Source organism: Rutilus rutilus, assembly GCF_951802725.1.
Source record: "Rutilus rutilus genome assembly, chromosome: 12".
Lineage (NCBI taxonomy): Eukaryota > Metazoa > Chordata > Actinopteri > Cypriniformes > Leuciscidae > Rutilus > Rutilus rutilus.
The window spans coordinates 34,501,711-34,645,889 of record NC_140217.1 but is presented as its reverse complement, the minus strand read 5'-3'; the positions used below and the strand labels follow the sequence as shown (position 1 = coordinate 34,645,889).

At 37.1% G+C, this 144,179-nt stretch overlaps 7 protein-coding genes across 13 annotated transcripts; 5 read left to right on the top strand and 2 right to left on the bottom strand.

Moving 5' to 3' along the window:
- The first annotated feature begins 8,226 nt into the window (after positions 1-8,226).
- Positions 8,227-36,348, top strand: igfn1.1 (immunoglobulin like and fibronectin type III domain containing 1, tandem duplicate 1). Of its 6 annotated transcripts, XM_084425050.1 has the most exons (27): positions 8,227-8,362; positions 14,939-15,026; positions 16,975-17,004; positions 18,834-18,953; positions 20,220-20,359; positions 20,783-20,882; positions 21,440-21,481; positions 21,635-21,680; positions 21,873-22,053; positions 22,173-22,286; positions 22,745-22,913; positions 23,394-23,666; positions 24,223-25,014; positions 25,785-25,904; positions 27,065-27,439; positions 29,516-29,637; positions 30,196-30,340; positions 30,433-30,726; positions 30,854-31,150; positions 31,254-31,433; positions 31,515-31,643; positions 31,892-32,200; positions 32,309-32,394; positions 32,724-32,916; positions 33,865-34,161; positions 34,882-35,208; positions 35,466-36,348. In XM_084425050.1, the coding sequence occupies exons 2-27, from the start codon at positions 14,978-14,980 to the stop codon at positions 35,468-35,470; spliced, it is 4,935 nt and encodes a 1,644-aa protein (XP_084281176.1). In that variant the 5' UTR covers positions 8,227-8,362; positions 14,939-14,977; the 3' UTR covers positions 35,471-36,348. The 6 variants fall into 6 exon arrangements, with proteins under 6 accessions (XP_084281176.1, XP_084281177.1, XP_084281178.1 ...); XM_084425051.1 differs by lacking the exon at positions 16,975-17,004; XM_084425052.1 differs by lacking the exon at positions 27,065-27,439 and having other exon boundaries at positions 8,228-8,362.
- An 873-nt stretch (positions 36,349-37,221) lies between these two features.
- Positions 37,222-56,429, top strand: igfn1.3 (immunoglobulin like and fibronectin type III domain containing 1, tandem duplicate 3). The gene is made up of 24 exons (XM_084425056.1): positions 37,222-37,394; positions 43,046-43,124; positions 43,231-43,353; positions 43,448-43,587; positions 43,921-44,020; positions 44,133-44,174; positions 44,287-44,335; positions 44,496-44,676; positions 44,863-44,976; positions 45,055-45,217; positions 45,853-46,125; positions 47,107-47,490; positions 48,770-48,894; positions 49,040-49,181; positions 49,295-49,588; positions 50,180-50,476; positions 50,754-50,933; positions 51,036-51,164; positions 51,300-51,608; positions 52,014-52,099; positions 52,190-52,382; positions 52,707-53,003; positions 53,113-53,439; positions 55,049-56,429. The coding sequence occupies exons 2-24, from the start codon at positions 43,076-43,078 to the stop codon at positions 55,051-55,053; spliced, it is 4,002 nt and encodes a 1,333-aa protein (XP_084281182.1). The 5' UTR covers positions 37,222-37,394; positions 43,046-43,075; the 3' UTR covers positions 55,054-56,429.
- Positions 56,430-87,740: 31,311 nt separating this feature from the next.
- On the top strand, positions 87,741-111,954 carry LOC311301663 (immunoglobulin-like and fibronectin type III domain-containing protein 1; the record flags this gene model as incomplete). The annotated part of the gene is made up of 37 exons (XM_084426939.1): positions 87,741-87,777; positions 88,251-88,373; positions 88,641-88,780; positions 88,910-89,009; positions 89,147-89,188; positions 89,282-89,333; positions 89,433-89,622; positions 90,950-91,063; positions 91,151-91,319; positions 91,396-91,730; positions 91,778-92,200; positions 92,534-92,675; positions 92,789-93,082; positions 93,165-93,464; positions 93,560-93,739; positions 93,933-94,061; positions 94,143-94,222; positions 94,277-94,508; positions 94,960-95,253; positions 95,379-95,660; positions 102,260-102,443; positions 102,829-102,852; positions 103,549-103,735; positions 103,828-103,945; positions 105,101-105,781; positions 105,872-105,996; positions 106,694-106,835; positions 107,160-107,453; positions 107,764-108,060; positions 108,173-108,352; positions 108,442-108,570; positions 108,685-108,993; positions 109,083-109,168; positions 109,549-109,741; positions 109,862-110,158; positions 111,425-111,751; positions 111,877-111,954. The coding sequence occupies 37 exons, from the start codon at positions 87,741-87,743 to the stop codon at positions 111,879-111,881; spliced, it is 7,236 nt and encodes a 2,411-aa protein (XP_084283065.1). The 3' UTR covers positions 111,882-111,954.
- Positions 111,955-112,932: 978 nt separating this feature from the next.
- On the top strand, positions 112,933-117,043 carry LOC311300943 (uncharacterized protein). The gene is made up of 4 exons (XM_084425634.1): positions 112,933-113,361; positions 114,777-115,255; positions 115,386-115,533; positions 115,610-117,043. Exons 1-4 carry the CDS (start codon positions 113,098-113,100, stop codon positions 116,699-116,701), a joined length of 1,983 nt encoding a protein of 660 aa, XP_084281760.1. The 5' UTR covers positions 112,933-113,097; the 3' UTR covers positions 116,702-117,043.
- A 1,271-nt stretch (positions 117,044-118,314) lies between these two features.
- tarbp2 (TAR (HIV) RNA binding protein 2) lies at positions 118,315-122,283 on the top strand. The gene is made up of 7 exons (XM_084425521.1): positions 118,315-118,582; positions 119,722-120,033; positions 120,164-120,233; positions 120,484-120,601; positions 120,712-120,839; positions 120,940-121,141; positions 121,288-122,283. The coding sequence occupies exons 1-7, from the start codon at positions 118,530-118,532 to the stop codon at positions 121,443-121,445; spliced, it is 1,041 nt and encodes a 346-aa protein (XP_084281647.1). The 5' UTR covers positions 118,315-118,529; the 3' UTR covers positions 121,446-122,283.
- A 423-nt stretch (positions 122,284-122,706) lies between these two features.
- Positions 122,707-131,936, bottom strand: tespa1 (thymocyte expressed, positive selection associated 1). 2 transcript variants are annotated; one of them, XM_084425423.1, is made up of 11 exons: positions 131,747-131,934; positions 129,765-129,927; positions 129,097-129,139; positions 128,118-128,158; positions 127,577-127,630; positions 126,670-126,709; positions 126,447-126,542; positions 125,636-125,844; positions 124,602-125,551; positions 124,147-124,231; positions 122,707-123,626 (listed from the first exon to the last, which is right to left on the bottom strand). In XM_084425423.1, exons 2-11 carry the CDS (start codon positions 129,913-129,915, stop codon positions 123,532-123,534), a joined length of 1,764 nt encoding a protein of 587 aa, XP_084281549.1. In that variant the 5' UTR covers positions 129,916-129,927; positions 131,747-131,934; the 3' UTR covers positions 122,707-123,531. The 2 variants fall into 2 exon arrangements, with proteins under 2 accessions (XP_084281549.1, XP_084281550.1); XM_084425424.1 differs by lacking the exons at positions 122,707-123,626; positions 124,147-124,231 and having other exon boundaries at positions 124,753-124,892; positions 124,982-125,551; positions 131,747-131,936.
- Positions 131,937-135,840: 3,904 nt separating this feature from the next.
- oxtrb (oxytocin receptor b) lies at positions 135,841-141,264 on the bottom strand. Its single transcript, XM_084426845.1, has 3 exons — positions 141,079-141,264; positions 139,401-140,457; positions 135,841-136,242 (listed from the first exon to the last, which is right to left on the bottom strand). Exons 2-3 carry the CDS (start codon positions 140,320-140,322, stop codon positions 136,016-136,018), a joined length of 1,149 nt encoding a protein of 382 aa, XP_084282971.1. The 5' UTR covers positions 140,323-140,457; positions 141,079-141,264; the 3' UTR covers positions 135,841-136,015.
- Between the last annotated feature and the right edge of the window lie 2,915 nt (positions 141,265-144,179).

Sequence of the window (144,179 nt, the reverse complement as noted above, 5' to 3'; positions counted from 1 at the left end):
ATGACAGAAAAGGTCATAACTGCCAAACATTATAAACGTTCAAAATATATTTATTTATCCCTACACTAAAAAAAATTAACTTAGTCAATAACTTATGACACCATATGTCTTACATACTTCGTCAGTTTAATGTAATTTAAGTTGAAATAACTTAAAAATCCAAGTTGATTGTACTCAACAATAGCAGACTTAAAATTAACTCGACGTGCAAAAAAAGAAGCTGTTTCCTTGTTAGTGTTGGTGCTTCTGCAACAATATATAAAGTGCATCAAGTCACAAACTAAACCAACCAGATACAAACTGAATTACAACATTATAAACTTTGATTTGAAGCAAAAACATATTGAAAATTAGACAAAAAGACAAAGACTGTGTCCTCAAGCTTCAATGAGGGAAAGGTACAATGGATAAACAAAACAACTGATTTAAAGGTGTTGAAATCTAAATAAAGAATAAATGATTAATGAAGAAATAAAGATATAGACAATATATCTTATTTATTGCAAAATATGCACAAATGTTTAATTATAGCGACAAAATTGAAATAACAATAACAATGAAATAATATGTCTTGCGTTTATTGCAAATATAAGCATATATGTATATATTTACATATTTAAGTAACAACAAAATGAAATAAATATTATGGATACATATAAAACTTGATTTCAAGATGTTTATTACATAGAAACAATATACAATTTATGTTTGTATAGCTTAGTGTTAATTTCACTGCTCTGGTTTTTAAATATTTATTGCAGTTTTATGCAAGTTTTCTGTTTTAAGAATACTGCGAGTGCACCTGGCAATGTCAAATGTGAATGTGGAAGAATATAAAACAGTGGTAGCCATGTGATTGATTTTTGGAAGCAATTCATTTTCCCACACACAGTGACTTAAAATGAATCAGGCCTTGACCTGCTGGAAGCCGTCTAATACCCTGCACTGGTTATCATTTAGCCATGGGAGAGCTGGTTAATAGACTCTTGAACTAGATTTCCAACATAAACACACCACTGAGAAGTTAGCACAGGCATGAGTACAAAATATAAAAAACAAGTTTCTCTGCGATACAGCAAAAAAGGGCCGCCTGTGGCAATTTCCATGCAGCGGTTTAAACAAACAAGAATTTAATCCAGTCTGAAAAACCAAAATAAGATTTCAGGTTCTGATTTTAATTGGTGCCTAAAATACTGTATATATTCCCTCTAAGATATAGTATAGTGTTTGTTATCAAAATCATCAGTTGGTTATGCTGTAAGATCATCAGTTAAACTGTTACGGACAGATTGGTATTTACAGATTATCATGATGAATCATCTTATTTGGAAATTAATATTTGCATGCGCGACATGACATATTTATAACTGCAAGATGCAGCAATTCCAACTGATTAACTAAAAATGTATCCCCGTGAGCTGAAATTCACAGATAACCTGTTGGCATTTCATTACGCACATATGCTATTTTCTCCCCAAACACTGTGATCATCAGTCTAAAAAAAACCTACTTTAGCATGTCCTCTGCACAACAACATACATTTAGAATGCTGTTATTTCTTCCCAAAAAGGCTTAGAACAAACGTCATCTCACATCTCATTAATGTTGTTTATAGGAAGGGTTTCTTGCTCACTCCAAAAAGTTGTCCGGTCATATCTGAGATGGTGATGGAAACTCGTATACTGTGTTTAAATGTGTAATTTTGGAGGTGAGGGAACATTAAAATCATCAACAAAAAGGCACATTTAGCTAAAGTGTTTTGTAAATACCCATCTGCATGCAGCAATTAATAGACCAAAACGTTGTACACTCGATAAATGGGAACAGAAATTGTATACTGGGTCATACAAAAACTGGCCTGGAGCATACATGGATGGATTAGATTACACAAACAAACAACCAAAAATATAATTTCTCATCGAAGGCGCCAGAATGCTGTTCCGGATCGTTTCGGCTCGATTTGACCCCTGCTGGCCCTTGTTGAACTGCCAACTTCAACCTGGAACTAGAGCAACATCAAAATGATTTTGAGGTACAAAATCAGCATAAACATGATTTATTATAATCGCACTGTTATTGCAACGTTTAAAGTGTTTTTATGCATCAATTTCCATAAACGGGCTACAATTATATGACGAGAACCTCATGGGGTGTCAATAGATCTGGATTACCTTGACGCAATGTGTAAGTGACAAACTTTTCCCACCTTCCAGTAACCTCTCCACAGCCAGTCTTCTCTAAAAATAACTGCTGATTTACATGTTGTCTGGAGTTGTGTTCTGTGCAAGCTGTGCTGGAATGGCTGCCTTGAAGGTGCTGTAAATCAGGGGTGCCGTGTTAGGGCTTCAGTTGGTGACTTTTGCCACTTGAAGGGTTTGAGAGTGATGTCACACTAACAGTTGCTTACAACTCATCGAGACTCTCTACAACGACTAACTAGAAAACCAACTGCTTCCTGGGAGGCATGAACCGTGCAAACATTAGCTGTAAAATAAAGGTTTATGTATAGTTGTTCGCCGCAAAATTTTGATTTTCTGGGCCATTGGAGCAAAAATAAAACATCAGAAAGCATCATGAGTGCTGCATCATTTTGTTTAAATTTGCTCGTGACTTCAGTTATGAAGACTCAATTATATTTCAAAATCAGTTCCATATAGCTAGTGAGAAAACAAAACAAAAAAACATGCCATATCGCTGTTACAGTCCAGATGATGGTGCAAATAAATCTATTTTTATAGAACAAGAGGGGGTGTGGATGATCAAACACAAACAAATAAGGGAAATGACTGAAGTGCTGACAGGTTGTCAAATTGGGAAAAGTGTTGATGAGTGAGAGCATGTGATGGAGGAGGCTAAATAAAATCCACATGTTGGGTTCGCAGTTGAGTAAAACGTGGTTCTCAGATCACCACCATCAAATCAAATCTGGTCTCAGTATATGCCTGACCTTTCTCTCTTGCTAAAGCATAGACTTTAAATCATTTAAATAAGATCATTTACTTTACTTTGTGTGTTAATAATATTATTGGTAATACTTTACAATAACGTTCATTAGTTAACATTAGTTAATGTATTAACTAACATTAACTAGCAATGAGAAATACATTTGTTACTGTATTTATTAACATTATTTAATAAAAATACAGCTGTTCATTGTTTGTTCATGTTAGTTCACAGTGCATTAATAATGTTAACAAGATTTTAATAAAGTAAATGTTGAAATTAAAGGGATAGTTCACCCAAAAATGAAAATTCTATCATTGTTTACTCACCCTCAAGTTGTTCCAAACCTGTATGAGTTTCTTTGTTCTGCTGAACACAAAGGAAGATATTTGGAAGAATGTTTGTAACCAAACAGATCTCGGTCCCCATTGACTACCATAGTATATTTTTTTCCTACTATGGAAGTCAATGGGGACCGAGATCTGTTGATTACAAACATTCTTCCAAATATCTTCCTTTGTGTTCAGCAGAACAAAGAAACTCATACAGGTTTGGAACAACTTGAGGGTGAGTAAATGATGACAGAATTTTCATTTTTGGGTGAACTATCCCTTTAACATGAACAAAGATGAATAAATTTGCTGTATATTACGTGCAGTTCATTATTAGTTCATGCTAACTAATGTAGTTAACTAATGAACCTTATTGTGAAGTGTTTTGTATTATTATTATTTTTATTATATGTATTAGGTCTAGAAAGGAGACCTTCAGAACATGGCACAAGATTTAGACATGCAGCGGTGGTTGAATTATACAGTGTATGTTGGACTGATCAAAAGTGATAAAGCTTGTCTCATATAACCACTATATTCCTAGTTCACAAATATTTGTCTGCTTTGAAATACATTTCTTGTAATGACTTGTCTTTGTTATTTAATCCAGATAAAAATGTGCATGGCTAATCACTTTATTTGCAGATTGCTTAACACCTTGAAATCCGACTTTTTCCACTTCCATCCTCATTTGCACATGCACCACAAATTAACACCCTGGAAAAAATAATTGACTTTTTCATTTCCTAACGATGTTTTAATTAATTAACAAGTGAGGCGGTTCAAGATAGAGAATAATTCCGGATCAAGACAATTACAAGTTGCATATTATGTTGTCCACTCTTTTTTATTAATTCATGCAAAAAATCACATCTGTTTTATTTCCTTAATATATTAAAACAATACAGTTTGACATAATAAGTAACAAAAATGTCTTTAAATATGTATTCTCATTAGTCATTTAATGCAAAAATCGACATATTCTGTTAGATAGTCTATAACGGATGTATATATTAATTAAAAATCATAGTTAACTTCTTGCAGCATTCCGTGTATTACTTCCTTTTGAACTTCAGAACAGAATACAACAGAGACAACAATGCAGAATATTATAGTCGTGCAACATGGCATTCAGTGTGTAGGGCAATGCTGTAATTCACTGAGCATTGCTCATTTACTACCAGGACCGCCAGCTGTGTTCACTCGTTAGAGATCGTCATATACTGTATAAATGGAAACTTGTAAACCAAATGCAAAGCATCACTGAAGGTGCAAATATTATGTTCATTACATGTTTAACATACAGTAATATGGTGCAAATTGTTGCATAGAGTATTAGTGCTTCCATGAACAAAATAATCTTTGCCAAGTGCAAAGCATTGGTTTTCTAGCATTAATATTAGGCTATATACAGTAGCAAAATTTTAGTTACAGACAATCTGTTTCACAGTCACATTTTAATTGGCACATTTGACACATGAACTTTGTCAAATGTGAGAAAAACTAAGACTGCAGTTCTAGGTTCAAGTTATGATTCATTTTTATTCATGTTTTGAGGGCTAGATAATTGGTAATAGTAGTTTATTATTTCACTGTATTGTAATTGTCCGTCACAGGTTCAGGCTGTTACCATAAAATTATGCATCTGTCAAATGGGTCACAATGAGTGTGTGTTTTATGCCTGCTACAGTGTGTGCGATTTCGGCAATCCTATAAGATCATTACAAATTACAATGTACGACATTGATCTAATAAACTTGAGTACGACATGTATGTAGACTGGCACCATTCAGTCGTAGTGTTAGTACAGAAGGATAAAACATCATCAGCATGCGCTAGTGGTAAACAAATAGAGCAAGATGAATCACACTTTGCCAATTGTGTTTTTTATGTGCGCTAAAAAAAAACAGGGAGAAAGCGAAAGAGGAGAGTATGGACGCAGTCAATGGCTAGGGAAACACCCACGGACCGTTGGCTGAACGTCTGATGCATATGGCACACAAAATGGGAAACACTGCTGGAGTTTCAATCAGTCGTCATCTGATTGGTTGAATTCTCCAGGATTTCCGGGGAGAAGTGTGTGTCGAGTTCTTTAACGTTCCACCTGGAAACAAAGCCGTTTTAACTCCAAACCTCTCATTGAAGAAGAATACCATCGTGTTTACAACTGTAACAATGAACGCTTAGGATCAACTAAATGCTGGATTTTCAAAAGTATGTGAAGTTCACATTGTTGCAGTAAACTTCCAAACTTGTTATTTTAGGGACATCACACCTAAACATGACGCTAAACAAAATGAACTGTGATAGGTTGCTTTGCTCGTCCTCATGGGCAGTCCTTGGCCAATGAAATCTGATATGGTTTCCAGACCTTCTGCAGTCAGTCTGAAGGTCTGGCTATGTCCGACAAATATGTGAAAGGGTCATATGTTTTTCTAGCTGAGGATTACATCATCACCCCCCTTTCATGGGGGTTGATGTGTATTAAAGAGAAAAAAGGAAAATACATGGTTTTAGTGTCAAACTTTAAGGTTTTTTATGTCATCAAATAATAATACTCCTCAAGACAAGTGCAGTTACTGTTCAGCTATTGTTCATTCGATGCAGTCTTCTGAACTAATTTGTTCTATGTGAAAACAATGGACCTCTTTCACAGACGGTGATACTGCGTTTTAACAGTCATCAGCAAAGTTGAGTCGTAAATCCTGCTAAGTTAGTCATATTTTATCTGGGAAATGCTAACTTTAGCCTTCTAGCATTGAAAGCATACGATCCCACCCTCCCTGCAAATCGCCAACCAAAGCCACGCCTCCTCCAAAACACATGAACACAGGTAATACATTTATAAAAATAAATTTAGACTGCTTAACACAGTGATTGCTATCAGGATATGAGGAGACTTTCAACCAGCATAACAAAAAGAAAACAAAAAAATCTGTAGAGAAACACCTATTGCACCTTTAATTTTTTTTTTTTTTTTTTATGTAACACTATACTTTCTATTTATATTACCTTTGCATCTCTATTTTTTCCCTCTTTTTGAAAGTTGTGAAAACACTATTGGGAACACAACAAATGCTATATGATATATGATATGATATATGCTATATAATTTGACTATATGTAGTCTCTCATACACCGCTATGGAAGTTTATGCAACTATGCCGACTTCCGCTCAAACCCGGAAATCTGAAAAAGGTCAATATGTACGATTTGTAACTGAGCGCCGAATAACAATCAATCACTCACTCATCAACAAAGAACACGCTTCTTCACTGTAGACATTCCTACATAACTTTGCTCAGTGCACAATGTTATCCAATACCCATTCGTCCTGCTTCCATTTGTAGACTTAGCAGCAAGGCCATGGTGCAGTTTAATGAGAAGGTAATAAAAACTCGTGACCCAGTGGCCTTTGTCGTTCATGACTCCAAGAGGATTAGCCATCTTTTCCCACATTTTACCATGTGTGCTCCAGGTCAGCCTTCACATGGTTCTGCTATTCAGAACATCCAAGCCCTTACACTCGCAATTCAGTGGTTTATTAGTTGGGTTTAATTCCAAGTGCACAGGAGCTGAACGCAGAGAATGTCAAGGAGATTACAGTGAAACATGAGTATCGACAAACTAACATGGACACACTAATGCACACTATACTTTTTACATCTAAAAATGTGGCCATAAACACATGCTGATAATTATGGAGGAGATTATATTTATGTTCTAACACAAATGCCTATTTTATCTGGCTGAAATGAGAGGAGTGTATCTTTCCTAACACCTATCTGTGCTCCACTCCATGGTTGTAACCAAATGATAAACTCACAAACATAATTGCCTAGGGGATTGTTTACTAAATGAATATAATTATGTAAAATAATAATGTCATGTATTTTATGATTGGCTATTTTTTCAAGGCTGCTTCATAATGTTATGTCACATATATAAGATACGTGCATAAAGTCCAAAAGTCTTAGACCAAACAAATCTGGGATATTTTTTGCATAAAAAAATAACTATTAGGATTTTGCAAAAAAAAAAAAAAAAAAAAAAAAATTAGGAGCATCACTCAAAATTAAAGGTTATTTATTGGCATTTACGGTTCCACAAAGAACCTTTAACATCCATGGAGCCTTTCCATTGCACTAAAGGTTCTTTATACTCTTAAAAAATAAAGATTTTCACAAAAGAAAGCAGGTTTTTACAGCAATGCTATAGAAGAACCATTTTGGATGAACAACCTTTCAGTGAACAGTTCTTAAAATAACCATTATTTTCTCAGTGTAAAGAACTATAAAAATACTACAGTATTATAAAAAAAACCCTTTATTTTTAAAAAATATGAGCAACAGTAAATGTCTTCTCCTCTTCCTTATAATGGGCTTTGCAGCTTGATTCACTGAATGATCACTGATGATATATTAGAAAGCAGCTTGTAAAAAATAGGACTTTGAAAAAGATGATGTTTTAAAATCTGTGATTGTTTTGAAAAACCACCAGTGGTGCTTGTATTGTTGTATTATCACAACATGTTCTCTGTGCAGCTAACGGTACATAAAATGAATCATTTTTATCAGTGTCATCAAATATTGTTTTTGCCAAGTTGTATTGCAAATGATTTCTTTAAAAAAATGACAAGGAATTAAAGAGCAGAAACATCAACCACACTGTTGAGATATCAGTTTTTTTTTTTTTTACTATTGAGTTAATCAGTGCTGATTGAGGCATACAGCCTCAAATAAACCCAATTCGACAATTCATTCCGGTATTTGACTGTCAGTCTGAAGTAAAACTATGACTGGGTACACTTCCCAGGTAAGATCAAGATGAAATCATTTCAAAAGTCATTTCATAACAGTAAGGTGTCAACAGGAATGAGGATTCTTCCCAGAGACCCTCCCTTCCAATAGGAGAACTTGCTTTTGGCGGAAGCCAAGGTTGAATACATGGAACAACACACACACACACACACACACACACACACACTGGATTTATTACCTTGGACAACTTGGAAGCAGCACTCAAATATCAGAAGAGGCCAGAGCACTTTGAAAGAAGCAAGAGAGGACACAGAGAACTGTGAACAGGTATGGATTTTTTTATAGCCTTTTTGTTGTTGTTGTGACAGAACTGAGAGACATGCACAAAGAACAAGAAAACAATAAGAGCTTCATACCTTTGTATTGTGCCACAGTCTCTCGCCACCCGGTGTACCTTGAACAGACACTTGTATGTTTTCTACGGAACACAAACTAAGTTTTCCTCTCTGTTGGGTGTACTGAACTATGAATGTACTTTGACTTAATATAACGCCTGAGGAGTTTTTTACAATGCAGAGCTGACAACCTCATGTTACTTTGAATTCTGACACCTCTAAACTCTAAAATTATCTTCTTCTGGTTTAAAGACTTACTCCCTGTTTATAGACTTGCTTTATACAGTCTCATAACATTATTGGACATAACATACTGTAGATGTTTTAAATGCAGTTTCTTACAACTAATTTGGTGGACACACATCAGAATCGTTCGAGTTGGTCTTCCCGACTTGGGTTTCTGGAATCTGTGATAGCTACTAGTCAGGTGGCATGAAGTCACATCAGAACAGTTGCAGAGATGTTCTAACTATAGATACAAGTATCACATCAAACGAAGCCAATGTACATGAGGGATTTTGAATCATCATGACAGATGTGCCATGTAACATATTTCAAATAATAAAAATGATCTTCTGATGAATGATTAGTGAACTGATCATTTTCAGTGCTTTTGAGTTTTTAACAAATCATGCGAAAGATACTATTGTAATGAAAAATGCGATGGTGGGGGAAAAAACAGAGGAAGCATGCAAGTAATGGTGTAACGTTCAATAATGTGGGATACTAATAAAGAACATCTGGATTATAAAAGCGACTATAGCGCCTATTTCGTACCTGGCTTCAACGTTCTGGTTTGAATGTGAATCATTCAAATTTTACTTAATAACTCTCAAAAACACAACCTCAATATATCATATTAAACATATAAGATACAGAATTTACAAAAATATTGATGTGACAGAAATGAAGTAGAAGCTGTGTACGAAAAAAGCAGCAAGACCTTATGGAACAATAAAATCTTAATGTGTGTCTATGGGAGTTGCTTTAAAATATTCAGTGTGACTATAAAGTGAATCCACAAAAACTCCTAATGCTGGCATCTGCATTGATGCTTTGTGGTGGAGTGCTGAAAACACATCTGAACATTTTAAAGCTCTTCCTGAAATATAGAAACTGGAAATAAACAACAAATTGGCTCAGCAATTATTATTTACCAGTTAAGCTTGTCACTGGCAGACATTCATTTATCTTTAAATGTTGTCTTCTGGGAGCCACAGAATTTTAAGAGGTGCATGGGGACATTTGAGAAGCCTGGAGAGTCTATCCACAGGAGCCATTTTAACTGGGAAAGGCTGAAAGGACAGAGCAAGAGATTTTATCGCCAATCAGAGAAATATAGGAGGGTGATAGACAGCAAAATTGGCTTTGCCTATTACTGAAAGTCATTTTGCTCACTTAAACACCCTGTGGAATCGCATCTTCTGTACTCTAAATAAAGTACTGACAACCAGGCTGATTTATAACGTGTTCATTTCCTCACCTAAAACATGTGTTGCTTCAATCTAAGACCTGAGGGGCTCATTGCCAGCCTTCCCTAAAAGGAAAAATAGACTCAATGCTCTCATCAATAGTAGATTAAATGCATGCCTGGCTACTGTGCTGTTTGAGAAACTTACTTATGCACTGCTGAGATACTGGGATTACTAAAATAATCCCTTTTGTGAAAATTAGACTTATTTTTATTATCAATTTCCTCGTGACGGTTAAATACCTCTAAAAATGTGTCAATTTTGGAGAGAGAATGTCATTTTAGACATTTCAGACAGGATCCTTGGCAAAGCCGAAAGTACAACTTACCCATTGGTGTTCGCATAAATGTCACCTAATACATTGTACAATTATGATATGCATGCTATTAAGTGGTTCTCTTACTGAACTTCGCCGGTTTCTCGAAATGTAAATAACTAGCGCCAACCGAGGGCTGCGCTAGGCTGGCATAGTAGCCTATAATTTGACAAATGACTGTGTCCTACTAAACATGTCAGCAGGGCAATTCACAGAAAGGAAAAAAAGGGTTAGTGGTATAGTTTAAAACTTGAGCATGTCATTAGACTTGCTTTTCATATAGTCGTGTGAAGTGGTAGTTTACTCATGCACTGTTATTACTGCTATACAGCACGGCCTGCCGCTGGCATGTAATTATGTTTTGAAGCATGGCTTCTCATGCTTCATAACTTCTCATCGGTTTCTCAGCACGATGAAAATGTCTCCTTTTATGCAGCAGTTCTTCTGATCTGAGATACAGGTGGAAACCCCTGGAAGCTATACTAACACAGGCGAACTTTGCACAATAAACCACTAATTTGTTAAGTAAGATGGGAATATACCTACATTTAGGAGTAGAATGCCCAAGATGGCAGTGAAATGAAGTGCTTTCTTGTCCCCATATAAGCATGTGATTGCACTGAGTGGTGTGAAGCTCAGGTTGCGTGTAAACTGAAGACCCTCAGCTTGGCAAGCTTCAGTGTCGGGGTATTTTGCTCAGGAGGGTTAGATAGCTCGTTTTCCAAAATGAGCTGAAGCCAATGGCTGCTTAGGACTTACTGAAAACTGGCATGTTCAAATAATTTGTCTTTTTGATAATTTGTCCCTAACCCAATCCAAGAGACCTTGTGCTGTAATCAGAGAATGTGCAATAATTTTGTTCTAGCAGCCAGATTTTACACCGGACAACTGAAAGCATTTCTCATACAAAACTATGGGAAATTGACCATTTTGTTTTGTACAAGCCTCTTGAATTTTGATGGTTTTGTGCTCTATGCCCAAAACAAATTGTGGTTGGCACAATCCATGTTTACTCTCGCTTAAACTGATCTGTATTGTAATATAGTCTAGATCCAGTTTGTTCTACCTTATGTCATTTCGTCCATGTTTTTGAGAATGGGTGATGTCTCAACCTGTGCTTGAATTTGGCTGCTTCTACTAAGTGAAAGATGAATTTGCACCAATATAACGTATTTGGCTGGACGCACAGCTGTTGAACAACAAAAGATACGAGAAATGTAATCTCCTCCCTATTAAAAGCTTATATGGTCATTATTATTATAATAATTTTTTTGCTACACCATAGTATAAATGTTACTTTTCTTTTATCATTGCCATGTTTTTTCATGGCAGTCTGTGACCCTATCAGACCCACCAGGTGAGACCAGTGGGATAATAGATATCGCAGTTTTGGTAAAACTTTAACTCATTTTATGAATTGAACCTTATTGTAATGCATTTAGGTATCATCAAATAACAATAAACAACATATTTTTACAGCATTCATAAATCTAGGTTTATGTTGATATTTTAATAGATAAATATACTATTGTTTGTTGTTAATAAGATAATTCATGAATAATGCTAATTTATGGTAGCCTGGGTTTCCCCATGCTGCCTTGCGCGCAGCGGGATTTTATTCACGCTGCTAGGCTTTTGTTTATATCTATGGATCCAATATGGCAGCAGACGCGAAGTTACCTTTCGATGCAGCCTTAGATAGTGTTCTAAGTAGTTTAGTCGCTGAACGCCATCGTGTACACATAAATCTCTGACCCATCGTCTTCTTCCTCGTCGAATTTCTGTCGCTCTACATACGTCATCTGGTATAATTGAAACGATTGGCTATGAGCTACGTACAGGCGCATTTGATAGACATTAGTAGCGCCCAATAAACGGCTCTGGGCATTCGTAAACCACGCCTCAAATACGAGAAAATGAACATGTGGTTCCCAGACCACGTCTCAATGAGACGAGGTCTGACGTTAGCCAGGCTAAATTTATGCTACTTTAAATGGTATAAATAGATTTAAATCTAGATGAATGATCTAGATTAATAAATGCTGTTCATTTCAGTTCACGATGCTTAATGCAAGTTCATTTTATGAACTTTATTGTAAAGTGTTACTTCAGTACATTGAGGCTGATAATTATTAGCAAAATTTGTATCCGAAGCAACTGTCATAGTGTTATTCATGATGCAACCAATTGAAATAATAGCTGGCAGGTTTAACGCCAACAGAAATGACAAGCCAAACCGTGCATAATGATGAGTGCAATGAATCACATGAAGGATGACACTCAAACGTCAGATTTCAGCAGCTTGTGATCCACAAAACGCTTGCATTTATATCCCATTATGCTCTGTGCAGTGTGTATAAGAGGCCAATCAGCATGCTATTGTGTATGGAATATGCCACTCGGTCAGATGACTGATGTAGCACAGAATGCAATTTCATAGTTATTTATGAAAAAAGATAGCCACTGCATAAAACAACCTGCGTTGTTCTGTTTCGGAGATGAGATTGAGACTACCATTAGCAGGAGTCAATGACTAGAGTAGGACAAGAGTCATTGAAGGCCCTAGATTACAAGATCATTCCAAATAAACAAGCTCTGTCCAAAATCTAGTCGACTGCCTGCCTAGACACCGTTTCACCTTGTTTGGCCAAACTTAGCTTTCATTGAGAAAATAACTTTCAATGAGGGAATCCTGTAATGAACTGCGATGAGCTGCGTGAAGAATTTTAAAAAATATATTATTCAGTACTGAAAACTTTTCATGAAAATTGTTTCAAGTAGGGAATTTTAAGAATATGTAAAGAATTTTCATGGATTAATCACTTTTTTGGTGCAATGTGTAAAAAGCTTGTAATAAAACTTAAAAACGTTTGAACATCCTAGGTAACTTTTTGAAGGATGTTTCTGCCAGGAAAATTGAAAGGATGTGACGTTTACACGTGCTCCTGAGAGTCTCTCTTCTGTTCAAGGTGTCCTTGCATTGAAATGAATGCTTACAATGTTCAGGATAATGCCGTAATGCCATAAAAAGCTATTATATACTGTAATGTCAATATGTCCTCCAAAGAAAAGGGATTAATTCAAACACATAACCAGATCTATATAGTCTATAGTCTCAATCAAATATACTTTATAATCAAACTATCCAGCCCGATCTCACGGGAAAACGTACAAATTCTACGAGGTGGCTTATTCGTACGAATTCATACGACCTGACTCGTACGAATTAGTACGATTTTTGCAAAATCGTACATATTTTACGAATTGGCCAATTCGTATGAATTCATACGAATGACCTACCCCTGACCCCGCCCCTAAACCTACCCATCACGTGGGTTTAGACAAATCGTACAAATTCGTACGAGTGAGGTCGTACGAATTAGTACGAATTAGCCAACTTTTTATCATTCGTACGAATTCGTACGAATTGGTCGTGAGATAGCGTTGAACTATCATAACAGTGTAATTTTATTGACCTCATCTTTTGACATGATGACGGTGAATTGCAGAGCTGGTGCAAACATATCCACATCACTGAGAACAGATGCTTTCTTAACTCTTTCCCCGCCATTGACGGAATTTCCTGTCTTTCCGTGTTTTCACTGTTATGTGGTAGGGGGCGCTTCTGAAAGAGCACTGAATTTCCGGGTCAAAACACAGGCAAAAAAGGAGCATGAATGCAAGCGCAAGCAATAGGTTGCTGGCTGCAGTTCTCTTAACCACAACCGGTGTCACTAATTTCAAGGGTTTGTGAATTCTACACATAGCCCCTTTAATTAAAAATGACCTATTTTACGGAAATATTAAGGTGTGTGATATATATTGCATAGACTTTTATCTTAGCAACATGCTAACGGCTAATTCTGTTGAAATCAATTGTGAGTGATTAACGCAACAAGCACTATTTGTGTGGCATGCAGGGTAGCAATTCAGTCACTTATAAGGTTTTATTTCAATTAGGACGCTGCCTTAGGCCCCTTTTACATTCAAGGACTTTATTCACAAGGAGCTAGCTACCTTGTCATAGTGTCTAGAAACTCAGTGCACATGAGTCAAAGATTCACAAAGAAAACACATTTAAAACAGCACAAATGGATGCATACTGTACATCATGTGTGACACCCCCTATGTAGGTAGTATACAATACACTAGTTTTTGGAACAATGCTAAAAATCTCGAACACATGCTCAGTAAAATATTTTCAGCTCTCCTCCTCAAAGCCAATTTGTCTCCCTGCAGTAGACAGTTAAATCCGAACATGTCAAAATCCCATATTAGTGCTATGCTAGTGCTGGTATACTAGTGAGGACACACTGACTGGATCTGAACTGTATATGTGAGTGGATTTGAAAAGATGAATGACTAGAGCCGTGGAGGTTTTGCTGACTAGGCCCAAAGCCTCTCTAATGGAACATAATGCACCGCACTGTCACACTGCATCACATCCCAACAGATGGGATAACCGCCGTCCTACTTTGCTCCGTCTTTGTGCCTATTTCACCTGAATTGCTCTTTTCCTTAAACTGTGTGGACTTAATAGGTTATTTAAATGTGCAAATAATAGTTGCTGGGGATAAATTCTTCAGAAGACTGATTGATTTATAAAATTAGCTTTTTCATACATTTTCTAATTGCATCCCGTGCAAACATTTTAATCTCTCCAAATGTTTAATAAGACTGAAATTGAATTGACCTTTCATATTGCTTTTCTCTTACCCAGAGATACTTCTGAATTCTTGAGCCATTGGACTGCATCAAGATGATGAAAAAAGCCAAGGTTTTAGATCCAACTGCTGCCGGGCAAGGCGGTAAGAACAATATAATTGTTCTCTCTCCCATATGGCAGGCTGACACCGGCACCGAACCTTATCCAAATGCTCTATTACTGAATTACTGAAACAACAAATCCAGCCATGTTCTCCGTGAAGACTTGCTAGTGGAGAAACACGGATGATGGTGAAAAAAAAATCTCCTTTTTTGTTGTGTAATTCTTTCTATTGGTAACTATTCACAGAGGATGTAATTTAGTTAATCAGTTTTCATTGTACTCATAATGATGAAAGTATGGCAATGGAATTTGACACACTTGATAGGACATGAGTCTCATTTCGAGAGTTCTTCCACGGTAAGCAGCTGTGTTAAAAGGCAATGCCGGATTTTCCCGATAAAAATCTAATGACCTCCTCTCCATGGCAAAGTGAATAATATATAAGTCCCTGAGGGGTTAGAAGAGCAAGATAGCGAGATAAAAGCAAGTGTTGAATCTAACCTAGCCACACACATTTATTTAAACACATGAACGATCAAACAGCTGGTTAAAGTCGTAGGTTGTGGGTTTGGAAACTGGCCACTGTGCACAAGATGCAAATGAAGAAGAGGCTGTGAATGTGGCTTATGAAATCAGAGCCTTTATCAGTGCCTAGTGTGCCCTTCATCTGGAAGCTCACTAAACAGCCCTGTGAGCATTTGCTGTCATTCAGCTTGGGTTTCTTTGAATCGCGTAACCATGGATGCGAGGGACGACCATCAACCAACCTGAATGTGAAGTGTCTGTGTTGTGAAGGACAGTAAATAGAGCGAGAAAAGAAGAGCGGGGGAAATGAACCAGGCAGGATTCAAACCTGTATGCACAACTCACAGCTCTTACGTTTCAACAAACCAGTTTACATCATTACATTTTTTTTTTACTTCCACCAAATCCACCCACTTAACATTCATTTTCTTTGATTATTTCTTTGATTAATTCTTGCTTTATTTATTTCATTTGCTTTGAGGAGGGGATTTATTTTACCTTATTTAATTTAATTTTGTATTCCTTTTTTTTTATTTTATGTTATTCATGAACCCCTTCTTTTTTATTATGATGGGTGATAATATATCAGTTGCAGGACATTCAAAACAGGCCTGTTTCACTCCGCAAATGCAAGCAAAGAAGTGCATATATATTATATTAAAACTTTCGTAAAAATAAATAAATAATAATAGTCCATTAAAATGTACAGTACAATCAGTGATAACAACCAGACAAACACTGCAGTAATATTAATATGTCAAGACCTTTGGGTCGATGTTCACTACAATTGATAACTGATGTGACCCGAGACATGAAAGTAGAAACAGTTTCAGTTACTGGATGAGGATACAGCGTTGCCATGGATGACAGATCACCGCTGAAACCCGTGATTGACCAATCAAAATAAAGTATTCCACAGCGCCCTCAAATCATGCCAGATTTACTAAATGTAACTGGTAAGTGATTATATGTTCACTCATGTAATTTGCTATATATTGCAGTAAATCAAAAAATCCATATTTGAGAAAGAACAGATAATATGGTTTATAGTATCCTATATTTTCAGCCGAAATATGATTTGCATAGAAACTCACAGCTATAGGCTAAAGAGTGAATACTGTAGCCAGAATAAAAAACTGCTGCTAATGTATGCTGTGTGAAACAGGTCTTACACTTTTATTCCCTTCCCAGTTTGTCTGCTCTTTCTTTAGTCTTGTCTATTGTACTCTCACATTCAACCCCTTAGTGGATTGAATAATTATGTTTTATTGCTTTAATCTCCCCGTCTTCTCCCTTGTCCTGTGTTTTTTAGTTGTATTTTTGAGTAGCCTACATTTGTGTTTGTCCGTAATCCTGTCAAAAAAAAAAAAAAGAAGCCAGGATTCACAATTTTGTGTTCTCCTTCTTTGTTTCCCCTTCCTTTGTTGCTGTTGTACTGTAATGTTGTGGCTATACTGTACCAGGACTGGAAATTCTACCTCCTAAGAGACAAGGTAAGGTAATTGAATGACAGCAACCTGAATTTGCATGCATGTCATGATATCCAGTATATCATATCATATCATATCATGATATCCAGTCAAACGATGCATATGAATGTTCAGATTGCTGTCATTCTGAATCTGATTGGCTGACTTCTGGAGGTTATCTGGGAGCCTATAGTGTGTGGCGATCTTTAACGGTCTGCCAGGGACAAAAAACATGTTTAAAAGTTCCGATTCTGCAGCAATTGTCGCCTTAGAGGAGAACTAAATGCTATGTTTTAAAAAAGTTAGTGATGTTCACAGCTATCGTTAAGCAAAGGCAGCCGAAGCTCTTCTGTAGGGGCAGTGAAGGGCACCACCAAAAATATTCATCCAAAACAAAGACCTCTATTAAACTGAATCAATAATAAATTGTAAATTGTACTGCATTCAGTAACAAATACAGTTAGCAGGATATATTACATTGCGTGGCAGATGGTGCCTGAGTCCTCCCCATTCCCAGCTCTACAGCGCCCCACAATTTTCCAATGTAAATCTGTGGTGAAAAATGGAACTGCAGCATGCTCTATTAAGAGCCATGGACCTTATTAAGAGCAGCGCTATGAAAGCGAGGCTGTGTGGGATAGACTTACCGTGTTTTCAATGGCACCCTCTGTAAAAAGCTGCATGAAACTTCTAGAACACTTATAATTTTCCACATCTTAAATATTGTATGGAGTTTTTTGTCTACTGACGTTGACAAAAGATAGGCTATTTTTGCAGTTTTTCGTCAGCAGAACAATCCAAAACACATTAAATAACAGTACAACCCATTCAAGAGATGCATGTCTATGTCTATCCCTCACAGCCTCTTTCATTCCCGATAGAAATCAGGGTGCTTCTGTGAATAAGGTCTAATGGGGCGGATTTCAGACTGCCCGGGTTATTTTTACCTTACCTGACGTAGCCTGAACCCCGCTCCCGACAAAGACGATATCAATCCGCTTCAGTTATGTGTATATGATATGTGGAGTAACGTATCAAATAAATGAAAGTATAAATCCTTTAATTGAAACTCATGTTGCTCATGTGAATAGCCTTCATTATGCTGTGTTTGTTTTATGTTTGTCTCTTTTCCTCACTGGAAGTCCTCCATAAGTTGTAATAGACTATTCTAGAACAAAATCTGTAGGCAATACTACATTAAGGCAATTCTAAGCTAGCGTTCTACACGTATGCATGCCTCTTGTGTATTTAAAGCCTGTCAATCAACATTAGAGCGCCACCCTCAGGTTGAATAAAGCAAACTCTGCCAAAAGTTTGTCTGCATGTGTTCAGCTATTAGAATCTGCATACCTAAATATATGGGCAGGAGACGCTAGGCAAAGATCTGACTACGCGAGACTAGGCTATAGTGTGTCAACATATCTCATTACAGGAAAGGTCACAAAGTTCAACGCGTGTTCAGTGAACTACATCTTTTGGGTAATAATGGTATAAATTTAAGGCAAATGACTACACTTTCAAAAATAAGCCTACTCTGAGAAATATTCCCTGAAGTGACAACTTCCCCATTTCTTTCCTCTATTTTAAAAAAATTGCAAAACAAGAATATCTTTTTAGTTAATAACAAGAATGGTTCAAATATCATTGGATGTCTTAGATATTATCTCCTCGAAACATTTCAACGCCAACTTGAAATGTATGGTATTTTGTACACAGTTTTGTAAAAAATTGTTTTACATAGGCTAGACATTCATGCATATGATTCAGTCAGCATGTTACGTCACTGTGCACCTGCTGTTTTGTTGTTTCCCCCCAAAGTTCTGACATTGTACCCTGAATGTGGATTCTCTCAGGCATCAAAAGGAGATCTAAGGTTCCTGGTGTTATGATAACACAGTATGTTGAGGAACTTCCTGAGGGGATGACAACTCCCGACTTCACACGTAAACCCATCGCTTTAACCATTCAAGAAGGTAAGCACATTAAAAGAGAAGAAACTGCAAAAGTGAATGCAAATATGATTAGAGGTGACAGTTGAGAGCTAAACGATCCTGGATGTGAAATTAACAAGCTATGAGCACGTACAGAGGATTACCACACATATTTACTGCCCTAAATGTCTAAGCTGTGCAGCTACACAGACTTAACACGGACTTACAGTATGAGTGATTTATCAGGTTTGCTGCTTGTCCTACCGCTTTAACATGTGACTACAGCTATATATGCACAGAGGGAAGGAAATCAAATAGCATATATCCCATTTCATGCTAGTTTGAAATGCACAGAGCAAGACCACAAATGTGTAATGCATGCTTTCATTTACGCTTATAATGACGTCTGACCTTTCAAGCTATGGATTTTTTTGCAATTTATTGTCCCTGGTTTTAAACTATTTGACTTTGCTATTGTGGTACTGCAATAATTAAGATCCACTCAGAAAAAAAAACTCACTAGTGTCAAAACTGTAACCTTTTCTAACGCACTCATTTTGATCATTGCTATTTTCCCCATTTCATAAGAATAATAAAGTCATTAAGGCCTGTTTTCACAGACAGGGTTTAGATTAAGCCAGGCTTAGGCCTTAGTTCAATTAGGACATTTAAGTAGCTTTTATAAACATGCCTTAAAAAAAAAAAAAAAAAAAAAACCTTTACTGGTGTGCATCTTGAGACAAAACAATTGCACCGACATATTTTGAGATATGACATGCATTTTAGTCTGGGACTAGGCTTAAGCCTTGTCTGTGAAACTAGGGGTAAAACTATGAAATATTGCTAGTTCTCTGGATATCTACCCAACCAACTGGGATGTATTTTAAATAGTCTACAGTATGCCGGGTACTTGTTTGACTTGTTATTCAAATGTTTGTTTTATACAGAAATTCACACATAGGCTCAATTTATGTTTGCCTACAAAACTAATTTCAAGCATTCAAGCCATCAACCATTTTTAATAATGGAGATGCATAAATTTAGTTAAGTGTGTACAAACTTTTTACAAGTACCTGGACAAATAAATGTACACATAATTGTAAAAAAACGAAAGTAAGATTACTGTAAAATCTGTAATTAACTGCCCAGCACACATTTGACATAACAAGGACAGTGATGTCAAGGCACAAGAGTTATGTTGACTTCTGAAAAAAGAATACTACACCCCAATAATTTTCACAATTTGTTTTTGAAAGCCTTTCAATATTTGCCTAATAAAGAATTCAAATTTAAATCTTTGTAAAACAGGAAAGCTGGCCATTTTTAAAGCCAAAGTGTCTGGAAATCCAACACCCACTGTATCCTGGCGTAGAGCTAAAGGAGAAATGAATGATCCACAAAAGTTTCAGAACAAATTTGACCCCACAACTGGTGAACACACTTTGGAGGTATGCACAGGCTTTTAGCCTTACTTTAAACTACTGCTCAATATTTAAGGTGAAGTGTGCAATGTTTTAATTATAAAATATATGTCTTATATCTCAGATTAATATGAAGAGACTCATTCGTAGGTTCATTCCCTCGGATAGTGCAAATTCAGTTTCTCTGTGCCATCAAGGCATTGTTTTCTGTTGTTTGAGCAGCCTAACACAGCAACATTGTTACAACCAATGGCACAACTTTGGGGCGGGACATCTTGTTTGCTGCCCAGGGGTAGAGGTTTCCTGTTTGGAAACAGTCATTACTATTTTTACAATTCTCAGACATTACACACTTTACCTTTAAATGTTAATTTCATTATCATTGTTATTCAATTATTATGCAAGATTAATCAAAGCTACGAACCCATTTCTCTGATTATTTACTTGCAGATACCTAAAGTCAGTGGTGATGAAGCCGACACTTATAAATGCTACGCCTTAAATGAATATGGGAAGGCTGTTTGCACTGTTGTCCTAAATATCATTGAAGGTAGGATACATTTCTTAAAGGGGTCGTCGGATGCAAAATTCACTTTTATATGGTGTTTGCATTTAAATGTGTCAACATACGATGAAAAAAATCCATTCACCCCTTTTTTTTTAATCCTCAAAAAGCCTAAACACTCTCAATAATCAAGCCGTTTGGATTGAGCAATATGATGTCATATTTCTCATGCTCCGCCCACGACCACTGATCGACTGTCCCGTATTAGCAGATTTCCCTCAGTATACTGTCTGACAAGGCAATATTGTGTCGACACCCCCCACGGAAGAAAGGGGTGGGGTGAGCAGTTGCTCATTGTCATTTAAAGAGACATGCACCGAAACGGGCCGCTGTGAACAGAGCTGTCTTTGAGGAGGTAAAAAGGGTGTTGTTTTACACAACCATTGAGGAACCAAAGTAGGTTACAAACTTTACATGAAGACCCTAAAGAATCACACCAACTTGTGGAAAATGGGCATCCGATGACCCCTCTATTCACAAAAAAGTAGAGCAAGTAACAGAGAAAAAAAGGTCCAAACACAAAATTTTCTTTTTCTTTTTAGTTGGATTCAAAAAAGACAAAGCAATGAAACAGGCTGAAGAAGGTAAGATAATTGTGGCACCATATTGCTAGTGGACTTTCTTCAGGTTAGGATGGCAGTTCTTTATACCAAAAGCGATTTAATGGGATTTGTGTGACATCTAGTATGGCGCACATAAGCATTCATTTCTTTCTGTTTGTTGATTGCATTTTGAAGCTGTAGCAGGTGACCCAGCAACGTTTAGAAAGAGGCTCAGGAAAGGGTGAGACATTTGTTTCCATTACATTACACAGTAATGCCATGTTATCAGCTGTGCAGTTTCTCATTAGGGTCTATTCATACGCATGATTCTTGCCATAGTTAATTAGCCCATCTCATATTATAACATCAGTCACGTTAACCCAGTTAAGTGCTAGCATTTGGCCTCATATTTGTCATCACAATCTTTTTAAAGTGCTGGCAAAAGTGAGGAGAAAAAGGAAGGTGACATTGACGACTCAGTTTGGGAATTGCTGATGAGTGCTGAGAAGAAAGACTATGAAAGGATTTGCTCTGAGTATAAAATCACTGATTTCCGTGGCATGCTAAAGAAACTGGTCCAGATGAAGAAGGAAAGGGAAGAGGAGCAGGCACAGGTAAAGAGCTGCCAGGATGACAGAAGGTTTCACAAAGAATTGCTTTCACATTTTCATGACTGGATGCTCAACTGCATGGGGAGACAAATTGTTCTGTTCTCTTTGTTTCACTGATTTAGTTCATCCAACATCTCAGTAATCTCAAACCCATTGAGGTGAAGCCTGAGGGTGCTGCATCCTTTGAACTGGAAATGGAGCTCAAAGACCCCAACAGTCGCATTTTTCTGTACAAGGTGAGAACTGTGTTAAGGTGTGATATAGTAAATCAATGCTAGTTACAAACAATCAATGCATGATATTGAGCATATGAAGAGACACATTGAAATTGTCTCTGACAATCGACAGACAGCCACTAACTATTGCTTCATATACAAGTAAAAACAAAAAAACATTTGTCATTTAAGAAATTTTAACAGAAGAATTGTGGTGGACATATTTGCCCTCCAGCGCTCCATCCAGTGCTTCACACTTCAGTCCAGTAGGTGGCGTACTGCCATTGTACTGAATTCACCCAACCCGAAATTAATTGAATTATGTTGACTACAATTTTGTTAGCTGGTTACATTACATTTATTTATCATTTTGGCATGGCTATGCAGGTTTCTGATATTGCACATATTTTGCAAATGAAAATACTTTGCAAAAATATATAGAGAAAACATGCAAAAAAGTTTTTTTCCCTTTTGTTCAGGATGGTGTCATGATTCCATTCACCAGCGAAGCTGAAGCTGAAATGAAACACGGTCTAAAACAAGTGGGCAAGAAGTATGTCTTCACTGTTAGAAATCTCAATCCAGAAGATGCAGGAATCTATCAGGTGGATGTTGAGGGTGTCAATGTCTTTTCAACGGATTTCAAGAGTACGTTTTCACACCACATTTGTTTATTTGTCATTAAACCCTCTGCTGAAAAGACCAGCATGAATTCCCATGCCGGTCTATGCTGCTTTGATGCTGGTCTAGCTGGTTAACCACGTCCACACACACTGGATGTGAGCTAAGTGCCGTGATGCATCAAAACTAAATCGATTCCATTATAATCAATGGAGCTGTCTACACTGGATGCATCTGTTTGGTCGCACTTGCGAAAGTTATATTAAATTCAGAATGTGATGTTTCTGGTCTCTGGTCTGCTAATTTAAATCATGTTTTGCTTCTACTCTAACATCATAATAATATTAATACCCTAAGCAATTTTTTTTACTAGTGTATTTCCATTGAAAATTAAGCCTAGTGGAGACACCAGTACACCAGCATCCAAAACACTCAGCAGCGCTCTCACAGAATGCATAATGCCACCATGGATTGACTAATGTGTGCTTATCCATATTTAACACACAGTTCCCCCTGTGGACTTTGCCCTGAAGATTAAGGAGGTGACGGCCCAAGAGAGAGAGGATGCCATCTTTGAGTGTGTCTTATCTCAGCCCATTAATGAGATAGTTTGGACCCTAAAAAATACACCTCTTTCTAACAATGAAAAATATGAGATTACTTCTTCAGAGGATAAACTGATCCACCGTCTGAAAATCATTGATTGTATGCCTTTGGATGCTGGAATCTATGCTGCTCTAGCCGGCATTAAGTCTTGCAGTGCTTGGCTGATTGTAGAAGGTAAGTACAACCTTTTCAATTATTAGAAAAAAGTTGTGTCAATTGATAAAAATGTAATACAATTAAATACATCATCATGCGGATTAATTAAAGTGCCCTTATTATGGTTTTTCAAATATTCCCTTTTCAAATATTCCCTGTCCAATCGTAACAGACTGGGACGTCTGAAAGGAGGGATTTATAGAGATTGATTTATTGATTTATAGAGATTGATTTATCCGTCGAGTCGTTTTAGATGAATTAAAAAATGTGGTGAGGAAAAATTATTTTAATAATTGTATGATATGCAGATTAATAATCAATCACAAATGATCCCAGCCCTTTTATTAGAACATATGTTTGTCAATTATTTTAAAAATCGATTCAAATTTTGATTTGTTGATCACAAATAATAGCATGTCAATATTTTCAAGATTTGTCCACAAATAAAGACTATCTATTGTTTGTTTTATTTTATTTTTGTAATAATCGTTTGTGTCAAATTAACATGATGTAAATCCTTAATAAATGTAATAAGCACTAACTGAATCTATTGGTAATATTGTTTCCACACCAGCTGACAAAGATCCTGCAACAAAGGGAAAGAAGAAAGCCCGTAAAACCACTCAGGCAGGCGGTGGTGGAGACGACTTGGAGAAGATTGCTGCTGAGCAGGCTGAAAAGCACAAGAAAGAGATGGCAGAATCTTTGGAGGCAGCTAAGAAACTCCAGGCTGAACGAGAGGCAGCTCAAGCTGAAGCCAAAGCCAAAGCCAAAGCTGAAGCCGAAGCAGCAAAAGCGGCCGCTCAGGCGGCTGCAGCTACCGCGGCCGCATCTGCTGCTAAAGCTTCAGAAGATGCTCTTGCTGCAGCTAAAGCCAAAGGTCTATCTGAGGCTGATGCTAAAGCTGCGGCAGATGCAGCGGCACGGGCTGCTGCAGCCAAAGCCAAAGCCGAAGCTCAGGAGGAGGCCAGGAAGCAGGCTGAACTCAAGGCCTTAAGTGAAGGCCTGAGTGCTGAGCAATCTGCTGCGGCGGGGGCTGCGGCAGCTGCTGCAATGGCTGCACAGGCAGCAATGCTTGAGAAGGCTGGAGCTGGAGGAGCCGGTGCAGCTGGAGGGGTGGGTGGTGCCGGTGGAGCCGGTGGAGCCGGAGGGGCGGGTGGAGCTGATGGAGCTGGAGGTCCTGGAGGAGCCGGAGGGGCTGGAGGAGCTGATGGAGCTGGAGGTCCTGGAGGAGCCGGTGGTGCTGGTGGAGCTGGAGCTGCTGGTGGGGCTGGAGGAGCTGATGGCTCTGGTGGTGACGGAGGAGGTGACAAAGAAGACAGAAAGCGTCAGCGAGCAGGACCTCTTGTACCCGAGACTGTTATAGGTAAGAAATTATACAAGGAGACACAAAACATATTTACGCTAGATTTCTTCTCGCTTTAATCTCTTATTTTAAAAATATGTACTGTAACATGGCAAAAGTGGTTGGTTCTTACAGAAGAGCAGAACAGGCCAAACTTTAAACCAGAGGTCTGCAATCATCTTGACATTTATTATTTAATTTTGACCAAAAACACAGTAAAAACAGCAATATTGTAAAAGACTGATACAATTTAAAATATTTTCAATTTAAATATATTTTAAAATGTAATTTATTTCTGTGATGGCAAAGCTGAATTTTCAGCATCATTACTCCAGTCTTCAGTGTCACACAATCCCGATGAATTAGAATCATGAATAGAAAGTAAATAAAAACAGCATTTATTTGAAGTAGATTTTTTTTGATAATGTAAAAGTCTACTATCATACTGTCATGTATATTATTTAATGTTATGTAATTTGAAACAAAGCTATATACATACACACTCTATTCAACTCTAAAATCAACAGCAATTTTGATACCCTTTTAAATACTTTTTTGCCATCATTTAACAGGCTTTTGCAATATAACTTTGTTTTGTGCAACATCTTTGCTTATAAGCGGATTTTACTCTGCACAAACATAAGCAGTTATCATCATAACATACCTACATCCTGCAGGTGTTTTTTAGCTCAAGTGGGACACACACACACACACACACACACACACACACAATCAAATCGTTACACATCCTATGTTGATTAATTTACAGTTTACATCAAAAATCATGATAGGAAACTCAAACACACCCAGCCCAGTTCCAGATGTGAACAAGGAGCATTGTAAGCAGGAAGGGGAAGCTGTGGGCCGTACCCGTGTAAGACAAGGCCCACTGATACCAGACACGGTGATTGGTAAGAGTGTGGGATGACACTAAATCCAATTAAAATGATTACAGAAACTAAATAGTGTTTTTTAACAAAAAAGTGTCTTTTCCATTAAGTATCAACAGTAACACAAACCCCAAAAAAATTTCTTGAATGACATAAACTCTTAACAGAACATTTGATGTGAATTAACTTTTTTTTATATATAATAATTAAGCATGATTATTAATATTCAGTGATTACGAATAATTAATGTGTATATTTAAGTAATACTACTTTTAACATAGGGGAAAACAGAGGAGAGGAGAGAATAATGCAATTTCCAATAATATGAACCAGTAAAATGACTAAAAATTCTACATCAAAAAATAAATCTTTTTCATTTTCTCTACCATCGAATGTTCGATAAAATTAACATTTTTCAAAATGTATATTCTACCACACAAATTCGCAAACCAGCTTAATGTGCGGCTCGGTTTGTCTGTCTTCATTGTTTGTTTGTTTCTTTATTTGTTGTTCGTGTACCTGTATTGTGTGTTTTTGTGTGGTGTGTCAGTGTTTTTCAGAGTCAGTGTGTAACGTTTCGAAAACAATATTCTGGTTGTTTGGTTTCTATATCTGTGGTGCCACACTGGGTAGCCCCGCCCACTGTGAAATCTCATTGGCCACATATCAAGCTCTGCATAACATCATGTTCTGATTGGTTGTGCATCATTTTTGTTATGGAAACAAAACATGTTATGTTTTCTGGATTTCTTTTTTTTTTTTTATGTTTTCTGGAATTTTCTGGAAACGTTCTTGTAAAAAAAAAAAAAGTCATTAATAGTACTATGACATATAAATCTTGATCTTGATAAATTGATTTATAATATATAATATGCATAATACACAGATATGTGTAGCAGGATTTTGGACCAATGAGATTTCATTGTGGTTGGAATAACCCTTCATGACACAACAGAAACAAAACTAGTGTACATACACTCACTCTAAAGCATGTTTAGAGACTGGACCTCTGAAAATGTTCATTGTTTGCATTTTTGTGGTGGTTTTTGCCACTGTTCTCTTAAATGTTCTTCTTTGTTGTGTGTTCTTCTTTTTATCCTAAATGTTCTTTTCAACCCTCTTTATTTTATTAATGTCAATCTTCAAAATGCTTCACGACTGACCAAATGGCATGATTGAAGGTGGAGGTAACCCATCAGATAAAGAAACCCCATCAGGGTCTGGCAACCCATCAGGTTCCGGTAACCCATCAGGTTCAGGAAACCCATCAGGTTCAGGAAACCCATCAGGTTCAGGAAACCCATCAGGTTCTGACAACCCTTCAGGTTCCGAGAACCCATCCGGGTCCGGTAGCGCACCAGGTTCTGGCAGCCCATCAGGTTCTGGGGACCCACCAGGACCCGGGAAGCCACCAGGTCCCGGAGGCCCAACAGGAGGCAGCACTGAAGCTACAGGGGAAGAAAAAGGTGCTGAAGATGAAAAGGATGAGTCAGCAAAAGCTGGCAAGCGTTCAGGCCGTAAAAAACATGGCCAACAGGTTCCGGATACAGTTGTTGGTAAGAGATGTTTGAAGTTGCAGTGACAGTTGCATAGAAGCAATGTCATTATTCACAGTCATTCAGAACAATCAGGAATAATTGTGGAGCTCTGAGTCCAATTCAATCACATAATCTGAAACAAAGTTATCCAAACACTTTCTATTCCAAGTCTTTCACATCATTTGACATTTTTGCACATTGTTTATCTGAAAACTTCTTTAATTGAGTGGGTGGTTATCAAACAATTAATTGTCGTACTACCACAGGATCCTCAAAGGATTTACTGTGTGTCTCTTTTTATATATATATATATATATATATATATATATATATATATATATATATATATATATATATATGTATATATTAGCTTTAATTCAACTATTAGACATGCTTTGTGTGTTGGATCTTATTTCTGCAGGACCAAACATCTCACCACAGATTTGACGGCTTTCCATTGAGAAATTTTGTCAGATCCACTGTCCCAAGCGCTCTTCATTTAAAGATTATGCCCTTGGGTTCCACAGCTATAGAACTGGCTTTGTAAGCATATGCATATTCATATCAGCAGTTTCTTCAGCATAATGTGCTTGTTGAAACTTTGTGAAGGCATATCTGATGAACAAGCTCAGTTGATTTGAGTAGGCAGGAGAATTGTTTCTAAAAAAAAAAAAATTCACATTGGGTGTTGGATAACTTTGTTTAATAAAGGAATAATTCAGCCAAAAATGAAAATTCGGTCATTATTTACTCACCCTCATGTTATTCCAAACCTGTTTGCTGGGTTTTTTTTTTTTTTTTTTTTTTTTGGTAGACAAAATAATTCTGAAAGAATGCTCACACACAGTACTGGATATCATTTTTTATTTTATTGAATTTTTTATATTTTAAATTAAGTGATAAATTCATTGGATTGCCTGTTTTGGATTGATTTGGACTACACAGGTTTGGAGTGACATCTCTGAGTAAACTATTCCTTAAAATAAATTAAATGAAAAAAAAAAAAAAAAAAATTATATAATCGGAGGGGGGACCAATACCTTTGTGGAAAAAAATTATGTTTTCTTGTAAGATTCAATAATAACTTGGTTTAAAAAAATAGTATCCACCCAGTCTGCAATATGCCAGATATTTCTTATGCACTGTTTGTGTGTCTGCTGTTTGTGTATATCAGTATGCGCTTTATTGTCCTCATCACGCTTGCTCATCTTGCTAAAGGCAAATCACCCTGCTCACTAATCAGTGGAACTGTGACTTGATAATAATAAACGCAACCAAATATGACCTCAGAAACTTTATGAGAAGACAAAGATTTGATGTGCCTTAGAAGACCCGAAGATTCAAACAGAAGTCATACCAACAAGGTTATTAATAGCCAAAACACTTCACACGAAAGTGACTCAATCATTTACCAGGAGATTTTAGAGCAAATTCACCACAAGAACACATTCTATTTGAATGGCGTCCAGAGAATAAACAATACGAAATGGAAAAAGAACTGGAAAGTATTCTAATTGTCATAAGAAAAGCAACAATATTTGATAATACAACCAAAAGCAGAAGGTTTCAATTATTTGCCCAGTAGTGGTGAAGCTGAAGAATAGTTAGAGTGACTGCTAATTCAGAGAATTATTTCAACTAAACAACTTAACCCAAAAGTGATAATTATGCACTATGGGAATGAAAAGAATGGCTGTACAATGCAGTTCGAAACAAGTCAGTTGAAATGTGTAGCAGCCCTTCAGAAATGCTTCATAATTATCATTATCATCATGACATGGGCTCTAAGAAGATACAGATTGTAAGAAGTCAGCACAGAAGATAATGCCAAGACAATGGTCATCTGATTCACCCCCCACCATCCCCCACACACCTCTCATTAACATTTGAATGACATTTGTTTAAGGTATTTTAACACATGCTGTAAAATATGTAGTGTATATATACGTGTAAAATGTAACCTTTGTAAAATTGCTACAGTAGTGGACTATAATTCACATAGCAATGCAGCAAAATTATAACCATGCTAGAACAATAATCCATAATAATTCCCATGCATCTAATTTTTTTTTTTTATACACAAATCACCTGCAGATCCTGGTGTTTACTTTTCTGCTGGGCTGGAAGACTGCAAAGCTATTGTGGGAGAGGCGGCTGAACTGGTCTGCAAACTCAGTGCTGACTGTGAGGGTGTCTGGTCCAAAGATGGCGACGAGGTATAAAGATGCCATATTATATATGTATATACAGTATAACATGGCATATGGGGCCAGATTTACTAAACAGGGGAAAATAGCATGAGAGCACAATTCCAAAAAAAGCGCTGATGGGGGTGGAAAGTTCTGCGCATGATCTACTGACGATGCGCAAATTAAAGAACACAGACGCAGCCGGATCCTTTCCATAATGACCAACGCGATCTACCAAGAGCAGCTCAAATTAGCGTCTGTTTTAAGACATAGTTAAAGACCGTTAAATAATGGTGCAAATACCAGTAAATTGACTAGCGCAAACCTTGCATGATTCATTTAAATACTCTCCTCCCATAAATTTTGCGTCTGAAAGGGAAAGTCCTATATTCAATAAGGTCAGCCACAAAAATAACCCTGTCCACGGCTTTTCAGCGTTTCAATTTTCACTGTGTGTTTTTAGTAAATCGTGACTGTAATTTTTTAATGCCAAAAGAGGTTTTGCTCTGGCCCAAGCTGGTAATAAATCTGTCCCTTGGTGTGTGTATACTAACATCTACACTGTTTTTTTACTTTTCTCTGTAGATTGGTGACGCCACTGAGGGTATAACCATCAGTAAAGACGGGGTCCTTCACAAACTGAAAATTGCAAAAGTAACGGAAGAATTTTCTGGAAAATATCGATTTGAGGCTGATGGGCGTAAAACCGAATGTGTGATTGCAGTTGAAGGTTTGTTTTCTAACATCTGCTAATTTGTGCTAATGCATATGCAAATGTTCTGAATTTCACGTTTATACTTATAATTCTGTTTGTGTGTTAAGATCCACCAAGATTCGATGCCAAGGAAATTGAAGCATTTGCAAAACCGATTGTGATCAAACACAATCAGAAAGCCACCTTTAAAGTTCCATATATTGGCCGTGAGCCATGCAAAATTCAGTGGTACAAAGATGGTGAAGAGCTCATGCCAGATGCTCACTGCAAGATTGAGATTTCAGAGGGTGAAAGCCGTCTGCTTCTCACCAAATTACAGCGTAAAGACACTGGGGAAATCAAAATCAAAATCAAAAATGAGTTTGGCACAGTGGAAATCCTTTCTAGCCTAGTTGTACTTGGTAAGTAAAAAAAGCGAACTAATTAAACAGGCTGTATTTTTTAATAAGAATGCAGCACAGATTGCTAACAAATTTATACACCATTTTGTTCAACATTTACCAAAGTTCAAGTTTTTACCTCATTTAGATAAACCTACCACCCCACTTGGACCTCTGGAGATCATTGAAGCATCTTCCAACTGCATCGAGATCAAGTGGAGACCACCAAAAGATGACGGTGGTTGCCCTATTAAACATTACATACTTGAACGCAACCAAATTGGTCGCAACACATGGAAAAAAATAGGCCAGGTCCCAGATGTAGCCCACTATAAAGACACTGATGTTGACCATGGAAGGAGATACTGCTACCGAATCAGAGCCCAGAGTGATGAAGGCACCAGTGAACTGATGGAAACAGAGGATGTGCAGGCTGGCACTAAAGGTGACTTACTAAAAAAAAAAATCTCTGAGTTACTTCTGTGCTTATCAGTCAACATCCTGACTATTTCAGAAGGTCAAACCCTGTCAAATGTCTTTCTTTCTAGCATATCCTGGTCAGCCATCTACTCCTAAAGTAGTCAGTGCCTTTAAAGACTGCATCAACCTGACATGGACTCCCCCGACCAAAACCGGAGGAACCAATATTTTGGGTTATAACTTAGAGAAACGCAAGAAGGGCAGCAACTTGTGGGGTCAAGTCAATCCAGCAGAGGAGCCAATCCAAGGTTGGTTTCTCACATTTCTACACAAGTTACTGTGAACTACTGTCTGATAGTAATGTTTAACCTGTCAATTACCCTCCACAGCAAAGAAATATGCTGTAAAAGATGTAGTTGAAGGAATGGAGTATGAGTTCCGCGTGTCCGCCATCAACATATCTGGAGCTGGTGAACCAAGTCACCCCTCAGAATTTGTGTTCGCAAGAGATCCAAAAAGTAAGTCATTTGTCAGGTAGCTCATTATCTTCAAAAAGAGAAGAGGAATTAAGCAAAAGTATTATCAAGGCTGTGCATTTTGAAAAATGAACCATGGCCTCCCTCAAAGATATGCAAAAATAGTGGATTTAGGTCAGAATTTTTGGAATAACAAGCTAATTTGAACTTAATTTGCACTTCTCCCTATTTTCTCTTATAAACTTTCAAAATTTGCTCATGCAAATTATTTTTTCTCAATATCCTATCAGAACCTCCTGGTAAAGTCATTGACCTTAAAGTCACGGACTCCACCTACAATACTTTGTCCTTGTCTTGGACTAAACCAAAAATAGACCCCGGGGTTCAGGATGAGGCCAAGGGGTACTTTGTCGATATCAGGCCTGCTGAGAACCCAGAGTGGGATCGATGTAACTCAAATGCCATCATCATGAGCACCTACACTGTAAAGGGAATGAAATCAATGGCCATGTATTGGGTTAGAGTGTCCGCCGTCAATGAAGGTGGAGAGGGAAAGCCACAAGAGCTGGACAACTACATCTTGGCTATGCCTCCTCCAGGTGAGTAGCATCAACTTGTCTATATGGTCAGCAATGCAAATTGATCTACCCCTCATTTTCCATCACTGTACGGATATGTCACACCATTAATGCAATATTTTTTCTTAGTGAGACCAAGATTCACCGATACTAAGTTCAAGAGTTTCATGGTGGTCAGAGCTGGAAATTCTGCACGAGTCAGCATCAACTTTGAGGTAATGAGCAATACTAAAATCATGCTTTTAGAGACCAAACCAGGGGTGTAGCAAGCAACCTTTATCACTATATGCTATATAAGTTTGTCTTATAAGTCACTTTTTGAAAAATGTAACCGCTGCTGTGTAGAATTCATTTGATGACTTGCATCATCAAATCATTTGGGACTTCTTGCTGACCATTATGTAGCATAATTAATATTCATGAGCCAGGCTATAATGTGCTCCCTCCCCATTCACTTTTCAGATCCTTCCAACTCACCTCATGAAAACTATGTTTTGCTTAGGCCACATGTCCGATACATGTCCTATATTACTTTTTTTTACAGGCTTCCCCTAGGCCTAACGTCATCTGGCTTAAAGATGGTGTCCCTGTGTCCAAACGTGTCACTATTAGCAATGCTGAGGGAGGCTCTCAGATCCTGATCCCATCTGCAGATCGTAACGATACAGGAATCTATACCATCCTAGTAAAGAACATTGTGGGACAAGAGACCTGCAGTATTGAGATTAGAGTTACAGGTAAAATGAGGGTACCAGTGTGTATTTTATCATCTTTAAGATACCATCTTAAATCATTTACACATAGTTTGTGATTTCTGTGGCACAACTGTAGCATCACCAAACGGAAAATATGTGTTCCTAAATGGTTCCAGTCTGTCACTGGTTTAAAAACAGCCACGTCCCCAATTCACACCATTGGTCAAACCATGTTGCTATGTTGGGCTGGTCAGAATTCTTAAACAGATCAATGTTTTGTAAGTATTGTAGCCATATAATGCTTATACTTTTCAGGAAAATCATCGTATGAATGACTTACTTATAGTCTCTACATATTAAGCTAGGGACAGTTAAAGCTATTTTAACATAACAAAGAGAAATGTACACTACCATTCAAACGTTTATTATGCTCACCAAGGCTGCATTGATTTGATCAAAAATACAGTAAAAACTGTATTTTTTTTTACAATGAAAATAACTGTTTTCAGTTTTAATGTAATAAAAATTTTGATTTATTTCTGGATATGGCTAAGCAGAATTTTCAGCATCATTACTCCAGTCTTCAGTGCATGATCCTTCAGAAATCATTCTAATATGCTGATTCGTTGCTCAAGTAACATCTCTTATTATTATGTGGAAAAGAGTGGTTATGCTTAAAATTTGTATGGAAACTATGATACTTTTTTCATTCTTTGATAAATAGAAATTAATTAGAAATATACATTTATCAAAACAATGTAAAAATGATTGCTGTCACTTTTGATCAGTTTAATGCATCCTTGCTGAATCAAAGTTTTAATTTCTTTAAAAGAATAAATTACTCACCCCAAAAGTTTAAATGGCAGTATAGATATGTAGATAGTAAAAAATAAAATAAAAAATGCTCCACCACGCTTGCTCTGTAGAGGAATGTACATCTAATAGCCTTGATCTGCCAGTCCGGATGACCTACTGATTGTTTTGATGTAGACGAGCCAAAGCCCCCAGGTCCCGTAGAGTTGGATGAGAACGTGCCGGGCACGGTGACAGTTTCCTGGGAACCATCCCCAGACGAGAAACGTGATGATCGCCTACATTACATTGTGAACAAGAGAGACTCCACCAAGAGGACCTGGCACACCGTAGCAGACCGTATCTTCAACAACCGTTTCACAGCCTGTAACATCATGCCAGGGAGAGAATACCAGTTCCGTGTCTACTCCAAAAATGACATTGGCCTGTCTGCCCCTTCGGAGTCACCAAAATGGCTAATCACAAGAAAGAAAGGTTTGTGACATAGGGAGTGATTATTCAAACTACAAGCATTATGTATGGTCAGTCATTTTATAAAAAGTATGTATACTGATATTTATACTGAGTGCAAATCATGGTAGATACTGTTAAATACTTTTATTTACCCATAAAGTGTAAATAAAAGTAATATGCTATGTGTACTAAAGGTAAAAAATCGGAGGTGGTGATGTATCTGACGTTGGCCGCAAAAAACAGTTTGATTTAATATCTTTCAACAACAAATGAAATGGGAAGCGTTTTCTCCATCGCCAATGTGTTAAACGATTTATTTTGCTTCCCTAATTCTACATGGTAACACTCTATGGTTAGTCTCATTCTATTGTTTGCTTTTAGCATCTTTTTTCCCCCTAAAATCATTTAGTCTTATGCACATTCTGCTACACATAACAAATAACTTAAAAAATAAGTGTTTGTGTTGCCTTCAAATTTTAAGTTTAGTCAACTCAAATATCCAAGTTGTCACAAGTACAACTTCTAATTTCAAGTTGACTAAACTTACAAATTTTAAGTTGAAACAATATTTTACTTAAGTTGAAATAATATTATATTATATATATATATATATATATATATATATAATATTTTATAATGTTTACTGTGAACACTCTGCCTGCACATGCACTACAATGTGACCCTTCACCCACCCACTGCCATGTGAAGGTCACATTAATCAAACTCCTTCATCTCTTGCAGAAAAATTCACACTGACCATCCCAGAGTCCAAGACCTGCAACTTAGAGAAGCCTCCGAGGTTTATGGTCCCCCTGAAAATCCACACACCCCCACAAGGCTATGAGTGCTACATGAGCTGTGCCGTGAGAAGCGACCCCGCACCCCACATCACCTGGTACCGCGACAACGTCAGCCTCAACACTAACATCAACTACTTAATAACTAACACCTGTGGAGTGTGCTCCCTGCTCATTCTCAGGGTTGGACCCAAAGACACGGGAGAGTATAAAATCATCGCCGAGAACTCGCTGGGAAGAGCAGAGTGCTCCACCAATCTCACAGTGAGAGGTAAGGCTCTAGATAAAGAACTCGCCTCATTTGATGAAAATTACACCATTAAGCACCAGAGGACAGCTGGGTTTCCCAAAGCTTCAAGTACAATTTTAAAAGTTTTAAATAGAAGTTAACACTTCTATTTCAAATATTTAAGTGTTAACTCATAAAAGTTACAAAGTAAATTCAGTATGTTTAGAACATTTCATACATAACACCTTAGATAAATTGAATCTAACACCTTAACCATATTTTCTTTATTTGTTTTTCAGAATAAAACCATGGCGTATGGAGGATGTCAAAACAAACATCTTTCCAATCATCATGTTGTTTTTTGGATTTTAGGCCCTACATATTTTTGAAGAAAGATGTGGCTTGTACAAACACTATACACTGTGTGGCCTTATTAGACAAAAATGGTCAAATCAAATGCATGTGGTAAAACTACATATAGTCTTACTGTGTTTAATAGCACAAAAACAGAAAAACAGAAAGGAAACTCTACGTGTTGTGCTTCTTGGGTGGCTGATTCTTAATACGCCATGCTTACCTAATCCTGCTTGACAATGATTTTACTTCAGCGGTAACACTTTACAATAAGGTTTATTAGTTAGTGCATTAACTAACATAAACTAACTATGAGCAATATATTTGTTACAGTATTTATTCATCTTTGTTAATGTTAGTTAATACACATCCAGCTGTTTATTATTTGTTCATGTTAGTTCACAGTGCATTAACTAATGTTAACAAATACAACCTTTGATTTTAATAATGTATTAGTAAATGTTGCAATTAATATTAACTAAGATTAATGCTATAGAAGTATTGTTCACACTTAGTTCATGTTAACTAAGGTAGTTAACTAAAGTGTTACCACTTTAGCTTAGGTTTTGGGGGGGGGGGGGGTATTGTTCTTTTATGCTATTTAATTTATGAAATAATTTATTCTTTTCTTTTGTGTATGTACCCTGCTCTTTCACACTTTGACAAAACCAATTATACTGTACTACAGTAAAAAAGTTTCGATTGCTCTCATTCAATTTTTTTTCCCTTTTTTGCTCGTATGGAAATGCTAAAGCGTAAAAGAAGCTTTTGCTTCTTCAGATATGGTTTGGTGTAAATAAATAAAATATTCAGGTTCTTTGAACAGTGCACTTGTGTACGGACTGTTATTGTACCTGCAAAGTGACTTATCATTATAAATCCATTACTCTTGCGTATGAATTCACAAAGCACAAGATCTTAAAATTCTCAAGAGCTGAACACATCTATTCAGAAAGAGACAAAAAGAGAGAAATATTATACAGAAGTGCCATATGAATGCATACCGATGTCACCATAAAGTCATCACTTAAAAGTACTTAAAAGCCTGTCCGCGTTATATTTGGAGCATTTTACTGCCACAACATTTTTTAAATGGTCTGACAGTGTTCGGCAAATGTAACATCAGTACGGTGCTCCTGTGGCGTAGTTATGTATGTGCTCATGTGCATATGTCAGACTTAAGAGTCACTATTTCATAATGAGTTATGACCTCTCTGTCTCTTCTTATCCATATATGGGCCATAACACCCTGGCCTGACCATACCATTGTAACTTTAAACTCGTATCCAACAAGCAAAGGATTTTCAGACTTGGCCAGTTAAAAGTGAATGCAACCCATAAATCATTAAGAATCATTTATCTCCCAAAACAATGGCTTTTCATTTAAAACTTCAAGAGAGAACCAATTTATTTTGTCAATATAAACTAGATTTTGTTCTTATGCCGTCTCCTATGACCCATGCAGCGTTTTTTTTAAATGGTACACAATTATAACACCAAATAATACACAGTTTTTAGAATTAAATCATCAATATCAGTAGGCTCCTACGCATCATTCTGAGAAGCAGAAGCTTACCTTTCTCACATCATGAGGACGCTGCTTCCTCCGCTGTCACTGCTGCACTGCGCGTTTGCTCTTTTTCAGTGGATAGTTAATATAAGACCCTCTAAGCTTCATCTTCCAGCCTGGTCCCATATCTAAGGGAGGAGTCACAGATCCTCATCACACTCATGTATTTGATCAAGGGTAAGCCTATCCCTCAGCCAACACCCCGAAGGAGCAACGGGACACCTTGAGGACCATCTCAAATTGGGTAGCAAAGGAGAAGTCAACACTCAAAGCTGAACAAAGAGCACGGGGCACAAGTCACAAAGTAAGTAGCCAATGCAATGTTTAGTATTTATAATATTATACCAGGATTATGCACCTGGCCAATCAGCACAGGTTGGGGTTGCCTGAAGTGTTAATGATGGCCCTGGACTACTCCATATCGATGGATAAAAGCCTGCTCTGACCATAACTATGTATTGATTTTTGTGTGTGTGTGTGCTTTTTTGGGTGCTTTTTTGTAAAGCATCTTCATTGAATTTAGATGCACAATTTTGTGGCACCTATATGAGCATTTTTTCAAGAAAGCAAAAGCAGCATGTGTATTGATTCGTATAGTCAATAGCTAAAATATTGTGGTAACACTTTACTTAAAGACTTTACATAAAATGCATTATAAAGTATTTGAATGTATTAATTATGCCTTGTAATGTGCCTAACAATGCATTGTATGGTCTTATGAATAATTGTAACTACAGTTATAATACTTGCATTCACCGAACAAACGTTTAGAGAGTATAATGCATTTAAACATGTTGCATTTAAAGATGTAACAAGGAATCTGCAAATATAATGCATTTGAACCTTTTGCAATTATTTATGAAAAGATATAATGTATTATAAAATATTTAACACATTATTAATACCTTTATAAACCATTACACATAAAGGCTTTACATAAAGTGGTATCAATGCTTTTTATGTCATTTCACAATATGATTGTTATTTCTTAACAGCAGAGATGCAAAATGTTAGATTCTCACTATAGCGAAGAGTTCTCATTAAGATGAATATAGTTATCTGTTGGGCCAATAAACTATGTCATGATGGTCCCTATTCCCTTAAAAGTGGTTTCCTATTATCATTTATGATGACAGTTGCTACACCGTCTGTTCTCAACGTGCAACGTGACAAGCAGCCCTTACATTAATCTGTAAATGTAAACAATCTTTATTTTACACCATTATTTTATTTTTATTGGTCTCAAATCACGCTGCAACCACTAACTCTGCTGGTCGATTATACAGGAAGGCAATTAATTTTAATGGGTTAGGGAAAATATAATGCTGAAAATAGGTCAGAATTTATGGATTATAGAGAAAAATAACAACCCACAATATCTTCACAATATAGACTATTTTGTATATGTATCATGTAATTATTTGTATGCATATGTCATAGATGTTAACAAATGAACATGTATAATTATGTAAATGAATAATGATGATGAGACCAATAACTGATAACCTGTCTCAATATGTTGTTTAAGCACATGTAAAATTACCACAGGCAATCCTAAGAGCAGGGTAAACAGAGATAGGGAAAAGATAATTCAATAAGTCGTAAAATCTGACAAAAAATGTCAGAGCAGTAAGAGGAGCCTTGCCTCCATTAGTTGGGGGTTGACGTCTTAAGACTCAAGACCCTTTCTAGGCCTCCCTTGGGCATATTTATAAATCAATCATATGTCTCAGTTGCTAGGCATGGCTATTTTTCATCTCCTACAAATATGGTTATCCCTGATAAGAAGCTGTCTGCAGATAAACTTATCTTGATGTATTGCTTACACTACAAATCAACACCAAATTTATAGTAGTTTGATTATAATCTGTATTCTGCCTGCCTTAATCCCTGTACATATGTATATACGTATATATATATATATATATATATATATATATATATATATATATATATATATATGTATGTGTGTGTGTGTGTGTGTGTGTAAATATATATATATTCTTTTTTAATTTTTACTTTTTTTTTAGGGATGCAACGATACCGATACTGCGCTCATGTACTCGTACTCAAAAACACACGTGTGCGAGGGTCCGCTAAACGGTAACTCTCGCCAAATTGCAACCTAGGCTATTTTTATTAATCTACCCGAGTCAAACATTCGTGTAAAAGCATAATTAGAATGGAAACGCCAATTTTAAGATTGACCGTGTTTTCGTTTTCGGTCAAAATGCCTTTTGAATGGGAGTGACACAACAATGATAGCATCAAAATCGCTATTTTTAAAACACTAAGGAAGCTCGACACAACATGAAACTGTGCTTGAAGTATCACCAGGGGCTCTACACATGAACTCGAGCATTGAAAGCATTGTTTGTGTACACAAAGTTTACTAAAAAGAAAGGTTTTGTAGACTCACTTTATCAGTTAGTGTTTCCGGTGCCTGGAATTTTGTCAGTCAAAAGTAGTTGATCTCCGAATGCAACGTAACATGAGGAGAGTAAAGATGGAAAGCTCAGTTCATTACGTTGCATTCGGAGATCCCCAAACTCTTGAACAGTATAGTGAATGTAACAAAAGCTTTCTATTTCAGATAAATGCTGTTCTTTTGAACTTTCTATTCATCAAAAATCATCTATTCACTAAATTGTGCACAACTGTTTTCAACATTGATAATAATGAGAAATGTTTCTTGAGCAGCAAATCAGCATATTAGAATCATTTCTGAGGCATCATGTGACAGAAGACTGGAGTAATGATGCTGAAAATTCTGCTTTGCCATCACAAAAATAGATTACATTTTAAAATATATTCAAACAGAAAACAATTATTTTAAATTGTAATAATATTTCACAATATTACTGTATTTCTGATCAAATAAATGCAGCCATGGTGAGCAGAGGAGACTTCTTTCAAAAACATGAAAAAATCTTACCGATCCAGTACATATACACAACTGCTACACAGAAATATTAAAGGTACAATATGCAAGAATTTTGCATTAAAATATCCCATAATCTCAAGGCCAGTGTTATATATTTTGTTAAGTTGATTACTTACAATATCCCAAATGTTTCCAACTATTTTTAAATCGTGAGAAAATTGCGATTTTAACCAAGGAAACGGGGCGTTAGAGCAGGGGGGAGCTGGGAGTCGCCAGTCAAATGCGTCATATCCGCGTTACCCTCGGTTTCCGCTTGTACTGCGTGGAGTCCTGGACAAATGCAGAAGTTGTAGTTGTAGCGTCTATCAAGCAACAAACGTTAGCTTGTTTTGTGCAGTCGTTATGGAACACAATTAGTCTTTACCGATTGCAGCTGGTTCTGTCGACAAAGCATGCTTAATTTTATATTTTCCAAATGTAGCATTCGGTAATAGTTATGTTTATGTAAGGGAAGTATTATTGCTTTAGATTTGTGTTTAGTTCATTGACATTGTTTATCACGTCTGTGTTTATGGCCATGTAAATAAATATAGCATGTGTTATACATAAAGATTAATCAGTATTTTGGCAAATGATGTGGGTATGTTCGAATGTACTTTTACAACAATTGTTTAGAACATGTAAAACTGCGCAGCATTATTACAACAATGAATTCGACATAGGCTACAGTAACATCTATGATAACCAATATAGTATTAAACCTTACTTTTCTTGCGGTTAATTAATTTTAATGAAATAAAAGTGTGATGAGGTTTAAGAGTCAGGAAGGAAGAAGACAGGGGTCGGCGTGACTGGGACTCGTACTTTATTAAAATAAAGCAAAACAAACAAAAGTCGTGCACAACGCGCATTCACCATGGCAACCGCGACGCACAAAACAGTTCAAAAATGAGAGCTCGGATCCACCGGTTTTCTTTCTCTGCGTCCAATTTTCTCTCCAGTCTCTCTCTCGTTCCAGCGCGCGGCTTATAAGCGGTCTCTCCACGCCGATCACAGCAATAAGACAGGTGTTCGTCATTTGCACTTGACCTACTTGCGGGACGCTCGTCTCTTCTCTCTCCCATTACAGGCCGCGCTGAACCACGCCCCCCTCGCCACAAAAAGCATGTCATTATAAAAATAGACCTTAGCCTCATCCATGAACATGATTTTTCGATTCCCGTCTGACTGATTTACATCCACGGTGGAGTTTAAAACGACAGTTCCCATCATTCCACGCTCCTTCACATCGTCATCAAGCTACGCCGTTGTTGTTGTTTGGAATGTAGCGCCCTCTCGTGGCAAAAAAATCTTGCATATTGTAGCTTTAAAGGAAAACCAATGATTTTGGTTTATGAAATCTTTCCTTTCAATCTAGCAGTTACTAAACTCATCTGGGAATAGTATTACTATCACAGAAGATTGAGGAGAAATAGAGCTCTTGAAAAATGTTAGCACTCTGCATTTAAGATGAGAGTGTGCGTCAGAGATGTTTTGATTGATAGTTTTATGAGGTATGTGACCTATAACAGACAAAAACATGCAGGGTTACTTGACTCACAGCAGTGGGTGCATATAGTGTTAATTGAGAAGTGAAGTCCTCAATTTACTGTCACTTTAAATGACTACTCTACAGAAAGCAGCAATTTTGATGCATCTTTATTATGCTGTTCTCAATAACACTGTTCAATGTGAATCAGTTCCAAGCAGCTACAGCACTGCGTTTGATGAATTTAAATACATACACTTTTGAAATCTCTGAATACAGTTTCAAGTATGTCAATTTAGTATTTCATACAATATACATGGCCACAAGTTCTATAGGGTCACAACCACTCTTCAGTTCACCAGAAACCAAACTAACAAGGCTTTCTGGCAAAAAGCTCTAGAAACCCTGTGTCGATAAAAATCCAAGTTGTAATCCAAGGAAAATATAATTGCCGCATTTCTCTTACTAATTTACAGCCACCACCTCCAGACACAATTATTGTCTCTACTTTCATTCCAACAAACCCATCTAATAGAGACTTCAGGAGATGAGGTTTACTCAAAATGTGTCAGCATTACATTCCTGTAGTAGACATATTGCTTAAATCCTAAGGTTGCGGATCGGTGTAAGTGACACTGTTGCCAGCTTTTTCCCCCCGGTGACTAGACCATGAATTACATTCTAGACAGCTGGAGTGTTCGTGTTGCTGTAGAGAAAAGCTGACAGAAGCTCTTAGCTTAACCCTGCCACTAAGCTTCATGCTCCCTGCCTTAGGGAACACACATGATCAGAGTCAAATATTCATTACGATCGCTCATCAAAACAACATCTAGCATTTCAAATGTAACAAATTCTTGAACTTTGCCCTTATTTCACAACAAATCACAAAACTTGAAAGATTAACTGCGTCGCCCTTATCAAACACACCAAAAGTACAGTAGTTATAAAGCGAATTCACTTCAACTGGGTTTAGGTAAAATTCACATTTTAAATGGCAAAAATTTAAATACATTAGTTGACGCTTCAAACCCGTCATTTTATTTCTGTAGAACACAGAAATTCACATTTAACAAAAAATATCCATACAATTCATAGTCACCATCTGAAGAGACCAAAACTGAATTTATTACTCACTCACAGTTTTCAACTCCAATGAGCTAAACTTGAGAACCATTGATTCAGTGAGGTTCAATGGTTCTATTACTCCACAAATCAGTCCATCTGTGAACAAACCATTTAGACCGATTTGTGAACCGAATCAAATGGTTCATTGAAAAGAACCAGCTCAAAAGAACAATTTGCTCTCTGATCCAATTCTTGAGTTCAAACCACTGACTTAATGGTCCGGTCACAACAGTTCTTGAGTTAACAGAGTATGAAATTGAGTAAAATATTCCTTTTCTAAAAACACTTCCAGATATCTGTATGTATTTTTTCCCTTACAGAATAAAGAAAGTCATACAGGTTAGAAGAATATAAGGATGAACTATTCCTTTAAAACAGTTCAAAGTTTTTTTTATCACTAATGTTACTCATCCTACAGGACTGAGTTCTCTGAATCCCACATGCCAAGATGAAATTCACAAAAAGTAAAGAAGTGGAACCCACTGCTCCTGGGCAAGGTAGATATTCCTCTATTTTCATTTTTTTTCTACTTTTTCAAAATCCATTGATTTAATGTATGAAGTATCACAGCTTTTAACTTTATGCTCACTTTTGATTCCTCAGTGGCCATTAAGAAGCGATCTAAAGTCCCAGGAGTAATGATCACACAGTTTGTGGAGGAAATCCCGGCAGGAAAAAGTCATCCCGATTTCTCCCGCAAACCCATCGCCTTGACTATTCAGGAAGGTATAGTACAGCAGCTCAAAGCATCTTTAATGCTAAAAAAAATAAAGACTGTGTTTCAGAAGTACTCAACTGACTTTGTTAAACTCTCACACAGGGAAATTTGCATTTTTCAAAGCCATCATCACTGGAGATCCAACACCAGACGTAACATGGTCTCGAAACAACGGAGATACATCTGATCCGGGAAGATACATTTCTTCGTATGATCCAGCCTTAGGAGAATATCAATTACAGGTGCCGTTTTGTCCGCAACTTGTACAATAGCATTAAAATGCATTTAAAAAAACTTCATAAAAATACACTAGATGGCCAAAAAAAAGTTTTAACAAACACTTTTAATTTAAAAATGTATTCTGCTTCACCCCAATAGTGTTCAATGGGGTTCATGCATTGCCATGCTGAAAAAGAAAAGGGCCACAATAGCCAAACCTAAAGGTGTTTCCGCACTTTTCGCCATGTAGTGTATCTAGTTCTAACTTAGGAACAGCTTTTACTTGCATTTGCTTTTGTGAATTCAAACCAATAAAAATACTGTATTATTAATAAAAAACAAATTGTGTCTAACAGATGCCCAATGTTGGAGTTGATCAAGCAGACACGTACAAGTGTTATGCAAATAATGAGTATGGACGTGCTGTAGTCACGGTCACACTCAATGTGATTGAAGGTCAGTAGAAAAACCTCTTCCAACTGTACCTGTGCAAGCACAAATAAAAAAGTGAATTAGTTATCTGCCTCAGCTGCTGTGCTGAGAAAAACAAAAATTCTCTTTTTTTCAGTTGGGTTCAAGAAGAGCAAAGCAATGCAGGAGGCACGATTAGGTCTGTTTGCATTCAAGTCTTGAGTGAATCACTGAAGCAAAACAAAAAAGTATTTCAAATACAACCTCTCCTTGAGAATAAAGATGAATAGTGCAACTCTATTTATTTTCAGAACAACGAGAAAAAGCAGTGGTCGATTTAAAAAAGACTCTGAGGACTCGGTAAGTTCTTGCTGATCATACCAATGATGATTCTAGCACAAATTTTGCATTTTGAATGGTTTATATGTTTGTTGAAATGCAAAAGCAGATGCATGTGTTCAGCCTGACCCTGGACGTCCCGGGAAGACGTGTTCATGGTGTATTGTGTTTGTGTTTGTAGAAACGTGCAAAAGGAAGCGAAGAAAGATGGAGAAGTTGACGAGAAATTTTGGGAACTGATATTGAGCGCCGATAAGAAAGACTACGAGCGCATCTGCATTGAATATGGGGTGACTGACTTCCGTGGGATGTTGAAGAAGCTGAATGAAAAGAAAAGGGAAATAGAGGAGCAGCAGTCTCAGGTCATAATTTTCAACATATGAAAATTACACAGGCTCTGAAAATGAATGACGTGTGAAATACCTCACTGGTCTCTATTACTATTTTTGCCCAGGAAGTGTATGTGCTAAATGCCTCTGTAAATCTAACCTCAGAGGCATCTTTTGAAAGTTTCAATGTATATTTTTAACTTGCTTTTCCTCTAACAGTACATTGAACACCTGAGCAACCTGAGACATATTGAAATCAAGACGCCTGGATGTGCCGAATTTGAATTTGAGATGGATCTCAAAGATCCCAATTCCAAAATCTTTCTCTTCAAGGTTAAACAACACACGCATTTTTAATTACTTCATTTTACAGTAAAATAAAATAATAATAATAATATATTTTTGTCACAGGATGGTGTTATGGTTCCATTTACCAATGAGACAGATGAGAAGCATTCTCTGCGTCAAGTCGGCAGAAAATTCATCTTTAGTGTACATGGTTTGAATCCAGAAGATGCTGGATTGTATCAAGTTGATGTTGAGGGGGTCAATATCTTCTCCACTGACTTTAAAAGTGAGCTTTAAGCATTTAGAAAGATCATTTATGGGGTTTAACATTAAAAAGTTGTTTTTAAAAAAGTTTTAACATTCTGTCAGCATTATATCACCCTCATATCTTTCCACAATGTTTAGAAAGAATGAGAATGAGAATGCCCGAAGTTCCCCGAACTGTTCTTTTTCATATATAAAATCAAATTGGATAGTGCTATAACATGACACAAGACATGATTTATATGTTGAACTACCTGAATTTTTTCAGTATTTCATTAAACACAGTAGTTTTCAAATCTATTTTGCACTTTCAAAATCAGTTACATTCAAATTCAATTGCATTCAAATGAATGCAATGGCAATTTACATTTCAGTAATTTTCGGGTGCTTTTTTGGAGTTTGACAGTGTACAGTAAATCATTCAATTTCTCTGATTGAAAAGCAGCTTGGAGATTCAGTTTAAACATTTCCTTCTGTGTTTCACAGAAGGGAGAAAAAAAACTTGATGGAACAACATGGGGATGAATAAGCAATGCCAGAATTTTAATCTTTGATCCAACTATTCTGATTGATCAAACCAGTTAATTTAGTTGTTACCACATAAAAAGTACAGTTTTAGGTTAATACATGCTTGTTTTGATATCTTTACCTTTGCAGTTCCAGTGGCAGACTTCTTGGTAAAGATTCAGGAAGTGAAGTGTGTGGAAAGAGAGGATGCCGTGTTCGAATGCGTCTTATCTGCTCCGCTCCCTAAGATTTCTTGGATAGGCAAGAACGTTCCTCTGGAACAAAGTGAAAAGTATGACATCACGGTCTCCGAGGACATGCTAATCCATAGACTGTTGGTGAAGGACTGTATGCAAGTGGACAAGGGCATCTATGCAGCTGTGGCTGGGATGAAGTCATGTAACGCCTGGCTGGTAGTGGAGCGTAAGATCAAATTCAGATATCAACCATATTACGTTTATTGGATTAACTAATACACATGTAAAAGTGTGTGGATCCTTGCATGTACAGTAAGAGCTATTTAACTCCCATGCTGTGTTCTATACCCTAATTCACCATTCCCTACATTACATTACTGAATTCAGAGCTTTTGCTTAGTTTGTGCTTGCTGTTTAATAATCATTTGAAATGTAGCAAACTGGCAGCTCTAGTAGTTTTGAAAATTTTATCTTGAACTCTGCCATGGAAACCTTAAATTAAAAATGTAATAATTAATAAAAAAGTAATTTATACCTGTATGACATATGCTGTAGCCACATTGGACCAGCGGATTGGAAAATGGATGGATGGATGATTCAGGTGCAGGTACCATCTTCTGGTCAGACGTGGGAATTCACTTCACGTGTGACTCTCACAATGCATTATGGGTATTCTCTAGCCGTTGCGCACACAACGGTTGTACACGGTGCATTGTGGGACTGAATGAGTGCACTCAATGTCCACTATGGTTTCTGACACCACTACAAATGGCTGTCCCTTCCAATAGAGATCTATTTAAGGGTGTAGTAGGGGGTGATTTCGGGCACAGAACCAGTTAAAATAAACTTTATTGATTTGATTCATAAATTCAAATTAAGACTCTTTAGTTCACATTCTAGCCAAAACATTCTAATGAATGAACAATTAAGTTGCACAATAGTTAATTCATTGATTTGACCAACCTGACAAGCACTCATAAATAATTCATTTCAAAATTGATCATTTCAATAAAATGTTTCAAATATAAATGAATAATGAGCACAGAAGAAAACTGATTGCTTACATTGTTTAAACGACCATTTATATCCATTATATCATTGAGAGCTGGATGTACGTGTGCAGTGTCATGTAGACATCCAGCAAGTTTTCCACTCAATGACCCGAATTTTAACACCTTATTCCTATGTTGGTCTGCCCTTGAAACAGCTGACCCAGATCCAAACCAGAGGGGCAAGAAGGCAGCACGCAAAACCACTCAAGCAGGAGGTGGAGGCACAGACTTGATCAAGATTGCAGCGGAGCAACAGGAGAAGCTGCAGAAGGAGCGTGAAGAGAGGATGGAGCAACTGAAACAGATTCAGGCTGAGGCGGCTGCTGCAAAAGAGGAACAGAAACTGGAGGAAACTGCTGCGCCAGAAGCACCAAAACCAAAGTCTAAACCTGAACCCAAACCAGACTCTGGAGCTGTAGCAGAAGAGCCAGAACCTGAGCCAGAGGAAGCTGCTCCACCTCCACCAGAGGAAGAGACTCCCAGCGAGGAGCCAAGGAAGAGAGTGAGGACTGGGCCCTTAATCCCAGACACTATTATCGGTGAGATACTAATTTACCATTTCCTGATTCTTTGGAATTTGGGGAAGAAATTATGACAAAAACCAGAAATGTTAGATAATAAATGTAAAACAAAAATCTGATTTCATAATTCCTTTTTTAATTAAAAAATACCACTAACAAATCTCATAATATGTATCTTTGACTACACATTTTCATATGAACAGCCAGTCAATAATTGTGATCAAAGTATGTTTTTCACTAAAAAGAACCTGCAGTACCCGGGAGTTCGGGCCAAATTCCAAGCTCGGTGCCCTCTCCCGGACAGCACGCTAAATACGTAAACCTTTACTCGATCTAATTATATGTAAGTGTGAACTCGTGAAACAAAAATGGCTCATAAGAGTAATTCACTCGGGAATCGAATATTCCTTGTCGCGCTGTATGTTTTTGATTCACAAAAAAAGAACAAGCTCAAATGAAGCTCAGGATTCAGGCTTAACTAGTCAAAGGCTGAAACCAAGATCACATACTTTCCATTTTACTTATTCAAAATAAGTACCTACTCAAAAGATGCACTTTCAGACATAGCTGTCATGAACTGCCCTGACACAGAGGTTGAGGATCCAAATGTAGCTTTATTCAATCCAGAATCATAATCCAAAACCAGAAAAATTGTCAAAACACATGGGGCAGATAATACACACAAAAAAAAAAAAACCAGGCAAACAGGGAAATCCAAGAAACCAGGTAGAAGATCAAAAACCATGACAAATGAAACCAGCGAGAAAGCACTCAGAAATGCAGTATGACACTTACAAGACCACAAAGAGTGAGTGAAAACACAGGGCTAATATAGGCAGAGCTTAACAGGATAATGATACACGCTGGAAGTAATCAAACATAATGAGTCCAGGCAAGGTGTTATGGGTAATGTAGTTCAAGATATGATTAAGGAGACATGAGGCACTCCAGCTGACAGGTGTGACAATAGCCATGGTGTCTGCTTTTAATTCACTAAATAGAAAGGACTTTAAGAGTTATGCACTCGAGAATCGAACATACTGGTTGCACTGTATGTTTACGACTCACTAAAAAGAACCAGCTCAAATGTCTCATCATTACTCGGGAGAATTTTAGCACAGTGTTCTGTGCGCATCGGTGGAAAAATACATGTGCGACAACCCATGGTGAAACCAAACTGTCTATTGCTGTCTATTTACAGTCTATGTTCTGTAGATCTGCTCAGTGCACCGTTTTACTTACGATATTAAGTAGAACTATTTATCATCAAACTGTTGTCAATGCACCTGTTGTTCAGACCCGGGAGTTCACTTCATCAGTGGGCTGTCAGATGTTCATGCCATCATCAGTCAGTCAGCTGAATTGGAGTGCAAACTCAGCCGTGATACATGTGATGGCATTTGGTATAAAGATGGAAAAGAGGTAAGCACAGGTTTATAATGCTCAAAAGTTCCAGTGTAATAGTTATCTTCATTACCAATACACAAATCAATATTATTCATTTAGACATGATCTAGAGCTGTGATTTTATACAGTAAGCAAATATTCTGTTGAAATATCTGTATAGATAACAGCCACAGATAATCTGAAGATAGTTAAAGATGGAGCAGTTCATAAACTGATTGTAACAAACTGCACAGAGGAGGACAATGGAAAGTACCGATTTGAGGCAGATGGACGTAAAACTGAGGCCATTTTGGTCGTGGAAGGTAATTAATATTTGTTATTAATCTTTGACTGATCATGTAAAATATGGAGGCACATTGTTTGATAAACAAGTCAGAAACTTTACATTGAATATCCATTGTATATTGCATTTCAGATCCACCAAGGATGAATCAAGATGACTTGGCTAAATTTTCAGAGCCTGTAATAATCAAGGTTGGCCAAAATGCAACTTTCAAACTGGAGTTTGTGGGTCGCGAGCCAATGAAGGTGCAGTGGTACAGAGAGGGTGAGGAGATGCTTGAGGATAATCACATTAGGATTGAGAAATCAGCCAGTCACAGTCGCCTTCTACTTGTGAAGTGTCAACGCAAAGACAGTGGAGAAGTAAAGCTGAAGCTCAAAAATGAGTATGGAACCATTGAAGCCCTTTCAAGACTCATCGTTCTAGGTTGGTAATTGAAAGGCAATGTCATATCATGTAACGTAATTAAGAAGAATGCTGTGTTTCCAGCTAACAGGGAACATTCTCATGAAGCTAACGTTCTGGCAAGGTTATCTCAAGGTTATGAAAAAAAATTCTTACAGTAATGTTAATAGAAAGTTCTTTCAAAGTTATCTGGTCTTTAATAGTGTCATAAAGCACACACAGTTCATGGAGCATTTTTTTCCTAATATGTTTTAGTTGGACGTTTTTTAAAATGTTACTACTTGTTTTAGAATGTTCAGAGAAAGTAACGTTCAAAAGTAACATTCCCATGCTTGAAGTATGATAAAATGGAATGTTTCCTTATGTTTCACATAACCAAAAAAATTTATAAAAATGTTTTAAAACATTTAAAAAAGGGACATTTCTAATTAAAGTTTTCATAACTTAATGGGGATGTTAACAAAATGTTTTTAGAATATATTTTTGTTAGCTGGGTATACAGTAAAGGAAAATTTCAAATAACCTGTCCCAAAAGAATTTACAAATAAAATCCAATTCTTTAATCCAAAAAGAAGAAGAAGAAGAACCTGGTATTTCATTCTTGTACTTCAGATAAACCCACCAACCCAATGGGACCTGTTGAAGTATTAGAAGCCTCAGCATCCTGTGTGGAGTTCAAGTGGAGGCCTCCAAAAGACGATGGCGGTTCTCCTATAGTGAACTACTATTTGGAGCGAAACCAAATTGGACGCAACACCTGGACAAAGATTGGAAACATCTCCGGAGAGCCCCATTACAAGGACACTGATGTGGACCACGGAAGAAAGTACTGCTATCGCATCAGGGCCTTGACTGCAGAGGGAACCAGTGATGTTTTTGAGACAACTGACATCCAGGCTGGCACCAAAGGTGAGATTCCATGTGTTTGGATCTTAAGTACAGCATTAAGATCTTACTGAAAATGTAAATAAACACCCATTATCACAGAAATGTAGTGCTGCACAACTAATTAAAATACAACTGAAATCGTGATAATGATTATTAAATCGCAAAGGCAGGGATTTAGTTAAATAAATATATGCTGCGTGTTTCAGAGTGAAGCGCAGCACTGTGTTCAATTACAATTACATTTTTTTTCGCCAAATCATGCAGGAATTGTTATATTAAAAGGACTCATTTGTTACAGCATATCCTGGACCACCATCTACACCCAAAGTGGTCAGTGCCTTCAAGAACTGCATCACTTTGGCATGGTCACCTCCTACCAACACTGGTGGAACCAACATTGTTGGCTACAATATAGAGAAACGCAAACGGGGCAGCAACTTATGGGGTCAAGTGAACCCCCCTGATGAGCCAATCAAAGGTTTGTTTGTTTTTTGGCTCTCAAAGTTCTAATCTATTTTTGTCTTGCCGTATAGTTCTATAAAACATGCTAGGCTTATTTCACTCGTTGTCCTCCCCCAAGGCAAACAGTGTGATGTGAAAGAGGTTGTCGAAGGAATGGAATATGAATTCCGCGTGTCCGCCATCAACTTTTCTGGTGCCGGAGAACCAAGCACACCCTCTGAATTTGTGATAGCCCGAGATCCTAAAAGTAAGTTGATACTCAAATAATTATCATATTAACACGTTCAAAATCTGCTGAAATAAAACCACAATAAAACAAGAAAAATAATAATCCTACAACTGAACTACCTTGACCTTTTTGTACTTCAATTTGGGATTTCAGAACCCCCTGGTAAAGTCATTGACCTGAAAGTGACAGATTCCACCTATACCTCTTTGTCTTTGAGTTGGACAAAACCAAAGGAAGAGGAAGGTGTCCAGGATGAAGCCAAAGGTTATTTTGTGGAATTAAGGCCAGCTGAGAACACAGAATGGGGTCGCTGCAACTCCAACCCACTCATTTCATCTTCCTATACAATTATTGGCCTCAAGTCTATGGCTATGTACTGGGTCAGAGTAGTTGCAACCAATGAAGGAGGTGACGGGGAACCCCGAGATCTGGACAACTACATCATTGCCATGCCTCCACCTGGTATAATATGAATATATTTTATATAATGTGTACAGTCAAAAGGTTGGACGTGCATCACTGTATTTACATTTCTTGTTATACTTTAGTTTGCTGTAAGGTAGTCCTGCAGAGTTCCTCTGAATCCCTCCACCTCCCCCAGCTCCGCCTGCCTAGATCAGCTACAGGATGTACATGTCTATTTATGCAGCAGCAGCAGCTTATTTTACATGCTAACAGCGTGTGTCTGTGTATCTATTAGCAGTAGCAAATTCATACTTGCTCTGCAGCAGCAGCGTAGCAGATCTAGTCCCCAAGACCAAATACATTAACATTGCCATATTCAATAACACGCTAAAACTATTCCGAGAGTTGTCATTGAAATGATACATTTCAGCACATTTGCTACTCTCCAAATCTCTTTTTCAGTGAGGCCAAATTTTACCAATCGCAAAATGAAGAGCTTTATGGTTGTAAGAGCTGAAAATTCTGCTCGGGTCACCATAGACTTTGAGGTAACAAAATGGTGGTATTTACTAAACTGACATTTTCCTATCCTCAGATGTCTTACTGAAATATGACAAAACATGAAATCTCATTTGCAGGCATCCCCAATGCCAACTATAATCTGGCTGAAAGATGGAACGCCTGTGTCCAAACGCGTAACCGTGAGCAATGCAGATGGGACGTCCCAGCTCCTGATTCCATCTGCTGAGCGTTCTGACTCTGGGATCTACACCATCATCGTCAAGAACATAGTGGGTCAGGAGACGTTCAGTGTTGAGATCAGAGTGACGGGTGAGAGATAATATTAAAAGCAAAATGCATCAGGACTGAAATCTAATTTGCTTACTGTGATTTCACACGTAGAATGTGTCTCTGGATAAATGTACTGTACTTGTTCATCCAGGAAAAGCATCAGCCAATCAGATATTAGGGTTAGATTTAGGGCCGGGGCTTCAACATCTTACGGATAATTTCCCTCTGATTTCAGGGGTTGTAATTAGTCATTCCAGGACCAAAAAAAAACATGTTTATCAAGGAACACATTCTTCTTGGCAAAATCTCTAAAATAATATTGAGGAATATTATGGATTGTGTGGATACCTGGCATGTTTGCAGATGATCCCAAGCCACCTGGCCCAGTGGAGCTGGAAGAAAATGTCCCTGGCACATTGACAGTTTCTTGGGATGCTTCTCCTGATGAGAAACGAGATAATCACTTGTACTATATGGTGATGAAACGGGACTCCATTAAACGCACCTGGCAGACAGTCGCTGACCGCTTGTTCAACAACAACTTCACAGCAATTAACATCATGCCAGGAAGAGAATATAAGTTCCGTGTGTACTCCAAAAATGACATAGGCCTCTCAGAACCATCTGAGTCCCAAACATGGGGCATTATAAGAAAGAAAGGTGAGTTGGCTGGTGCTTCTACCTCTTTTGGTCCGCTCACGATAAAGAATATTAAATCTACTTCTTAATACTCTTTGTTGTATTTAGCATGCTTTCCTGTCTCCTGCAGAAAAGTTCAGCCTCAACTTAGCCCCATCTAAACCTTGCAACTTTGACTCCGCTCCCATTTTCACGGTTCCACTGAAGACGCACGCTACCCCGGAGAAATATGAGTGCTACATGAGCTGTGCCGTGAGAGGCAACCCCATACCTCACGTCACCTGGTACCGCAACAACGTCAGCCTCAACACTAACACCAACTACTACATTTCAAACACCTGTGGCGTCTGCTCCATGCTCATCTTGAGAGTCGGTGCCAAAGACAACGGAGAATACAAAGCAGTGGCAGAAAACTCTTTTGGCCGTGCTGAATGCAGCGCACAGCTGACAATCTTAGGTATGTTGTCAGAATATGTGTGAAAATACCAGCTGTAGTTTGACTCTGTCTTATATAAGTGTTTATAAGAGCTACATTTACATTTGTGCAGATGCTCAATATACTCTATGTAGGGTACAACGGGGCTAAAGGTACACTTTATAGATTTACAGTAATAACAATAAATTATATTTTATCATATGATATGATTAATATCATATTTTTATATATGATGGGATATCTCTTAGGTGGACACCCAATGTGATATGATATTTACCATCTGAATCTAACCATGTCATGTGGAAAAGTCAGCCAGCTGTTTATTATCATGTTAATTATTGTGCCTTTCACCCCAACAGCAGGGGCGCCTTTTACCCAAATACCATACTTTTACATATTCTTTCGTTATTGAAAAACTGTTGCTTTGTTTACCGTGAACAAAACTACGGAATCAACTTTGCGCTGTTGCCCGCGATCGCATGCGTTAAAGGTGAACTAAGTAACTTTTTTACCTTAACTGAACAGCTTCGGAGTCATTGGAATAGTTACATTACTTATTTCGGGTTGAATGGTGGTTGTTTCGCACCCCCCTGGTGCCCGTGAGCGGAAAATACGCACTTGCAACTTTGAGCCGGCGGGCCGCCGGCCGCCGCGTCAGGAAGTCTCGCGTGATATCAGGTCTCGCGATGTAAACAATTGCTTTACGGCCAAAAGAAATCTGCTAAAATGCTGTCATTATTGCGCTCCCTCACGCTGTTTGAACCCGAATGAAGAAGAAGTTTTAAAGAATATCCCATCTGCTTTGATGTCGTTGATCTACTAGCCTCTGGTGTCCGAGAATCGCCTACGAGTTTTTACAACAGTGTTGTCAAATATCTTTTCCGAAGCTGTGGGGGGAGCTCTAGAGAGAAACCTGCGAGCAAAAAGCGAGAATACAGCGAAGAAATCCCGAAGTTACTGAGCCCCGCTTTAAGGATCAGCTAAATTTCCACAAGCGGATGTTTTGAAAAGTGCTGCTGCACTTTTTATGCCATCTAGTGGTGTAGAGGAAAATAAAATCGAATGCACTTTTGTGCGGTGTGCCTTTAGCCCAGTTGTACCCTACACTACCGTTCAAAAGTTTGGAGTTGGTAAAATAATGTTTTTGAACCTTATTGAATCTTATCTGATCAAAAATTCAGTAACAACAGTAATATTGTGAAATATTATTACAATTTTAAAATGCAATTTATCCCTGTGATGGCAAATATTTTCAGCATCATTCCTCCAGTCTTCTGTGTCGCATGACCCTTCAGAAATCATTCTAATATGCTGATCTGGTGCTCAAGAAACATTTCTTATCATTAAAGTTGTGCAGTTGTGCTGCTTAATGTTTTTATGGAAACTGTGAGGAATAGAACGTTCAAAAGAACCTTTGTAACATTATAAATGTCTTTACTGCCACTTTTGATCAATGTTATACATCCTTGCTGAAAAAAAGTTTTAACTTCTTTAAAATACATATCTTACTGACCACACGTTTGAGTGTGTCACACGTAGTGTGAATGTATTCGTATTGGACATTACTATAAACATTGGGAAAAGCATTGTATCCTTATAAGTAATCATTTCTGCTTTTTTTATTTTTCAGAGTGAACTGTGACGTGAAAGACTGTGACTCATCATCGATTTTCATTGAAAACCTCAGCCAAATATTTTAACAGTATTAATGTCAAATGCTAATGTTTGATTTCATAATGCCAATTCAGTACAATATTTTGCTTAATATCTCATTGAGTTTATGCAACTTTTTGCCATTTTGATCATTGTATTAATTTGCCCTAAATTGGCTGACTGCCCTCAATAATTAAAAGGAGTGAATTACAGATACGTAGTGCCTTTTGACAAAACTGTATAAAGCCATATTTGTCTCAAATATTGGTGTCCAAAGTTATGTTATACTATTATGTTTTACGTTACCCCACTAGGGCAACGTTTATAAACACTTAAAAGTGAAAACAAGAAACATTTGCTTTTAATAGCTAGTAAACCTGCTTGCAAATGTCAGTGTTGTGCAATATCTCTCCTTGTAAATATTTGAAGTTGGCCATAAAACATGATCATAAAAATCCCCCCTACCAGTAGTGGAATGTTGAAATCTCCCCATAGAAGCATTTTCAAAATCAGTACAACATATGTTACTCTGAGGCATTTACAAATACATGTCACCCAATGTATGAAATAAAAAAAAATAAGTAAAAAGCATAAAGGTGTTTTATTTTTCAGACCTGGCCTTGGGTCTTGCTTTATAGCTTTCCATTATTAACTTTCCCCTACAGAGACAAGAGTGCATGCTAGTAGTAAATATGGGAATGCACATAAACCTGGTGGCAGATGGGTTAGTGTGTGGCAGGGTCAGTGAGGGACTGGGTCATGCGGACAGCTGGCAGTGCCTCTGCAGACAAGGAGTTCAGGCCTCTAGTATTTGCAGAACACTAAGTGATCATATCTGAAAATCTGTCGGCAGACATGCAGCAAGTAGACACAATCTTGTGCTATTTTGTCAAATTAAAGTATTACTTTTAACATTATTTCCTGCTCAATCTGGAGCTTGACATGGCAATAAATGCTTTCAAAGGCACCAAGCACTAAAACGTATACTACCCTTCCTAAAATATCTGTCCCTCCAAGTGCATATGCATAGTATGTAGTATGTATATATAAAATGTTTATTGAAAACAAATGGAAATAAATTTTCAAACATAACGCGGGACAAATGCACTTGGCATGTGGGTTCTGGCTATAATTTGTACATGGATAAGACACACACAAAAGAGGACTGTAGCCAATGGGCCAGAAAACTGACCAAAGCAAAACTAGACAGATAGACAAAGATTAGCTCAAGTGTGCTTTATTGACCCTTCCAGTTGTTTCCCTGGTTAAGTAGGCTACTTCATACAGTATATGTTAACACAAGTTGAGCCGTTTGTAATGGCCTTGATTTACAAAGTAAAAGAAAGTAAAAAAAAAAATAATTCTCCATTGAAGAATTTAAAGAGCATGAACATTTCCTAAAATTATTTGTATTATTAAAGATGTGAGGGAAAATGTGCATGGGTTTGTGTGGGTTTATTTGTTGCATAATTACCGGCTGACTGTACATTAAAAGGCTACTTACTAAATACATAAATAAATGGGCATTTAATATTGACTTGAGTTTAAATTATTAATGCGAGATGGAAATTGTTAATCTGAGAAGGAAGAGACTACACACAGTGACATTGAAGACGTGAAAGTAGCAAAGTCATGTAGGGACAATTATACCGGTATCAAAAATATTGATATCATTTTAAAATAAAATATTTTGTACTTTTGTATATATATATGATAAAAATTATATCAATATTTTTGATAACCGGTATAATTGTCCCTGCATGACTTTGCTACTTTCACGTCTTCAATGTCACTGTGTGTAGTCTCTTCCTTCTCAGATTAACAATTTCCATCTCACATTAATAATTTTAAAAAGTCAATATTGAATGTCCATTTTACATAGTTTTGCTGTGATGAGATAATATTATATTAAATGATATTAAAAAGGGTTAACTGCCGTGGTCAAGGGTTCAAAAATGATAGGAACCTCAGTTTATGGATCTCAACTGGTTCCAGGTTTAGCACAAAGGACTATATTTTTAAGTGTGATAAAACCGTTTAACTGCAGCTCCATTTTGTTGGTTTGTTATTGAATTTATCCATTGAGTTATATTGGACGAAACACACATGAATAATTTCTCAAAACATTTTACTTACTAATAAACAACATCAGAGCCTCAGACTGTTTGCCTCTTAATTTAAGAAATTACTAGTTTAGACCACTCATCATAGAAAGGTCAGCTGTAATTTACTGTCACACTGTCCTTGTTCACAGCTGCCATAATATAATTTATTAATAAACCAGTCGGAGTTTATGAAATGGTTTCAAGGAGATAGTTCAACTTTTTAAGCCCTAAAATAAAACATATGATGAGACGATGATATTAATATTTAGAGAAACAACATTTATCCTCATATCCATATGTACACATCCCACAATCTTGTTACACTGTCCCACAGAAATCTATTACTTTTCCAGGAGGATTTATGGAATTTTATATTATGCAAACATGTTTGACATTTTAATCAACACATAATGGCACGAGACTTTGTAATCTACTTATTTCTGCATTTATTCAGGTTTGCAGACCATTTCCTTCCTGTTTTAAGTGTAAAGCACAAAAAATGTCAAAAAAGGTTTTTACAAAAGCCTTCCTTGGATATTCTTCATGCGTAACACTTCCATTTTCCAGGTTGTTTCTGTATTCTCGTCCCTTGTGCTGTGTGTCGCACCACATAAAGAAGTGCAAAAATGTCTTATGATCCTACAGAGGACCCCCAAGGTGTCTTTTATCAAAAGCGATGTTCATCCCTGCCTGACAGCGGTCAGAATGTATTGGTGTTCTTGCTGAGACCTTAAAAACACTTGTCATTACTTCTCATTGCCTCTAGCCTGTGGTAAGAATCAAATAAATTCAGTTTCACTGCGAGGAGTTTCCAGCCAATCCCGCGTGTCCTCGTGCGAACCCGGTGCTTGGCATCTTACGGGCAGCTTAATGAAATTAATATATTGGATTTTCTTCAGTGATTGATATGCTACATCCAAATGTAAACCATAATCTACTCTGCTGAAACTTGGACATCAGCAAATCTGATTTATTGCAGGTACTTAAAGAAGAACTTATTGCACCTCTTTTTTCCCATGAAATTATAAAATGAACCTTTTGGATGTTAGCCATTATAATTGCCGGCACTGAGAGACTCCAAAGTGGCAGTTAAAAACAAACTTGAAACAAGACTCTGTTGGCAATGACCTTGAAGGGCACAAAACATTGGCTAACCCTGCTGTTATGAAACCACCGACTGGTTAAATCGAGCCTTCTGTGATTTAAGCTTGTTTGAAGAAAAACATCTATGCCGCCTGCCATGTCTGGAAACAGTTTACACTTTATTTTAAATCACTGTTGACTCATCGCTGAGTCATTGTTTAATGTAGCAAATGAGAAAAAACATTTACATTTAGGTGATAAATATTCCACGTTATTCAGCAGACAAGTGATATAACTTCATTCAAACACCTGTTATAAATTACGTAACATTCCGTGACGGTACAAACAACAGTAACACAACCCTTTAAAAACATGTCCGTAAAAATACAGCACAATGTACAGTGTTAATAAGAAAAATTTCTGCATTGTGAAACCATATACCATATCTATGTAGATGACAGACAGATAGATATTATGGAAGCTTGTTTCCGCCACAGAATAAAAAAAAAATGCAAAAGATAATTGCGACTTTTTATCTCAATTGCGAGTTTACGTTATATTTTGCGTGACATAAACGTGATATCAATTGTGTGTTATAAAGTCAGAATTGTGAGATATAAACCTATAGAGATACACCTCTTTGTGTGAAGCGGATTTGCACAGTAGTAGATTAATTTTATTTTGCAGACGCTGGATTTATTTATCTCAATCAACTGTTTATGTGTCAAATATTTGTTTGGTACTAATGTAGGATTTGCTAGCTCAGAGATGACTCAGGCTATACTGTTCAGACAAAACATAGACGATGTCCTCCTAACACACCTGTATGTGTATTTAACCTTTTACTAAGCTCTAAAACATTTTCCTCCACACACTCTGGTACATTGATTTTGGATTGTAACATACAAACTCCTCAAATAGCCTTTCTTTAATGTCTGAAGTCTATGTGAAACACCAAGGACAATACATTTAAATAATACATAAATAAATCATATTAGAGCTGTCAATTTAATGTGTTAATTTAATTTAAAGACTTGCGCTTCAGATCGTTAAAATAGGGCCCAATAAAGTAAATAACTAGCTTTCGGCCAAACGAACATACAGATTGCACTTACGCCTACATTGCAACTTAAAAAACTTGTGAAGTTCGGAAGTAGTGGTGCGTCCAACCCGATCTCACGACAATTCTTACGAATTTTACGAGGTGGCTAACTCGTACAAATTCATACGACCTCACTCCTCACTTTGCTAAATCGTACATATTTTACAAGTTGCCCAATTCGTATGAATTTGTACGAATGACCTACCTCTGACCCTGCCCCTAAACCTAACCGTCACTGGGGTTTAGACAAATTGTTAGGTTAGGGTTAGGTTGAACAAATTCGTACGAATCAGTCACATTTTACTCACTCGTACGAATTCGTATGAATTGGTCGTGAGATAGCGTTGGGTGCGTCATGGCGTAGTGTAAATATCAGCAGTACTTCGCATTACTCGCATAAGTTGTGCTTTAGATTTAAGTGGAATCCGTATATTCGTTTGGCTGGAAGCTAGTTATTTTATCCCTTAATCCTCCTTCCCAATAGCTAAACTTAACTACTTTACTATTAATAAGCAGTTATGAGTTTATTGAGGCAAAAGTCATAGTTAATAGTTAGTTAATTTAGTATAAGTGTGACCACTACAAATACTTTGTGAAAACGATGACATCACCAACGTTCGTAGTAGCCTACGTATTCAGTCAGTTCAAATTAATTCAGTTGACAGCCCTAATTATTATGATAACAATTTTAAAGGTACATTATTGGCGCTTTTCCACTGCATGGTACGGTACGGCTCGGTTCGGTACGGCTCACTTATGGCGCATTTCCACTGCACGGTACGGTACGTTACGGTACGGCTCGCTTCGGCTCGCTTTAAATGGTACCACCTCTGTTGAGGTTCCAAGCGTACCGTACCGATACTAAAATGTGACGTGGAAACACTGCAGATCACTGATTGGTCAGACAGAATCATCTCTGCCAGCGTCATTGTATTTACGACACGAGACACTTAAACCCGCTAGATTTAAATAGCCAGTAGACAACAGCCAACCCTGTAGCACCTGTTTTAAAAGTATTTGCTTCAAAAAAAGAGTATAAACTTTAAAAAAAAAAAAGAAATGGCTGAATCGTGGTCAGTGGACGAGGTGCAGACGTTCCTCTCGTTGGTTGCCGAGGAGTGGATGGGGAAACACGGAATGAAAAATTCGCATTTAATATGATGATGTCATGGTAGAGACGGCAACTATAACGATCAGTCCCACCCACTTTGAAGCGGTACTAACTGCAGTGGAAAAGCAACCGAGCTAAAGCGAGCCGAACCGTGCCGTACTGAGTCGAGTCGTACCACGCACACGCAGTGGAAAAGCGAAGCGAGCCGAACCATTCCGCGCCGAGTCGAACCGTACTGAGCCGTACCATGCAGTGGAAAAGCGCCATAAGTAACTTTTGGCCCTCTAGCGGTTAAAAATAAATTAAACTGTATGCATTTTGCGGAGGAACATTGGTTTTGTTGTGCTTCTGTGTGACTGTGTTCTTCCTCATGACTAAATAGAGAGAGAGAGAGAGAGAGAGAGAGAGAGAGAGAGAGAGAGAGAGAGAGAGAGAGAGAGAGAGAGAGAGAGAAAAACTCTATAATAGGCTTACCATGGTGAATCAGGGTAAGGTGAAAACACGTTTTGGAAGAAGGATTGGTAATGTATAACTCATTTTATAAATTATCACAAAAGTCCATTTTTTTTCTGCCAAAGGCTATTAGAAGGATTGTACTTGCTACAGTTTGTACATTTATTTGGTGTCCTTGCTAAATGACTTTGGTTTAATAAAAAATAAAAAAAACCTTTCTGTATTATCCAGAAAAAGGACAGGGGGATTCAGTTGCTAAGAGGATCCAAACTGCCTCATTTTTGGAGTTCAAAGTCGTCAGACATTTGTCCCCTCCTCCAAGGCATTTTAAAGTCCTATTTGATCCACACACAAGCTGTGTCTCATTTCGAAGGCTGCGTCCTCCGGATGTCGCATTTACTTCATAAAGGATGTTTTATTTCAGAACAGTAACCATTATAAAATTGACCGTTAGTCCTATGGCATAAATTGTTGTCATTTCTTAATGACTTTGGAATGTAGTGGTCAGTTTACTGAAATGAAGCAGCCTCAATGACATATGCAGCTGACAAATGCGACCTCCGGAGGACGCAGCCTTCCAAATGAGACACAGCTATAGTCAGCTGAGACATGCTGGCTGTTCTCATACCCAATGTGCCATCTTCCGGTCTCTTTAGGCAGCATCTTAACTGAAATGGAACCTCAAAAGTGACCGTTTTAGAAGGCTCAACATTGTATTGTACAAATAGCACTTTTAAGTTTTTACAATTTTAATGGGAGACTCTCTCACAATTGTACACCATAACACTGTTGAATACCATAAAACAAACACTACATGAAAAAAAAAAAAAAAAATCCATATTTAATTATCAAACTATTTTTATACTCTTTGTTATTAAATTAACTTGCTTTGTCAGCCATTTTTTTTTCTTTCACTGAGCTCACTGCAATGCACCATGGGATTGCCCATGCGATGCTGCCTTGGAATTTAACTAATTAAACTAATTAAAAATGTTTTAACTCTTAGAGCAGCATAATGATTCTTGTAAAACATCCTACATAAGCAGCACGTTTTAGAACAGAGCCGTGTTCTAGTAGTGTTATACATAAGCTTTGCTTTAAATGATTTAATGATCCTGCCAAAGCCAAGAACATGTGTGGGAGGTGTCCGGGTTTAACATTAGCATGCTTGGCGGTCCACGTGGCCCATAAAAACTAACCCCGATTTGCATCAGGCATCTGATCTCAATGGTGTTCTGTCAGTGAACCGCAGGCTCATTTTCAGCCACACTTCCTGAGCCAAGAAAAGAGCAGCTCCCAGTGGATTAAGGGGCCAAATGTCTGAACATGCATGTTTGACAAAGCAAAGATTAGCACCATCTACTTTCTGCAAGACAAATTGTTTTATTTACAACTTCGAAGACGACATTTTTTACAGGGTGCGATAGAGCCTTTCAAAGTCGTTTTCTTCTTCTTTTTTTTAAGACGGGCTCTAAATAATTTTTTGGACAGTCGAGGAAATGTAAAAGGTGGTTAGTCATTCATCTGAACATCATGACATTTACGATGGTATGATCTTGTTTACATGTGACATGTGACCTATCAAGTGACTGTGTAACCTGCTACAAGCCTAAAAAGGCCAGCCTGGGGAACCCTATAATGTCACACACATGCCATTTTAGATTACTTGAGATGCATAAATCAAAATCCTAATATATCTTTATTAGATATTCCTGATAGGTCAAAGGCACACAGTGTTTTAAAGTGCCTGTTCAATATATACAATTATTGAAGCTGAAATACAGCAGACCAATGTTTTATGTAACTGATATCTTACAATACACTAAAAAATGTGGTTTAGGATTTACTTTGACAATATGTGTGTACTTTCCCGTAATCAATTCAACACATTAAAGTAAGCATGAAATATTGAAGTAGAAAGACTGAAATACTTTTATTTACAACTTCAAAAAATATATTTTTTTACACTGTAGAAAACTATGAGTCATCTTATAAGAGTCAATGTTACCAATTCCTTTCTATGTCAAAACACATTTCCATCACCCGTAACCCACAAAAAAAAAGGTCGCTTTTTCCATCAAAATTTCCATCTGCATTCTACTGAGAAGAATAGTTTTTTCTTTAAAAAATGACAGTTCTCAGCACTGAAATGAAATTTCCAACTTCCAAATTTGTTTCACTGGCAACGTCTTCTAACCTATGTTTCAGAGGAAGAACTCAGCGAGTCCGGACATCACTCAAAACATGTCAGCAATGCATGCCGCAGTGATATGTGTTGATCTCCATTTAATGCTAGAGGCCAAAATATGAGTGACACCTGCTGACTTCTCCCATCATACACAACAAGGCAAATGATTGGAGACAGAAAAGGCTCCTCTTTAACTCAATGACACTTTGTGTCACCTGGCTCAAACCCTGGTTAAAAAAAGGCCTGACACCAACAGATAGTTTGCATTCCCTTTGAGAAGACATACCATACACCGTCTGACCCAACTCATGACCGCACTTGAGTCTCGTGAAGATCGGCCCCATCGGACAGCATTTGGAACCTGTTCAAGTGACGAATGATAGTTCAATGAATCATCTGCACAGCAGGGGTTTTAAGTACATTGAAGGTGCCAGGAAAACATTGTCATCAGCTGTAATTCTTCTAAGTAATGCTGGGGTCTCAGTGATCAAGTGATCTTAAGAGGCTCTAGAATAAGGTGAATGATTTACAGACTGAGAACGTTTGATTAGCATTAGTCACAGAGGGCAGTGGGCATGTTTTGAGGTTATGATATTAAGATTAGTGCTTACCTGCTTAACGAACATGGACAACTTTGAAAGACATAAAATCACTTAAAAATGCTAACAGAGAGCACTTTGAATGAATAGATTTCACAAGCACTTCTGGTCAGAAAAATTAAGGATTGAACTACTCAAACTGTATTTATATCATTAAAAATGATTTTAAATATTATATATACAGTATAAATGTGTGTGTAAACACTTGTAGGTAAACCAAAAGATTTTAAGATTTAAAATTGTTGGTTATAGTCATTTCTCACAAACGTAAAAAGGTCCAGCCTGAAAAAACAGCTAGGGTTAAATGAACTGAAGTTTATCAAATTAGTCAAATCATATTGCCGTTTCAAAAAGGAGATAAAAGCAGAGGACTGAATGCAACGTGACAAGTTTTATAATAATATTTCCTGTGAACTGATTGGCTTCCGAAAAAAAAAGGGAAAAAAACCTTCTATCAACCTTTATGTTGACTCCGCCACAACAATTTCTTCTGCGAAGCCTCGCTATTATCCCGCAAAGCAATTTCTGGTGTGACAGTGGCACCGTTTCAAAAATTATAGGTCATATTTTCAGTGTAGAGACCCATTTTTTTTCCTTGTCACCAGGCAGATCCATATCCATCAATGGTCAGAATGAATAGTGGTTATTTGGAAATGCAAATTTAAAAACAATTTATCATCTGTCAACGGAAATGATTTATTTTCTTGGTAAATAAACAAAAGTACAAATCTTTCACTGCTCTAGTTTGATAAATTACCCTAAAATTTGCATTACCAGCCCTGGTGATCACCCCTACAGGTTATTTACAATCGTGTTGTTGCTGTAAAACCAGAATGTACATAAAAAGACTAATTTCTCATTTTCCTCATTAAGTTACCATCATCAATTAGATTATTCAGACGATCAAACAAACATCCAGCGTCCTGTAAAGAGCACATTCAGGGATTTTCAGAGACACCAAATGTTTGGAGGTTTCACCATGAAAACAACTTCTCCTTGGTCTTTAAAAATGTCTGACATTCATTTATTGATCAAATGTATCACTCGTATGGAAATATGATAATATATTAATTATAATATAATGTAATTATAATTTAAATCGGACTACTTTTCAAATTGTATTTCATAAACCAACATCTCGGGAAAACGTCATGGGGTTTCAAATCAAGAAATTACTTTCTGTTACAGGGCATTGATTTCATAGAGGACATCAGAACATTTTTATCAGGCATTTTGGGAGACACAACAAGTGAATATGGAAATAAATTATACATCAATATTCCTATGAAATATTAGATATTATTATTAAAATGTTGCTAATTATTACTCCAATTATTACACTTCTTTTTTCATTAAATGTTGCTCCAAGAACACATTAATGTGCAAATTAGATAGTGTATAGATACATTGCATTAAATGGGAATATTAATTTATGGCCATTTTACCCATATATTGCATAAAGTAAAATGGCGTATCAATTCATTCCGTCAAATCTTTCATAACATAGCTGAGAATCATCTTTATACAAATTTTGGTTAATAAAATGCTGAAACCCAAAAATGTATTGGTGATTTAAAAAAAAAAAAAAACATTGTTTTTGCCTATACATATAATTTCGTGTCATTTTATTTTTTAAACAACTGAGTCCTGGTGTCCACTACAGAGGACATAGCATAACATAAGAACAAAAATATAATTTTTCAAAAATGTTTTTTTTACCATTTGTTTATTATGCTCTAAACAATGTGATGACATGGGGAAAAAAACTACATAAAAAAAAAAATTCTCAGGAGGTTGTAAAATATAATATGATATCAATATCAATCCGGAATTTGATAGAAATAAAGCAAATGTAGCTGTTGGAGTGATGGGGTAATATGTTGAATAGATGGAGTCCGGGTTATGATACGAGCTGCAGAATTCTGAATCAGCAGGAGTTTATGAAGAGATTTGTGTGGTAAACCAGATAAAAGAGAATTACAGTAATCAGTGCAGATTTACAGTTGAGAACAGTGCTTTAGTATTACCATCTCCAGACTCAAATGTGAATAAAAAACATTTTTGGCAGCATAAAGAGCATCTTTATAAAGATGAACATGTTCACTACAGCTCTCTATGTATCATAAGTCCAGTTCGTTTATACAGGCGTTCCAATCGCCGGCCTCTGGTTTTGAGCTGGCGAAGTTTAGGAGTAAACCAGGGCGCAGAGTGAGTGAATGATACAATCTGAGTTTTAAGAGGTCCAAGGGTGTCAAGGAGCTGCTGTAGTTCAAAGTTATAAAAGGAGCCCAAATAGTCAGGAGAAGTGAAATGGTCACGGAGTGGAAGATCAGTAAATCGCAGCAGTCAAAACTGAGGGGTCAATATTTTTTATATTCCGAAATGTCCTCCACTGTATATACATATACAGAATTCACTATTTATTACTATCCGCACATTCTGTGTCATTAGTGGGCATCAGAAAGAAATCTAAAGGCCCGGGAGTCATGATCACACAGTTCATAGAAGAACTCCCTGAGGGAAAGAGCCATCCAGATTTGATCTGCAAACCTATTGCTCTCACCATTCAAGAAACTGTTTTTAAACACAAACACACTAACATTTTTTATTATTATTAATAGAAAACAATATCAACTAATTCATTAAATTATTTGCATATACTGTACCAATATCTGCCATATACATTTCCGGTAACTAAATTTAGATATTTTTGTAAACTTGCAGGTAAATTGGCTATTTTCAAAGCCATTGTAGTAGGTGATCCCACCCCTACTGTAACATGGGCAAGAAACAATGGTGATATTTAGATCCAAGAAAATATCAAACCAAATTTGACCCAAATTCTCACCTATTGAGGTGAGCTGAGTTTTCAGCTCACAAGGTAAAAGCATTCCTTAGACTCTACTCCATGTTCTTTTTCTAGATGCCAGATGTTTCTCCACACCAAGCAGACACATAAATGTTTTGCTACTAAGGAATTTGGAAAGGCTATGTTCACTGTTATCCTGAACGTCATTGAAGGTATGAAAATTGGGAACTTTCCATTCCCAACACAGCAATTCATCACCCCAAACATTTGTAATGTGTGTGTGCCATTTACTGTTTAGTTGGGTTTCAAGAAAGACCAAGCAAACCAGGAGTCCAGTGAGTATTAATAATATGTGTGATACCTTATGTAATGTAAGAAACTTTATAACATAAATCAGTGATTTGATTTTTTGGCTCATGCATTTTTCAGCTGAAACTGATCCAAAAGAGCTCAAGGCTGTCTGAAAAGGAAAAGGCGTTGTAAATATTATCGTGTTATTATAGAGAAAGTTATTTTAGGCGATTTATGTGACTAGTGCATTACCAATACTGCATCTTTCTAACATATGAACTGCCTTGGAGAGCTAGGTAGACATGGTCCCACAAAGCTTTAATAAAGTTCAGTGGTTGAAAAAATATATAGTAAGAAATTAGGTTTAAAAGTTTGATATCCTTTCTCAACCCTTTCCTAAAATATATCCCTTTCCTTTAATCTACTGTGAAATACCCTGCAGTAAGGTTCGCCCGAAAACCGAAGTAAGGAAAGATGGTGAAATTGACCCAAAGTTCTGATAAGAAAGCTTATGAGTGCATCTGTGCAGACTGACTTCCACTGGATGTTGAAGAAACTGAATGAGATGAAAAGGGAAAGAGAACAAGAGCAAGCAGAGGTGCACTTTCAATTTTTTGGGGGGGATATACATTTTTATGCAAAATTATGTTGTAATGATATTTCTACTCACAGTTCATCAAAAGCATTTCAAATCTCAAAGACACTGATTTGAATCCTGATGGAACTGCTTCTTTTGAACTTGATCTTAACCTTCTGGACCCCAGCAGTAGGATTTATCTACAAGGTAAACTGAATGGTTGTTATAACACATGTGAGCTCATATCTCCACAAGATTTCAGTACAAGGCAAGCGATGCTGAACATCTCAGCATGTGAGATGATTCCATTTTCTCATGATCTCGATATAGAAATGAAACACAGCCTGAAGTAGGCAAGAAATACTCCTCCACAATTAGGATAATTAAGAGATTAAGTAACCAAGAGTACTTTCTCATAGTTCCAATGGTGGACTTTCTGGTCAAGTTAAAGGATGTGAAAGCCATGGAGAAGGATGATGCCATTTTTGAGTGTATCCTCTCCAAACCTTTATCTAAAATCATGTGGGTTGGAAAGAACAACATTAGAACAGGGAGAGAAATATCACATCACTGTGTCCGAAGACAAACTGATCCATAGGCTGGTGGTGAAGGACTGTGTGCAGGTGGATAAAGGCATCTATGCGGCTGTGGTTGGAATCAAGTCTTGCAATGCCTGGCTGATAGAGGAAGGTACGATCTCAACATATTCAAAACATCTTTGGTGTTACTGCAATAAGTGACTCAAATCAGTGTTGGGGAGTAACTGGTCATATACATCAACATTGCCAACTGAACTACATTTTTAGTAGCGTTACAGCAGTTCAAATGTTCTCAAGATGGTATAGCTCAGTGGTTTTCAACTGGTTTGACCATGGGATCCACAGGCCATGGTCATTCAGCTGTGACCCAAATGTTTAACAAAAAAATGGTTAATACACACACACACAAATACCACCCCACATTACTTAACTTTTGTAAGAATACAAATACTAATGCTGATGAATAAACAGTATAAGGTAAGACTATTAAATAGTTTGTTTTTCTGAGGTGAGAGACTTTTTATTTGGTAAAAATAATAAATAATGTTAGATTAATGACACTGACATATAGCCTGACATCTCATCTGACTGCAGATACTGACGCTTTAGTCAGGCACACTTTACATAAACTGCTTTTCATTGAAGAGTCAACAGCCTTCACACACGTCTTTCAAAATAAGTCTCCCATTAGAAAACCATTGAGAATCAAGTTATTCGTTGTTGTTTCTTTGACTACACACTCCGTGACCCACCGGTTGTGAATCATTGGTATAGCATATTCAGTAAACTGTGTTCCAAACATTAAGGTTTTATGTCATATTGTACTTACAACCATGAAGACACAGACCACACAAACTATCAACGAATTCATTTTAGTCAATCAGTTGATTCATATGTGTCACATATGAGTCATCACACAATAGTGTTCCTATGTCATTTAATTTAGTTTTTTTAAAACATAAATGTTTGGTTATATATACTGCTACTTTTTCACACTGTTTTTTAATCAGTGTTTCAAATTTGGGTGTTTTAGTTCTGTTAGTTGAACTTGAGGTTAATATAAGACTCATCATTTTTATAGCAAAGATCATTATTTCTGTTCCAGATATACATGATTCTGATTTTTAAAATAACGTATTTGATAATTATATAATCCATATTGTACCTTAAAACAGGTTTTTCAAACTGTGGTCCGGGGAACCAGAGGGGCCCGCAAAAGGAATTCTAGAGCGTCTGTGGACAAGTTTATAGAAACAAAGTGTAACAAATGTAAGAATTTAAATAAGTTTAATTAATTAAAATAAATAATTTAATTAAAATACATTAATAAACAAAATTAATCAATAAAAATCTAATAGTAGCCTACAGTCTTATAGTGAGTAGGAAAATGCAATAACGTAACATAATACTTAAATATTTTCCAAAACATATTTTACACATTTATAATATACATTTTTCACAATGGGTCTTTATACAGGAAAATATAGGATAATATATTAGCCTTTTGGGATGAGAGTCCCTTACACTTATGATGATATTTGGGGGCCTGTGACATCTAAAACATATTTTTTTTTAAACTGTAAGCTACTTCTTTAAAAGGTTAGCTTTACTGTAGCTGAACTACTGTAAATTAAATGTAGTTTGTAACTCAGTTTCCCAAACACTGTTATAGTCCACAATAATATGTCTCTGAAAAGACTTGTATTTTGTGCACAATATATCTTATTTTATATTATTGTATGCTTTCTTGTTTTGTTTTGTTTTGTTTTGTTTTGCCATGTCCTATTCGTCATTTGTCTAATGTCATGAACCAGCCGATAGCAATCTAGATTCTAAGGGCAAAAATAAACCCGAAAAACAACCCAAGCCATAGGGGCAGGAGTTGACTTGGCAAAGATCACTGCAAAACAGCAGGTCAAGCTAAAGAATGAAAGAGATGAGAGAATTGTGGCTGTCAAAACAGTCAGTGCTGAGAAAGAAGTAGCAGGTGCGGTGGACAGTGGTGCTTTGCCATCTTCTTCTGGAGATGTTTCTAATGCAGAGAAAGAGGTCAGGAGAGAAGACTCTGAAGACACTGGGCTGGCAAGGAGTGTACCAGCAGACACTAGTGGAAAAGACACAGGGAAAAGGTAGGAGAACCACACAAGTCATTTCAATAAGGGAAATTTTATCTTTTGCCACAAAGACACCACATCTGAATTGATATTCATACTACAGACATTCATACATTTTCAAGTGTGACTTAAGTGTCCAAAAACAGAATTAAAATCAAGGTGTGCATAAACTCTTAAATCTCTGATTTAAATGATCTCTGACTGTCAGGATTTTCAGGTGAGAAATTGTCAAAAAGTGGAGGTGTGACTACAGATTCGGATGAAGGCCTGCTGTCTGGAGACTCAATCGGTATACAGTTTGATGGTGTACTTAATACTGCTTGAGAAATTATAATTGTTCAACCACAAAAGTCATTATTGTCCTCATTAACACATTAACTTCAATTAATGTGAGCAAGTGTGGCTCTGACACTATTTCAGTGCTTTATTCACACTTAGCCACAGTGTGGCACTGTGATGATCAGCACATGATCAGACTGATGCCAACAGTTTGAAGCAATTATTCACTACACATTCAACTGACAAGATGAATGGTCCTTACTGGGGAAGAGATGTAATTTAGGCAGTTTAGGCAAGTGATTTATAACTCAAATATAATTGATCTATCCAACTGTATTAATAAGTTTCCATTTGGATAAGGTTAGTAAACCTGCAATCTGTCATATTTTTCATGTTGTCTTAATCGTTTTTTTTCTTATATACAGAGCTTTTGTGTAGTCCTTGTTTTTTTTTTTGGGTTATTGCATAATTATGTATAAACTTTACAACCATTATTATATAATATTTTGTTTTCGGTAATACAGTGTCCTTGTTAAACATCTTACATGTACTTACTATAGTAAAATTATGCATAATTACAAGCAACTAAAAGCACTTTATTTTACAGTCCTTTTCCGCATGTACTGTGTACTTATTATAGCAATTACAATAACTGGGTTATAACTAGGTATAACCCTGAACCTACTTCTAAACCTATTAACCCATGTAGTTACCTTAGGGTATGTTTACATGACACGTTGTCAAGTCAAGTCAAGTCAAGTCACCTGCATTTATATAGCGCTTTTAACAATATGAATTGTTTCAAAGCAGCTTTAGGGCCTATTTTAACGATTTGAAACGCAAGTATCAAACGCGAAACGCAAGTAACTTTGTGGGTGGATCTCGGGCGCTGTTGCTATTATACCGGAGGGATAAATGACTAAATCTAAAATGGGTTGGTCTGAAGTAGCTACATTACTCATAGGTGTTGTTTGGGCGTAACGTGCATTAAACCAATCAGAGCGTCATCTCACATTCCCTTTAAAAGCTTGTTCCATGGCTATTATAACGACGGATTTGCCAGGCACACGCCAGGAGCGGTTCATTCTTCCTTGCATTCTTGCATTCTTCCACCTTCATAATATTGCATTTCTCCTCCCAATTCTAAGCTCAAGACACTAAATCTCTGATCCATGCCTTCATACCTTCTTTCCTCAACTGTTTCAGTATTTCAAGAAGAAATATATGCATTATATAATTACTATTATTATTTATAATAATTTAATATCGTGTTTTTTCTAGATGATAGAACTCACTTCACCAGTGGAGACAAGTCAAATGTACATATTGTCAGATGTGAACCAGCAGAACTTTTTTGTAACCTGAGCACCAACAAACCCAACAGGGATGGGGAGACGGTGAATTAATGATACAATAAATTATCGATTTATGTGTTAAAATGTCTTTTGTAATTGCTCTTTATATTTCATTCTGTCTGTTTGCTAGTTGTACTCTAAAGTTGAAGTTAAACAAGAGTTAGTAATACAAAGCTGCAAAGATTTATCCTCAAGACAGAATCGGGCTGAAGTGATTGAGTGCAAGACTGACGCCATGGCAACAGCTGGAGGTATAGCTATTTCTTTTTTTATTTCACAATGGTATATTACTAGTTTAAACATCAATAAGTTCATGTTTATTATATTGAGAAAACAGACAGCTAGGATTAGGCCTTAGATCAATTAGGACATTTAAGTAGCTTTCATAAACATACCTTAGAAAAAAAAAATGTGTTCATACTGGTGTGCATCTTGAGACAAAACAATACCACTGACATATTTTAAGATATGTCAGAGCATGTTGCTTTCAGTTATAACAGCGCAAACAGTCTGGGACTACACTTAAGCCTTGTCTGTGAAACCAGGGGATAATGTTAATAAATTAAATCTAAGTAATTATATTGAATCAGTGTTAAAAAAATACTACATATTTTATTAAATCTCTAAATATTACAGATCTTCCTAAATTTGTCCCTGATGACCTGCACAAGTTCTCCAAAAATGTGGTGGTTAAAGTTGCCCAGACATGCTTCCTTTAAAATGCCACTCCAACCTCAAGACTCGTCAGAGATCAACTCGTTAAAGGTCCCATTGCATGGATTATTTTATTATTTTAGAATGTTTTCTGGGGTGCCCTTATAATGTTAGTATAGATCAAAAGTTGTTATAATTTAGAAATAAAAGGCATATTTCCAAGCCAGATTTTAGCCTCTGATTTGAACGCTCTGTTTGAAGGGGCGTGTCTGCTGTGAGACTTCAGTGTAAACGCCCACTGCTGTGATTGGCTGACATGCTTGCATATGAAATATTTAGCATTACATGTGGAACTCTTTTGAAAACTTTTACTATTACAGCTATTATACGTTTTTACTATTACAGCTATTATATGTTTTTACTATTACAGCTATCGGGATTAACGAATCGTGAGAAGTTTTTTAAGTATTTAGATCTATTCCCATCACATAAAAGGTTGCAGTGATGAGCATTGAGCAGATGACAGCCTGTTGATCGCGTGAATGAAGATCTTATCATTGCAACGCAGTTTCTGCACTCTCACTAATGATTTCACCAATGCAAACATGAGGTAAGTACAGTAAGAGCTTCGTTGTGCAGCGTAACAGCGTCATTGATTTCATAACGAGTTTTGGCAAGTGTCCAGATAAACTCGCGCTGTGTGATTGACAGCTTGGGCGATTGGAAAGGGATTGTTCTTTGATCGCTTTCTGTATATTAATCACAGTTTAAGTAAGATTATTTTCATCCTACTAAAAGAAACGACGTGAAGTTGATCGTTTAGTCACTGGCTTGATTTACTGATGCATAAACAGTATTGAACGACTTTGAGAGAAAGATTATCTGTCTGAACTTGAACAATTACACATCAGAAATTCACATAACCCACTGGATCTTCAGAGGCTCGAATGAAGGAACTAAAAAAATACTTCTGTGTTCATTTGTACATCCAAACACTGAGCAACTGCCATGCTTCGCTCGTCCGCAAGCCATGATGTCTCTCAAGGAAAAACCAATATCGTGCTCGCGCAGCTCATTTTCTCATGGGCGGGCCAAAGAGAAAGGGGAGGTAACCTTTCCCCTTATGACGACATAAGGGGAAGATTTCTAGATTCGCCCGTCTGAGCTTTCATTTTCTCAAAAACACCCAGGGCTTGGTTTACACCCATCAAAACGTCTAGCCACTGGGGGACCATAGGCAGGCTAGGGAAACTCATATTAAGGTTAAAAAACCTCAAAGTGAAATTTTCATGCAATGGGACCTTAAAAGGATGACACAAAGCTTTTTGATGGAGGGAGAATAAAAGAAGTAAAGGAACTAAACCAGAGTTTTAGATAAAAGAATGCCAGCGATCTGACTCTGGGGAAATTAAGATCCAGCTTAAAAACCCTTTTGGTACCGCAGAGGCCTTCTCTATTCTTATTGTGGTCGATATGTTTCTACTCAACTGTATTTTATATTGAAAATATTCTGAAATAAATATTTATAAGCCTTCCGCCTTTTACATACAGACTCATGCATTAACATTAAACTGACACATTAAGTATTTCAAATAACTCTGCAGACAAACCAGGTCCACCACAAGGGCCAGTAGAAGTGATTGACAGCTCACCTTCTGTCATTGAATTTAAATGGAATCCACCAAGTGACACCCACTTGCCGCTCTGAAGTGACAAACTACCTTGTTGAGGGTCAGCAGGTAGGGCAGAGTATGTGGAAGAAGGTATGGCATAGTTCAGCCAACCGCTTGTCTTTTTGAGACAGAAATGTGTCCCATGGCAAGAAATACATATACCGAATCTACTCGGAACTCGCTGGGAATCAGTGATCCTCTGGAGACGGAAAGCATCATGGCTGGAACTCTGAGTGAGAGACTGCATGAGCACTGATCATTAAGGGACATAAATTACATATTATAAATAAACTAATTAAAAAATACATAAAATGAAACTGGACCTCTAACTATATGCTCTTTTTTCTACTTCTACTGGGCTACCAGCTGGAAAAAGGCAAGAAAGATACAAACCAGTGGGTGCCTCTGAACCCAGTTAATGACCCTATTCAAGGTACCTTTTGTCCCAAAACTGGTTCATCAAAAGAGTGACTCTACCTACATTTCTGCAAAACATAACTTTTATTTTTTCACACAAATTATGATCACATGGACAGATTATTGGCTTCACTTTCAAAATCAAATGGTTTTTGGTTCAACTTCAGTTACACAAAGAGTTATATGCTATTGTAACGAAGTTCAGATGTTAAGGGAAGAAGGAGGCGGGAACCGGCGAACAATTAAACATATTTAATGATAAAAATAAAACAAATACAAAACGAAAGTAAAAGACAGCAGCCCCTCACGGACGACTGCTGTCACAATAAAACACAACACAAGTCCAGGGGCCCGTTCTTCGTACGTCGCTAAATCAGTTAGCTGGATTTGATTGTTGACGATTTGGCATGATCTTGGATTGTTTGGTTCTTCGAAGCTCATCCTGGACTTGCTGTCATAGCAACAGGTGCGCAATCTTAAACCTGCTCGGGAGCAGGCTTATTTCATGTAAACAGGATTAGATCCCGGCTTCATAAGCGGAGCTGATACAGGAAGTCCAGTGCAGCGCGATAGTGCACTTTCTGAGAGATATATTTTTTCTCGTGACTCGTGAGATTGTCGTTTACATTATTAATTTGTTGGAAAACGCACATTTATTTTCAACTTGTCGGAGTCGGGCTTTAACTACAGCACAAACTGTTTGCATTGCCCTATGATTATTTGCGAGTGGCTCTTTCCTTTACACTATTGGAGATGCGGAGAACTTGATGGAAAGTGCTGTCTGTCATGTCATTCGGAGTTTACCTGGCACTTTTAGGTTTAAAAAACAGTTTTAGTTTTAGTTTTTTTTTTTTTTTTTTGGCATTGCAAGCCACTTAAGATCCAATGTTGTAAAGCAGTTTTTTTTTAAGCAGTTTTTTTTTTTAAGCTATCATAATTATTTTATGAAGATCATGCAATCATGACCATGCCGATTACAGTACATGTCACTCAGGCTTATAGGCTAGACCATAGACTGCCATCAAGGCCTCAATGAAGGGGATTATGTGAACAGAAAGGGGGTTCACAATGTAAATGTGCAGCCCAGTTACTATTGTGATTCTTAATATTCCAGATTAATAATAAAAAAAAGGCAGTTGACAAATCTTCCATATCACAAATGTGAAAGCAAAATGGCCAGGATCTGTGCATGACTTAATTTTCAGAGATTCACATTTATGCACATTATTTGAAAGTGGTAAGGAAAGTTCCACAATTAAATAATCAAGCTCACAGTATTACATACACTTATGCTGATCCTAACAGAACTGCATTTTTTCATAGGTGATTATGACATGTTCCTGCCTGCAGACAGTGTTTTATGACCCCATTCCCTGACCCAAACCAGTTACAATGCAGCTCTAGCCAGGACAAGGGCACACAATGAAATTAACTTTGGCTAACTAAAGGGAATACATTACATTTTTACATTTAGCTGACGCTTTTATCCAAAGCGACTTACAATTGCTATATATGTCAGAGGTCGCACGCCTCTGGAGCAACTAGGGGTTAAGTGTCTTGCTCAGGGACACATTGGTGTCTCACAGTGGATTCGAACCCGGGTCTCTCACACCAAAGGCATGTGTCTTATCCATTGCGCCACCACCACCATTGAGGGAAGGGAAGATTTCAGTGTCTGAAAAGTCTGAGGGTTGCACACCTGACAGGGCCTGTGACATTGTTGCATGTGCCATATTACACAACACTGCCAAAAAAAAAACAAAAAAAACTTTTCATTAAATGTTTAATAAAAGACAAATATGCTTAGTTCCTTGAGTTTTATTTCAATTGTTCTTTGTAAAGAAAAGCCAGTGGTCAAGTGCCTGCAACAAGAGATATTAGACACATGCCTCATGCAACAAATAAAAAGGAAAAGTTGGCTATACACTGCCCACCTGTAGGCCTATGTCTCCTCTGTCTGTGCAGACTCTTCTGTAGGCCTTTCTGTAGATGTGGAATCCTGCAACTTATATTGCAGCCATAAAGCATACAAGTATAAATTAAGTTAAGTTATTTATGCACTTGCAGGTAGGCTAGTTCCTCCATATGACAGTCATCTGAGAGGGTTTATTCACTGTCCAGTGCAATGGAAACAAATGGACATTACAAAGTCTTATACTTTCCTTTGGAAAGTTAGAAAATGTCCACTTACTGCACATATTTCAGCCACCACTTTCTTGGGAACAGATACAAGTGTTGGTGTATTATGTAAAAGTGCACAAAAGAGGAAAACACAATGTCATTACAATGAACTACACTCGGGAAACGTGACTAATAACTCATGGCAAAATATTTTTACATTAACATAAGTTTATCAGTTTTCACTTTCACAAGTCAAAGCAATTCATAATTACTCAAGATTTAACAGTTTAAATGACTATACGGCCTTAATTTAATGCAGCAAAAATTATTTTACAGTGTAGGCTATAAGATCTTTTCTAAATTTTTTTCTCAGCCTTTTTCTTGGTTGCTTTTATAAACAGACAACCATTTATTTAACAGTGCCTTTTATAAAAGAGACTATAATATAACAAAAAATTACCATTATGTAGAATATTTTTGTACTTTTATTTGTTCCCATGTTCTAGTGTGGTGACTCTGACATTACAATGAACAAAGTAATTATGCAATTATTAAAATACAAAAATATAGGCTAATAAGTGATAAAAACATCTAACACTTCTAACGGATTTAAATTGTCTGCTACTTTTTGCCAGCCCTCTCTCCTGGCTTTTGCAGACTTTGAGGTGTTCCCTGGCGTTTTGATTAAACATTAAAATTCAGAATAAACTTCGACTATTAGTTCTCTGCTGAGGAAAAAAACTGTGCGCGCTCTTTGGCCACGCTGAACAGCCAATAGCAGCGTTGCTGATCAATGTTTCTACTATCGATACATATCCCCTTTTCAACCAGCGCATGAACGTGCAATTATCTCAGATAACTCAATCCAGCGATACTAATCATATCCGGCAAGTGTGTTCGAAGAACCGAGTTAGCCAGATCATGATTAGCACCAGAGCCCGTCTACGGAGAGCCTGCCCACTCCCTATTAAGTCCTATTGTACCGAATTTTGGCTGTAGTACCACCAGAGTTCCACTGGGGGCGATCGCCATGAGTGCAAAATGAATGGGAGTCAATGGGGCTAGACAGCTAAATTTGTCTCTTTCACCCGATTGCCGTTGAGAAATCTCAGATCTGATTGTAGATTTTGCAAGTTCAACATGGGTTTTAGGTCGAAAGTTGAATGAACGAGTACTTATGTCCTTTTGATTTCTTACAGGTTGAGTTGTTGTTGCCCATAACACGCTAGCATTCTGCTAATGACGTCAGCATTCTGACGTCATTGACATTTTGAAAGACTTTTTAAAGCAAATAAGTGACTCTAAAAAATCTAACACCCAGCAATGTGTAATTTCTTTGCATCTCCTTTCGAATACAACATTCAAATTACTAGACAAAAAATTATATCCTGAGAAAAGTGGATTTTGAGGGGTATACCGCCATTGACCTCCATTCATTCTGCACTCGTCCTGTGAGCGCCCTCATATGGAATCAGAGTGGAACTACAACCAGTTCAGAAGCCGGAAGTGTAGTGAGAGTGAAACTTCTCGCCATATTAGACATTCTCTGTTAGCACGATGATATCATCTTGGATGTGTCATTTGATCTCGGATGTAATAAGCAATGTACGAAGAACGAGCCCCAGGCCTGTTCCTCTCTCGATCACCACTGTCGTCGCTCCTCCTTTTATGCTTCCGCTCCTCCGTGAGAGATGCGAGACCGGTGCGTCGCGCACGTGTCGCACTATCAATCACACCACCGGCCTCGCGCTGTCCTCCCACGGCCCTCGACCTCATCGTGCTCGCCACAGCTTTATAATTGTTAATTGTCACTTCCCAAACCCTATAATTCAGCTTTATATAGTTGTTGAAAAAAAAAAGAAAAAAAAGAATCAAGAGTGGACATAGCTAAAGTGACAAATGAATGAGTGTATAGCAAGTGAACCGTAATCTTTAAGTTATAATTAAACAAGAATTATAGGGTTTGAATCCCAGAAATATGATATTAATTTGGACAGATGCAGATTCCAAAGTAAATGGAAATAATTTTTCCGTAGGCTACCTTTAAACTATGTAATTAGAAAACAATAGTTTTATGATTAAATGGCCTCAGTTTAGATAAAACCACCATATAAGTAATATAATATAATAATGTTTATGATTTAAATAAAACTAGTTCATTCAGAAGTTTTCCAAGACATGGATAACTTTTAAATGACAAAAACTTTACAGTGTACAGTGTAGAATTGTGAGGTTGGACTGTTCTAATTATTTACATATTCTTCTGGGTCTCATAAATATGCAATATTTCGTAACGTGTTTCTTGAGTACTTTCCAACCAAAACACTTCAGCACACCAAGCTGCATCTTGTCATCATTACATTTGTGCATTGGTGACTGTTGACATGAAATCCTACATACAAATCAGTGATTATTATGATTTCTCTTCACATTTGCTGAAAACAGCAGCTGCAGTAAGCTATCTGAGGTTATTTCACTCTGAATCCTCATTATAGACACTAAAAAGACTTTACATTAAAAACAACTTTACATTAAGTAGTATCCATTATGGAAATATATGGCACAGAGAGCCCATTGCTCTCTCATCTCTCATCTGAACACTCACCCTGCAGTGAAAATGAAATCAAACCAATGTCACTCTTATTGATACACTCTTCATTTATTTTGTGTGTTCAAAATAAAAGTCAAGGGAGCAAGATTCAAATTTGCAAATCGTAAAGCACGAAATATTACTCTGAGCCACAAGAGCTCATGTTTAGGTAGAAGGCTCAGACCCCCTAAGACTGAAATCCTATAATAGCCCCTGGCAGGGGTCTAAATAGCCTAGCACTTCACCTGAGGGATCTCTTATGCATTCTCATAGAAGCCTCCAATCAGTTTCAAGAGCTTACCGCCTTTCTATTTCTTCACATCATATCCAGCGGCTTGATCACAACAAAAACCAAACTGCATAAACCAACATCTCGTCAGCTGAAAATATATTTTACTATTAAACGTTTATGAAATATTTCTTTCAATTAAAGCACAATTACTTATTATCATTTACTCCAGGAATAGGCTACACTGAGATCAAAGCTGATCCCAATTCTCCTGACGGAATTAACACAATCTCACCTACAACTAAAGAACCCTCTTTGATACATCCGCATGCTATTTTTATAAAAACTGACAATTTCCCCTAAAAATTATCTCCACACGATAAAGGCAAGATTCAAACGTGTCCTGGTGAGCACAATGGTACAATAGTGAGTCACGACTCCACCAACAGTAGACTAATTATGAATCTCCAAACATGTTGGTTATCAAGTCACTGGCTTTACTTGACGTGCTACTCTGAAATAGTACAATTAAAATAATCTGCTCCTTACAGCTCTGAAGTATGCAGTGAAGGATGTGTCTGAGGGGTCAGAGTACGAGTTCAGAGTATCAGCCATTAATATGTCTGGGGCTGGAGAACAGTGCTCCCTCTGTGATGGTCTGTGCTAAAAATCCCAACAGTAAGTTCTGATCATAATAGTTTCTAAAAAGAGACTATAAATTTACTGAATTGAACATTTCGTCCTTCTTTCTACTTTCCAACCATTTACTTTCAGTCAGGCAGGAGAGCAGGAAATTCTATCAGAATCAAAGTCGATTGTGAGGTACTTAGATTTATTGTGTATGCTGTGTCAGCCCTCAGTCCCAAATGGCTAACATGAGTAAGAACATGTGCATTAGCTCTAATGCAACTTAATATTAATAACTTTATAAACGTTTGCAGTTTCAACCTAATTGAATCAATTTACCAGATGATAAAATGATTTGCAATGTCAAACTTCATTCCAGCCCTCATACAAATATTATTCATTAATTTTTTTACCACTTTTAGCCTGTTGTACCGGAAAAAAGAGAGCAAATTCGCAGGACATTTTACATTTACATTTACATTTATTCATTTAGCTGACGCTTTTATCCAAAGCGACTTACAATTGCTATATATGTCAGAGGTCGCACGCCTCTGGAGCAACTAGGGGTTAAGTGTCTTGCTCAGGGACACATTGGTGTCTCACAGTGGATTCGAACCCGGGTCTCTCACACCAAAGGCATGTGTCTTATCCATTGCGCCACCACCACCACTCCACCACCAGGACGTTATAAGATGTTCTGTAAAGCTTGCAAGCAAGCAACAATAGCCAAGGGATGCGAGGCTTAATAGGTCAGTTCAGCTCAATGTCTATAATCGGTCACAATATTCAGTCTATCATTTCCTTTCTAACTGTGTTTATGTTTAGGGCTCTCCGCAACCTGACATCACATGGCTGAAAAATTATGAACCTGTGACCCCCTGGGTCAACATCATCAATGTTGAGGACTCATCCACACTTGTCATCCCCTCGTCAAAGTATTCAGACTCAGGTGTTTATACCATCATGGCAAACAACTCTAGTGGACAGTACAGCTTTGACATAGAAGTCAGAGTGGCAGGTAAGTCAGTTATCTGAATATAAGGTAAAACATTACTGCATAGCATGCAAATGGGTCAGACACATCTAAAAATGTCCCCAAGATCAAGAAAGAAAAAAAAGACCTCTAAGCTATTAAACAAACTTACCTAAGTTACCTTTAACTAAGTTAAATTTTGATTTAAATAAAAATACATATGAAAATAGGGGGCAAAGGTATATATCATATTTTTATGGTTATTGGTTAACGGGATATGCCACTTTTTTGGGGGGGAAATAGGCTAATTTTACAACTCCCCCAGAGTTAAACAGTTGGGTTTTACCGTTTTCGAATCCATTCAGCCGATCTCCGGGTCGGGCGGTACCACTTTTAGCATAGCTTAGCATAGATCATTGAATCGGACAAGACCATTAGCATCTCTCTCAAAAAAATGACCAAAGAGTTTCGATATTTTTCCTATTTAAAACTTGACTCTTCTGTAGTTACATCGTGTACTAAGACCGACGGAAAATGAAAAGTTGCGATTTTCTAGGCTGATATGGCTGGGAACTATACTCTCATTCCTGCGTAATAATCAAGAAACTTTGCTGCCGTACCATGAGTCTTATCACTGCGTCATATCATTACGCCTGCTGGACTCATGGTACGGCAGCAAAGTTTTTTGATATCGAAAAATATCGAAACTCTTTGGTCATTTTTTTGAGAGAGATGCTAATGGTCATGTCCGATTCAATGATCTATGCTAAGCTATGCTAAAAGTGGTACCGCCAGACCCGGAGTTCGGCTGAATGGATTCAAAAACGGTAAAACTCTGGGGGAGTTGTAAAATGAGCCTATTTCCAAAAAAAAGTGGAGTATCCCTTTAAGTACAATACAATATATTTGAACATTATTGCAAGATATTCAGAAATTCACAAGTAGTTTGAGAATGTAGGGAGATTGATTTAAGTATGTCATATGCAATGCTCCATTGGAGAAATCCCTTACAGCCACTTAAATCATTGTGCCATATCAACAACCCCCCTTGTATGCATGCATGCACAATCCCCAGTTCAAAAGCTTGTTTGCCCTTAAGTGACATTTATATATTATGTTGAGAGCAAAAAGCAACAAAAAAAGCAAGCCAAAGTGCATAACCACTGTGAATGTGACTATGCTGTCCAGTTTATCACACTAATAATTAGGCCTTGCTGCATCCGGGAGCAGCTCTAAGCGGGGGCAATGACCTCATGTCAACAAGCAATCCTGTAAATTCCATAAATACAGTGCCCCTGTAAATTTGTATACAGCCAAATCATTTTAATGAGTTTATTTCTGTGAGGCTGTTTAAATGACTAAATGAAACATGTGCCCAATATGCACCAGTACAAAGTCCTCTGGTGTGCAGTTTTTATCTGATCACTCATGGGCCAATTTATTACCTTCATTGCCTCACAAGTTTGCCAACCCCTGCAGCATGAAAGCTTCCTTTCTTTCTCTACAGATGAACCAAAGCCTCCAGACCCAGTGGAGCTGGAACAGGTTGTTTATGGTAAAGTCATAATCACATGGACTCCATCTCCAGACCAGGAGAAAGAAGATCGACTGTATTACTTGGTGGATGAACGTGATTCCAACACACGTGTTTGGCGTACAATAGCTGACCGTTTGTTTTGTAACAGTTACTGTACACTGCCTCTGTCCAATCCGGTCGAGAATACCACTGAGTCTATGCAAAAAATTAGATGGGATTTTCTGATCCATCTAAATCACCAACGTGGGGTATTAACGAACTGAGAGGTGGGTTGCTGGAGAGAACAGATTAGTGCTCATTTCATTCAATTGTCTAATTTTTTTTTATTTTATTTTTTTATCATCACAGTATATCACCATAATCTGTTGATTGAAAGGAACAGTTTAACCTAAAATGAAAATTGTCATCATTAACTCACTCTCATGTCATTCCAATCCTGAATGATTGTCTTTTTTCTGTCAAACACAAAAGTAGAAATTTTCACGATTTGTACTCGTTGCTCATTTTGATGCAATTACAATGAATGTGGACTGAGGCTTTCAAGATTAAAGAAGGATGTAAAGTAAACGCACCATTAGTTCATATGACGCATGTATGATTTGTCCAAGTCTTATAACTAACAAAAATCTCCTTGGTGCATAATAGTGAATGTCTGCCTTATGAATAAATAATTTAAAGTCACTATAGATATTTTCAATTACTCAGCTGACCTAATTTTCAAAACTCTGAATGAATCATCACTGACTCAATGATCTGGTCGCAGCAGTAAATTAGGAAGGACTAGTACAATTCTCCATTTTCTATTTTTGCAACCACATTTTTTTTTTTTTAATCTTGTAGGCATGAGAAATTACCAAACAATGACAAAATAAAAATTTTCGGGGTTTTTTTCTTTCTTATTTCTAGTGCCAGTGGTCACAAGCTTTCCGGCTACAATAACTTTTGAGAAGAGTCCTTCCATTTTGGTTCCACTGAAAGTCCACAGTCCACCGCAGGGATATCAGTTGTACATGACCTGCGCTGTCCGTGGCTTCCCCACACCTCATGTCACATGGTATCTCAATGGCAACTGCATCAACTCCAACAACACCTACTACATCACAAATGAATATGGCATCTGCTCTATGTACATCATGCGAGTTGGGCCAGAAAATAGCGGTGAGTACAAAGTGGTGGCGGTCAACTCATTTGGCAGAGCAGAATGTTCCACCAAACTAAGAGTGAAAGGTATGTTAGATGTAATGATTATTTCCACATTTGACATGCTCATTTGAATAATGTTATTGCTACTATAAAGTTCCATCATAAATGTAATTTTTATTCTGATTTCATTATTTTAGATTTTTTCACAGATTGAAATTCAGAGTGCTGACCCTTAGCTAGCTTGTGTACACAGTGTATTATTTTATGTAAAGCTACTTTGAATATGCAATATGCATTGTGAAAAGCACTACAGTATCGGCCTGGAAGATATATAGATCTATCACTCTTTGTGATATTTTATTCGATAAAATAATAATATATCAATATATTAGCACTGTGATAGCTATAAGACTCAAATGTGAACTGTTTAATGAAATGCAAATAAACTGCTTTCTGTTTTCAACTTCTCTGCATGGTGATTTAAAAAAATAAATAATAATAATCAAAGAAAGAAAATCTGAGCAGAGGTCATTACTGTTTTCCCTTATTCAACAAAAGCTTTTAGATATGAAACAATGCATTAATATACCAAAAAGTTCAAATACATTATGATACTACCGCAAAGATCACCTGCTCTGGGTCTAGTACACTAGACTTTGTACAAAAGTCATGAAGTTATCAATGACTTTGCTACAGAATAAACAAACTCATTTTTCTGCATACCTTGTGACACTGGGAGGTGTTTCAGGTCGTAGGGTGATGTTTGTGTACTCAGTTTCCAGAAGTCCAGAGATGTCTCCAGGCTAACTCAAGCACAGGTCCTTGCAATTTGCCTGGCTCCAGACTTTGAGACAAGCTGTCTGGGCATGTCAAGCTTGGTAAATCCCTGTCAATGTAAAATGAAACCTTCCCTCAGGGCTGTGAGAGAAATATGCTGCCACATGAATATATATATTTTTTTACAAGACCCAGCGTTCATATCAGTATGAGCCCCAAAATATTATAATTATATCTGTAAAAGCTGTATATTTAGATAAATCGCAATGCAATAGTCGAAAATCACCAGTAATAACTTAGTTCATATAACACTTTAACCAGCAACTAAGGTCTTCACTTTAAGTGCCATTCAAGATACATTTTAATTGTCCAATAAACATGCAATATGTTCGGTCATGTTACAAGAGATCGTCATCCTACTGTAAATGGCAAGGCCTGTATCGAGCAAGAGTCTACATTTAGGACAAATGTATGACTTTAATGCTAAAAACTCTTCAACTGAAATCATAATTCAAAAATTTCAGCTATGCAAAATAAGTGGGCTGCCTGGGATGGAGTTCATTATCAGTTTGATTAAACAATAATTTACTTTCAACAGCAAGACTGAGATAAGCTTCAATTCAAAAGATAAACATTAAAAAAAAAGATGGTAAACAACCTTTTTGCAATGACTGACATAACAGAAAACAATAAAAGTTAACCTCACATTCAGTCAGGATCATAAAATGATATATGAATATGAATATCTGCTTCATGGGCTGGACATCCCCCCACCTCAGCTTCTCAAATAAAAGCTTTAATGCGACAGCTGATTGATTCAACTGCATGGAAGTCTTCCATTCAGTCCACCAAATGTTCTTTAAGCAGAAGCTGAAGGAGCAGCGGGATTTTAAAGGTGAGTTTCCATTTTCTTTGACATGCAACACAGGGGAACCATCAGGAATAATTTACCATTAGAAAAACACAGCTCATCTAGTGTTATGAATTTCATCAGTCCTTGAACTATGAACAAATAATGGAAACAAATTTGGTCAAACATAATGGTTTTCATTCACTGAGCAAACTTGAGCACAAGATTTCATTACCACAATGGAAAGTCAGATGTACATTTAACAAGTCATCTACTGCCATACATCATTAATTACTGCTACGAGATTCACTCCCATCCACGCTGACTCTTAACTGAATTTAGAACTGTTTACCTGAGGATGTGTTACACAGAATTAAAAGGCACAATATTTTTGGACAAAAATATCCAAAAAAACACTATAACAATGTTATATATTTTGTTATATTTTGTTCTTACATAATCCCAAAAGTTTCCAATAAAGTTTAAATCCAGAGAAATCAGCTATTTTAACCAGCGTAACAGCCCGTGTCGCCTGTCAATGGCGTCATATCCGCATTACCCTCGGTTTCATGGTTTTACTTCTGTAGAAACCATGGAAACACCAAAGACGCTTTAATATAGTGTGTTTTATTAGACAGGTGATCTACTGTTCGGATACCTTTATTGGGTTAGTCTAATTGTTTGAATCTCTTGTTTTCTTTGATTTAGCGTGAGTAACATGTTTGTACTGTAGTAATACAGTAATACAGCATTTTCTCCACCATACAATATATTTTAAAATTAACTGCATGCAATTTAGCAACACAAGTCATCCATCTTTTATTAATATAATATTCTAATATCGATCTAGCTTACTGCAGTGTACAACAAGTGTCTCATAGCAGCCACAGAGCAAATGCACAGAGTAACGTTACAACATAACTTTCAACACACTCAAATGTATTTTAGTATGATTGTTTTTAACCTAGTAAAACAGCGCTGCGTTATTATTTAAATTTTTGTCAAACAAAGTGACCTGTGTGTGAAGAAATTCAGCACTATTTCAATGGAATGAAGTAAAGCAAGTGAATTTAAGTTCAAACGTAACTAACAATGTTCAAGTTCAGGGAAGAAGGAGCTCGGACGTTAAAAGTAACGTTAATCTCAATTTACTCACCATCCTATCATTCCAAACCTCTATGACTTACTTTCTTGCATGGAAGACATAAAAAGTTAGGCAGAACTTACAATTTACATACAATGAAAGAGAATGGTGAGGCTGTCATTTAGCAAAAAAATTAAAAAATAATAATAATTCAAGATCAAATCTGAACAAAAAAAATCTAGACGGATTATTTTAAACGCACTCGAGAGGCAAAATTGTTTATCTTGTTTGGATGTGTTTTGTCTTTGTGTACTAGAGAGAAAAATTTGAGATAAAGTGAAAAGGGGAGGCATTTGGATAGACTGTTACAGCTTGACGCCAGAACTCTCAAGATCGATTGACAAATGTTCAGGAAAGATGAGCAATCTGAATAAAGGGTTAAGGTTAGGACCCCAGATCCTCTTCATCCCAGCATTATAGTACAGGACCATTGCTTCAGCTGCTGAAGAAAATCATTTCGAATGTGCTTATTTTCTCTTACAAAGCACCAGAAGATTGTGTCAGACTTTTTGTTTTTGAGCTAGGCAGACCGACTAGTTTTAAGGCTCACATAATTTATCTGTCAAATGTTGGATAACTGTTTCTTTCCCCTTTGGCCTTGTAAAAGCATTGCTGAGGATCCTGTGAATCTTGGAATGCCAATAAGTTTTTTACCAGTCTAGAATTACGCAATGATATGCATCCAATCAAATTCTTAATATATCTTTATTGGTTAACTTTTTTAAGGTCACAGCATGATGCATCTTCTTGAGAACCATTAGGAGCAACAACAAAAACAATTTTTATTATATATGAAAAAATATGCCGATTTAGAGAAAAACAAAACAATCACAATATTACTGTTGTGATTACAGCAGGAATAGGTCGCTGAGAAAACAGTGCAAAAAAAACATCTATGCAAAAAATGAATGGAGAATGTAGTTAAAATGATACTTTAGGTTAGGATTTACCAAACAAAGAAATCTTTTGGTGCATCAGCACAGTAATTATTACTATCTGAACCCAATTTAACGTATTCAGTAGAAACAAACATTCATGCTCCACTTTGCTGTTCTCAGCCATTTGACTTTGATGTTACTTTCATAACAACTTCTAGTTAGTGTGTGTCGTTGTGTCGTTGTCTCGGTACAACTGTACAAGTGGTTGGAATCATCAGTGTGTTCTAGACCCTGTACCCCAGTGATTAAAAGGCAATCCCTGACTTCTTTTTTATGCCTTACTGTTTTACTAAATAAAAGCCAACCTTGGTATTTTTTTTTTTCATATACAGCCTAAATTCATAAAGTGACCACTGGAACAATATTGGAACAAGGGTAAAACATTCTGAAGATGTCACAGCCTGCAGAAGAGATTCCTGGTGGTCAGGGTAAGCTATATTTGAATCAAAATACTGTAAATGCAATTATTTACATGTAATGTAAAATGTTAATTAAATATTTCCCAGACAAAAATGTAGGCCTAGGCCTATATTGCATGTGTTTGAAAGCTTTTAGTACATCAAAACCTCAACATCTGCTAAGTTAACAACCCAATTTTAGAGCAGTTTCAAGTCAATTGCCAAAAGAACACTGTTTTAGAAACACAAATTTAACTTTTCACACACATATAATAAATGCACCCTCAAGCCTAAAACATTTATGGTAGGTAGGTTCAAAGTGTTTTCTTAATCTGTTTGTTTTATACCCCTTTATTTGTTTTGGTCCAAACTTTAAAGGAAACATTGCCCTCATGTGGTTAAATGAATATCAATTGTAAAGGCAGTGTATCTGGCAGTTAAATTTTGAATGACATATGCATATTTAATATATGGGTGGTAATCACATGATTTAATGATTTAAGTGGAGATCAAGAAGAGATCTAGAGTGCCTGGTGTTATGATCACCCAGTACGTCAAGGAACTACCACGTGGAAAAACTACACCTGATTTCAGCAGGAAGCCAATCTCCTTGACAGTGCAAGAAGGTATCAATAATAAATGTTGATAGTTAAAAAGCATACATATATATATATATATATGCCGTATTTAAATGAGTTGCTCTGCTCAGTTGTTACATTTATGGTACAATTGATATATAGTCTATTAGACTATATTCTGTGGATTAGATTAAACATTTATGTGTTAGTTGAGCAGTCATTTAGCTATAATGAAAAAGTAATAGCTTCGGGTGGTAGATGCTTCATAAGCATACAACTCAGAAATGATGAATGGGTTGCCTTTCTCCACTGCAGGCAAGGTGGCCATTTTCAAAGCAATGGTGAGTGGAGATCCAACACCAACTGTAACATGGGCTCGCAACAAGGGTGACACTTCTGATCCAGAAAAATATAAGCTAAAATATGATGAAAGGACTAGAGAACATGCTCTAGAGGTAAGATACTGTACCAAACTCCAAAGATTTGGATCTGAAATTACAACATTATCATACAGAGCAGTATACTACGAAGATGGGTCCTTCTACAGCAAAAACGTGTTTAATTTGTTGTGTTGAAAACAACAGATACTAAATGTGCAAGTAGACCAAGCAGACACGTACAAATGTTTTGCTACAAATCCATTTGGAAAAGCGGTGTGCACAGCTGCATTGAGTGTATTTTCAGGTAGGCAACATATTTTCATTAAACAAAGGACAACATTCAATAATATTACCACATTCAATGTGCATAACTAGGCAATTAGAATATGTTGTATAACCTGATTCTGAATGCATGTGGTAATTACTTTCTCTGTCTTTTAGTTGGATTCAAGAAAAAGAAAACTGACACATCCTCAAACAAAGGTAATCTAAAATGATTAATGAATGTATAGATTTTGTATTGATATTGTATGATATTTTCTTCTGTTTTGATCATTTTGACCATTTTCTGTTAAGATGGTCAAACCAATGATCCCGAGGACTTCAGGAAAATGCTTAAGAAAACCAAGTAATTGTTTTACCACAAGGAATCAAGTGTTTCAGAAATGTCTCTTATAAAAGCACAGCTGCTTTCTCTCTAATCGAAATGAAAAAATCTTCCATCTAGAATTGTCAAGAAGAGAAAAGAAAAACCCAAGAAAGAGGGAGAGATTGATCCAAAATTCTGGGAAGTGATGCTAAGTGCCAAAAAGGCAGATTATGAGCGCATCTGTCATGAATTTGGAGTCACCGACTATCGCTGGATGCTAAAACAGCTTAATCTGAAGAAAAAGGAGAAGGAGGATGAACAAGCAAAGGTAACTGTCAGGAATTTAATTATCTGAGGCTGGGTTGTCAGTCAATTTCCACTCTTTTTGATTTGGATAGTGAAACTCTGCCTTGAGACACTTCTGTAATTGCAACAGTGCTTTTGGTCAATTTCTATAATAATTTACAGTTGTTTTTTAAAGGAGTCATAATGTTGTGTTACCTTGGATACCCAATGCTCTATTATAGTCTTTCAGGCACTTCTAAAAAAGAAAAGTGGAAAAAAAATCAACACAGAGCCCCTCAGACCCTTATTTCTAAAGGCATTATTGTCTCGCGAGATCTGATGCAATGTTTTGGCTGTCGTGGACGGTCATTATAATAATGCAAATGAGGGGCGCGTTGATTGGTCGTAGAAAAAATACACCATTTCCAGATACATTCTTACAGAAGCCCCACTAACTGAAAGCTATTTTCAAACTGCATGTTTTGCATGAGTTTGGCTAATAATGTTTAGTGGTATATTGTTTTCATACTTGCATTTAAACAGTTTTAGCCACTGAGCATGGACTCCTGTACCGTCACTACTGTAGCTGCTAGTGTAAAACAAAGTGGAAAGATGTGGCTAGCATTCGTAGAGTCCATTCCCCGTGTTTACCGGCTCGAAGGTAACGTTACATACAATAGCCGCATTAGCAGTTAGCTGCTATTTGTTAACCACAGTAGAGCAATAAAAACACAGTTTTACCTTTTCAATTTCTGGCAAGTCCCTGATGGTGGGGATGGCACCTTTTAGATATTGCCCCAAATTTGTAAATGATTCCGGTGTAAAATGTTTAGCGCACACACCTAACAATACGCCACTTGAAAGAGTTGTTGGGACAGCGTCATTAAAAATGAATTTCCTCCACTGTTCCCTGATAGTTTCGTCCGTTTTTGGTAGATAAAACACATTTGCATGTTGTTTGTGGCAGTCAACCACAGAGCATCTCAGGTGTGCACTCGGTTTCTCCATCTTTCTCGAGTCGACTAAACTGAATCTGAGGGGGAGAGGGGGAGAGGGGCGGGCTTCCCGCGGCATAGGTTTGCGGTGTCCATATTTGGTATATCCTCCCCCGTCTTGACGTCAAGAGGGGGAAGAAATCAAAATCTCGTTTTTTCGTGCGCGTGCACGTGGCCTATTTTACAAACCCTGAGGTAAACAAACGCTTCACTTTTAAATATCGGCTTCCCGGCCAGTGTACAATCATTATGCAATCATAACATACATTGATTCTCGTGGAAAAGTGAAATTTCTACATTATGACTCCTTTAAAGAATATGAAAGGCAAAGTCTTAAATTTACTTCTGAAATCCAATTTATTTTATGTCTTACAGGTGGTTCAAAACATTGACAATATGAAGCAGATTGAAGTGAAGACAAGTGGCAGAGCTGAATTTGAGTTTGATATGAAGCTTAAGGACCAAAACAGTAAAATGTGTCTGTACAAAGTAAGTTCTAATGTTTTTACATTGATAACGAACAATGTTATCCAGCAAAAAAAAAAAAAAACACTTAAAACTCTTTACTCTTTCCAGAACGGTGAAATGATTGATTATGGTGATGGCACTGATGATTCCTCTAAACATATTATGAAGAAAACTGGTGATAAGTACAATTTTAGCATTAAAAATCTTGATTTAGATGATAGTGGACTTTACCAAGTGGATGTTGAGGATGTCAACATTTTCTCAACAATCTTAGCAAGTAAGAAGTAATTTTTTTTTTTTTTTTTTTTTAGCATTTTCAGTATACATCTGCTTCATTAATCATTTCCCCACAGTTCCGGATGTGGAATTCGATGGTATGCTAAAAGATGCTAAAGTGGTTGAGGGGCAGGATGCAGTGTTTGAGGGTGTTTTTTCTGGTCCTGTACCACAAATCACCTGGTGTGCCAATGACATCTCTGTTGAGCATGGAGACAAGTACAATATCACAGTCTCTGAAGACAAGCTCAGCCACAGATTAGTAGTAAAGAACTGTAGCCAAGAGGACAAGGGCATGTACACGGCTATTGCTGGGATTAAATCATCCAGGGCCACCCTTGCTGTTGATGGTAAGTCTTCAAGAGGAACAAAGAAACAAACCACCATCGTCAGCATACTTCTGCACTGCAATGTATATGAATCAGAATAATGTTCTATCATTTCTCTATGCCACATCAGAGGATCCTAACGCCAGGGGGAAAGGTCGAGGTGGTGCAATGGATGGAGCAGGTGATCTTGCAAGACGTCTGGCAGAAGAACAGGCAAGAGTGCAGAGAGAAAAAGATGAAGCAGCTAGGAGAGGCAAGGGTACGGATGGGAGTGGTGATGGAGCGGATGGCCATGATGGAACTGATGGTCGTGGTGACGCATCAGATGGACGTGGTGATGGAGTGGATTGTCGTGGTGACGCAGCAGATGGACGTGGTGATGGAGTGGATGGTCGTGGAGGACTTGGGTTGGGAGACGGAAGTGGAGGAAATGCAACAGGGAAGTACGAACAAGGAGGAGAGGGTACAGAAGGAAGTGGGGAGAGTGGAAAGGGTTCTGGAATGGGTTTGGGAGCAGATGGATCAGCGGTTGGATCTGGTGGAGACGGTACAGGTATGTTCATGGCAAAAATGTACAAAAATTCTGTCAGCCTTTTACATTGCTTATTCTTCAAGTTCCATGAATAACTTACCACTTAGTCAAAGTCAAGTTATTATAATTCATTCAAATGCATTCGTTCCAGATGATAAAGTGCACTTCGCAAGTGGATTATCAGACAAAAATGCCCTCCGTGGCAAACCTGCAGAGCTAGTGTGTAAACTAAATACTGACAAAATCGATGGTGTGTGGTATAAAGATGGAAAGAAGGTAAGTTTGTGTGTCGTAGCAGTACATCACTGACATCACTGACAGAGTTTGACATTCATGTAAATCTTTTTTCATCAGCTGACTTCCAAAGATGGAGTGGTCATCTCTAAAGATGGTGGTACACATAAGCTCATTATAGAGAACTGCAAGGATTCTGATGCAGGTCTATATCATTTTGAGGTTAATGGTTGCAAGACAGAGGCCATGGTGAGAGTGGGAGGTAATTACATTCCAATTTTCTTTTTTTTACATTTGACTAAAGCATAAGGAAGTTACTGTCAGTTTGGAAATTACAATTATATTTTCTGCTGTATATTGCTTCTGTTTTCCCAGATCTTCCAGAATTCGACCCAGACGCTTTGCAAAAGTTCTCTAACCCCGTGATAGTGAAAGCAGGCCAGAGTGCATCTTTTAAGATGTCATTTCCTCCACAAGCCTCATTGCAGATTAAATGGTTTAAAAAAGGCTCTGAGCTTCTTGATGGAGGTTCAGTTAAAGTGGTGAAGGAATCAAACCACAGTCGTCTTCAAATGAAAGACTGCCTGCGATCGGATACTGGTCAAATCAAAATCCAGCTAAAAAACCCTTTTGGTTCTATTGAGGCTTTATCAAGTCTTATTGTACTAGGTGAGTACAATATTTGCAATTGAACTGTTTAAAGGTATACTGTTGCTATATTTTAAGTAATACACATCTGTGCCCCTGACAGACAAGCCGGGTCCACCACGAGGCCCACTAGAAGTGAATGAAAGCACATCTGCAGTCCTTGAATTGAAATGGAATCCTCCGAAGGATGACGGTGGCTCAGCAGTGACAAACTACATAATTGAGCGTCAACAGGTTGGGCAGAGTACCTGGAAAAAGGTTGGGGATATTTCAGCTAACCATCTAACCTTCAGAGATAGAAGCGTGTCCCTTGGCAAGAGGTACATCTATCGCATCTATGCTGAGAATCTTGAGGGCATCAGTGAGGCGATGGAGAGTGAAAAAATCATGGCTGGCTCATTAAGTAAACTCCTTAAGTCTTTACTGCTGAATTTTCCATATTGAAGAGAAGTACTTAAATCATCTAATATTTATGCCTATATTACTATGTGTTGGCAGTGTTACCTGGTCCACCAGCCCCACCAAAAGTGGTCAGTGCATTCAAAAACTGTATTAACCTAACATGGACTCCACCAGAGACAGACGGAGGGAATAAAATCTTGGGCTACCAGCTAGAGAAATGCAAGAAAGATACAAACCAGTGGGTGACTCTGAACCCAGTTAGTGAACCTATCCAAGGTATTGTTTTTTTTGTTTTTTCAAAGTTCCACCTTCAATGAAAAGCACTGACTTTCAATTCTAGGCTGTAAAAATGTTGAGTCTGGAAAACAATTGCTAGGGCAAATCAATAAATAACCATTAGCAAGCACCTTGCCTGAAGTTCAAAGACCTCAAAATATAAGATAAAATAAGTGGTCTCTACTTCTTACAGCTCTGAAGTATGCAGTGAAGGATGTGTCTGAGGGGTCAGAGTACGAGTTCAGAGTATCAGCCATTAATATATCTGGGGCTGGAGAACACAGTGCTCCCTCTGTGATGGTCTGCGCTAAAAACCCCAACAGTAAGTCACAGACATATATCAAGAAATCAAGATAATCTCTAATAATTGCAAACATATTTACTAATTTTGACCAATTTCCAGTGAAGCCGCATTTCAAAGATCCTGAAGACTTTATGGTTGTGAGATCGGGATATTCTATCAGAATCAAAATTGATTATGAGGTAAACGTGCACATCTAGACATACACATTTTACACATTCCTTGCCTCTATGTAGTCAATCGTCATCTTCAAAGAATGTGTATTTGACACACAGGGCTCTCCACCACCAGACATTACGTGGCTTAAGAATGGTGAACCTGTATCTCCCTGGAACAAGATAATTCATTCTGATGGCACGTGCACGCTTGTCGTACCCTCCTCAAAGTACGACGATTCTGGTGTTTACACCATTGTGGCTAAAAACTCAATGGGGCAAGCCAGCTTTGACATAGAGGTCAGAGTAACAGGTAAAGTCATCATGCTACATTATGTAAACTATAAAAAGGTGTAATTTTTTTTTTTTTTTTGTTGCTTTACTCACTTTCATTCATATTAGTGGGAATGCAAGTATGTAAATGGTTTAGTTTTTTGCTGCATACAAACTCTAACCTACAAATTTGGGTAGCATCATTACAGGATCTAAACTTCACAGTAAATAAAATCAGCAAGAGAATTGAATTGAATATTATTTAATACAATTCAACAAAAACAGAAATCATGAAGTGTAACTTTATCTCCTGTTGCAAACATTCATTGCAGGATCCAAAGTAATTTTGCATGCTTTATGCCTGGGTGAGACCACACCTTGAGAGACTAGAAAAGAGCATTTGTCAAAGAAACAAAGAGTTACTCATAAGTGAAAATAACTATTGGATAAATATTCCTAACACTATAAAATTACTCTTTATGCGACTGCAGATGAACCCAAGCCTCCAGGCCCAGTGGAGCTAGAACAGCTGGTTTATGGTAAAGTCATTATCAAGTGGGGTCTGTCTCCAGACCACGAAAAAGATGACCGACTGCACTACATGGTGGAAGAACATAACTCCAACACACGCATTTGGCGCACAATAGCCGACCACCTACTCTGTACTACCTACACTACCAGCATTCAACCAGGTCGAGAATATCACTTCAGAGTCTATGCAAAAAATGATATGGGACTTTCTGATCCTTCAGATTCACCAACGTGGGGCGTAAACAGCAATAAAGGTGGGTAGTAGGACCACTACCAATGTAATCTATTGTATTGCACAATGCTAAATACTGAGAACTTTTCTTTCCTTCCTACCAACTAGTTGTAGCACCCTCAACTATGCCGCTTGTAACCAATTTAGAAAGGCCACCTTCCATCCTGGTTCCACTGAAATACCACACTCCACCAAAAGGATACCAGTGCTACATGACTTGTGCTGTACGCGGCTGCCCCAGCCCATATATTGCATGGTACCATAACGGGATTTGCATCAACTCTGACAAAAACTACTACATCACAAATATATTTGGTGTCTGCTCTATGTACATCCTCAGAGTTTGCCCCGAAGATAGTGGCGAGTACAAAGTGGTGGCAGTCAACTCATTTGGCAAGGCAGAATGTTCTTCAACATTAAAAGTGAAAGGTATGACAGGTGCAGTGATTACTTAAGAGGCTTGAGAAGTGTTTACCAGAGTCACCTGATTTACATACTGGTTTGTCCTTTGTGATCGAGTCATGTTGCTAATAATTTAGAACATGGTTACGTAATGCAAGTGGGCAGATTGGTCTATAGCCTATGCCAGAGCCCATCAAAATGTGACCTGCGGGGCAAATATGGACCGTCAATCATTTTTATGCGGTCATAGATTGATTTAGACAAATTAGCTTCACCGCTTAATGCACAAGAGCGCTTTCTGTGCAAATCTCTATGCTGAGATCAGAAGCACTCAGTGGTCAGCAATTAAAAATAAAAAACGAATCTTAGAAGACAGATTACATTAATGTCCGCAACACTGTCCCTTTTGACAAAATTAAGAATCCTGTGTGTACTTGCATTGCATTATCAATTCCAATATGACTTATTTTGAAATGCAACAACAAAAAATTAAGCTTGAGTAACTATACTTGCATAAACTATGTTTCAGTTCTGAAAATGAAAATGCTAATTACTAAAAAAAAATTAACTCTCATTTGGATAATTTGGCTCTCTGAAAAAGTAGATGGAGAGCCATGGTCAACTCAATGCATTACACATGTAAATCAAAGTACTTTTACAGATGCGATTTTCTATTCAGCTTTTACAAAGAAACCAAGGTTTAAGACAAAATGAAAAACTCCTAAATCAACCAATCTTGTTTGCATAGAATAGGTAGTAGTCATTCATTTTATTCTTTCTTCTTTTCTCCTCTCTATATTTCAGATTGATCTTCATTCTGCTGGACGTGGCAATTTTTGCTATGCTTCTGCCACAACTAATTTCATGCATACATTTTAAGCTAGGGCAGTGCATGCATATAAATGAACATAGCTGAGGTGGATTGCAATTGAGAACACATACAATTTCCTAATATACCACAATATGTACTACCAAAAAATATAAGCAATTAGAATGTATTTAAGGACTTCTCAATAAAAAATAAAACATTTGACAAGCACAGTTTCTACCATATTATTCTTTGAAATTTTAATCATCTCCAATAAAGTCTAGTTGAACCAGTGAACTATACTAGATATTATTCTTGAAAATGGTTGAAAAAGCTTCACAGACATTTAATCGCACACACATTCCACTACTCCAGCATTATCCTTCTGGTTGAAAGTACAGAAATTACAAAAATCCAACTGACATGACAAAAAAAAAAAAAATCCAAAGACATGCAGTAGGGTCATTCCGTGTCAAATCAACCAAATTTAGCATTCTGTATAATGCAACAAAGATGGCTAAAGTCAACCAATTTTTCTGATCGACCTATCTATCTCTGTGTATAATGCCATCTTTCTAAATACATTTTACCCTCCCTGTAATTTGGCTCCAAATCTTAGGTGAAAATTCTACAAAATAGTAGATTACTCAATAAATATTCATTCATGGCATTTCATATTTTGCCTTTCTTCTTCATATACAGTATGTATGTCATTCACCATAAAATAAAACATTTGAGCTGGAGACTTATGGTAGAGTTGACACGGAATGACCCAGCACTCAATTCAAGTCTCAGCATGGTTCCTTACATAAACAACTCCAATGTCCGTAGGCATCCCTGACTTCTTAGCAGTTGAAACTGAAACCACTATCAAAAAGCAATCCAGAATGTAAGTTTACCCAAATCAAAAATATAACCTTTTAATTTCAGTAGTCTGAGATTTTTCTAATTCAATTCAATGAATACATTAAATGTATATTGTAACATTTGTACAATAACAAATACAAAAGCCTATAATGTTATATGTCCTACTGTTTGGGCTTACATTTACATAAGCTACTACTGTACTGAATTTGTAGGAGGGACTGACTCAGATGTGATGACCATTCAATGACTGATGTTCTTCCATGAGTATTTTAAAGAATATCCGGACCACTTTTTTAACATGATGTAAGTGAATGGGGACTGGCTGTTGTTATACTCCAAAATGTCAAACGGACCCACAAACATATGACTCTGTCATTGAAGTGAGTCCTCCTTTCCTATCATTAATACTGTTGGGCATTATATTCTTCAAAAATATTTTTTTTTGTGTGTTTCACGGGGAGAAAAATACATACTAGTTTGGAACAACATGAGCAAATGTGACTTTCATTTGAAGTCAATAAGGATGACTATCATTTTAAATATGAACTGTCTTCATAGATGGGGCTAGGACAATGTCAGTAAACACAGTCTCCCACAGTCTCTTACATAGTTGCTACTGACTGACAGCTTGTGATACACTCACCTGAAATCAACACTGCCTCGTCATTGCTCCTATAAAGCAACAACACCTGCTGGATACCGGTATTCCGCGTGCATGAACGGAGTGTTCTCGCCATCCAGGGAAAACAAGACAGCGCCCACGCGCACTTTTAGATTTACCGCGCTTCTGTGACCTTCCACCAAACCAAACCAGTGATATTTTAAGAATCGCGCATGCGCATTTGCGGTTGCGCTTTGATCCCTCACTTAAGTTAAACAAAGGAAAATGTTGAGGTGAATGTAAGATAGGAAGAATTGTTTGTATGTTCCTATTTCATTATGTATGTTGAAGTTGGAATAATAATAATACTATTTAAAAGGAAAATAATGATGAAATAATAAGGCAAGGCAAGAAGTTATGTCTCTGGAAGATTAAAAAAAGAGAGATGTAAAGCTAATTTTTATCATGGCAATTAATACAGCTACTACTAGCCGCACTCCTCATCATACATTTTTATAGCCTAAATTGGCTTCCCTGATATTGATAGCGCTGCAGTGATGATATATTTTTGTAGTTACACTGGAAGTTACACTGGTCTCATTGCTTCCCTTGACAAACCCCAATTAGATTTTTCCACTGGCTTTTGGATAATTGCATGAAATAATTAAGCTCAGTGACCCTTCAAAAACTAACGCAACTTTTAATATTTTTTAAGTCTAAATAAATAAACAGAAGTAAAAAGCTAAATGTTGGCTATAAATGAACTACACCACTGTCACATGACTTTAGCGTCACCATCACAAGCTTCCGACAACTCTTTAAGTCTTTACGTTAAAAAATATCTTATTTCAGGCATTTAGCTTAGGGTCGATGGAAGCATGCTAAAATGCTAACTAATTTCCAGGTTTTGGCCTACAAAAATACGTCTTCCCTGCGGCACTCTATTGGTATCGGGACAACGTTTCAAGTCATAAGGTTATGTATTTTATTGGGCCCAAATAATGTGACCAATGTTTGTGAGAGCTGCTAAGCTGTCTGGGCATATAAAGCATGGTCAGCTCCTGTGCATGTGAAATGGCACCTGCCTTCTGGGGCTACATACCCAACACATAAGTCATAATATCAATTTATTTATTTGTGCATCATTGTTATAAATAGCATGTCCCATTAAAACAAGAATTTAACATAGGCTCTCATATCGCCAAACATTGCCATACAAATTACAATATATGGTGAATTACTGAGATGAGTGCTGCTATTGTGGTACATTCCAACATCACTTAGCTTATTTCTTATTTTACACCTAATGTAAGGTCATTATATTGAGATGGTTTTAGATGGTATAACTAACTTGTAAACTAGGCATAAATTAGATCCTTTTGTTTTCTGGCAAAGGTGAGGTTTCTGGCATCTTGTCCCTTGCAATGGCAAATGAACAGTCATCATAAAAGTAACTTGAATGTCACCCTCACTATTTACAGAATAAGTATGACCATGGACCACGGACAGGGCATCTGTCTCTTTGCTGCTGTAAACCTCACCCAAATAACAGATTTAATGTGACAGCTAATATGACTGCAGTGCTTGAGAGGTTTCAATTTGGCCCACTACTGTTTTATTGCTGAACAAAATAGAGAGACCGCAATAAATTGTGGTTGTCGAACACGGTTGTGTTGACAGAGCAAGTTAGCTACAAGTGAAGGTGAGTTGCTTCTCGTTCTTTCTTCTTTTACTTCCTTTTTTTCAAATGAGAACATGAAAATATACAATATGATACATCATCATGTATTAAAAAGTTATATGCAAAATCGCAGATTTCAGGCTTGGTTTATAAATGGGAAGATACCTAGATCTGATTCTAAGTAGCGATGCATAGATCAGATTCCAGATGGTACTCTGTTGTGATGTTGTGATGTTAAATTGCTTTCTTACATATAAATAATCGCAAAAGTCAGACTGAATACATTTTCATACTATAGTAGCGTAGTTACTGTATGTTGAGTGGGTTATCAGTAAAAGATCATTAAATACGGTACCTTTTCTTGTAAATAGTTACATAGCGATTCTCCTCATATACTTCAAAACGTTTGAGAGTAAATATTATATAATTTTATAATTTCATTAGTATTTTAAATACGATTTGAACTCCAAAGCCAAAGCATAATTGGTCTGGTAGCACATCTCTGATAAGTTTATGAGGTATGTGACCGATCAAAGGCTAAGGGTTAAAGCTAGCCTACTTGTAAAATCATTGAAAAGGATCCTGTCAATCTTAACATGGTGTTAAAAAGATTTCATGTCAGTCTTGTGTTACTTTACGTGCAGAATGTATAATATCACATCCTAATATATCTTTATTGGTTCAGTTAATGCCATAGTTTTTGGTTATTGACTAGACAGCATGCATCAAAACAGTATAAAGTTATTATTTACGTACATGTACATAGCATTTTACCATGTGCTTAAAGGTACGGTTTACAAAAAGTTTGACAATGTTTTTTACAGAGGGCATATTGCTTACATTTTACTATCTTGTAAAAGGTGCATTCATGGAACACTGATTGACGTCCACAGGCTACTTAGGGACATATAGCTGTCAGATAGTGTTTCATATTCCTTTTTCACACATACTGTATCAGGCCTTCATCCGTGGATATCCCATATGAAAATACGGTTCTTAATGACAAAAACAAGAGTCTCTCTGTGAAACAAGAATAAAACAAATGCAGCTGCTTTTTAGAGTTAATCATATCCATTTGCTATGGTGAGTAATTGGCTTTAATTCAATTTTTTCTAATATGCTATTGGCAAACTGGGACAGAGCTTCAGTTGCTCACTTCTGTCCAGATATTGTGTGACATGCCCCCTGAAATGATGTCAGAACAAAATAAGCCCTTTTGTGTGATCGCATTTTAGTTTAGGATTCAGTTAATACTGATTTTAGTAACGGAATAATAAAGACCTTTATTCAGCCTATAAACTGCTATAAAGACAATTATAGTAATAATGATTACATGTGCAATTTAATGTTTTTTGCCCTCTCTTTTCTCTTTTTAGACACTGCAACCATTACGAATTCTGAATTTAAAGGCAAATCTTGCATTTTGAAGATGTCAAAGCCAGCAAAAGGAACGGGCGGTAAGTTAAAATCATGATACAAGACATGCCAAATGACAAAATTCTTTAAACCATCTGAATCATTTACTGTAGATTTGCTTTGTTCCATCATCAATGGCCTTATTAAAGGTGGGGTATGTGATTTGCAAAACGGCCAGCGGATTTTGAAAATACACAACTCAAATTGTCCTACCTTCTTACCTTTGACTCCACCCATTCGAAGAACATGAGGGGGATGGGGGAGGGGGGTATGGTACGACCGTTTGATTGACGCACTTACTGTCCAATGATTCTAGGTGGTCTTGGAAATGATTGGCTGGAGTTTTTCCGAGTCCTGCCCGTTCTACAGATGATTAAATTTCTTAATTTTCATTTCAGTGCTTCTAACTCAGTTGACTGTAAGTGGGTTAGGAATAGGATTTCAAGTGATTTTGAAAAAAATGGCCAAAAAAGAGAATTACATACCCCACCTTTAAGCAAGCAGTAGATGTCCGGATCAGGAAGTATCCATGATGGAGGTTGTGATAAAACATCGCCATCATGTGGTCAACAAAAAGTCCACAGCTTCAAAGATCCTGCAACACTTTCCTGAAGCATGTTGCATGGATTTATGTGAATGACTTCACTTCATATAAATTAATGCAACATGCTTCAGGAAAGTGTTGCAGGATCTTTTTGTTGACCGCATGCCATTTGATGTTTGTTGGCCTTGACTCTGTACAGATCCAAGAAAACATAGGTCTATTCCACTGTTTTACCAAATTAAACATCATGGAATTGTTTTTGAAAATACTGTTCTGCTACTTCAGTGGCAATTAGGAAGAGATCCAGAGTGCCTGGTGTTATGATCACACAGTATGTTGAGGAACTGCCACCTGGATGTACTACTCCTGATTTCATCAGAAAACCCATAGCCTTGACGCTACAGGAAGGTAATTGTTTTCTTCATTTTTTACCATGGAGCATTTGGATTGATAATAGAATTTAAACATGATCATTTATTTAAAATTTTTGTTTTTTGTAATTTAATATATCTGTACTAAAATCTATCTATCTATCTATCTATCTATCTATCTATCTATCTATCTATCTATCTATCTATCTATCTATCTATCTATCTATCTATCTATCTATCTATCTATCTATATATATATCTGTCTATCTATCTGTCTGTCTGTCTGTCTGTCTGTCCTTGATATAACATCACAGTTACCTGTTCTGTTTAATTTGCAGGCAAACGGGCCTTTTTCAAAGCTGTTGTTAATGGAAATCCAGAACCGGAAGTTTCATGGGGACGTAACAAGGGAGACATCTCTATTGATCCAACAAAATATGTTTCACGATACGAAGAGAAGAATGGAGAATATATTCTGGAGGTGTTATCAGCTGTTCCATTTTTGTTCTACATGTTTAAATTGTACCATTAGTACCAATTGATATTGGTAGTTAAGAAGAAGATAATATATTTAATATAAATAATTATTATAAAAAATAATTTATGTATTATTTATATAATTTATTTGTAATTAAGTTTATTTCTGTGTTTTGCTTTCCTTAATAATATTTGGTTTGGCTTTTTACTTCTTTCTTTAGATACCAAATGTAAATTCAGATCAAGCAGACACATACAAATGTTTTGTTATAAACCCATTTGGAAAAGCTGTTTGTACTGCTGCACTAAATATCATTGAAGGTAGGAAATTCATAAAGTTAATTTGAACATAATGCTCTTAGTAGTCTTCCATTTATGATTAAAATAAAAGTATCATAGGCATGAATCAATCTGTTTCTCTTCTTTTCAGTTGGATTCAAGAAAAGAAAGCCAGGTATGTATGTAACTCAGAGCTAATGACGCTTGAAATGAAATAAACAAACGACATATTGATCTGTTAAAAGAGTTCAGTGTCAAAATAACTTAAAATATGTCTAATATTTCAGCCCCTAAAAGTGACCCTGAGGAGTTCAGAAAAATGCTGAAGAAAACGTAATGTATCACTGCATCATATATTTACATTTTATGCATATGCAACAAATATGATGCAATGGGGGGAGAAATAATAAAGTAAGGGAACCAGGGTTAGTTAGTTATCATAGTAAATATTTTTCAGGGTGGGTTTTTATTTATTTATTAGGGCACAGAAAACCTATTGTACATTTCCACCGTTATTAAAAAAGGAAAAGGATACAGGTGATTACATTCACATTGACCACTGGGGCATGTTGTCACACTACATTAAGTGGGAGTTGTAATAGATGTGTTTAAGCAACATGTTGACTACTTAATGGCTTAAAGTAAAACAGTCATAAAACAAAACCATTTATCCAGATAAACAGGTTCTAAGAACTTAAAATCTACCTTAATCATCTAGTTTATCACTGATTTAATGTATGCCTTATTGTGTTCACTTGTTTACTCAAACCTTAAGCAAAAAAAAAAAAAACAACAACAAAACAGATAAAGATAATAGCCCAAGTTTCCTTCTATACATTTTACAGTAACTGTTGTGGTACTCTTCATTCAGGGCCGTGAAGAGAAAGCAAAAACAAACGAATGAGGGTGAAATCGATCCAAAGTTCTGGGAGGTGTTACTGAGTGCCGCCAAGAAAGATTATGAGCGCATTTGTCAGGAATATGGAGTCACCGACTTCAGGTGGATGTTGAGAAAACTCAACCAGAAGAAGAAGGAAAGAGAGGCAGAACAGTCCAAGGTCTCTTTTGCTTTGAGTAGTCAATTGTATACACTGCTGTTTTTTATACATATGGCGTATGAAAAATCTCTACTCTTTATTTTTCTCTCAAGTATGTTGAAAAAGTCCACAGCATGAAACCTATTGAGGTAAAAACAGATGGAACAGCAGAATTTGAACTCGACATGAAGTTGAAGGATCCTAACAGCAAAATCCTCCTCTACAAAGTAAGTGCCCTCATTAAAATAGCCTCAATGTCATTAACAATACTTTAAGAGTAATGCACTTCAATTGACCCTTACCAGGATGGGGAAATGCTTGACTATGGAGATGGAACTGATGATTCCACAAAACATAATATGCAGAAATATGGTGAAACATACTTGTTCAGCATTAGAGATGTTGGCCCAGAAGATGCTGGGTTATATCAAGTCGACGTAGAGGAGGCGAACATGTTCTCAACTTCCCTAAAACGTAAGAATTTATAAAACCAATGTTTGTTTGTTTTAAATCTGTAAATATTAATAGTAAATATTAATTCTATTAAATAGTACAATGTTGCTATTTGGCAACACACAATATTTGAAGCTACTGCCACACTACTCTTTTACGCTGCTTTAATTTACACTCAGATTCATTTTTACTTGTTATAACCTCAATGTTTAAGAGTTGTTTTGCGCCTCCAGTGCCTGATGTGGAGTTTAATGGCATACTGAAAGACACTAAAGTGGTTGAGGGGCAGGATGCAGTGTTTGAGTGTGCCTTATCGGACCCCGTGCCACAAATCACCTGGTGCGCCAATGACATCTCTGTTGAGCATGGGGATAAATATGACGTCATAGTGTCAGAAGACAAGCAAGTCCACAAACTAACAGTGAAAAACTGTACAAAAGACGACAAGGGAGTCTACACGGCTATTGCTGGGCTCAGGTCAAGCCAGGGAACTTTAGTTGTGGAAGGTAGGATTCTTGTTTTATTTGACCTCTTAGTTGAATTGTGTTTGGATGCACTTTAAATTCATTCACTACCGGTCAAAAGTAAAAAAAAAAAAAAAGAAGTTTGTAAAAAAAAAGGTTATACTCACAAAGGCTGCATTTATAAAAAATACAGTAAAAACAGTCATATTTTGAAATATGATTACAGAAATATGATTATAGTTTTCAATTTTAATATATTTTAAAATATAATTTATTCCTGTGATGACAAAGCTGAATGTTCAGCATCATTACTCCAGTCTTCAGTGTCATATGATCCTTCAGAAATTATTTCAATATGCTGTATTCCAAACTTTTGACCGGTGGTGTATTTTTGCCTGATCAAAGTATATCATTGACAATGTATTGTATAGTATAGTGTGGTGTTTATTGCAAGTGATACTGTTTTCAGATGATCCCAATGCCCATGGGAAAAGTGCAGATGAACTAGCCAGACGTTTAGCTGAGGAGAAGGACAGACTGCAAAGGGAAAATGAAGAGGCGGCCAGGAGGGCACAGGCTGAAAAAGATGAAGCAGCCAGGAAGGCCCAGGCTGAAAGAGATGAAGCAGCCAGGAAGGCCCAGGCTGAAAGAGATGAGGCGGACGGGAGGGCTCAAGTCGAACAAGATAAGGCAGCAAGGAGGGCACAAGCTGAGCGAGACGAGGCGGCCAGAAAGGCTCAGGCTGAGCAAGATGAGGCGGCCAGAAAGATTCAGGAAGAGCAAGATGAGGCGGCCAGAAGGGCTCTGGCTGAGCAAGATGAGGCAGCCAGAAAGGCAAAGGAAGAGCAAGATGAGGCGGCCAGAAGGGCCCAAGCTGAAAGAGATGAGGCGGCCAGAAGGGCCCAAGCTGAAAGAGAAGCTGCTGAAATGATGGCAGTCATGGCAGCAGGAAAAGGAGGTGGACAAAATGGCAGCGGAGGAGATGGGAATGAAGGTGACGGAACAGGGAAGAACAGAAAAGGAGGAGATGGTCCCTTGAGAGATGGAAAAGGAGATGGGTTTGATTTAGACGGATCAGGTGAAGATGGATCTGGTGATAAGCGCAAGAAGCGTGCAAGAGTCGTTGAATTGGTTCCCAACAGCATCATAGGTACGTTTTCATGTCTGAAACTCCATAGTCAATTGATTCTCAGTGGTGAGATGATGTCATTTGACATATTTCCTGTGCACTTTTATCCAGACCATGGAGTCCACTTCCTGAACGGGTTGTCAGATACTGCAGCCAACGTTGGAAAATCAGCAGAGTTGTCCTGCAAACTTAGCAGCGAAGATAAAACTGGATTATGGTACAAAGATGGAAAAAAGGTACAGTATTTTATTATATTTATCCTACTTTGCTAAACAAATGTTTAATATAAAGGAATGTAAATTATTATTGGTGCTCGATCATTAAAAATGATTAAAAATAAAATAAGAGTTCAGTGTTATATTCAAATGTTATATTTCATTTTATAATAAAAATAAAATAAAAATTATTGCAAATGTAAAAAAAAAAAAAATTCAGGATTCTTTTTAAGGAACAGCATTTATTTGAAATAGAAATCTTTTGTAACATTATAAATGTCCTTACTGTCACTTTTGATCAATTTAATGCATCCTTGTTGAATAAAATAATTTATTTATTTTCTTTAAAAAAAGTTGTTCTTACCCCAAACTTTTGAATGTTAGTGTAACACGGTTTCCATAAAAATATTAAGCAGCACAATTGTTTTCAACATTGATTATAACAAGTTTCTTGAGCACCAAATCAGCATATTAGAATGATTTATGAAGGATCAAGTGACACTGTCACTTAATTGTGATGGTAAATTCAGCTTTGCCATCACATTAAATAATAAATATATAATTATAAATATACATTAAATCATTTTAATATTTCACAGTATTACTGTTTTTACTGTATTTTTGATCCAATAAACACAGCCTTGATGATACAATTATGACCAGAATATATATATATATATATAATTATTATTATTATTATTATTATTTTATGCATCAGTTAGAGTCCAAGGATGGAATTACAATTGTCAAAGATGGGGCTCACCACAAACTAATCATCCATGACTGCCAAGAAAGTGATGCTGGCAAATACAAGTTTGAGGCAGAAGGACGTAAATCAGAGGCTACATTAATTGTTGAAGGTAAGGTGTTTTTACTTTGCCATATATAAAGCTGGCAGTAAAATGCCAGTCATTTGCCTTAGCCACTAGAGGGCAGTGAGCAATGTTGGGGGCAAGTAGTTGGAAAAGGTGTCGGGTGATAATAACCTCTCACATGTAGAATTAGTCAGGCACCTTAGATGATATTCTATTTTGATGTGATGCCTTCATTAAATGAGTATCTGGACCCATAAAAGAGACATTGCTGTGTGAACATTTATTTCCTTCTATGAATAAACAACACCTCTACCACCCTGCCCTGGATTATATCAAAGCAATTACAAATGATCTTTACTCTCTCTTCAGATCCACCCAAAATAGATGCAGATGCCTTGAGTAAATTCTCAGAGCCTGTTATTGTGAAAGTGGGAGAAAATGCTTCCTTCAAGCTACAGTTTTCAGGAAAAGAACCAATTAAGATTCAGTGGTTTAAAGAGGACGAAGAGTTGCTTCACGGTCACAGTGTCAAGATTGAAAAGTCTTCAGCTCATACCCGCCTACTTCTTACTAAGTGTCAGCGCAAAGACACCGGAGAGATAAAAATCAAAATCAAGAATGAATTTGCCACTATAGAGGCAACATCAAAACTGATTGTACTTGGTATGTATTGCAAAGATCAAGAAAAGGCCTAAATATTGTATGAGAGCATATTTTGGAAGAATATGAAATGCACAGACATCATGCATATTTGTAACATACAGCTCTTACAATGCTTTAGCTGTGTGCATGCAAATTAAGGAACCAATACTAAAAATATCAAAACTGCAAAAAGAAGGACAACTCTGAGATAGACTGACTGAACTAAGCTATTTGGTTGTTGGAAGACTAGTCAACTATTCTATCGTCGTGACCCATCACTACTATTTATGATACTACTACAGTATATATGATATTTTTTTGTTTTTTCCAGACAGGCCAACCCCACCACAAGGACCTGTAGAAATTGTAGAAAGTACGTTGTCTGCCATTGATTTTAAATGGAGGCCCCCAAAGGATGATGGCGGTTGTCCACTGACTAATTACAACCTGGAGCGGCAGCAGCTGGGACGAAACACCTGGACTAAAATTGGAGACATTCCTGGACAGCCTACCTACAGAGACAGAAACATAGATTGTGGCCGAAAGTACTGCTACAGGATCCGGGCAAAAAACTCGGAGGGCTTCAGTGACGCCATGACAACTAGTGATATTGCTGCTGGGGTTTTGGGTGAGATTCCTTATTTCTGTCCATATTTTGATGTAGTAAATTACCAGTTGTTTGTCTTTAGAAAAAGTAAATGCGTTTTAAACATAATAAAATGCGTTCTTTCTGTTCCCAGCATTCCCTGGTTCTCCTGCTCCTCCTAAAATAGTCAGTGCCTTTAAAGACTGCATTAACTTGGCCTGGCTTCCTCCCTCCAGCACTAGAGGGGGAAGTCTCATTGGCTACAATTTGGAAAAGCGCAAAAAGGGCAGCAATTTATGGAGTCAAGCAAACCCAAAAGATGATCCAATCAGAGGTCTTTGAAAATTAATTTAATTTTAATTAAAGTAGCCTAGACTTGTCTCATGAAACAGCACAATGTTAATTTTTTCATATGATATCTAGACAAGAAATATGCAGTAAAAGATGTAATCGAAGGTGTGGAGTATGAGTTCAGAGTGAGCGCTATTAACACATGTGGCCCTGGCGAACCAAGTGGGCCCTCTGAATGTGCAATTGCAAGGGATCCCAAAAGTAAGACAAGTTCGTACTCAATGTCACAATATACAGAAATGATGACTTGTCAGATAGAGTACAAAAAACATTTCTTCATTTTTAAGCAAATATTTGTGATGTCATTGCCCCCAGAGCCTCCTGGTAAGGTCAAAGACCTCAGAATAACTGGATCGAGCTACACCAGTCTGTCTCTTTCCTGGACTAAACCTACAGAAGTCAAAGATGAGGAAGATGAAGCAAAAGGCTATTTTGTGGAAATCAGGCCCGCAGAACAAGTCGAGTGGAGCCGTTACAATACAAACGCAGTAATTCAGACTTCCTTCACTGTTGTGGGATTGAAGTCAATGGCCATGTATTGGGTTAGAGTGATCGCCACCAATGAAGGAGGAGAGGGGCTTCCACAGAGTTTTGACAATTACATCATCGCCATGCCTCCTCCAGGTAAAGATTATATATCACTTTGACTTTAACTTTTAGTTTCACACGAAAATAAGTTAATCAGAAATTTTGTTTTGTTGTTTTTTTTTCAGTAAAGCCAAAGTTCACTGACAAAAAAATGAAAAGCTTTATGGTTGTAAAAGCTGGAAACACAGTTCGTGTCAGCGTCAGTTTTGAGGTAGAGTATCAAATCATTATGACAAAGCCAAAATAGTTAAAGAGGACCTATTATGCCATTTTACAGTCTTGATTTTCTTTTTGGGGTCTACTTGCATAGGTTTTCATGCTTGAATGTTCGAAAAAACACATTATTTTTCTCATATTTTACATTGTTGCATTACCTCTCTACCCCAGAGTTTAGTTCCTGTCGAAAACCCTTCTTTCGAAAAGCGCACTGTGCTCTGATTGGTCGACTGGACCAGTATTTTGTGATTGGTCAAAAAAGATTCAGAAATGTCACGCCCCTTACCATAACCACAAGTTTCAACACACTACTAAGGAAACTCATCCCCCATCTGTTTTTTGTATAATATATATTGACTTTAATTTTATTCACAGGCCTCTCCTTTACCAGACATCACTTGGCTAAAGGATGGTGTTCCAGTTTCCAAACATGTGACGATTACTAGTTTTGAAAAAGGTTCTCAACTATTTATTTACACATCAGAGCTGTCTGACACTGGCCTCTATATGGTCAATGTGAAGAATATGGTGGGCCAGGACACCTTCGCCATTGAAATAAGAGTCACTGGTAACAGTTCTAATCTTTCTAATCAAATTTCTTACCTAAAACTTCTATATATACTGTTTGAATGACTAGCTGATAAATTGATGGTAACTATATGGGCACCTGTTTATTTTTCATCTTCAGATGACCCCAAGCCTCCAGGTCCAGTAGAACTGGAACAGAATGTCCATGGCTCCGTGACTCTGTCATGGACTCCTTCTCCCGATGAGAAACGAGACAACCATCTGCATTACATGGTGATGAAGCGGGACTCTGTCAAGCAAACATGGCGCACAGTGGTTGACCGCTTGTTCAACAACAAATTCACAGTCATTAACATCTTGCCTGGAAGAGAGTACAATTTCAGAGTGTTTGCCAAGAATGATATAGGTCTCTCAGAGCCTTCAGTGTCTCCAGTTTGGGGAACCACCAAACAAAAAGGTTTGTGGATGACTTTGTTGACATTTTTTGGTTTAGTTTTTTTCTCGGTTTAGTTTAATTTTATTCATACTACCCTAGTGAAAAATAAATATACTAAAATGTATTTGAAATATATTTATTTTATGCTAAATATACTACAAATACATTTACATATTGATGTACTTAATATAAATACCCTGCAATTGTACTTTTAGTATTCTAAATTTGTATACTTAAAGTCTGCTAAATTGGAACAACTAATGCACTTTAGTTATCCGGATATAGTGCTGAGGTGAGGTCCAACTAAAGATATAGTTAATTATATTTGATTGTGCTAAAGTGGAACTATTGAGAGTATCATTTAGGGCCACTTGAAATATCTTGCATTTACTAATAGGGATATTAAAACACATTTAATATTAAGAAATGTGCATTGTGTACTCCAAATAAAGTTTAATTATAATATTTATTTCAGTAAGTCTCAAGCGATAAGTCAGTAAATATATTCATTGATTTCTAGTATACTTAGTAGGAAATAAACGTATTTGAAAAAACATTTTGGTGTAGGTTTTTTTTTCACTAGGGTATGCATGCAGATTTCAGGACCTCATTGCCACAGGGACATTTAGAATGCATATGCAATCATATACATTTTAATCTAAAATCTTGATGGTGATAAAAAAAAATCCATTGACACATGCGTCAACTACCAAAATAAATCATTCTGAAAACAAATTATGTTTGGGCAATCAGTGGTCTAAGCTGCAGAACCAACGGTGCAGTGGTCTAGGCTACTTTCCATTGAACAGGCACCTTTTCCCAAAGCAATTTACAGAACACTAATTGCTGTGAGTCCCTTGGAGAAGCCAGAGATAAGTGTCTTGCTCAAGGGCAGTGATGATAGAAGATCTATGAAACTCTCTTTATGGGTCACCCTTATCCAGGTTCATACCTCTGGGATTTGTGTTGCTGTCTCTGACACATAGCAACTAAACTATCTCTGCCTTGTCTTGTTCTGAAAATGTTGTACCAATAAGGTTGACAGCTGCTATAAGGCTATATTACACTAGCTCTGGATTATTCTTTTGCCAGTGATGGTCTGCACTTTTTGTGCTTCATTTGCTCACATCCCTCTAGCATTTACTATACCTTTACTTGAACAATTTTACCCAGATGCTACAAACAGTGATGTTGCTTTTCTTGTGAGGTGACCAAAATAAATATTATTAAACTGAAATAATCGCTTTTTCATTTGAATTTAATATAAATATTCTCTATCATTTTCAGAAAAATTCACATACAGCATGCCTGTTTTAAGGACCCTCGACTTCCAGGCAGCCCCCAAATTTATTGTCTCCTTAAAACTTCACAATGCTCCGCCAGGTTATGAGTGCTACATGAGCTGTGCTGCAACGGGCAACCCAACCCCACATATTACCTGGTACCATAACAATGTCAGCCTCAACACAAACCCCAACTACTACATAACAAACGTGTGTGGTGTTTGTTCACTGCTCATCCTGAGGGTTGGACCCAAAGACATGGGAGAGTACAAAGTTGTAGCCGAAAGCCCTCTTGGTCATGATGAGTGCTCCACCATACTTAAAGTCAAAGGTATGTTTTCTATTTGAATATTAATTCTGCTATTTATAATTGTGCAATGAGGTTTGTCATTAAAATGACTTACATTTGAACTTTTAGGTATCTAACTACAACTTTTTTGTTTTCTTGTCTTACAGAGTAAAGAAAGGACGACTTCAAAGAACATTTTATGTGATCATATTTCTTGTGAAATAGATGTAGTAACTGATGTTCTCTTATTAAAAATAATAACCTAACATGTATGTATTCAATATCTATCTATCTATCTATCTATCTATCTATCTATCTATCTATCTATCTATCTATCTATCTATCTATCTATCTATCTATCTATCTATCTATCTATCTATCTATCTATCTATCTATCTATCTATCACCTTGAGATGTCTCAAAGACTAGAGGCCATCCATGACAAATTCAAATGAAAGGTCACAAGTCACAGCAGCCTACATGTCAAGTAAAGACAATCCAGCCATTAGCTAATTTAATTTACATCCAATAAAAATGATACCCAGATGTATAGCTCCATAATGTCAGTGTTTATCATCAACCAGTCTGAAAGCTTCAGAAAGTCTGCAAAATAGAAAAAAAGAAACAAAATTAAATGAACTGAAAAAAAAAATCGATAAATTACCAAAATGACAAGTTCTTAATATTTCAGCAAATTATTTTATTGTAATATAGAGGGCTACTAACTAGATCTATGGATCAGTATATATAAAGATAGATAGATAGATAGATAGATAGATAGATAGATAGATAGATAGATAGATAGATAGATAGATAGATAGATAGATTAGTAACCATAACTTAGTTTAGTTTATTTTGCACAATGTAATATACAGTATACACTCTAAAAAGCAAGAAAATGCAATCCATATACAGTGCAGGAATAGGCGGAAAACCCATAGGCCTAAATGCTTATTTGAAGCCTCCATCTAAAAATACAACATTTTCAAAAAATGATTTTGTGTTATTTAATTTTTTTTTTTTATAATACTCTATAACATTAAAACAGATTTTTTTTTTTACATCGATTTTTTTCTTACTTATATGATGCAATATTCAAAATAAATTAAGCTTTTTGATTAAATGATGTATTTTTCTCTAAAAACATTAGGTAAGTAGCTACAGTACGTGCTGCACAGCGCCATGAAACTGAGACCGCCTCCAGTGCGCAACGCCCCCTACTCACGGTCCTCTTGCTTAAAAGTTCTCTTTTGATTGTTCCCCGTCGTTGTCGGCCAATACAGCGTTAAATTCTGTTAGAGCGGTACCAGATTTTATTCAAATCACTGAATAAATCAGAGTAAGTGATAGTGTTACAGTCTACAGTGCAGATCCTCTGCGAAGCCAAGATGACCAAGCGCAAAGGAAAAAGTGCCATTAAACAGGACGACAGTTTGCTGCTCTTGGAGACGCCATCTGTAACACCACAGAGGGGATATAAAGAATATGCTGTCCCTGCCATTGTTATCTTTATTTTCGCTGTCGGGGGATCATCGGCACTCTGGTTCTCCATTCAGCAACAGCAAACCATCGACAGTCTAACAGAGACAGTCAATGCAATGCAACTTAGGATAACCAAGTTCCAACAGCAGTTGGGGATGGGTAATGCACAGGTATTTGATTTTGGGATACTCTACAGTTAGTTGACAAGTGTTTTCTTTTTTATAAATTAACTTTGAAATGAAAGAAATAAGTTTCCTTACTTTTACGCACAGGAAACAATTTGTGCGTATTGGAACATTTTGTACTAAGCACACAGTACTTGCTCAAGTTTATATATTATGGTGTACATATTATATTATTTGTAATTTGATTGTAAAAATACTTAATAACAAGTCTCAATGCATGCCTCATGTGCCCTTTGAATACTTCATTCGTGGCTCCCAGGCCATTAATAGTCTGCAGGATCGTGTTTCCTTTTGCCAGGCTGGCTTGTTCAAAGGACTTTATACAAATGGAATTCAAACCAACATGTAAACGTGAAGATATAAATAAACATGCAAATTACTCCTCCATCTGAAAGGTGGTCTGCACTGCATTAATGATCAGAAATGCAATGTATTAATGTATCACCAATTGTCAAGCAATTTTTCTTTCACTGATGATCATTCGATAACTGCAGTACTAAATGTTGTCAGTTCTCTTTAATAAAGCAATAAGTCTTGTCAACTCTGCTTCCTATAAAAGGTGTACACCATAATTCCTTTACATTTGAATGAAAGTGCACATTTAAAACAAATCTAGCCTAAATAATGTTATGGTAAAATATTAAATAATTAGCACAATTGGCACTTTAAATTATTAAATTAATTTTATTTTAATTGAATTTAAATTAAAGAAAATTTCACAATGTTAAATGTCAGTGGTTTTACAGCAACTACACTCAATAGGTGCTTTGTGGAAAACACTCTAGGAAATCTTTCCAGGTCAGTTGGAGGAGTGAGAGGCATTTTAGGGTACACATGCTTTAGTTTACAGCTTAAATTTAAATTAAAACCTCATGATGCTTTAAAATGTCAGTGGTGTTGGGCTGTTCAAATGTATTATAATACGATTATAATCAAATTATAATCAAATTGAAAGTATACATTTTAATTACAGATTTCTTTAAAAACCTTTTTTAACTCTAGAGAGTTAAAGATCTAAAGATCAACACCTGCACTGTTTTTATAATACCTTCCTTATGAAAATTAGTAGTAGTGTAATACTAATTATTAGTAGTGTAACTGGCTGGCAACAGAGCGTCTGAGCCACTTATAAATTCACCTTATTTTTTATATCCTAAATTATTCACAGTGGTCTTGTATGTAATGGTAATCAAATTACTATTACACTGTAGATTGAATATATGATTGATGAATTTCCAGATGCTAATTGCAATTGTAGATTGACATAACACTGGACTGAACCAACACTAACAGGCAGCTAGGTTAGGCTCAAGAAATGGCTAATTGGATGAAATGTTGCATAATAATCAGATTGTTAATTGAACTTCATTGAAATTTAAATATGTTGTCTATATATCTAGATCGCCAATGTGGGTGTTTTTGAAGAGCGTCTACAAACACTGGAAGAGGCCTACACACAGGCCCAAAAAAAGGCAGACGTCGCCCTGGCCACCTCAGAAAAAATCAAATCTACTGATCTTCAAAGCCAAGTCTGGTCTCTTCAGTCTGAGATGAATGGTAGACTTTCTGAACTCCAGCAAGAGTTTGTTTCAACTGCAGCGTTGAATGCAGTGGTCAAGAATAAGACTGAAGAGATTGAAACTCTGAAGCAGAGGCTTAATTCTATCCTCACTGCTAACACTGAGGTAGCTGTTACCATTTCTGGGCTAACAGACACTGTTTTGGACACCAAATCACATCTCGACGAGCAGATGTCTACTGTACAGGGTCTCACATCTGAGTTGGAGGAACAAAGAATGGAACTTAAAAGCTTGAAGGAATATTTTGTTAGAAACAAGAAGGCTCTTGAAAGGAACAGACAAGAGGTGATGGACATCAAGTGAGTAGGGGTTTTGTGGGATCATATATAATGGAATTCTCTTTAGCTTTTTGGGTCTTATCAATTTGGTGTTGTCACTGTTACTGATACTGATTATTCCTAATTCATCTTTATTTGGTCTCTCTACCAGGGATCTGCTGGAGATGGAACATACAAGAAGATCCCAAGCTCTTGAAGAGCAGCTTGTGGCTGTCCGTAGGAGTCTGGAGGACCATCAGAAGAGTACTCACAACCTTCACTCTCACCTTGCTTCCCAGCTTGAGATCGTCCAGAATCAGGTATAGTACTTACGGTTTCGTTTTCTCCATATGTGATCATTTGGGCATTTGGCACAATGTTCTTTATGTATTTCAGGTGGTATCTGAGAGCCAGCAGTCCAGTTCAGAGGAAAATATTCCAGTAGAAACCCAGCAAGTGGAGCTAGCAGCAACTCAGGAGGAAGTTCCAATCAAGGATCAAAAGGATCAAACCATTACTGAGGAGGAAACTGTAGCCGATGAGGTTCATGTTGAAGAAGGGGAGCAAGTGGTACCTGAGGAGAAAGAGCCAGATGTGGTTCATGTTGAAGAAGGGGAGCAAGTGGTACCTGAGGAGAAAGAGCCAGATGTGGTTAATGTTGAAGAAGGGGAGCAAGTGGTACCTGAGGAGAAAGAGCCAGATGTGGTTAATGTTGAAGAAGGGGAGCAAGTGGTACCTGAGGAGAAAGATCCAGATGTGGTTCATGTTGAAGAAGGGGAGCAAATAGTACCTGAGGAGAAAGAGCTAGATGAGGAGGATCAGTTCCACAGAGAAGAACCTGCTGAAGAGGAAGCCGGTGTGAAGAAAATTCCTGAGGAAGCTGAAGTAAAAAGAGATGCATCTGAGGAGCAAGTAGTAACTGAAGAGGATGAACAAGCTGATGAGGTTCCATTCCACAAGGAAGAAGTTGAGGAGGAAGCAGTAACTCAACAAGATGAAATACCTGAGGAGCTGCAGGTATCTGACGAGGAGGAACCAGAGGAGGAGGTTCAAGTCCTGGGGGAAGAAGAAGTTATTGAGAAGCAAGCAGTAACTGAGGAGAATGCGAAACATGAGGAAGTTCAGATCAAGGATGGAGATGCTTTTGAGGAGCAAGCACTAACTGAGACAGATGAAATATCTGAGGAGATTCCAATCCAAGAAGAAGAAACTGTCATGGAGCAAACAGAAAGCATTCCTTCTGAGGAAGACCCAACTTCCACAGAGGAGAAGATGGAAATTGAGGCAAGTATGGTCGAGGCTGTGGAGAACTTCTCACAAGAGCATGCGGTTGAAGATATCAGTCAGGAGGAGACACCACAGGAGCCACTAGATGAAACTGTGAATCAGAAAGACTTGGAACAAGATGTGACAGACTCTGAGGAGGAAGAAGAACCTGCTGAGGAAGAACTAGATGAAAAAGACATTTCAGCCAATGAAAGTTACTAAGATAACGATTCAAAATAAAAGACTTTTTCTGAGGACTTTAAAGGATCCCCAATTCCCCACTGAATTACGTGAAACATGATACTTCACATGTTGAAATGTTCCTCAGTCTTACTTTGTACTCAAAAGTGAACTTTGAACCTAGCGGCGATTTTTCGAATCCAGTGATGGATTTGGTTTTCTAGTGATATCTTGAATTGCTCCGTTTACACTGAAAATGTAGAGAGGGTTGATATTGTTTTACTAGGTTACACATTTAAAGAATTGCATTTCATACAGTGGTTTGCCAGCTCACTAACCTCAGGAGTGTCACTCAAATAAAACTGCTTTTTATGTTTTTTACTATTTCCATTTCCCTATCTCTCTTCTGGTGTTTAGTTGTCAGTTGAAATGGGACACGTGCTGTGTGTGTGTTTATTTGCAGCTCTTAGGTCAGGGGTTCAGGAATGTGGCACTGATCTTGGGCACTGGGGACATGTGTGTCCCATTTGTAACTTTAGTGCTGATTTAATCTGAAAGATGAGATGTGTTGTGCCCTTAAGCAAACCACAATTCATGTTGAAACTGAAATGAAATGAAACATTTTGATTATCTACAGTTGAACAGGAATAGAAGTGATAAATGAGAATACACCAAGATTTAAGAATAATACCAAAAAGGTATGCATAATAGGCCTGCAAGATAAATCTAATCAGCCTGACTTTTCTGTCTGTTTCACCCTGTTTTCTTCCTTTTTGGTCTTTGAGGCTACAGGGGTTGAAGTGGAGAAGGTCTTGCTTCTCTGCACACTTCTGTTTTAATGTACACTCTATATGAATGTGAGTGTGTTTCTTGGAAAGCAGCCAAGAAAGGGTCCCTTTTTTTGTGTTTAGGAGAGAGGGCCCGAAAGGGCTGCCTTCAGCCGGAAAGTGTCCATAAATGGACTTGTCTCACATTCTATAATAAGAATGTAATGTATATTCTCATTGGTTGGCTGTTACACCCCCCTGAACCCTGTATAAATGCTGATGTTTGCAAGTAAAAGCAGAGAAGGTCGGTGAACACCAATTGGCCTGTTCCTGACTCTCCCAAGGCCTGTAATTCTTTTCAATCCATGAAAAAGGAACAAGACTGAGAATGAGGCATGAGGAACTATTAATAGAGATAAAATATTCTAACAATGCCTTAACACTTTTAGGAGTTTAGCAACAAAAGCTGTGACAACATTACAGTGATCTAATCCTTCAAATAATGCTTTTTTGTATATTGGAATATATTTGGGTCTTAGAAGCAATAGCAAAATAACAAGCCTGCTTCTAATATATGCATTTAATATAGCAAATACATTATTTTTGCAATGCACATATATACCTAAAACATACAATATTATGGGAAAGGCAGAAATTGAAGGCAAATTTCCTCTGGTTAGAAACTTGATTTTTAAAATTTGTTTTATTGAATCAATTTACAGCCAGTGAGTGAAGTGGACCATATTCTGATTATCTTCAATTGAGATTATCATAACATTAATTTTAAATGATCTTAATGACACTAAAAAAATGTCTTTATCCTTCGTGAAATATGACCCGGACATGTTTTTGACAGGCTTCGTGGCATCCGTCAATGTCGAGACTTTTATTATGAAAAAGAATGGCCGCCCTTGTTGTCCGCTTCATAATTCAGTTCGCTTGTAATGTGTAATGCGGGAAGGTGTGAGAGAGAGGGGTTCACTGTCTCCTCGTGCCTCAGTCTTCCCCGCACTGAAACTTATTAATGATACCAGGGGGGTTACAGTCACCTCGGGGGGTTTCTGCAGTCCGAAGCAAGTCAGCTCTCTATCTGTTATTGGGGAATGAACGACGAGAAAAGCCCGGATAACGGCAAGAGAAACTCTGGGTATACCAGGTAAAAATGAACGACTCACCGGCTTTTAGCTAAAAAATGACTACAACAAACAGATTTGTTTTTATTATTTTGTAAAAAAAAAAAAAAAAAGAATGGCAAAACAGAACCCGTGTTTCCTGCCTTCCAACACACTTTGAATGTAACATTAACGTTAGAACATTCGAATTACCAAAATCGATCCTTCGAATCACTGTCTAAAGACTGGAATACACCGCACATCTTCTGAACGAATCTGAACAGATTTTAAAATACCAGGCATCATACACCTGCCGACTTTGTAAATGGCTACAGAGGAAAAACTACGCATCATACAAAACGACTGAGGACACACTCACACACCACCAAGTTAGTGATGGGGAGTCGACTCCAAAAGAGTCGATTCCTCGACCTCGACTCTTAAAGGGTTAGCTCACCCAAAAAAAAAAAAAAATCCCATTATTTACTCACCCTTAAGCCATCATAGGTGTATATGACTTTCTTCTTTTAGCAAAACACAATCAGAGTTATATTAAAAAATATCTTGGCTTTTCCAAGCTTTATAATTGGAGTGGAGCCTGAGTTTTTGAAACTCTATCCATCATAAAAGTAATCCATACAGCTCCAGTGGGGTAATAAAGGCCTTCTGAAGCGAAGTGATGCGCTTTTGCAAGAAAAATATCCATATTTATAACTTTATAAACTATAATCACTGGCTTCCGGTAACGGTCGTATTCGAGTCTAGCTCCGGCCGAAGAGTGATCTCTGACCCGACACATGATACACCTAGGATGGCTTGAAGGTGAGTAAATCATATGATCGTGTCGGATCGAATTGTTGAATCACTGTCTACATTGAGCAGTCAAATTAAGGATGTCCAAAATACAGCTCACTAGGTTTTAAGACAATTTTTTTTTTTTATATGATTAGGCCTATACAATACATAGGCCTACTTCTTTAGATACGACCCTGAATCCCTGGCATCTTGTTATTTTGATAAATGACTTTTACTTAAGCTTGTACTGTTATTGTTTAACACAGGGTAGCAATGCATACCTAGTTTTGTGTAACTGACAGAAGTATCTTACCTGAAAAACCAACACATTTAGAGTCTGATACTGTAACATCCTTCTCCATGTGTTTTTATGTTCCTCTGTTCACAGTATTGAGCAAATGCTGGCTGTGAACCCCGGGAAGACGCCCATCAGTCTGCTGCAGGAATATGGAACGCGGATAGGCAAGACTCCAGTGTACGACCTGCTTAAGGCTGAGGGTCAGGCCCACCAGCCCAACTTCACCTTCCGTGTGTCTGTGGGCGACATCAGCTGCACCGGCCAGGGTCCCAGCAAGAAAGCTGCCAAGCACAAAGCTGCCGAAGCTGCCCTGAAAATGCTGAAAGGAGGAATGCTGGGAGGGATAGAAGGAAATGGGATGGAGGGAGAAGGGTTTGTCGGAATTGATATGGAGGGAGAATGGTAAAGATGTGATTCTGTGCTTGGAGTCCATTTGAACAGAAACAGCATTACATGAAGTACAGAAATAAGTTGGCATACTCAAAAAAACAACAACATTAACAAAGGTTTCTCTCTTTACATCGTGTTTTAGCTCTCAGTCAGAGATGAAATCATCCAATTCAACACAACAAGCTGAGTGCAATCCAGTTGGAGCTTTGCAGGTGAGCGATCATGATCAAGATCCTCGGCCTTCACTGAACTGCAGATTTAGTATGTGCTTTGTACTTCATAGATTACAAGTCATAGGAAAGAGGCCTGTGTGTGCTGCTTTTTCATAATGTATTGACTGATATTCGTGTTTTTTAATTATTAGCGTCAACCACTTCAGGCCAATATTGGAATATATATATATGCATACATGTTGATAATCAGCCATAAAAAATAATGCAAAATAAAATACAATTTCCACAGGAACTAGTAGTGCAGAAAGGCTGGCGTTTACCCGAGTACACAGTCACACAAGAATCTGGACCTGCACACCGGAAAGAATTTACAATGACCTGCAGGGTGGAGAGATTTGTTGAGATAGGTACGTACTTCTTTTTCTAAATTTCTAAATATGCAACTCATTCAACTCATTCTGTTGTTTTGATGTTTCTTTGTCAAAACTATTTTTAATTGTGTTACGTTGTTATGAAGGAAGTGGCACATCAAAAAAGCTTGCTAAAAGAAATGCAGCGGCAAAGATGCTCTCTCGTATCCATGATGTGCCAGTGGACATGCGTAGCAGCCATGAGGCCGAAGCAGAAGAAGACACCTTCAATACGGTAAGACGGGCATTATTTAGTGCTGGGGATTATGCTGTAGTCTCAATTTCAGTGTGGTTTCAAGAATTTGCCTGTTTAAAAATTCATCTTCTTTCAACAGCAAATGGGCGGCAGACTAGAGGGAGGGAAGTCTAAAGGTCTCGGCTGCACGTGGGACTCTCTGCGGAACTCTGCTGGAGAGAAAATCCTACAGTTGCGCTGCCATCCTCTCGGCCAGCCCGACACCAATGACTCCAATTTCTGTTCTCTACTGAATGAACTTTCTGAGGAACAACGCTTTGATGTCAGCTACCTGGACATAGGTGAGATACAAGGGTGCTTTAATGAGATATCGAAACCACTAACTACTTTGCTCATGTGAATAAGCAAAACGAGAGCCAGCCTTAGTGCTTGCTCAGATTCTGAAGATGGATGTCTTTTAGAAATGTAATCTTATTTGTTCACTCAGAGGAGCGCAGTTTGAGCGGCCTTTACCAGTGTCTGGTGGAGTTGTCCACACAGCCGATCACCGTCTGCCACGGATTTGCCTCCAGCCTGGATGCGGCACGTGCCAGCGCTGCCCACAATGCCCTTCAGTACCTCAAGATCATGGCAGGGGGGAAATAAGCCAGAGCAACAGCTCACCTGTAACTTCTTTTCCCCCTTCTTTTTGTTTCCCAGGGTAAAATAGGAAAATCAGGTGAAGTTTTACTCTTCTACCACCAGTTCTGTGATGGGGTAGAATGCACTGTTTGCTTGACACAGTAGATGCACTACAATGGTCTGCAAGGCTTAATGGTCTGTTGAGTCCCAGTTGGAGGACGTACTGATTGCATCATTTTCTCCTTGAATATGACACACAAAAAAAGTCTACCCTTGCTCCAGTGTCTCCAAACAAAGACTCCGTACACTGTTCATTTGAAACCTGAGGACAATTTCTACACAAATAATTTGCCCAGAAGTCTTCAACTTTTAACTTTCCCTCTGATTTTCTTTTTTCATTCAAATTATGGCATAGATACTGTATGAACTTGATGAATTGATTAAACTAAAATAAATGGCATGACTTCTTTGTTTGTTTTTTACTTTGTAAATATTTGACTTTTGTATATTTTAATTTCATCTTTTTTTTAGTAATAGAAGTTATTCCTTAACATTTATTTTTTCTCGTAGAATACATTTGTAAAATAAAGTCTTTTTCTCTCCGCCATAGAAGATATAGAATTTTTAATATGAGCCTGACAGTTTGTGGTAAATATCTACCTCTGTGTAATTGTTTCTGCCTCCCAGGCTTCATCATTACATTTGGACTGGCAAAGATTGAACTCTGTAATTTTCATATTCAGTATAATAGAATTGATGACCAACAGTAGTACTGTGACAACATATGTAATTTGTAACAAATTGGTTAATCTGTAATCTATTGGATATTTTATCTTGAACAATAAACTTGAAATTGACATTATCTTTTGTACTGATTGTGGCATTTAGTCCTTTGCCATTTAGCAAATTCAATTAATCCTAGACAACAGTATATTACTAGAATGTGGTCCTGTTGTAATTACTTAACATGCTTTATTGCACCACAAGGGGACAGTAGAGATGACTTTCAATGTCTGCAATGTCAGTAGTTAACCTGAAAAAGAATGTTCATGCTAATACACCATTTGATTAGACAAGCTGCTACAAACTGAAACCGCTTGTTTTGTGTTCACATATTTGTGTAGAGTTTCAGGACTTGGCTTTAATGACAGCTGTTTTGAACAAGTTTGGTTAAAGTGAGTTTCAAAATGTTAGTATTCAAATCAGTAACTTTGGGGTGGGGGGTTTATGGGTAATCCTCAACTAGTTAAGGAACTTGTCTGATAACACACCAGCCGACCAAAACTCATAATTCAAATAAATTATTTATTACTATTGAGTAATTACAAATAAAGGCAACATGTACTGCCGCTCACTCATAAGAAGAATAAGACCAAAAAGTGCACAGAGTGAAAAGCCAAACACAAATATAGCTAGTTAAAAAACAGAAGTTAATATTCATCACTGTAGGCTGTTTTACACGTTAAAGTCAACATGAAAGCAACGTTAATGCATGCTCCAGGGGCCAGTTGCATGTCTTAAGAACTATTATGATACTAGCAGTTAGTAATCTTACTTTTCAGATTCAAATGAGACCAATCAAATTTTTTATGTATCAGACATAAAAAAAAGTTATGACCAGTCTTAAAGGGTTAGATCACCCAAAACTTTTACACATTTAAACATTGATCAGCAAACATAAACAGAAGCTTAAAGGAATAGTTCACCCAAAAATGAAAATTCTGTCATAATTTACTCAAGTTGTTCCAAACCTGTATGAATTTCTTTCTTCTGCTGAACACAAAAGAAGATATTTTGTGTCCTGATGATGGAACGACGTGGGTGAGTAATTAATGACAGAAGTTACATTTTTTGGGTGAACTATCCCTTTAAAGAAAAAAAATGAGATGACTAACTTTTAAGATTAGTCTAGCAGTTTGTGCAACCAGCCACTGGTCTTATTGTGCATGGTTCATCTGTACAGGATATTCCAATGAAAAAGTAAATCCAATAAATTCCTGATGGATAAGACCACTTAGAAAAATGTGTTTGCAAACACCATTTCACCATGTTGACTTAAAAGGTATTAGTAGACACACTTTGTAGTTCTTCATTAGCCTAAGTTTTGATGTTATGTTTTCTCTGGGGTGAAGAGGGAATGGTGCACATCCTCTTCAGCATATCCACTGCTGTCTGACTGAAAACTGTCCCCTCGCAGAGGCGACGCTGGGAAAGAGAAATGTTAAATGTGTAAGAAAACTGATGAATTTAGGCAATCAAGACACCCAGACAGCAACACAGTGTCAGTCCAGATCCGGCCCACATATGGTACGCGTGGAATCCACTATGTTGCTGTCTGGGCACCAAATTCTTTTTCAACTGTTTCTGTGAACAAAAATGATAGTTAGCAGATTTTCTTGCTACTTCCTGTTAGGTTGTTTCCCCATGAAATGTTTTAGCGATGAGGCAGACAAGATAAGCTGGACCAAATTCTTGCATTTCACTGCAATGTGTTTTTAACAAGTCAGCACAACGCCTCCCTTTCTCACCACATCAACACATGCTGCTTTCTGTGAACTTGTAAGGGTGATTTTGCTTATTTTGGTGATAACACTGCATGGCTGATAAACAGATATTCAGTTGACTTGGTTTTACTTAACTGAAAAATAATTAGTCAAATTAGTGGCTAAAATTTGCCTCACATATTCTAATCATGGTAAGATTCTAGTCTACTCATGTTACTTACATTTGGAATGTTGTTCCGAAACAGACAATGTGACTGTGGAGCAGAATTCTGATGAAGTGGCTTCCTCTTCCTCTGCACTGTGAACCTGAATTGAAACCCTATACTTAATGATAACATCACAACAGTATAGAAAACTAGATGTTTACATTGGCAGAGGATAATGTCAGTGCTGTTTTCCTTTACTAAACTCTTGCTAAGGGGTTCTTTATGGTTTTTAAATTCCTGACCTGAAGTAATGAAGTAAAAGTGATGGTACAAAAGCTTGCAGCATTAAAAATAGCGACAAGCTGCATTATAATCTCTATGCAGAGGATGGACACGAAGAGGAAGTTTGGAGGTGATTTCGTCAATAAAGAGTTGAGTAATATTCTGTTAATGATGTCTTATGGGAACTCGTGTGGGCAAGCTTTTGCTCTTGCCATAAAAATGCATTAGAATGATAGGAGATATCGTACCTCTTCCAGTTCAAAGGAGTTGCCTTGTTTGCCCAGGTTTAGTGGTTTTACTGGGCTTAGATACCTCTTGATGTTGGATGAACACTGCTCCTGTGTGTCTCTGTTGGGGAGGGTTGTGTCGTCCTCCCATCCGGTGACTGTGATCTGACATAACGACTTGTGCAAATTCATTGCGTTAGATTGTCTTTCATAAGATTTATTTGTCGACTGGTGTGCAAAAGGTGAGTCTTTGGCGTCCATACTATTTGTCTCTAAGCAGCGGTAAGGTGCCTGATTGACACATTCAACAACCTGAGGACATATGATATCATGAGTAATGATAGGAACAGGTTTCACAGTAACGTCGGATCTATTCGAGTGAAGAGAAGGCAGGGAACCACCTTTGGACTCCATGTCTGTTTTTGGCTCCTGGCAAGGTGTACACTCTGCTAATGTATGCCTGAGGTTGTGTATGTTTTCATTTGTCGTCTCGGATAGTGGATGACAAGGTATAGGCTCAAAATAATCAGTCCTTTCAGTGTTTTCCTCGTATGTCTTCTCCTCAAGTTCTTTCTTGCTCTCTACAAACCAGTCCAAGTCTTGTTCCAAATCATCTACTTCCATTTGAAGGCATAAATCTTGGTCATTAGCATCGTCATTTTCGGCACTCTTCTCAATTACACCTGACAGACTATATTTACGCTTACGAGGTGAATTGCTTGGTGACGTGGAGTCCGAGCCACGGGATCCCGTGTACAAGCACATCTTGGAGATAGTGTCTTTTAGTCTTTCAACAGGAGAGCGCGGTTCACTGCGGACACTGGTTCGAGACATGGTCCTCTCCACGATTGGGGAGCTGAAGGTTAACTGGGGTGGCGCAAGCTTCTGAAGTGGCGTTCGGGACACGTGGGAGTACAGCGAATAGAAAGCGTTGGCCATTGCCGTCAATGCCTCTACTTGTCGGAAACGACCTGTGCCAAAACAAGATGAGCGGATGTGACAATGTCTCTAAAGTTGTAGTAGGAGCAACATTCTGTAACTCTGTGATTCCTTACTTGCTAATGAAAGACAAGGGTCTTCCTGGCGTATCCTGGTGAGTTGGGATTCAAGGAAGAGACGGAAATTGATGCCTCTGAGCTGGGACGGAAAGTTGAAGAAACGGACTGGGATGCGGGCAGTCACCTGTGGTTCCTCGCAACCGAAACCCAGCTGGAAAAGGGTCTCTTCTGCATCTTCGGCACGCATCTGGAGTACCTCAGACACACTGGGGGATGTTTTTAGACATCATGAAAAGCAAAAGATATTTTTTTAAAAGTATGTGAGAGAACTCTGGTTCAGGTAGACATGCACGGAATCTATGCCCACGGAATTCCAGTGCCTGTCATTCACAGAGTTCTACACATTCTTCATCCCTTGCATGTTTATTTGCTGGATAATTTGCACAATTTCATGATGCAGATACAAACAGGAGCGTAATATGTCAGTCCAAGGAATTTTGTTTATGTGAGAAATTAACAATTCAGAAAATGTGAAAAAATAATCAGTTTCAGGGTTGGCCTTATCAGTAAGAGCCACATATTCCACATACAGGTTATTGTCATGCGAGTGGCTTAAATTTAATACTTAATTGTGCATCACTCTGCATTTGCAATCATTTTGTTTGAGTTTTTCCAAAACCATTTACAGTTTACCTTCATCAGAAGAACAAATCAATCTTAAGCATGAAAGCAAAATGCACAGTGGAGGAAATTGTTTTGCTTGTTCCTTGTCAGGCACCAAGCAGGTACCAAGCAGGTAACCTTCATCCAATAGGCCAGCTAAATTAGGTATTATTTGATCCATTGATTGCCTTAGCCATGCCCTTACCTGGAAGCAGTCCTGCTGGTAGTGGTTGAGAAGGCACTGGATCCGACACTCTGGCCCATGTTGAACAATGGCAGGTTAAGCTTCTGTTGAGGAGTGCTGTTGATACACAAATAATTAATGTAAATACAATGAAAGAAGGGATTTAGAAGCATAAACGAGAAACCATGAGCCAGAGAATGAAGGTGGTGAGTCAATGGTGCGGCAAAGTCAACCTGTCTCTTACCTAAAATGTGGCGCACCTGATGCAGCATATAATGCATTGGCTGTGAAATAAATAATAGCAGGTATAAGTGAAGGAAAGAAAATTACTATGTACAATACCCTTCAAATTTTTTTCTGAAATTAATACTGAATACTGAATAATTAATACTGAATATTTCATACATATTCCCATCATACATTTTAAAATATATATATATTTTTTTAATTTAATATATTTATATTAAATTGTAAAAGTTTTTAATAATATTTCCCCAGTTTTTACTGTATTTTTGATCAAATACATGCAGCCTTGGTGAGCAGAAGTCTTCTTTCAAAAACATTTAAAAAATCTTCAACGACTTCTGGTAGTGTATAGCTTAAAATAAACACACTCCTGTCCTGTCCCAAAAGACCATTTATTCATTACTTCCTGTATCTGGCCTTGTGCAAGTGTGTTACTTTCCGAATGTAGTGGCTCATTATAATAAACAAGATGTGCTGGAGAGTAAGGGGAGGTTCGCTCTAAAACATAAATGTAGTGCTGCTTCGTACAGTATATAATCACTGCCATCAGACCGACTATGAGACCTTTACTGACAAGTACAAGGAAGTCACTCAAGAAAGATGTTTGACATTACAAAGAACCCAATTATTCAAAATGTATTTATGCGGAACAGGGGTCTGGCACAAAATTGCCTTTAATTAGCAGTTAGCCAATATGTTGTGGAATATAATGCATCGAGGGTTGCTAACAAAATAAATTCTATGAATATAGAGTTCAGTTTAAGTGAAACTATTAGTCATTCAGCAGACATTTTTAGAAGAGAACTGCTCATTAAATGTGATGTGTGTGTTCTTTTACATTGTTAAAACACTTCCAGCTGTCATTATACCTGAGTTACTGTTGCTATTGTGTTGCTTCTACTCACCTTCTGCACCCAGACTCAGATCATCCTCAAAACTGGTGCCTGTCTTCAAAGGGCCTGTAGGGTTACATTTGACAATTTTAGGAGGATTTAGACGTGTCGCACTGGTAAGCCTGCACAGAATCGGCACCTGCCGAGGTCTCGAAAAAGTACAGATTTCTGCAAAATTCGAATGGACATCGTTCATTTTAGGCCACGCCCCCTACATTATAAAGACATGCAGGTGTCCTCATAATTCAATTCGCTAAATAAACATACAAAAAAAAAAAAATTTAAATGAAAAAATGCTGAAAATATTCTGTGACGGTTATGTTTATGGCTAGGTTATAGAGAATATCATTAGCTCAGTATAAAAACCATTACACCTATGGAATGTCCTCTAAATGATAGGTGTACCAACATGTGTGTACAGATTCTGTGCAGGCCTACTCGACATATGTAAAAATGACATATTTTGCAATTCTGCTCTTGGATGTGCAGGTTTTGTAGTCAAGAACTACTTTTTCAAAGAAAAAGCCAACAACTTGTTTCGCCTTCAACCCACCTGTTGTAAGGTGACTGCTTTTGGCAGGACTGGCTTCATTCCTACAGATAAGATGGGGAAAAGAAAACCGAAAAAGAGCGAGAGAGAGAGAGAGCGAGAGAGAGCAAGAGAGAGAGCGAGAGAGAGAGAGAGAGAGAGAGAGAGAGAGCGAGAGAGCGAGAGAGCGAGAGAGCGAGAGAGAGAGAGCGAGAGAGAGAGAGAGAGAGAGAGAGAGAGAGAATTCACTTTTATCAAGTCTGAATAAGCACAGGTCTGTGGGCGGGTTGTGGGCATGCAGAAAAATACTGTGATAAAAATAGAAACAGACACGCACATAAGACGTATTTCAATCCTTGTGGCAGTATGTACCGGTAGCCCTTATTAAACAAATGTCAGAATGATAGATTATTAGATCTTTTGCTGCTTGTCACAGAGACAAAAGTCGCTTTCCAAGCTCTGTGTTGTCTCGCATCTGACTACTGCTGCTGTGAATGTGATTAGATATCCTATTTAATTTACAGGCTTTGCAGAATATAATTCAATTACCTAAATTATGTGCATTTAATGTTAAAAAGTTATTTCCATTCCTAATAGATTGGAAAAAAATGTGTTGATCCTTATTCTTGGAAACACTTTCTCTGTGGCTTCTCTAGGAACTTGCAAAGCCTAAACAGTGAGAAACAATAGCAATAATATCAAGTTTTTCTGCGGTTTCCTGATCCAGAAAGAAAAAAAAGGAAAACAGATTCTTCCTCAGCACAATCTATAAATAGAGAAAAACAATGTAACTCAAATATTTTTTCACTAAAAGCTTTCAGGTGAAGGTACCTTGTAGAAACATGGTCTTTGACCCTCAGAGGTTGTTAATGTTTTTTTTTAACCTTCATGACCATCAGCAAACAAGTTCAAGAACATTTGTGGTTTTCCATTCACTTGCTGTTATTGTATTACAATTGAATCACAATGACTGTCTTTTATAGAAAGACACACAAACACTCACCCACAACCTTGGAGCCAGGTTTCAATCTTTCCTGCAGAGCATCCTGTGGAAACAAAATAAAGACGCACATAGTGATCTTAGCCTGTCTGTTTGAAGATGGGTGTGTGTGTGTGTGTGTGTGAGAGAGAGAGAGAGAGAGAGAGAGAGAGAGAGAGAGAGAGAGGTGTAAATGAGCTTTCTGGTTTTGGAGTTTATCTGGTGGCAACCATGTTCTGTTTGTGGTCTATCCTTTATCTCTCACAGCAGCAGTTATAATGTGGCTTCATTTAGAAGTGGCCTAATTCAAAGTAGCTGCAATACAATTTTATTAACATTTGAATGCCAAATAACCTCCCGATCTATTGCTGCACATCTGATAATGTTTTGCTTATTACTAAGTAAAGCATACAGTAGTCCCAAAAAGTATATTTGGACTGCATGACTATCGTTAACAAAATATCAGGCCAAGTGGTGTTTTATTTAAATAAAGTGCAGTTTTCAAGCAAAGCATTTCACTAATGAAATAATTTTCACTAAAACACACAAAAGTAAAGCCTTCTAAACACTTAATCGCCCTGGTTGCATGTGGTTTTGAATTACTTGGTTAAGAAGAAATGAGATATGCAGCTTCTTTCCATATTATAGAGCTATTGAGACAGCTGAATGTTAAACATTAACCTGGTGCTCACCATCCACAAAGACGTCATCTTGGAGAGAGAAATGAGGCTGCTGTTCTGCTGATGGGCTGCGGTGTTCTGCATCTCTTACGGTAAACTTGCGGCGGCTGCTGCTGCTGAGCGCCCACGCCTGTCGCCTCTCCATTTTCGAAGGACTCTCCATCTCTGTGGCCACCTGCCAAGAGAAAGCACTTCTTACAGGATCATTTAACCAAAAAAAAAAAAAAGGGAAAATGTTGTAGATGGTTTTGAAGTCAAATATATGCAGCAAAATAGACAAAAATAAAACCAGAAACAAATATAGAAATCACCAAATGGTCCGATTTTGTGTAAACTTTGTTATACATCAAAATAAAATAAAAATGATAAAAAATGTATTTGTAGGCTTTAGCACTTTTCACAATTCACATGTTTCAAAGCAGCTTTACAGAAAATCGTGATGTTGATGTGTATAATAGCCTATAGTGCTAGATTAATCGTAACTTTCAAATTCTTTCCAGGACTGTCATTTAAAATGAATAATCACAAATTAAGTTTACTTTTATACCTTAAAAATTGAGACCAACATCTTAAACTATAATCATCAGGAGCGTGGAGGTCATGTATAGACCTTATTCACAGCAGCGCCATCTTTGTCATCTCAGCGCTCATAATGAAAGCTATGGCTGTGAGGGATAGACAGGCCTACATCTCAGTCTTCAGAGGGTTGTACTGTTTTATTAATGTGTTTCTAGATTGTTCTGCTGACAAAACACTGAAAAAAATATATTTCCAAAGAATTTCAGTAAATAAAAAACTCCAGACAATAAAGCTGTGGAAAATTACAAGTGATCTTCTTTCTTTTTTTGTTTACAACGGATGCCACTGAAAACACAGTGACGTTAAGTATATCTAGCAATGATTCATATTTGAAATATGTATAGTAAAAATGATTTTATGTTTGGCCAATATCTGTGAAAAAGATCCTGACGAAAAGTCTTCAAACGCTGTTGCTATGGTTATGTGAACGTCTAGCACCTATGTATAAGGTCTATAGACCTTATTCAAAGCAGCGCCATCTTTGATTTTTAACATGAATGAAAGTGAGGCTGTGAGGGATAGACATGCATCTCTTCAGAGGGTTGTACTGTTATTTAATGCGTTTTTAATGCTGACGAAACACTGCAAAAATTCCATGAAACTTCAGTAGACATAAAACTCCAGACATCATGAGCTGAAGAAAACATATGAGTTTAAATATAAGTATAAATATAAGTGATTTAGGTTTAGATTTAGTTAGTTTTATAGGCTACAGGGTTTTTTTTTTTATTTTTTGTTTTTTTTTACAGCGGATGCCATTAAAAGCATCGCTTTCATACTCATGGCGCTGTTCTGAATAAGGTCCATAGATGAAAATCATAGACTGTAAAAAAACTCTAATGAAAAAAAGTTAAAATACACAACTAATTAGGCTATCTAAAAGACTTTTAAATCAAAAACTACAATTTTGTCATATGACAGTGTTTTGTCAGACAATATGTTTGTGAATAATTGTGAGCTGCTATACGGTTACGGTTCCCCGCATCTTTATACCGAAGGTGATAATACGCAAAACTGAGACACAGCCTACCTACCTATCATATAGGCTATGTAAAAATATTACTTTAAAAAACCCTTCCTGGTTCAAGCCTAAATTAAGCGTCTTTCTCAACCTCTCCATTCGCACTCTGATTTACATAAAGACAGCTTGCGTTATAAAGGAAATCACGCGCAAGCAGCAATCGCGTTCGATAGAGGAACACCACATTTCCATATCACTTTCACATAAGATAACGTGATATTGTTTATAAGTGGATTATGAGTAGTCTGAAGTGCCTTAAACACACACACAGAGAGAGAGAGAGAGAGAGAGAGAGAGAGAGAGAGAGAGAGAGAGAGAGAGAGAGAGAGAGACAATACGGAAGTTTATAGTTAGTCTTTTCTAAATGATGGTTTCCATTGCGCATCAAGCCTACCTTAAAAAGTGCCTCGATCAGTCCATTCTCATGGCAACGACATAATTCACCGCTCTGATGTCCTGCATCCCGCTCACACTCTCTTCTTAAAGGATGTCCATCGCAGAGATATAACAGAAGGCAGATTGAGAGCCATGGTCGATTGAGCCGCCAACGCAAACTTTCATGACGCGCTGTTAGCTAACTGACGGAAGCGGTAGGAGGAAGATGTGCTGAGAAGAATAGAAAGAGTACTCTGTTGTGGCCACACACTGGTGTAGGAAATACTGTTACACACCATTTACAGAACAAGTTTTATCGATTGAAGCATAGCAGACATGTGCATGATAAAATCGAGGCATAAAGGCACAGTGTCTGAAATGTCTACTTTCAAATAAAACGCACTTGTTTAAAAAAGATCTGTATCAGTTTTGATATGTTTTTGTCATAGGCTGTCTGTTATTGTGGATTTGTGAAGCGTATGTGTGATATTGGTATGCTTTACTGTAAAATAAGTGTTAGATTTGAAGATATCAGTGACACTGCCAGTAAACTGCAACTGACACAGCTAACTTTAACCGTTAGTCACCATCAAAACTGACAATTCATTATGAATTATTTTCCCATGCTTATCAATTAATGTGCCCTCGCAACCCTATCTTCTCTTCTATTCTCAATGAAATTTTCATTTTTGGGTGAACTATCCCTATAACAACTGTGAACCAAGAAGCATCAAGGCAGGTGTGGTAACATTTTTGTAAAAAAATAAATAGGCAAGATATCCTGGCTTGCTCTCTTCCACTGTCGCCCATGTCTTTTTTCTTTCTTTTTTGCAATATTAAAATATACAATCTTGTGTGTTTTTTAAACTTTAAGGAGGCAACTTTGATATTTCAAAAGAGTGGAGTGGGTAGAGGGAAAGGACAGGGAAGAGCGGAGGAGGGAAAAGAGATGAAGGGAGAGAAATAGCAGAGGTGTAGGATGAGATTGAGAGTGGTAGGCATTGAAAGAGCGAGAGGAGAAGTGAGCATGCAGGAAGGGTGGAAGAGGAGAGTTGAGAGGGAGCGAGACTGAAGAGGCTCAAATGGGATAAGAGCTACTCTGATCATGTTATGAAACACAGAACAGAGGGTTCAACCTAATGTGAGCAGACCAGTCTGGCCACAATTTGATCAAAAAAGAAGAGGAATGTCATAAGTATGCCACGGCCAAGAAAGGAATCTGTGTAAAAAGCTTCATAACACAGTAAAGGTTCAATAAATTAAGAGGCTAGACAGCTAGTAGTCATTTAAAATGTTTTAAGACTGTAGTTCGGTAAAATCTGTAAATGATGCTGCATATATATTACCCTTTAAAAGTTAATAATAATAAAATAATACTTTTATTCAGCAATGAGGCATTAAATTGGTCAAAAGTGGCGGTAAAGACCCAGATTTCTATTGCAAATAAATAGATTTTTTTCTTCTTTCACACTTTCCACAAAAAGTCATTTTCAGCATTGAAACTAAAATGAATTTTTTCCCAAAATGACTGTTTTTAATGTATTTTTGAACCAATAAATGCAGCCTTGGTAAGCATATGAAACTTCATTAAAAACATTGAAAAATCTTACCAAACCCATACTTTTTACAATTGAACTTTTTAGCTGGTTTGACAAAGTTTGAGTCTTTATTCAAACATCAGGATATCCATTTTCTTTTTAGTGGTTAATCTCATGGTAAGTCATATCTTTAGGATATTGAAGATAAAAAGAAATAGCATTTGCAACAATGTACTGTCAAGAGAAAACTGAAGAGCACCGCAATAGCACCTTCTTGCAGTAAACTTGTATTTAAACACTAGGTGTCAGTATGTGTTCACTTGTAATCAATGAGGTTTTTAGACAGCACTACGTCTGGCAATTTTTTGAGAGATTGGAAATCATAAACTGTGATTTATCATTTGGCTGAAGAGTTTGTCTAATTATCTGTCAAATAATTGATAATATTGCTTAAATGGATTTTTGCCAAAGGAAGAGTTTAAACTTTTAGTACATTCACAGATTCATAATGAGGTTTTAATGTGCTTCTGTCCCCAGTTAGACTTTAAAGATATGACTGATGGGTCTGTATGAAGTGGTTATATTAGATCATTTATAATTAAAATGCGCAGTCTCTGTTAATGAACCAAACATTATTCCAAGATCGATTTAAATTTAGTCCAAATCCAAATACGTGACCCATTTCATCCCAGTTTAAATTGCATATTTGGCCATGCCATTTCATTCCACAAATAGAAAGCTGTCAGGCCTATTCTTCCGTTCTTGAAAATTAAAAGGTTGGTTTCATATTGAGAATAATTGACTCTTATTTATGTGGGCTCACAACTTCTCATAACCAGGAAAACTGGAATGTATTCTTTAACGCTATAGCCATGGTTTGGAATTGATTGTTTTGTCAGTGAGTGTTCAGATTCTAAATCAGTTGAAAAGGTTGTCATACAAGAAGCAAATACATTTTCCATCAGCAATTTATCATGCTCATTCTCATCCACATCCACAGTCAAATGCACTTATTATAACACAAAGATATTTAATAAATACAATTTTATTCTTTTCAAATGAATCACAGCGACAGCCATGTCTACAAAATACTGATGTGGGAACTGTTGAACATCACAAAAAAAGTCCTCATTTACTCACCCTCACATCCACATCCATATGCCTTCTCTCTAACTGATCTCTGAGCTGCTCTTATCTAACTTTATGAGGAAAGCATTGTGTTACCATGTCGTCAGGCTTCATGAAAGCACCACAAAAGTCACGAGTAATACACTATAGGCTACTCAAAGTCTTCTGAATCCATGCAAAAGCTTTTAATTTAAAGTGATATGTAGGCTACTGTAACCCCATAGCTCTTGGATGTCATTTGTGCACATGCATATCCAAACTCATGACACGTCAGGTTTGAACATTGACTGCAAATGACATTTGGCATGTCTGTTCCTAAAACTATTGCATGGCTTTAGAAGAATATAGCAAAGTTTTGCATTGATTTTGTGATCCACAAATGAAGAGAAAATCAAATGGGTTTAAAAGAATGTGAAAGTGAGTGGAAAAAAACACACATACATTCACATACAAAATGGAAAAAGTGCTCGTTCTGAATTTACGACTTTATAAAGTGTGGTTCATAACTTCATATACTAGAATGAAAGGTGCTGACATGACAAAAGTTAAGAAAGATACGGTCAACAGCTCAAATGCTGTATTTAACTGCAGTGTATTTAAAGCGCTTAAATGTTACCTGGGGCCGGTTGCATAAACTGCTTACTCATAAAAAGTTAAAAAAAAACTTTTTTTTAAGTCAGTAACATAACTGATTAACCCCATAACTAACTAACTGTTAGTCCTTAACACAATGGCTTGATCTGAAAATATAAAGTCTGAAATCGAAGACCTTTTTTTGTATTAGGAGCTTCATAACTCATGCATGCAGGATACAAGCACCTAATTGATGTGAGGATTCTCCATCCAGCAGCTCTCCATTAGCCTACCTCCACTTTTATTTAATATACTTGAACCCCTTTAAACAGAATACATTTCATCCAAAAGCAAGAATCTGTCATTGTGTGAAAATTCTTGTGTAAAATTACAGCATACCGGTTTGGAATGACATGAGTGTGAGTGTTTAATCTAATGGCAGAATTTTCTTTTTTGGTGAACTGTTTCTTTAAGCATACGAAGGCAGAGGATAAAGGCCCGATCACACCAAGGAGGACATTAACTATAATGATAATAACGATAAAGATAGAGAACTAAAAATTATTCGAAATGAATAGCAGAGTCCACACCACAAATATAACGATAATGGCGCTGATGAACGATAAAAACAATGACAGCCAATCAGAATCCATCCTGCTTTAAAGAGCTCGAGCTTTTAATGTGGCAGACATAACTGCAGCAGATGCTAAGAATAAACAGATCGATATCATCCGCTGATGTAGACGCTAATATAGTTATCATTCTATTTATCTTTATAGTTATCGTTATTGGTGTGAACGGGCCTTGAGCGGTTTGGAGAATGCATGGATAGATGTAAATGGCTCCTGTACCAAAAACTGCTACAGGTCAAGCATTATACTTTTGTTAAGATACATATGTTAGGCTGAAGAGGATTGCATGGCTAATGTAGCTGACGTCTACTCTGCACCACACGTGTAAAAATCATATTAATGATTCCTTAGCTTATGTTATCTTCTTGTTCTTTCCATGATGAGTTATATACGAACTGCAGGTATTCCAACTTTCTTTCATGTAGTAGAGCACTGTGTCACACTCTTCTGGCTGCCGGTGTTCCTCATTGCACCCGTGCCCGAATGGCTTTCGGATCTCCACTGCCTCTTACAGCCACAGTGAGATGCCATTAGACAGCGCTGCATGAGATCCCGGAACAGATGACCAGCGAAAAACATGTAGATCCAGGGGTTACAACAGCTGTTTAGACTGGCCAGAAGCATTGCAATGATGAATGCCATAGCTATTAGAGGCAAAATAAAAACAAAAAGTTAGTGACACACAAGTCATGAGACTATTAAATATGAACATTATGTACTTGATTAAAATTACATTGCCTAGACAGACAGACAACCAAAGATCATGTAAAATCTATGTACTTTCTATACAATGCCCTGACAGACAGACAGATAGATAGATAGATAGATAGATAGATAGATAGATAGATAGATAGATAGATAGATAGATAGATAGATAGATAGATAGATAGATAGATAGATAGATAGATAGATAAAACATCATGAAAAAAAAACACTCAAATCTCATCTTGCACCACCAAAACGTAACTCATTTACTGTATTCAACTTGTTTCTGATGACATTTTTTACCCAAGGCAAACCTTAATGTCTTCAATTACTTACAGTATTCTATATCATTTACTTATTATGATCTGCTGCTCTAAAATTGCTGGTGGTACAATGTGAAATAAATGAAGAAATTGCTATAATGGCAAGAATCTGTACCTGTAATCAAATGTTAATGACTAATAAACTGAAATTATATATATATATATAATCATTTAAATCTGTGTATTAATTACACGGTTGATGCTCTGAAAATCATCATTGAACAAAGACAGCAGAATGAGAGTTTCTGTCGGGTCAAGATCTGCAGACTGAATCATAAAAAAAAAAAAAAAAAAGGGGTAGCACTTTATTTTTCAGTCCTGTTTCGCATGTACATACTATGTACTTATCGTAGTAATGACACAACTGGGTAATAACTAGGTACTAACCCTGAACCTACCCCTAAATATAACTTAACCCTTACACAGTATTTGTGTAGGTGCTGTAAGTACATTGCAAGTGCACGTAATGTAAAATAAAGTGCGAAACCAAAAAACCTTAATGACAGCATGATTTATAGCTGTCTCTAAACACACTCTCTGCTCTAAAGTAAGTCTGAAATAAGTTCACATGATGGATTGATAAATGGGTCGGGGGTGGATGTGCACTTTTGTAAAGTAATCATTCTCATAAAAATGAAAAACCATGGTCAATATAATCTGCCATAAGGGAAGAGCAGCATGCAGATTCTTCAGATTCTGTTTCACAGGAAAAAATCAGCACAGCACACTCATGAAAGACATGAGCATAGTAATGATTAAAATAATGATCAAATGTTCTAATATAATAATCATTTTTGGATGAGCTATACTTTATGTGAGACTTTAATATCTAATTTAATCTCTATCGTCCTTTCAATGCCTATCGGATATTATTTTGAATCCGATTATTTTAAATGCATTGTCCTATATAGATAATTCTTTCAGCTAATAAATTTAAAGCCTAGACTTTGAGAAGGAGAAAAGTGTCATCTTAATGCAGTGTTTCTTAAGAAAGAATCTATTTTATAAAATCTCTCATCTGTTTCTTTAAACATGATTTGAAACCTATGTATTATGTTTATGAACACTAGTGAGAATATACTTCTATTGCGTTCTATTGCACAAGTATAGTTTCTTTGTTTTCTTTTTTCATAAGAAACATGGTTTATGTTATTAATCTTAAATAAAAATTCAGAATCCACATTTTCAATGTAGTCTTTTGCAGCAGGCCACTTTATGCACATTTAGCATCTTGATTGCACTCATTTTCACCCGTCTAACTTTACTGTGGAGGAGTAATGCAGAAGAGGGGTGGAAAAGGATATATGTAGCAGATGGATCCTTTGCCGTTTGTCTTCATATGGGCCTTGTGGGTTTGACAACAGCACTAGACCTCCTCACAAATTATGTTAAGAAATTACACGGAAATGGCACTCCTAAAGATCTTGTCAGGATAAATAGGATCGCTTTGATGTCATGCTACATTTACTTGACCAAAACCACCTGAGGGTGTTTAAGCTTTGAACCGCTATAACTTGTTTTCATCTTTCTCTGTCTCTATTTTATTCCGAAATATATTTTTGGATTCGTTAGAGCACAATTTTCATGAAGTTAAATAGAGATGACTGTAGAGGAATGGGGGAGAATGCCATTACAATGAAGAGCACGAAACATCTTGTTGTAGTGCCATCTTGTATATATGAAACATCTTTTTGTATTGCCACATAATAGATTTCTCAAGCTTTTTGAAACTCATAGACCAGAAAGTTGGATAACCTACAGATTAGTATTTATATTTATTCATACTATTCAAAACACTGTAAATATTTATTCTGACTAAACCCAACTGTGACCTTATACTTTTATACTATTTTCATATTTTTATTCTTAGAATTTGTATTACTATGTTTCTTGTTGTATTTTTGTATTTGTATATGTCCACTGGAAGCTTCAGTGCCAAGAAAAATTCCTTGTGTGTGCAAGCACACTTGGCAATAAAGCTCTTCTGATTCTGATTCTGATTCTGAGATTACATGGATGTAAATTGTTTTTATGACTGTTTGAGGGCAAGATCTAGGACTGCCTTGATGGGCCAAAAAAAGTATTCAAGGGTTCCCAATAAATTTCCATGCATGGTCTTACCAGTAGTTTATAAGGATTTCTTTAAAAAATATATATAAATATGAGCATATGATGCATAACTAAATATATATATATATATATATATATATATATATATATATATACTTTTTTTTTCTTCTTCTTTTTTTTTTTTTTTTAATTTACGCCAAATACAAAAATTATATTTATGACTTTGTAAGGCACAAATTCGCTGTTATTTCCAGGTTTCCCATGACTGTTGGAACATCGCGAATAATCACATCTAACATAAAAGTTTGTGTTTCTATAATATATGTGTGTGTACATATAATATGTGTGTGTGTGTGTGTGTGTGTGGCTATGCACATATACGTGTGTGTGCATGTATATACACATTATATAAACACAAACTTTTATGTTAGACGCGATTATTCGCAATTAATCGATTTGACAGCACTATTCAGCATTTGACAGCATAATTTTCATTGCTTTAGATAGCCAAATATCAATCCAAGTATATTTTTGGTGAAATATTTTGCTTAAAAACGTGCTTGTATTATATTTGCTTAAAACAAATGGTTTTAAATATGTTAGTGATAAGTTTTACTAATGATATAACAATAACCCTACGTTGCATTAAAATGTTTAGTCTAGGCACATTTTATGACCTGTTGATCAACAAAATTTCCACGAACCTTCTCTTGGAGCCATTGGATCCCAGGCTGACCACATCTGAACGAAGAAAAACGGCGTCCAGCAGATAATATAAGCCAGGACGATCACAAACGTCATTTTCACCGTCCTGATCTTAGCTTTGGAGATCAACTTGACGCTGCTGACGCGGGAGAGCGCGGTGCCCTTGGCGGGTCGCGGGGTCAGCGACAGGCACTGATTGCGTCGGGTCTTCAGCTTAAAGTTTTGCCATATTTTATAACTAATTAGTCCATAACAAACGCTTAAAATAGCTACAGGAATGATATAGATGGTGAGACTAATCCATGTGACGTAAGCCTTTGCGCCCCAGGGCTGAACAAAATCCCCCCAACAGTCGAAAACCCCATCACCCACTTCTCTGAGAGAGAAGATGTAAATCTGTGGTAAACTGAAGAGCAGGCTTATAATCCAAGAGGCCAAAACATAAAAACGGTCCCTTCGACGGCGCAAGGATAGCAGAGGCTGCCATATAGCCAAACATCTGTCGATAGACATCAGCACGAGCATGTAAGTGGACGCGAACATGCCAACCACCTGTAGGTACTTCACCAGGCGGCACAAAAAGTCTGGTCCATAAAAGCGAAAGGTGATGTCCCAGATAAGCTGGGGAAGAACTTGAAAAACCGCCACCACCAGGTCAGCAATGCTCAGGTGTTTCATAAAATAGTACATTCGCGATTGACCGTGTTTACTCGTCTGGATAGCCACAAGGACGCACAGGTTGCCGGCGAGCGCCAGCAGCAGAATACACACAAGGACGGTTACTTCGACTTTAGCCACTTCTTCGTTGCGCTTGAGAGGGTTTACGGTTTGGTTCGATCCACTGCTGTCGTTTCCCCTGCTTGAATTCACCCAGGAGTCGTTGAAGTGCCAGAGAATCACGTCTTTCAGCAGGCTCTCCATTGTGCGTAAAATGCGCGAATGAGCGCGCTTTGTAGCGGCTCTCAGGCGCTATATATCGTGACACATGAGTCGAAGGATGCCGTTATGATGGGCAATTAGCAGTAAGTGTCGATGACAAAAATTAGGTCCAGTTCACTGCAAAATAAACGTTAATTAAGATGTTTAAAATTATCTCAAAGTGGTTGATTTTTTTCAAAGACAATTTCAATCATTTTAAGACGCTATCTGTCTTGTGAAACCCAAATTTATGTCTTTATATCGCAGTTAGCTTACTGCCAACTATCTTGAAAACCTTTTAAACAAAACACTACAGTTTTTATGAGATATATTTGTAATATAAAAAGTTATAATAACGACGGTGTTTATGTTTTGTCAATGTTCCGACTGACGAGGATACTGACACTGTTCCTATAGTAACCTCGAACGTGATTACTTTTCGCGTGCGTCTATTCACAGTCAGGTCAACAACAACAAAAAAAACCTGATTAACTTTTAAGGGTTAATGAAATATTCGAAAAGCCAATTTAAACTTACATACATGCATGTAAATATAATACTACTTAAAAACAGCCTTTTGTTTTCACATTACCACAGAGCATAAACAATATTTATTATTAACCACGCTATTTAAATTTGAATTTTAATAGGAAATAATAATACTAGGTGACTATGATATAAATTAATATTATAGAATTTTAAACATTCATATTATTGTGACAATTACAGTAAAAAAAAAAAAAAAAAAAAAACACCTACCTGAAATGTATTTCGGAAGAGATTCATTCTTTATGTCTTGGTTTGAAATGGAAGTATTGCTCATAGCAAAACTGCAGCGTTTATTTTCTCCTATGGGTTCTGGGATACAGCAGGTCTGTCTGCACAAACCTGAAAGCAGAGCACAGTTATATGCGACTGCACTGGGTGGATTTGTCCTGCTGCACTTACACATTTCTACCACTGAGTGCCTTTGTGCTTTGCTAGATTAATATTTACCATGCAGAAACAATAAGCATCTAACATGTAGCAATTTCCCAGTATACTATGACAATATGCTCTGCTTTTGGGGCACATTGTCAGAAAAGTTCAGTGTGTGTTATCTTTTCTCCTGAGCAATAATAGTAGGGAAGTTCAAAAGCTGTTTTGACCTTAAAGGGATAGTTCACCCACAAATGAAAATTATGTCATTAATTACTCACCCGGTGAATCCCATGTTCAGTTCTGTCCTTTCATTGCATTTTCCACTGCTCTAAATATTAGTTTCCATTGTTTCTGAGAAACACTGACTTCTTCCTCATGACTTGCATGTCTTTCACTTAATGCCCTGTCAGGTACAGTATAGAGTCTGCCAGCTGAAAATAAATCCAGTTTAGATGCATAAGAGTTTCAGGACACTTTCCACTGTTTACTTGAGTTAAACTTTGCCACAGCCAGTTTGGCCACTGATTAAAATGTATAACCGGTCATACATATTGATTAAAATATTCCTGCTTGGACAAACCCAAACCAAGATCAGTCAAGTTGTTTTTGACTGACATTTCAGAATATGAGCGGCTGAATTTAAAACAGTGAGGGGGGAAAATGGCCTGAGAAACGTGTCTGCTGGGTTACTGCGACAAGAAACAAACATTTATTTAACAATGAATCTGTGCTCCAATTATTTTTCAAGGCTAATAATATTCACATCAATTCCTTATTTAGCCAACTCTCGGAAGTTGAACACTGTTTTCATACAGACAGAAAAAAATATTCAGGGAGTTCACACGCAAATAGTTTCTTTCCTGACAAATGGAGGATGTAACCCCTCCGATACACCTCCATGTTGTTTTCCCCAATACATTTATGAAAACGTCCTTGTGGAATTCTTTGTAGAAAACAGGAATCACAAAAGACTTTTTTCGCCCTGTTTGTTAATGAAATTACGAACACAGTTATACATTACCAAGTCAGACAATTTGAAATAATTATATAAGTTGCACCATGAATGGTAATTATGATGTCACTCTTGCAATAAGCCTCGACAAAGAGAACACGTATAATAAACCACTGATTAGCACTATGATTGCACATCATCCTGAGTATCTTGCTGAAAAGACCAGATTAGACCAGCATGAATTTCTAACATGATGATAATGGTTGAGCTGGTGGGAAGTTGGGAACACCATAATTTAAAACTTAAAGCATGTTGGTCACCAGGTATGTACAGTGTATCTTATTAAAGGCGGCTACCTGACTCAAAACAATTCTATTTTGGTTTGCATTGTCTGAACATTTCATCATCAAGTTCAAGGTCAACTGGAATTTTCTATTGAAAATATACAATTTGTGAAATGAATGTGTTTTTTTTTTTTTTAAGAAATACTTATTCAGCATTAAATTCATCAAAAGTGACACTAAAGACATTTATAATGTTACAAAAGATGTTACAAAGTGCTTTGTGTTCAAATAAAACTTTCTATTCATCAAAGAAAGAAAACTGAACAGAACTGTTTTCAACATTGATCATAATACAACATTTTCTTGAACACCAAATCAGCATATTAGAATGATTTGACATTGAAGACTGGAGTAATGATGCTGAAAATTCAGCTTTGCCATCACAGGAATAAATTACATTTTAAAATATATTAAAATGGAAAACAGTTATTTTAAATTGTAATAATATTTCACACTATTTTACACTATAGCGAGCATTTTTCTTCCAAAAACATGAACAAATTCTACCAGCCCCAGTGAATTTAGACCTCTGGCTTATTAAAACTGTCTCTGTATGAATAATGTGCTAACAGTCCGTACAAGTATTTCAATGCTTAGAAGAACAGAGAAAATGTAGGTTACACTTTATTTTAAGGTGACGTAGTTACATTGTACTTACTCAAATAAGCACTGATTAATATTAATTTACTACATATACTTACTATAGAGTTACGGATAGGGTCTGGGTTTGGTTTAGGGCATAGTTCGAATTACAGGGGGTATAAAGGGACAGAAATATCAGTTTTGGGGGGGTCAGATCATTTTTCTGATATTGTGAAAAAATATAATTACAGTTACAATACAAGTCAACTCCTATTTTCACTGTAGGAACATTTTAATGTAAAGCGATTTCAGACACCCCTATTGTGGACCGTACCATTTTTAACCACCGTGGGAGATAGAGAACGACTTCAACTTCTCAAGCAAGTGTCAACGTTAAATGACAAAACGCTAGTTTCATGAAGTATCATTCTTTTCAACATTCCTTATTTGTATATTCAAAAATATTTTAAATAATCTAATTTAATACAGTTATAATTTTTCAATGTAAATTATTTAATTTTATTGGTAACAGCCTAGTGTCTAATTATTTTAATTGAATATATTTATTAAAATGTAAGAATTTGAAATGAAAGATGGAGCATACATTTAATAAAATTAGGGGAAAATGCCCTTTATAAAGGTACAAAAAATTATTCTGAGTGTTTTCAAACAGTGATGTAATGAAACATTGACAATTTAAGCTTGAAGGGAGTAAAGCCTCTGTTTAGGCTATTAAGGAAATGTAATTTTGCCAAAAGAAGAAATAAATGTTCATTTTAAATCAGCCTACTTCAGTGTGATATGTTACCATATTATCATGCTTAACACTAAGAATTAGAATTATTGTAATGTGATGATCAGATGCAGATATCTAAATCAAAGAATATAGGCGGTTTGCGGGTGGATTATTTATTTTTAATAGTGGATTCGGGTGACTCAAAGTGCACCAGATTAATGAATTTATCTTTAAAATGTACAAAATTTTCTTCCGGGGGGGCATGCCCCCAGACCCCCCTAGAGATACCAAGCTCCACCAACAGAAAAATGTGGGAAACACATGT

Coding starts and splice junctions, on each gene's coding strand:
- tarbp2 (XM_084425521.1), top strand. CDS start 118,530: ATGAACGACGAGAAAAGCCCGGATAACGGCAAGAGAAACTCTGGGTAT. Junction 120,034..120,163: donor ATTGATATGGAGGGAGAATG/GTAAAGATGTGA, acceptor ATCGTGTTTTAG/CTCTCAGTCAGAGATGAAAT. Junction 120,602..120,711: donor GGAGAGATTTGTTGAGATAG/GTACGTACTTCT, acceptor GTTGTTATGAAG/GAAGTGGCACATCAAAAAAG.
- oxtrb (XM_084426845.1), bottom strand. CDS start 140,322: ATGGAGAGCCTGCTGAAAGACGTGATTCTCTGGCACTTCAACGACTCC. Junction 136,243..139,400: donor TCCAATGGCTCCAAGAGAAG/GTTCGTGGAAAT, acceptor TGCCTCTAATAG/CTATGGCATTCATCATTGCA.
- igfn1.1 (XM_084425050.1), top strand. CDS start 14,978: ATGATGAAAAAAGCCAAGGTTTTAGATCCAACTGCTGCCGGGCAAGGC. Junction 21,482..21,634: donor AATGAAACAGGCTGAAGAAG/GTAAGATAATTG, acceptor TGCATTTTGAAG/CTGTAGCAGGTGACCCAGCA. Junction 34,162..34,881: donor GCTAATCACAAGAAAGAAAG/GTTTGTGACATA, acceptor CATCTCTTGCAG/AAAAATTCACACTGACCATC.
- igfn1.3 (XM_084425056.1), top strand. CDS start 43,076: ATGAAATTCACAAAAAGTAAAGAAGTGGAACCCACTGCTCCTGGGCAA. Junction 43,125..43,230: donor ACCCACTGCTCCTGGGCAAG/GTAGATATTCCT, acceptor TTGATTCCTCAG/TGGCCATTAAGAAGCGATCT. Junction 44,977..45,054: donor CCAAAATCTTTCTCTTCAAG/GTTAAACAACAC, acceptor TTTTTGTCACAG/GATGGTGTTATGGTTCCATT.
- tespa1 (XM_084425423.1), bottom strand. CDS start 129,915: ATGGAGAGTCCTTCGAAAATGGAGAGGCGACAGGCGTGGGCGCTCAGC. Junction 126,543..126,669: donor TCAGGTGCGCCACATTTTAG/GTAAGAGACAGG, acceptor GTGTATCAACAG/CACTCCTCAACAGAAGCTTA. Junction 124,232..124,601: donor ACTCCTTTGAACTGGAAGAG/GTACGATATCTC, acceptor GTTTCAATTCAG/GTTCACAGTGCAGAGGAAGA.
- LOC311300943 (XM_084425634.1), top strand. CDS start 113,098: ATGACCAAGCGCAAAGGAAAAAGTGCCATTAAACAGGACGACAGTTTG. Junction 113,362..114,776: donor TGGGGATGGGTAATGCACAG/GTATTTGATTTT, acceptor CTATATATCTAG/ATCGCCAATGTGGGTGTTTT. Junction 115,256..115,385: donor CAAGAGGTGATGGACATCAA/GTGAGTAGGGGT, acceptor TCTCTCTACCAG/GGATCTGCTGGAGATGGAAC.